We start from the raw sequence: 144179 nt of genomic DNA, 5'->3' as shown, positions 1-144179 counted from the left end.
GAATATACCTGTTTTCTATACCTTCTATACTCATGTTTAATATTAACAAAAAAAGAAAGAAATTACAGATGTTTGTAAAGCCCCGTTCGACCCATGTTGTCAGGAATAGTTTGGATAATTGAATAAAGTAAGAAAAGACCGAAAAACAGCTGATTTGTCAAATCACATATCGGATGGCTATGAGGCAATGTTAAGATTATGACCGATGTGCATTCAGAGTTAAAAGATAATTATTCTTATTCGAAGGTGGACAGAATTAAATGTTTTGCCGAGGAGTTGATTTTGTTTATTTCTTTGTTCAATATTTACAATTTTGTAAAGTGGACAAGTTGTTGGTACAGTTTACTTTTATTTACAGTCGAAACCCGTTGGCTCGATACCGGTTGGCTCGATTTTCTCGTTGACTCGAAATGGATGTAAAGGAACGATTTTGTCTTTAGTCTTTGCAAGTTTTCCCGCTTGGCTCGATATTTGCAAGGCTCGAAGTATTTTGGTCGGTCCCTGTGATATTGAGCCAACGGTATCCTACTGTTTATCGATTTTTCTGAGTATGATTGGCACGCGAAATCGATCTAAATTTTGTTATACATGATAATCAATTTTATTAAAATGTTTTAAGATCATGTTCTTAAAGTTATCTTTAAAAATATTTAGTATGCCTTGAAATATTCTTTTATATATATATATATATATATATATATATATATATATATATATATATATATATATATATATATATATATATATATATATATATATATATATAAACTCTTGGAAACATAGATATATATATTGAATACATGTTCAGTGTAATTTGCAGTTCAGCAATAGATATGATAGCAATTTAGTGTAACATTTGTTTTACTGGCACAACAATTTTTTTCTATAATCAGTAAATGTAAAGGATGTTTATATTTCGATGTACTCGTACTTATGTATAGGTCATAATAATCGTATATTATTTATATTAAGCAATACACAATAAAGAAACACAATGGCCTTTCGTCAATATAAATTCATTTCTCATCAGGTAATCCTTCTAGTAGATGGTTAAAATTCCTTAGCGTTTATTTTCATAAAAGCTTCATTCAATTCAATGAGAACATAAAAGCGCAAAAACTTAGGGCGGGGATCCATTATTGTATGATGCCTATTGGTGTGTGTGCATTTATACAATGTCAGATTTCATTTTATCCCTTAATGTTATCGTTAGCGCAGCGCAAAAACTTAAAGCGGGGATCAATTTAGCTGTAGCCGAACTCAGGGCTGTTTTAATTGCTCTTACATCATAGCCGCAAAATGGAATGTGAATAGTTACAATTCAAGTCAATATCATACCACATGTTTAAGGTGACGGCCGTCCAAGTTATAATTATCTTCCATGGCCGAGAGTTTAAGAATTATCCAGTCCGAGCGAATGTTTTTATTTTGAAGAAACGAGGTTGTTTATTCGGTCCGCAGATCCTCAATTTTCAACCCGATAACATTAACTCAGATTTTAACAACTTTGATAATTGCTCTATACGGATAATCCTCTGTTTGTTTATTTAAGTTTATGATGGTCCGACCTTGCTTATAAGCTGCATTATGGCTTCACCCCGCCATGATGCCATCACGACTTGACCTGTGTCTCAAATGCCATAAGTGAGAGGAGATAGAAGTGACAGCAGTTCGCAGCCAAATACCCGAAGCCAACACCCTTCCACTAAGCTATCAAGGCGCTGAAAACTGATTATCAAGCTCCAGATGAGCGTTTTATACTTCCAAATTGAGCTCATAAAACATTTGTCCGTTTGTCCGTTCAAAAGCGGTTTTTTAATTCCCATTAATAGTTTGATGAGATTATGTGGAACTTTCAACCCCACCTGGTGGTAATTTTTAAATGTAACTGGCTATCGCAACATGGAGGGGTTAGTCAATCAAAATGTACAGCGACGTATAATTAAGCTGTGCCAACCCCTTTTGAAAGAATTTTAGTAAACAAGGTACTTAAACTTTTTCTGGACAGCAGTTAATTTAGGCATTAGCTGTCGATCTGGCTCGAGCATTTTGATGTGCGTTTGTATCACACTCGGAGCTCCTCGGCCAGTTTTATCCAAAACACTATCGGATATATTGTGAGCAAGAATTAGATCATAAAGGTATGTTGAGTCTATGTTATTATTCATCAGGGGGAAAAGAATGAGTCTGTGTTTCCGGTTTTCAGCCAAAGGAACCCAGTTGAGTTATTTGTGAAGTCGATCGATATTAAACAATTTGGTGGCTCTCATTGTTATTTCTGCAGCCTGGTTTTGAACGGATTCGATGCCATTCCTAAAAGCTTTCGAGCATTTATGACATAGGTTATCACTGTATTCCAGAAGCGGTGTGATTAAGGATACGCCCTTTTGTTCGAGATTTTGCCGAGATAAATAAAATTTCAACGGACCGAGGATATAAATTCGTCGCCAAACTCTATACACTGAAGACGGTACATGGAATGTTCATTCGACGTCCTCCGAAAAGGTAAGACCATGGTGGTCAAGTGCATTTTGACTTGTTTTGCGACACGTGTATGCTAGTCTAGACTGTATATAAGAAGAACTAAAATATTCGACGACTAGGCTGTGTTTCCGAAAAGAAAGTCCGGGTGTTCATTATCCAGAATTACGTGATTCATGTACTTTATTGTTAATTAAAAGTGGTATGGTGCTAGTTTTATAATGCAAAATATTATAATACAATCAATAATCATCGTAAAATACAAAACACAGCCAGGTAAATATATTAATCTATTTTTACATTAATCCTTTTTATAAGTTTCACCTTTTAACAAGTTAAAACAACTGTCAATTAATATTCATAGTATGTTATTTCAGAGCCTTAGACGATGAACTTGCAATTATAAAACATCCCGTGAATGTTATTTACAGTGTTTACAAACTTTTCACTTGCAATAACTTTCAACATTCCAGTAACAATTACATACTGCTGTGCAAACAAAGAGGGCATCCGGTCACCTTCGCTCTGGCTATACGCCTTCTCTTTGCCCAGAAACAATTATATAGCTGTCCAAATGTATTGTGTTACTGTTCACTCCGTTTTTGCTTTATGCCCCTCTCATTTGTCTATTAACAATTACATTGCTTCGCAAACAAATAAGGTAATCGATCCCCCTGTCCTGGCTCTATCCCTTTTGTTTGTCCAGGAACAATCATATTGCTGTCCAAATGTATTATGTTACTGTTCCCTCCGGTTTTGCTTTACCCCTCTCATTTGTCCACTAACAATTAAATTGCCTGCAGACAAATAGGGTAACCGATCCCTCTGTCCTGGCTCTATCTCTTTCCTTTGCCCACACTTCCAGTTCTCCTGTTTCCTTCAATTTTGATATATTCTCCTTTACTTGTTTTAATTCCTCCTCCGTGGCGAAACTCCAATAAGACTCCGTATATCGTCATCAGTCATGCAAGGGGCCTTCTTAGAACAAATTCTCTTTTATGTAATGCCTTGTTAGGATGGTAACAGTTTAAACCAGCTTTAGATTTACCGAGGAGAAAGTACTCACATAATAATCCAAGTCTTGCCAGCGGCTGATGAAGCGATATGTGATTTCCTCGCGTTAATTTAATAAATCAGATATTGTTGTTCACGATATTTGGTAGTTGAGAGGTTACAATGGGTACCCCGTTTTTGAGTATTTATTTGCTTCGGTAATCGTCTTGGAAATGACGGGATAGCCAGCGTTATTTGTTGAGTTTTGAGGTTCCTTTTGGTGGAGGACCTATCAACATAGCCATCAATATCATTATTAAATATCATATTTGGGGTTAAATGTGTACAAAAGTATATATATCCGTCGACCTATTCATGAGGTTTCGTCCCGAGAAATCCAACAGACTGACCGACCAACAAACCAACTGACCAACCGACAAGCTAATATGTGAGTGTATAACAAGCCAGTCAAACATGCTAGCAATTCAATAATGCCCTATTGGTTTAGTTTCTATAGTAACACCTGATTTTAAAGATTGGTTTAATATCTAATTAATCTAATCTAATAATTTAATAACTAATTTGTATTCTTCTTGAGTTATCGCAGGACCCATTTTTTCAATAGAAAGAAAACATATTCACACTATTTCTGCTGTTATAGAAACAAACTGTTTTGTGTGACGAAACTGAAATATAATGCATAATTTTCTAATAATCACTTTTCTAGGCAAATTGTGTTTCGTGAATATAAATTCAAAATTGACATTATAAGTAGACTATTATTTTTCTATTCACGTTGCCATAGCAGAAACAATTGTTGGCCGACGAAATAAACTAATATGGCGTGCAAAATCTCCTAATGCTCTCTTTCAACGTACTTATTGATCTTATATGTGTGTATACTCGTTCGTTAAAACGTGATCCAGTTAAAATCGATTTTCTGGCTTTGTTGTTGCCATGGCAATCAAACATATTGTCCTATCAAAGTAACACATACCGAGTTAGCCTCGTCTACATACTTCGTAATAAATTGCAGCGTCTACTATTTGTTAACTCGGACTGACGAAAAGGCTGACGGAGGGTCAAGCTATACTATAAACTTATCCGGTGAAGCGAACTGCATATGGCTCAAGACCACAGTTATCTGCCCCCCGTTGACTATGATCCGGATGTTAATACAGAAAAAAGAGTGCGTGTGTTCAAGTATCAATATTTTATTAAAATTGAATGAAAAGAAGCAAAAACTGTTCTTTTTGCAGATAACTTGAATGAATTTGACACTCTATTGCAGAAATTGATAGTTTTCAGTGTAAATATTGGAAAAATCATAGCTTGTGGAAGTCTGAAAATTGGTTGTTTGTAGCCGATTGACTCCTTGGCGGAAGGGTTATGTAGTTGAACTCAATTTTGACAGTCGGGTCAATGGTCAACATGGTGTTTTCTTGTGATTATATTTGTGTCTTGAATTGTTCTAGAGATGCCATGTCCATGTTTTTCAATTGGGATATGTATAAAGTCAAAAGCCAGGTTAGTGTCTATTTGAAACATATATTAAAAATAACTATGGTCTCACGCCATATAAAAAACACACAGAAATTACCATATTAAACTTAACGGCGTCAAATATTTAATCCGGAAACGGTCTTTCCTGAAGTTTGAATTTCGGCATCTGCTTGTCGCATCCATCCGCGATGGCGTTCCTAAACTTTCTCTCGCCTGCTGTAGCATCCCGCTGGAGGCGTCAATCATAGTCACGTGACCAATTCCCCGTTCGAGGAGCGCACTTGAGTGGTTTCGAATTCCGTAGCCTGCTTCAAAGACATGTTTTTCATGTTCGACGAGATTCGAATTCAATTAAAATCGTCTGTAATGTCTGTTTATTCCGTTTAAGCCTAGTATTTAACAGTTCTAACCAAGGAAAGACAATTGTTATTAAGTATTTTTTATATAGTTTGTGGAAGTGCACTGTCCGCACGTTCCATTTTATTAAAGAAATGTGACGAAATGTGTTCAGTAAATGGGGAAAGGGAGAAGAATATGGAAAGAAGAGGGCCGGAAAAGGCAAGCGGGATGGGGAAAGGGGTATGAGATAGGGGAAAGGGTGAGGGATGGGTAAATGGGTGAACTCTGTGTTTATGTTTTATATTATAAGTGCTGAAATGCATGCCCTGTTTCAAGAGTATGCATCTGATAACACATCTATTATAATTATGTTTCTCTTTGATACCAAAATTGCAGAAAAACATACAATTCAAGTATAATAAACTGGAATAAGTGGGAAGCAAACTCACGCTGGTAAAGTCAATAGCTTTTTTTATATAAAAAACGGCTCGCCAACAAGGACTCTTACAAAAACTGAAAATTATTTTACCTAAAGTCCTTTTGTTGAAAAGCGTTTTTCTAACGCTATTTAAACTTCAAAAATACAATGTTAGTATAAAACATTTTGAATGGTTCCTTCGTCAGTATTTGAAGTCTTAATGATCCACCACACTGTATTTCGTCTTAAGAATGCATTTTACCAATAATAAGCAAGTCCATTCAACAGATATATTTATTGCATATAAAAAGGTGTTTTAGTCACTAGAAACGTGAGTAAAACAATTTGTTTTCCTTATCAAATAGTAAATATATCCCAGACAACATAAGCTCGACTTTTTTACAATTGTGATTTTCAACAATAATACCTGACATTATCGACTAGACTTAACATCACAAGCTACTTTACATTAACAAAAAAACACGTATTATGAACATGGTCTGTTATTTGCAGCATGTATGCAGATCAATTGAAAAGCTGTACTCTAGTTGAACTGTGTGAGATTGTTCACATCAAATGGGTGCCGCTTTGTCGGATGTGAAAACTTCAGGAAACTGTTTCCCCGAAACACGGTTTTCAAACGACAGACACAGTTATAAATGCAGCACCACAAACAAACGGGGTCGCACGAGTCATAATAACATAACAACAAATTGATATAGTCTTCTTAAAAAAAATATGTTAATCTTGGATAAAACTGCCTCTGGTATGTAGAGAGGATCATCCTTTACAATTATAATAATATCAGACTATAATATAAACGGATGGGTTGGGGGGATCATACATTTTTCGCTAACGTTTGGACCCAGCATATAAAAAGGCCTCGAACGACGAAACCGCACCGCCCACTTACTTAGACATCCCTGCACGAACAACCCGTGCAAAACGGGTTTTGATCTTTTAAAGGGATCCTCAAAATGTTTTGGTATATGCATTGAGTGTTTATACCATACTTAACTTTGCCCACTGACTTGCTGGTAATGTTAATCAGTTGATTGTTTTATAAATATAATTTTGATAACTTTTATCTATTTCTTTATTTTTTCTTTTTCAAGTATTTACATATACAGACATATTGTTGTAATCTCAATACTATAAATTAAGTGTTCACACTATATTTGAAGCACTTTCGAATAATTTATCATGATTATGAAGGCAAAATGACCAACAATGTTGCTAAGCTTGATATAAAATTATGTTATTTGCAGCATGTTCTCGCTTGTTGTTTTGAGATAATTCTGTAAATAAATGAGATCTTTGTGACTGTATGTTATATTTCATGCATACCAACCCACACAAATTTGTCAGATACTATATGCAGTATTTGAAGAGGCTTGTTCATAGTTTATAAAATAAATAAAACTCAAAAACTAGAATTTTTACTAATGTTAGCTGAAATATACTTTATTCAACACAAATATCAAACAATGCAATATTGTGTGTCAAACTATTATAAACATGATATATTGAAGGGGATTAAAACGAAATCAGAGCTTATGATATTTCTCTCTGGATACTTGTTTACAATATGTGATGATGAAAATGTACTATTTCATTGCACATTACTTGGACAAGGAGATAGGTTGAGCAAGATGTAGAAAAATATGGAAGGGGGGTGAGTTTGGAAAGAGATAGGAATGGGGAAAGGATGAGGGATGGAGAAAGGGGAGGGATGAGGAAAGGGAAAGGGATGGGAAAATGGGGAGTTGGATGGGGAAAGGAAGAGGGATGGGAAAGAGAGAGGTTTTGGGAAAGAGAGATGTTTAGAAAGCCTAAAAAAGGAGGATCGGTGAGAAAAAGGACAGGTCTGGAGAAAGGGAGAGGGGTGGGAAATGGATGGGCAAATGGGGATTTTGAGGGAAAGGGATGGGGGGAATGGGAAAGGGATGGAAAAGAGGAGGGGCGGGAATTGGCAGGGACAGAGAGGGATCAATAAATGGAGAGGGATGTTTATAGGGGACGAACAGGAAAAGGGGACTGAAGGGCAAAGGTAGGGGGGTGAGAAGGGAAGAAGAATGGAAAAGAGAGAGGGGTGTGGAAAGAGAGAGAGACTTGCACATGAAGAGGGGTTGGCAAAGGGAGAAGGATAGACAAAGGGAAAGGAATTAGGAAAGGGATAGGGATTTGCAAACGGAGAGGGATGGGCAAAGGGAAAGGAATTGGGAAAGGGGGAGGGATTTGCAAACGGAGATGGATAGGCAAAGGGAGAGGGATGAGGAAAAAGATAGGGGTACGGAAAAGGGGAGTGATGGGCAAATGGATAGGGATATGGAAAAAAGAGAGGGCTGGAAAGGGGAGAAGGATGGGGAAAAGGCGTGAGAAGGGGAAAGGTTGAGGGATGGGCAAATGGGGAGTTGGGGAAAAAGACTGAATGGGGAAAGGGTGAGGTATTTGGGAATAGAGTGAGATTGGAAAAGGGAGGGGAAGTGGAAAATGAAGGGGGTGGGGAAAAGGAGAAGGATGCGGAAATCGAGAGGGATAGGAAAGGGGAGGGATGGGGAAAGGGAGAGGGATGGTGAAATGGTGAGTTGGATGGGGAAAGGGAGAGGTTTAGGGAATGAGAGAGGTTTTGAGAAAAAAAATATTAGAAAGCCGGAAAAATGAGGATCGATGAGAAAAGGGGCAGGTCTGGAGAAAGGGAGAGGGATGGGAAATGGATGAGCAAAGAGGGATTTGGATGGGAAAAAGGGCAGAAAATGGGAAAAGGGTAGTAATGAACAAAGCGAGAGGTATTGGGAAAGCGATGGAGAGGGAAAGAGAAAAGGTGAGGGATGGGGAAAGAGAGAGGGGTCTAGAAAGGGTGAGAGATTTGAAAATGGATGGGCAAAGGGGGAGTTCGATGGGGAAAGGGGGATTTATAGGGAAAAGGGAATTATGAGGAAAGCGAGAGGTATTGGGAAAGAGCGGAAGATGGATAGAGATATAGAGAAAAGGTGAGGGGTGGGAAAAGAGAGAGGGTTGGGGAAGGGTGACAGTTTGAGAAAGGAGTGGGATAGGCAAAGGGGGAGTTGGATGGGTATAGAGGAGGAATGGGGAAAAGGAGGGAGAGCTGGAGAGAGGGAGAGGGATATGGAAAGGTATGGGTAAAGTTGGAGTTGACTGGGGAAGGGGGGGGGGGGTAGGAAGAGGTATTGGAAAAGAAGGAGGAGGAATGGGAAAAGGGAAAGAAGTTGGAAAAGGGGGTGGAATGGAGAAAGCAGAATGGGGTGAAGACATTGGATGGGGAATGGGGGAGTATTGCGGAAAGAGAAAGGGATGGGGAAATGGACTAGGGATGGAGAAAAGGAGAGGGGTAGAAAAAAAATGAGGGATGGGGAAAGGTATAGAGATGGGGAAAGTGAGAGGGGTTTGGAAAGGGAGAGGGGTTGATGACGGGAGAGGGATGGGGAACGGGAGAAGGATCTGGAAAGGAGAGGGATAGAAAATGATGAGGAAAGTGGATAGGTAGAGGGATTGCGAAAGGGGACGGATAGGAAAAGGGAGAGGGAGAGGGATATGGAAAGGTATGGGTAAAGTTGGAGTTGACTGGGGAAGGGGGGGGTAGAAAGAGGTATTGGAAAAGAAGGAGGAGGAATGGGAAAAGGGAACGAAGTTGGAAAAGGGGGTGGAATGGAGAAAGCAGAATGGGGTGAAGACATTGGATGGGGAATGGGGGAGTATTGCGGAAAGAGAAAGGGATGGGGAAATTGACTAGGGATGGAGAAAAGGAGAGGGGTAGAAAAAAAATGAGGGATGGGGAAAGGTATAGAGATGGGGAAAGTGAGAGGGGTTTGGAAAGGGAGAGGGGTTGATGACGGGAGAGGGATGGGGAACGGGAGAAGGATCTGGAAAGGAGAGGGATAGAAAATGATGAGGAAAGTGGATAGGTAGAGGGATTGCGAAAGGGGACGGATAGGAAAAGGGAGAGGGCTTCTTCTTCTTCTTCTTCTTCTTCTTCTTCTTCTTCTTCTTCTTCTTCTTCTTCTTCTTCTTATTATTATTATTATTATTATTATTATTATTATTATTATAATTATTATTAGTTTTTTTAGTATAAACATTATTAGCAATATGGTGGCATATACTGCCGTAAGACAACCTGATAGCGTTCGCGATTTTTTTCGTGTTAAACACCTAATTTTCGTGATAACTATCTAGATAACAAGTTAATATTCGCGATACCTTTTTGATAAGATAAATATCATCAGACTTAAAACAGGCAGTTATATGCCACCATAGTAAATAACTTGAGTCTGAAGTATCTTAAAACGAATGTTGGCAAACGTTTAAACTTTGCGAAGCGATATAAAGTTTATGTATGAACATGCGCGGTGGATGAAACGAATAACTTCCTACTTGATTTTGAAGATCAACAAAATAAAGGTGAATATTACTTTTTTTTCTTTATTATATTTAGTTTGATACTGACATTGAAAGCAAAATGTTGTGGGATAAAACAATAAAGAAGCACATTCGACCGATCTCTAATTCTATTTTAAATAAAAACATCGATCACAACCTTCGTTTTTAAAGTGTCATATAAACAAAACATATTAATATGATTGTGTAATGTCAGGTATTTGACTTGATTGAACTGAAGAGGTACATTTTCATTTGAATAAAACAGTTTGGTTATTAAAGTGATTCATTTAGTTTGTTTCCATTGATGGATGTTCCCGGAAAGAAGCGTGACCCTTACCTTGACAAGGGTTCCGCTGACTCCACTGTCTACTGCCAGCCGTGTGGAGAAGGCGGTAAACGCTCTGTGGCCCAGGGCATCTGTCAGACCTGCGAGGAGTACATGTGCGCTCCCTGTGTCGAATACCATAAGAGATTGAAGATGTCCAGGAACCATATTTTGTTGTCAAAAGATAAGATGCCCTCCTTCTACCCGTCAACGAAGAAATCAGCTATCGCCGATACGGATTATTGTAACAACCATCCGAAGGAGATGATCAAATTTTATTGCCCGACTCACGGAGACCTTGGCTGTGGTGACTGTGTCGTACTCGACCATCGCAGCTGTAAAGTTGACTTTATCGCTGATGTTGCTAAAGAATTCGTCACTGCAAAAGAATTCAGAGAGCTGGAGCCATCGATTAAACGAACTGAAGATCTTTTATCCGAGTTCATTAGTAACGTCAAGGAGATTTTTGGTGATGTTAAAGACCAGTCTAAGGTTCAGATAGATAAGCTGAGAAAGTTCCGTGCAGAAATTAACACATACATGGACCGGCGCGAGAAAGAGTTGCTCGACAACATCGAAAGAGTCAAAGGCGAGGATGACAACATGCTGACTGCACTTAAGACCGATTGTGAGTTGATGAAAGACGGACTTGAAGCCATGAGGACGGAACTGACTTCCGATGACGTCCCGGTGAACCAGCGGTACGTGACGGCGAGGCGAGGCCAGAAGGAGCTACGGGGGATAAATGAGGGGATAAAGATGATCGCTGGTAGGATGAAGGCCCGGAAGTTTCAGTTTACTAAGGACCCGGATAAGGAGCAGCTGCTGGGATCGAAAATTGGCATTGGAACACTGGACGTGGCGGGAGAGATTCAAAAGAATAGTATGTTTAAGAATAACTTTACATGTTTAAGTAACACTTTACCCTAAAAAAGATTGCGTTGTAAATATTTCAGTAAAAATCTAAGTAATATCCCAACAATTTGTCCTAAGTGTCTTAAATCGAGCTCTTGTTCATAATGGTCTTACAGAGTTATAGCTTAAATTATAGCACACGAATTTAACTTAAACTAATTGAAAACGTTTTTATGCAAAATTACTTATCATCATAAGTTTCTAATGCAGCCGATTCGGTAAACCAGCCAGGTTGCAAGTACACTGTAAATAAATATGAGGGCCGCGAAGCAAATGTCAACGCTCGTCTGTTTTTCCCATTTGGTATTAGTCGTTATCTATCATAAAATCCATAGTTATTGTACGTAAGCGTTTGGTGTCTACGAACTATACGTACTCAGAGTTAGTTTAACATAAACCAAGGCTTACACAGCACCCAAACTTAATAAGGAACTTTAAATAAATAAATATTTTTCTCTTGGAAAACTATTTTTACTGTTTTTAAAGGGTGAATAGCCGACTCTAGGTAGTGTTGAGGTCCATATATAGTGTTGTGTTTATATGCCCAACATTTGCATCGGATGGGGGGGGGGCGAATTTATCTACAAGATGCAAATTTGCCCTTGAGGTATGTTTTGGACGCGTATATGGTAATTGAGAAAAATAAAAAAATAAAAATAATATCATATATGTATTACCGACGAATTTCGACAGGCGTTATAATCTTTTATACCAATTGCCTTGCTATAATTAATTAATGTCGGATATAACTGTAATAAATCCCAAACAGAAACAATCCCATGGACATTGTGCAAGAAATATGTGCGTGTTTGCGTTCATGTGCACATCTTTGCGTCTTGGATAAATCTTGTCATTAAAACTGGGCTGAAATAGCAAACTGACATCATAAAATATTCTGTTAATCGTTAGATAAACATGGAAACTCGTAAAGTTCATATTTGCTTGCTGGAATAACTTGAGAAGGATACCTATTTATTACCGGGTGTCCGCGTCTTGTTTTTTAATCTAAATTTTCTCATTGAAAAAAAAACACTAAAAATTGAAGCTGTACTGTTTTTACAAACAACTTTAAGCCATTGTCTCATTGAAGTTATAAGATGAAAGTGAAAAATAATCTAGTCCTATATTGTTTTTAGTTCCAGCTCCTGACCTCTCTACTGCCACATGGAAGAATGAAGCAGACATCAACGTCAGAGTTTCACAGGATCAGGCAACCTGCTTTATTACCGGCCTCGCCCTTGTCTCTCCTGGTTTCTTCATTTTGACAGACTTTCATAACAACTGTGCCAAATTGGTGGACGTCACATCCCGCACCGTCACATCCCGCATCGAACTGAATGTCAGGCCTTGGGACGTGTGTGTGCTCGATGCTGACCAGGCTGCAGTCACTCTCCCGTATATTTCCATAATTCAGCTGCTGTCTACGAAAGGAGGGCAGTTGTCGCGTGGAAAGAAAATTAAAGTAGCAAATGAGTGTCGTGGTATTGCGTATTACAACAATAGATTATACGTTTCTTACGTATCAAACCCGCGTATTGAAGTGATGACATTGGATGGTAATATCATTAGTACAATTCAAACAGATGATGGCAGACAACCTTTCAAAAAACCACTAAACCTGACTGTGACAACTTCCACACCACTGACCCTGTATGTGTCTGACTGCAATGCACACACCGTCCTCCAACTGTCATTAGAAGGGAAGGTCCTGCGAGAGAACAGGAACAAAAAACTCGAATATCCCATGTCCGTAGTACAGGTAGGTCCGGGTCAACTGCTCGTGTGTGGGAGAGACAGTCTCAACGTAATGCTGCTGACTGAGAAGGACGGCAAGATGGCGGAAATTTTGGAACAGAAGGAAGGACTGATCCATCCCTTTTCTGTGTCATTCTGTCCTCACGAACGCGCAATAGTTGTAGGGATATTAAACAGTGATTCACTGAAGGTATTTAAAGCCATTTGACAGTTTTTCTTAATCAGACTTGATTGTTCTTTTTAACAGCTAAATAGCGATTGCAATAACATTTATTTTACAGTTAAAACTTGCGGTTTTGATTTGTTGCAACCATGTTCTATCAAACTTTAAAAAAAACATTGATATTTAATGCCATAAACATATATCGAATTTGTGTTGTTAAGTGTGTTTTGCAGTTGTGTTTAGCAAAATATAAATAAGTGTAATTATTTTAATTATATCATAACATTTTTCAAGTTACTGTAAAGGATATTTTCAATGGTATTTTCAAGTAAAAATCCAGATTCTATATGAGTACTTAAATTCATGGTGACAAATAAAATGTATTTACATTTTAAGCGCATTTATCTTGAGACGTTTGACTGAGTGATATTACTTTTTTATTTAAAATGTGTGCAATATTTCTTCATTTAAACATGACATAAATTAAGAAAAGATTTCACTTAAACATTTAAAAAAAATGTTTATAAACAAATCTTGAAGTGTCGGTTGAGCCATTCTGTAAATATATGCTAGCAGAATAGGCTCTGTTATTATGTTAAAGAATCACACTGTGTTCTTAATGTTGATGTACTTGTGTATATGTCATAATAAACGTCTATTATTTATATTTAGCAATAAACAATAATGAAACACAATGGCATGTCGCCAATATTAATTCACTTTTGTGTCGGTCATCATTTCAATCTATCTGATAAGTGGTTCATATTCCATAGCGATTATTTTTATGAGAGATTCATTGTGGTTACTAGCAGGTGTCAATTGGATATTCTGAGAATAGCTAGAAGGGTCGCAGAATCGCTCGAAGACTTGATTAATGAGTGATGGTCCAGCCCTTTCTTTAATTCATAATCTATCCGGAGCTCCTCGGTCATTTTTAACGAAAACAACATCGGTTGTATATGGATCGTTTACAAAGTCAGAATCGGTACACTTTAACAATGCTACAAGTAGATTGCGTAATAATTTCAATTTAGCAGTTGAAGTTAATTACTTAACACTTTGGAATCTTAATCTGTTTGCAATAATATACTTTACTGGAAATCAATTTAAACCTATATCTACAAATACAAGCTTAAACACTACATCTATTTAATAATACAATTCAACTACTTCTACTGATGTACCGGCATACATCTGATGTTGTTTTGATTAAAAAGGCCGAGGAGATCCAAAAGTGATTCTATAACACATCAATAGGCTCGACCAAGATCAACAGCTTATGGCTGAACTAACACCTATCCAGAAAAAGTTTAATTACCTTGTTGACTAAAATTCTGTCAAAAGGGAATGGCATAGCTAAATCATACGTCACTGAACATTTTGATTGACAAGCCCTTTCATGTTGCGATAGCCAGTTACCTTTTTACATTATCATCATATGGGGTTGATGGTACCACATAATTTAATCAAAGTATTAATGAGAATACAAAAACCTTTTCTGAATGGCCAAATGTTATTTGAGATCAGTTTGGAAGTATAAAACGCTTATCTGCAGCTTGATCATCGGTTTTCATCGCCCCGATAGCTCAGTGGTAGACTGTTGGCTTTGGGCGCAAAAATTCGGGGTTCAAACCCCAGCCGTGTCAATCAGGAAGACGTTACAATATAACAGAAGCTCCCTTGCGAAGCGCTCGGCATTATATAGTTAGTGCGTATAGGGAAAAGGGTATTGGCTCAACCCCGGAACTCTTGTACCTAACATTGTTTCTTCAAGTCTTCTAATGTCAGGATTGGTCACTTCCATATCATGTCACTTATGGCATTTGAGACACAGGTCATGTCGTGATGGCGTCACGACAAGGTCAAGCCATAATGCAGCCAATAGGCAAGGTCAGACCTTGATGATTTTGAATAAACAAACAAAGGAGTATCCGTTTTGGATAATTATCTGCAAAGTGGTTAAAATCTGAGTGAATGTAATCCGGTTTAAAGATGAGGGTCTGTGGACCCGATTTGGGGGCAGTCTGCTTCTGGATAGGATCTGAGACTCTGCCGCAGTTTGCGAGAAACTAAAACATCGGACAAGCTAATAAATAAATATTTAGCATATTTGCTTCAACCTCGTTTCTGCAAAACACAATTTGCTCGGATTGGATAAAACTTAAACTCTCGGCAATGGAAGATACTTATAACTTGGACGCCAAACACCTTAAACTATGAATTTGCTAGTGTTAATTGTATATTTTTACAAAACATGTGGTATGGTATTGAATGGAATTGTAACTATTCACATTCGACCTTGCGACTATGATGTTAGAGCAATTAAAACAGCCATGATTTCGGTTACAGCTAAATGGATTCCCGCTTTAAGTTGTTGCGCTGCGATTACGATAACATTAAGAGATAAAATGAAATCTAACCGTGTATACAGGCAAACTTATCAATAGGCAACAGACAATTATGGATCCCCGCTTTAAGTTTTGCGCTGCGATAACAATAACATTAAGTGATAAAATAAAATCTGACCTTGTATAAATGCACACATACTAATAGGCAACAGACAATAGAGTTAGATCGAACCACGACGAGAACGTGTACTTGTACGTGTAGCTAAGTGTCCATGTAAAAGTTTTAGTTGAGTTTAAAATTCGTTTGATGCGAGTTTTCACTTTAAACATACACCTGTAGGCTCGCTGATACTCATATAAATCACTTTCCTTTTGCTTTCCTCATTTTCATTCTAAGCCCTTTAAATGAACACATACCTTCATTACGTAGTTCACTAAAAGTATTCCATGCGTAAAAGTACCAGTTCAAACATTTTCGAAACATCTCTCTTTGCCTGAGAGAAACGAAACTTGACAAGACAAATTAATAGGTATGTGACGTCATCAATAAATGCTAGGGTTACTGCCTTGGAAGGATATTCCATTAATATTGTGGTAAATTAGAGATATTCATAATTATGCACAGAACCGGAAATGGCTATGAAATAAATCATGTTAAGTGTTATTTTTTTCAATTCAGTGAGATAAAAAACGTGCAAAGAAATCATATATAGAATGTTTCTGAATGGATCGGAAGACAAGCATTTCTAACGCGTATAAAAGTTCCTATCCGTGCTGGAGTAACTTGTTCTGGAATTCAAAGAAAATCGCTAATAAAGTTAATAGGAGGAGGTATTAGATTTCTTTTGAAAATAAAATGAATACTAGATTAAAATGTGTTGATATGATGACATGAAGTGCTAGTCGAAGCTATGCATACTTATTGAGTTTCTGCATTATTCTGAGCAGAAATCGCTAACGAGAGAAGAAGTGATGTAGCACACATCAGCAGCCTACAGAGATACATCCGTACGCCTCCTAAACACTAAGCTCTAAAGGTTTTTGTTGCAGCACTAAGTTCTGCACAGAAGAATGTTTGCTTTCAAATAGGTTAGGTGCGTTATCATACAGCATAGTGTTGCTTGTTGTTGCTTGTTGTCGCATAGGGCAAGTCATAAAGTAAAGAAGACGATTCGTTGATGACATAGACATTTAAATAAGGTAATGAGTTTCAGTTGCCCCAGTGGTCACCAATAGTGGTGACTCTGAGATAATACGGCGATTTTCCAACTGAGTGTTGCATCAAAGTCGAAGACTTGTGTGATATATCTGTATCCATCTGCTGTCGATTTTAAATAGATAAGCTGACCACGGTAACTGTCTGCTTTGAAGTTGCCTTTTAAATGCGGGAAATATGGTTGCGTGCACGAAGATGAAAAACGTTCCATTCCCAAATGGTAAGGGGTCATAGGTAGGGAGAGAGAATGGATATGTAGATAATCATTAGCAGAACGAAGAGAGTAGTCTTGAATGTTGTGAGTAGGAATAAGTGCAAAAAGGTATGTTGGATCTACGTTATTATTCATCTTGAGGAAAATTTAAATCTGAGTTTCCGCTTCTTTAAGCCATATGAACCCATTGGAGTTATTTGTGAAGGCGATCGATTTTGAACAAGTTGGTGGCTCTTATTATTATTCCTGCAGCCTTGTTTTGAACGGATTCGATGCCATTCCTAAAAGCTTTCGAGCATTTATGACAAAGGACATCACTGTATTCATGATGAGGTGGGATTAAGGATACGCACATTCGTTCGAGATTTTGCCGAGATAAGTAAAATTTCAACGCACCTAGTATATCAATTCGTCGCCATTCCCTATACATTAAAGACGATACATTGAATGTTCATTTGACGTCCTCCGAAAGGGTAAGACCAAGGTGGTCAAGTGCGTGTTACCAATGAAAGTTAAGGAATTTATTATCCAGAATTCCATGATTTATGTACTTCATTTTTCAATAAAAGTGATAATAATGCCAGCTTTTATAATACAATTAATATTCATGGTAATAAAAAACACAGCTAAAACATCATGGTTAACATGTTTGTTTAATTTTACATTTATAATTTATATTAAAGATGCACTTTTACTCCCAAATAAGATTTACCACAATAAATACAATTGTTTAAATATACCAGAAAGGATGAATAAATGTAAAAAAACAGTGGTTCTTATGAAGGATTCCGAGTTTAATTTGAAAGAAATGTACAAAAACACGGTATTTCTACCTTATGATACTATAATAGATCACTGTAAATCTTTTAGCATTCACCAATCATTTAATATTTTTGAGGTTTCAGTTATTAAATACACGGTTACAATCTTGTTATTAGCAATTAATATTTCCAATAAATGTATTATTTAGTAAGTAGTTAAAGGATTATCACTCCAAATGTATGTATGTTATACATGTGTATGTATTGATTTTGAATAATAGTGTCACTTTAATATTTATTAGCACACCTTTTAACAGGTTTCATAAATCATTGTCAATTTTAAAACACATTGATGTTTATCAATAAAGTATGTTATGTCAGAGTCCTAGATGATGTATTTGCACTTTTAAAACATAGTGTGAATTGGTATACACAGTGTATACACACTGTCACTTTCAAATATTTTCACCTTTCCAGCAACAATTACATGCTGCTTTGCAAACAAGAAAGACATCCGGTCACCTTCGCCATGGCTCTCTTCCTTTCCATTGCCTAGGACCAATAACATTGCTGTCAAAATGTATTATGTTACTGTGTCCTCCGCTTTCGATTTATGGCCCTCTTTTGATCACTAACAATTACATTGCTCTGCAAACAAATAAGGTTACCGATCCTTCTGTCCTGGCTCTATCCCTTTCCTTTCCCCATGCTTCCAGTTCTCCTGTTTCCTTCAATTTTGATATCTTCTCCTTCACTTCCTTTAATTCCTCCTTCGTTGCAAAACCCCAATAAGACTCCGTATCTCGCCACCAGTCATGCAATGGGCCTTCATAGAAATCGTTTTCTTTCATGTAGTGCTTGGCTAGGATATTAACAGTTTCAACCAGCTCAAGATTTGCACAGGAGAAAGTACTTTCATAGTAATCCAAGTCTGGCCAGCGGCTGATGAAGCGGTTTGTGATTTCCTCGTTGATTTGAGTAAACCAGAGGTTGTTTTTCACGATATTCGGAAGTTGGGTGGTGACAATGAGTACGCCGTTTTTCTTGATAACTCGTTTCGCTTCGGTAATCGCCTTGGAAATGACGGGATAGCCAACATTATTTTTTTGAGTTTAGAGGTTCTAGATGGTGGAGAACCTATAAACAAAGTAAATATCATGTTTAAATATCAAATTCGGTGATAAAAATACAAAAAATATCTTCATAAGTTTTCGTCCGGACAAATCTAAGACTGACCGATTGTCAAACCGACTGACCAACCGCCTCATCGACAAGCTATTAAATGGCAGTATAAAAAATTCACTCAGAGAGGCTAGCAATTCAATAGGACCCTGCTTGTTTGTTGCCATAGTAACACTTGTTTTTAAAGATTTGCATAATTTTACTATTGGTTCCCAACCAATTTTAACACAAAGCTTCATATACCTAGCGAACTTACATAATTCTTGAGATACCGCAGGATCCATTTATTCCACAAACAAACATTCACACTTTTTGTTTTCATTGCAACCACATGCTTTGTCTGACAAAACATTAAAAGGCATGCATTGTATCACTTATCAAATTTCGTGAATGAAACCTTTGTATAATTTCGAGTTATTCGAAGAAAAAGTCAAAAGCCATAGCAACCACATTTCTTTCGACAAAATAAGCTAAAATGACGTTCATTATCTCCTAACGACTCTCTTTCAACGTACGAAGATTCATTAACCTTACGTACACTCATACATAATCCAATCAAAATCAATTTCCTCCCTTTTTGTTGTTATAGAAACCATTAATATTGTCAATACAAAATTAAACATACCAAAGCCCATCAACCTCGCCTGCACACTTCTTTATTTATTGAAGAGTCTTTTTTTGTAATCCAATAGACGGACGGAAAGACGCACTGAGGGTTAATCTTAAATACAGTCCCATCCGGTTAAATAAACTGATTTAAAAAAATAAATAAGTAATTACCATGTTAAACATAACGGCGTCAAATGTATTATCTGGAAACGGTATTTCCGGTAGTTTTACTTCTAGCATCTGTTTGACGCGTCCATCCGCCAAGGCGTCCTCTAGTTTATCCCTCGCCTGCTGTAGCATCGCACCGGAGGCGTCAATCATGGTCACGTGACCAAGACCCCCTTCAAGGAGTGCACTAGAGTAGTTGCCTGTTCCGCAGCCTGCGTCCAAGACATGGATATCCTATTCAACGAGATTCAAATTCAACATTCGTCATTTATGTCTGTTCATTCCGTTTAAGACTAATACTTCCACATTTTTTAAAGAAAGCAAGGCCATTATTATTAAGTTTTGTATCAGTTTGTCATAATGCATTGTCCGCAAGCTCTATTTTAATACAGAAATAATTTATGTTCATAATGGGTGTAAGTAGTAAAAAACTGTGTTTATGTTCAGTATTACCAGTATTATATTGCATGCCCTGTTTCCCGTAACCTAAACCCATTTTGTAATTCATCATTATTATGTTCCTCATGATTGCCATATTTAAACTTCAATTATAAGGCATTCTATTGGCTGGATGAATTTATCACACGTAGTGTCTATTAAATGTAGACAATTCACAATTGTGACATAATATTTTTCATACTCATGTTCGTCTATTACGAATAGATTATTAAGTTCATTTGAAGGCATTCAAGAAAATTGATCATTAAAAATAATATTATTTAGTGTGATCTTTTATATATTGTTTATGATTCTTCCTTCGAATACCAATTTGCTGCCTGTTTAATCGTGTGGATCAATGTAATCAATGTAAAAGTACTGTGTTAACCATGTCTCTAATGTCTGTAGGACAAGCAAACTTCATACACCGCTTATTGCCCTTTTCCAAATCAAGAGCTGGTGATAACTCAAGTGGCATCAATAGTCTGACATTTAAAATAGTATTTGATATTTAAGTTACCCATTGAATACCTCCCCATGTCCTTCAGCAGACCCCGAGTGGTTTAACGAACTATTGGAGCTTTCCAATTTTATCCCGGTGTTACTCTCAACACCTAAACCGCTTTATGTTTGGGCAATACCTTGAGTTGTTTGCTGGTAAAGAACTGGAGCATGGCCGCGATGGTGTCCGAGGCAACTGGAACCCTCTGTGTGTCGTAGTTGCGAGACGTTGAGTTGTAGTTCTCGTATTTGCTCATTTTGACACTGCGATTGAAGGAAAAAATCTCACAAATATTCGAAGTGGGCCACACAATGTTTGAAGATAACAATAACAGATTTCAATGATATCAAAATATAGCTACTAGTGTCGTGTTGTACATATCGCCTTGAAACGGACAGTGGAAACATGATTGTTCTATACTAAAGATTGAAGTTTATATTCCCATGACTACAGTAACTAACATTGATAGCAAGCTCTACTAAGAATACAAATCTGATCGAAACTGTCCCTAAATTTAATATTTGCTGTAGTCGTCGACTTATAGAGCGTGTTTCATTATTATAGCATATCTATCTATAACAGTGTGTCTATGTTACGAAGTGTTTGTATGGAAGTCATTATTAAAGATTTCAAAGAAAGGCAGACATCATTGTGTGCAATACCAAGCGTAAATAACTTGTAAAAACAGCAGGAAAATTGAAAGATTTTCGCCTTTAGGGTTTTGAATACGCCAAGAACCGTTCTTCTGCGAGTCGTATTAGGTTTTACACAATTTCAGTCTCGAACATACGAGCTAGAATTGTCATTATTGTCTGAATCAACAGAGCTAATCGAAACTCTCTATTAAAAAAATGAAGGATATGACAGCCTTATAATGAAACGCAGCCAAAAAAAGTCAATATCAATTTTGGCATGGAAAATACACGCTCCATTCCTCACCGAAGTCGGTCATTTGTTGTGCAAATTTAAGCCTGAAATAATCAAGCCGTTTATCTGTCGTATGGTCATGTCATAAAGGTACGTTTGCCTCCATCCTATGACATGTTCTGTGCTTCCCTGGCATCACGGTGACGTTCCTCGAGTCAAACTTTTGTCATTTTGATTGGAATCGTATATGGCGTTTTGTTAGGACAAGCGTATACAAAAATGTACAATGCTGTTCAAGGGAATAATACCTACTTGATGTACTAGATTCCTGATATTTCACGTCTTAAGTTGTTATCTATTGGATCTATTGGATACAAACTACGGACTCAATTTCACCGAAAAAGCTAAGTCAAAATAAATCAACTACAAAATGACGTCGTGTCATCTATTGCCAGATAGTATAGTTGAAAGAGAACAAGGTTCATTTTCAATTTCTATTTTGTATATCATTAAAAGCTATACATGCCGCATTGATGTAATCCAATAGTAGACTTATCTTTATAACGTATCACGTAACATGGTCCATTGCTCTAGCATCTGGCAACATTAGATGTATTAATGGCTTCCGAAGGTATACTAAATGATTTAAGGCATTTTCTTAAACATCTGTTTGAAAAACAAAGTCAAGGAATGTGTTCACCAGACTTAAACATACCATATTGTGTGTTAATTATAAAGATATATACATTAACTTTTAACCCAGTGAAAAGATGTTAAATGATCTATATATTAAGTGTTTTTAACCAAATGCCCCATTTGATCGGGAAGGAGGAAAATTTAAATCGTTCGTCCCTCTCCATTTAGTTTAATAAATTAAATACATGACATATACTATCATTTCTGAGATAAATCACACTCACATTTCCACGTGATAACTTCCTTCAAAAACTATCCTCCAACATCAATATACATGTAGAACATCTGAATTTTCGATTTGTAACATTTGTTAAACCTTTCAACTATGACTTAGTAGTATCATTGATCAGATATCAACCGTTTAATATGAGTTTTAAAAATAAGTGGGATAAAAACAAGTTAATTTTATAAATTAAAAGAAAACAGCGGAATACCAATAAATTTAAAAAAGCAACATCAAGTTTCAACTACATCTTACTTTTAAAGCTGCTAATTGATTTAACAGTCAGCATTCAATTTTCATCTTAAAGTTGCATTTAGGAGAAAGATCTGAGTATTTAACTGGAATATAAATTGACTTAACAAACGAGCCGTATTGAATCATTGGGCTGATTAAGAATTAAATTTATTTGTTGTTGTCATATTCATTATAATTGTCCCATACTACAAGAGCATATACACGAGAATGGCCTTATGTACGAAAGGTAAACTTTTTGAGGTTGTTTTTTTACGAAGTTTAAACTTAAGAGCTTTCATTGCACCACGATCCTTCTTTGCAGAAGTAATGATTTTCTCAATATGTTTATGCCAGGTTCCGTCAGAACTTAGATTGACTCCAAAGTGTTTTGGTGTGTCAAAATAAGTAAGTGACGTTGAATCAAATACAAGGTTTGCGCGGTAAACATTGCTTATGTGGTTGATGGATTGAACTTGAACAAGCCTCGTTTTGACCACTCAGAAATGGATTGCAAGTCAGCATGTAAAGTGTTCTCTTTAGGATCTAAAGTAGATGACATGACAGCAAGGAAACTATTATTCGCAAAATGTCTAGTTGTATTTTTTAATTGTGTTAGCTATGTCATTAACGTTTATGAGAAAGGGTAGAGGGCCCAGACCAGAGCCCTGTTGTCCACCTGCTGAAATAAATTTAGACTGAGAAGAGGGTGTGCCAATGAACACTAGTTGACTTCGATTTTAAAGTAATAGTATATCCAGTTGATTACATTACCGGTAATGTCCTACTCTTTAAGCTTAAAAACAAGGCCACTGTAAGATACTGTATCAGAGGCCTTGGATGTATCACAGAAATTTAAGGTAGTTGCTAGTTTATCATCGAATGACTTGTATATTTGATTTAAGATATCAATCATCTGGTTGTAGGATGGCCAGGTATAAATTCTGACTGGTTTTTGGACGGTGCCCGCTCAGGGCAGCGTTCATAGTAGGGGCAATCGGCTGAAAAGTTACAAACCAATTTACCGCCTGCCTCGGTCGAAGAAAGAGTGCGGTTTTTCAATGCTTAAAACACCAGTAATATTCAATAGCTTACAAGAACATTAATATTTATGCAATAAACCTATAATTCCAAAGCTCAAAGGATATGTTTAAAATACATTACTTAAGAATGCATGATTTATTTTATCTTGATTTTTTCCTGCGCGAGCTGACCGTTACATTTAATGACATTGGACTTTTTCCTTTTTTGTTACCAACCAAATTACTTGCTAGAATAAATCCGGACTCCAAGCTTTACTAGAATAAGGGCCAGTTTTATTAAACTTCGTACGAAGTCTGTTTTGCTTACGGACTTTGTACGATGTATCTCAGGCTGTTTAGCCGTTTTATTAAGAATTTCGTACGAACAAGCACCTGTTTCTTCGTAGATGGCTCAAGACCTCTGCCCCCCGTTGACCAAGATCCGGATGTGAATACAGAAAAAAGATTGCTTGTGTTCAAGTATCAATAATTTATTAAAATTGAATGAAAAAGAAGCAAAAAATGTTCTTTTTGCAGAGAACTTGACTGAATTTGACACTCTATTGCAAAAATTGATAGTTTTCAATGTAAATATTGGGTAAATCATAGCTTGTGGAAGTCTGAAAATTAGTTGTTTGTAGCCGATTGACTCCCTGGCGGAAGGGTTATGTAGTTGAACTCAATTTTGACAGTCGGGTCAATGGTCAACATGGTGTTTTCTTGTGATTATATTTTGTGTCTTGAATTGTTCTAGAGATGCCATGTCCTTGTTTTTCAATTGGGGTGTGTATAAAGTCAAAAGCCAGGTTAGTGTCTATATGAAACATATAGTAAAAATAACTGTGGTCTCACGCCAGATCTACGAAAATTTCTACGAAAGCTTTTAGGGTGGCGTACGAACTTCGTAGACTAAAAACTGGCCGGCACAACAACAGAAATATTCTATATTGGCGATCTTTCATTTATTATGGCGTATTTAACAAAACCAACTGCCAATTTCAAGAGAGACAACGACTCTGTGGAATCTGCAACCCGGTGAGTAAATTAACAAATCGTTAAGACGCCGTTTCGGTGCGGGGTGATACAGGAATCCAGTGGATTTCACGTGAAATCCACTCAGAACTCAGTTATTTTAATTAATAAATTATTTTTTTTTGTATACATATTGAAAAGTGTCTCATAAAGGGTTTATATTTCAAAATTTTATTGAAATTGGTCAAAAAATAAAGAAGTTAGAGCAATTTTTCATTTTTTTCAAAAAATAGATCGGAAATCGAGGTGAAATCCAGATTCCAATAAGTGAAATCCACTCATAACTCATGAATGTTAATAAATAATTTTCTGTTTTTGAATACTTATTAGAAAGTGCCTCATAAAGGGTTTTTATTTCAATTTTTATTGAAATTGGTCGAAAAATGAAGAAGTAAGAACAATTTTTCGAAAATAGATCGGAAATCGAGGTGAAATCCAGTTTTAGAGAAGTGAAATCCACTCCCTACTCAGTTATATTAATTAGTATTTTTTTTAATTATTGTACACATTTTGGAAAGTGCCTAATAAAGGGTTTAAATTTCAAATTTTATTGAAATATATCAAGAAATGAAGAAGTTAGAGCAATTTTTCGGAAATCGAAGTGAAATCCACATTTTGACAAGTGAAATTCACATTTTCAGACGTGAAATCCACTCATAACTAATTTATTTTTAAAAAAATATTTTTTTTTTGTTAAATAATGATTGAAAGGGCTTCATAATGGGTTTATATTTCAAATTCTATCCAAATTGTTCCAAGAATAAGAAAGTTGTAGACCTTTTTTGAAAAAAGATCGGAAATCGAAGTGAAATCCACATTTTGACAAGTTAAATCCACTTTTTGAGACGTGAAATCCACTCATAACTCATTTATTTTTATTAAATTAATCTTTTTGTTGAACAAATAATTGAAAAGGCAATATCATAGGTTTATATTTAAAATTTAAATGAAATTGGTCTAAAAATGAAGAAGTTAGATAAATATATTGAAAATAGATCTGAAAGCGAAGTGAAATTCCCTTTTTGAAAGTGAAATCCAATATTTGTGAAAGAAATCTACTAAGTGTAAAAAAATACTTTCAATCAAGTATCTTAATATTAAAACAGTAGTAGTTTGTGTCCGATGATTATATTTTAATGTTTTTATGTTTTATTTACTTACATTAGTTTCATTTGATCCGTTTTAGTCGTGATCTCTTATATAACATTAGATCTAATATCTGAATCAGTTGAGATGCAATATTTTGGTGTGTTTTTACTGTAGGGGGGGGGGGGGGGATGAGCTTATTTACCCTCGCCATCGGGTTATACCCATTCGACGAGCACGCTACGTTTTACAGTATTTCTACAGATTTAATAACATTTAAAGCATATCGTCTTTAATCGTAGCGTGGGTGCTTTGGACTGTATATATATAAATATTCCTACACAGTATGTATAAATCTCTGGTTAAATATTCAATATTTAAATAATATCTTAAGTATCTATCACATACGCATTAAAATCAAACACTTCAAATACATCATATACAAACATTTTAGGCTCAGCCTACATTTTTAAAAAAGATGTCTAAATTTTAAAATTCTTTACAATAGTAATTGTTTATATATACAACGTATCCTTGGCATTATAACAACTAGCTAGTGAGAAATTTTATTTATTTTTTTTAAATGACAGATTTCTCACTAGTTAGTTTCCTAAACCACCCCCACCAGAGATGGGGGCGGTATATGCTGGTTTGCACTGAGGACTATGCCTCAGTGCGTTTGCCTGGAATTTTTTTTCTTTTTCTTTTTTTCTTTCTCCTTTGAGTGAATTCTTTTTTTTTCTTGTTTATAATACAACAGCTATATTCAATAAAAAAAATAAAAAATATAATAAGATAAAGAAAAGTGTGTTATACATGTATATATAAGTGTCCAACTGTTGTTCTTTTTTTCTTCTTTTTTTTTGGACTAGTATCGCTGTGTAACCAGGCAAACCAGGATGGAGAATATAACAATTCCCAGCTTAAGACTCCATTCTATGGTGTTACAATATGTGAAAGCGTCGCCAAGGATTGATTAAATTATGAAATAAAATATAGATTGGTTGATCCTCCAGGGTGTATTTAAAATATCGCTATTAATATTAGAGCCGTTTCCGGATGGTAGTTTAGTACTGGCATAAACAAAGACTTTACTAACTATAAGAAAGAAAACGATCCTTTTCAGGGCCACTGTTAAAATATTATATAATAATTTAAAATAGTATATACATTATTTACATAAAAAGGATTCTCATCCCGGAGGAACGGTAAATTTATAATATACAACGGCTGGTGAATTATTAAAACAACATATAAACAAACTCCCCGAAGCCCTTTTCCCATAAATGTATGGGGTTTAATGCTTGAAAAATAAAAAAAGAATTAAATCTGAATGCTTGTGCTATTCTACAGGGGTGACTCCGTTCAGTATTACTATTTTTCCACCCCGGGATAGAGAAAAGAACGAGTTCGCCGGGTGCCATGATTTAGGCTACTTGAATACTTTCCATTGAAGGAGATACCATGTGGGAGGAAAGTGTCACGTGGCAAATTCACTCAATGGCGGAGGATTAAACAGACGGACTATCGAAGGGTAATTTTACCGTTAAATTCACAATGATTGTTAAATAAAACACACACCACTAGTAGTATTTATACGGGTCAGAGTGTGCACAATTATATGACTACGATATATACTACTGATCGATAGGTATTTCTCACGATCGAGAGTATAAACAAACTTGATCAATGAAAATCACGTGACCATTGGAATGTGTTTCCCACGGTGAATACTATAAAGATTATAGTAAACAAAATTGTAATGCTACTATTTAAGCTTTTAAGATTTAGTTGTGGTTAGTCAAAGTTTTGTTACTAATTTCCAACCTGTATAATTTGTTACTAAGAATATTTGGCTAGGCCTTGTATTATTCACTTAGTTTTTCAATTTATGATAGATAATTAAATGTTATTTTTGCTAGGAGTCTTGGGGTACTGAACGGAACCTTCCCGACAACTGACCTGGGTAGGATAAAGCTGCCGGTAAAGGGGGTAACATTAATAATTAAATAAGACAAAATATAAATTAAATATGTAAATAATAGATTATATATATATGATGTTCAAAAATGAACAACATATAACGTAGACTGTTCCTGACAGTATTTAATAGAGAATGCTAAATCCAGTTATGGGGCAATTAATTAAAAGTGCCGACAGCTTCCAGACAACTGACCTATATAAATAAAAATATAATTAAAAATAATGTAACATATTGTATATTAAGATATACAACACATTGTATATTATGTCTAAATTTTGTCGGTTATCTGGCAGTCAACCAGGAATTTGGCAAGTGACCTGAAGACAGACCTTTGGGCAGCCTTGCTGGGGTTTAGAATATTGTTTATATTATAATCCAAACCAGAAAAAGTTAGGGCTGCCCTAAGTTCTGCCCTCTGGCCCCTGTAAGTGTCACAGTGTAACAGAATGTGGGAAGTGTCACAGGTCACTCCACACCGAGCACAGTTCGGATCACTTTTGAGAATATATTTCCCAGCACTTCCTGGGAGAAGTGATGTGCCCAGTCTCAGCCTCGTTATGCATTTATCAATTCTAAAGAAATTAGAATATTTATTTGGAGGCTGGAGACTCACAGAGGTCCTATCAAATGTATTAATGTATGTTTTAGGTGTCCTCGCCGACCGCCATTCACTTATGACGTGCCGGCGGGCTAGTGAATAGACCTTTGTGGGTACAAGAGGGACCGGATCATTCACCTCCACACGCCTGAGGCCCGCCTTTGCAAGCCCGTCAACCACTTCATTCCCCTTCAGGCGGACATGAGCTGGGACCCTTACCATGGTAACCTTTAAGTTTTTCTCCAGACACTTATTATTTTGTTCCAAAATGTCTTTTATCAAATCAGGTCTGGAGCTGCTACCTCTGTTTTGTATAGACTGCAATGATGATAGCGAGTCTGAGAGGATAGCAGTATGTATGGACTTGTTACTGATAACCCAGTCCAGTGCATCTTTAATTGCCAAAAGTTCAGCCGAAAATATGGAGAGATGGTTGCTGAGTCTTTTAATATTTTTGATATTTTTGGATGGAATATAAAAGGCACATGCAACTATGCCGGTTTCTGGGTTTTTAGATCCATCTGGGTAAATTTTTAAATGCTCAGCATAATTTTGATCAATATGAGAGAGAGTTTCAGCTTTGACGAGGTGCGGCAAGTCTGATTTCGTTATTTTTTTAGAGATAGAAATGTCAACTGAAGGGTCCTGGAGGGTCCACGGAGGAACCTTAGACGGCCTCAGGTCTGCCACACTTACATCTTTGAGCCCAGCCTCCTCAACAATGTTTTGGGTGTAAGCGCCAAAAGGCATCGCTCTATGTTTACCCTTGTCATATTTTGCCTTGATGAAGAAGCCGGTCCCAAAGAGGTCATTTACAGGGTTACCTATTTTCCGGGACTGTACCCTAGCCCAGAAGTTAATGATTTGTTGTCTCCTCCGCAGGGCCAAGGGAAGTATCCCCGCCTCTTCCTCGAACATGCATGCAGGGGTACAGGGAAGGGCTCTCAGAGCTATTCGAAGGGCTTTATTTTGTATATTTTCCAAGATCTTAAGACTGTTTGGCGAGGCATTAGCATAGACTTGAGCACCATAGTCTATTTTTGAACGTATTAAGGACTTATATATGACCAGTAGACTGTGTTTGTCTGACCCAAAATCTGTTCCACATAACATTCTCATTAGATTTAAGTCCTTTTCACATCTTTCTTTTATGATCTTAAAATGTTGTACAAATGAAAGACGTGGGTCAAGATAAAGGCCTAAAAACGTACAACATTTTCAAAGATGATCTTTTGACCTCCTAAAAATACGTCCACGGTTTGCCTTGGATTGTTGCCAAACAGCATGCCTACAGTTTTTGTTGTTGAAATTTTGAAGCCCCAATTTATGGACCAATTCAAAATGGAGTCCAGACCTGTTTGTGCTCTTATTTTCAGGTCTTTCAAGTTGGACCCCATTCGCCATGTGCCGGAGTCATCGGCAAACTGGCTAATGACCATACCTGAATTTTTTATTATTTCAGGGAGTTCATTGATAATGATTGAGAAAAGAATGGGGGAGATCACAGACCCCTGGGGCGTTCCTCGTGATAGTTCTGCAGGATCCGATATCTCTCCCCCAACTCTGACCATGATCTTTCTGCCCTCTAGAAAAGCTCTGAGATAGTGAAAACAGTTACCAGTTATGCCATATTTCCGCAGCTTTTGGAGTACTCCAAAATGCCATGTCAAATCAAACGCAGCCTGTAAATCCAGAAAAATAGCAAGGACATAGCGACTTCTATTTTTGGCATATGTGACATCGTGTTGTAGACGACCAAGCTGATCCAATGTGCTCCGTCCTTTCCGAAACCCGGATTGGAAGCGATTAAGAATTCCATTGGATTCAAGCACGTGCTCAAGTCTGTTTTTAACCATGATTTCGAGAAGTTTGCCCGCATGAGATGTTAGACTAATGGGCCTGTATGACTTAGGGTCGCTTTTGTCTTTTCCAGGCTTTGGAAGAGGCACAACATGGGCTGTTTTCCACTCGGAAGGAACCACCCCACCCCGCCAGAACATGTTATACAGATGCAGCCAGATTTGAAGGGTTGCATCCGGCATGTGCCCAAACATCAGATAGGATATTCTATCAGCCCCAGTGGCGGACTTTCTCCTGCTAGCAATGGCTGACCTTAGCTCACTAAGTGAGAAAGGTAAATTTAGTGGTGTTGAGTTGTCCCCTGGCTCGTTTAAAATATCTTTATGTTCTTTCTCGAACCGTGTTTGGAAGGCCAAAGTTTCAGGTGGAAGATTACTATCACTAGATATTGATTTGTAATGTTTTATAAAAAATTGAGCTTTTTCAAGGGGATTTTTAGCAATTTTGTCTCTGTATTTAAGTAGTGGTACAGGGCAGGTAGAATGACCTTTTATTCTGTGAACCTTGTTCCAAAAATCCTTACTATTTGACTTATTTAACCTAGCAGATTCACAGAAATCTTTCCAATTCTGAGTTTTGACCCTTAAAATCACCCTCTTAACTTCTGTTTCCAAAGACCTATATAAAATTAAATTATCAGGTGAGGGATTTCTTTTTAGGTTATTTAATGCCTTTTTCTACCCTGTACAGCCTTGGAGCATTCGTCCGTCCACCATGGGACCGTTTGACGTTTGAGCCGCTTACCGGAAGAGGAGGGAATACAACTCTCAGCTATGGATAGGATTTTATCAGTCAACTGCCGATTAAAATGTTCCAGCTCATCCAGATCAAAGTCAGAGAGAGAGAGAGTCCCATACACAATCTTTTGAATTCACACCAATCAGTCTTTTCAAAGTTAAAGGATGGTTGGCAAGTCTCATGTGAATTTGACCCTCCGATATTAACATTGTGGAGGACTTTAAGGCAAGGAAAGTGATCCGACCCAAGATTGTCATCTAGGACCCCCCATGACGCGACACCTGCCAAACAGACACTGACTATGGTGAGGTCAATGCACGTGGAATTATCTTGTGCATCAAACCTGGTGGGTGCACCATCATTCAGGACTACCAAGTTTGAGTCTTCCATCCAAGTACAGACGTCCTCACCATATTTACAGACTTTGGAGCAACCCCACACTGGGTGATGTGCATTGAAGTCCCCAGTGTATACCAGTTTCATTATATTTGTTTTACTCCGTATATTACTCTCGAGTGTAGTAAGAGCCTGAATGTTACAGCCCCGAGAGTAGACATTTATAAGAACAAAGGGTTGGTGCTTTGTTGGGTAAACAATAATTGCCAGTGCCTCTATGGCTGTGCCGCCATCAATTTTTAACGGAACAGTGATTGAAAGAGTCGGGTATTGGATATTGTGCTTTATATAAATTGCTAACCCACCGGCTACATTATCATTTAAGTTTGTATGATTTATAAACTCTGTATAATAGCCGGGGATTGATTTTGATGTATTCCCCTTAAATTTAGTTTCTTGAATGCACAATATATCAATACTATTTATATCTGTTAGATGTTTTAACTCTGAATGTTTACTAGATGAAAGACCCCCACAGTTGAATGATAATATTTTAGATCCCTATCCATTAAGAATGTTGTTAAACCTGCAGAGGAGATTAGACCTTTGGGTTTTGCCCATTGGAGACTGTGAGTAAAGTCTACGACTCATCCTCCTAGCCCTCAGTTTACCAGGTGTCGAGGGACCCCTGTAGTGGTGCGCTGGCAGGTTGCGTGATGGCCTTGAGGGACGAGCCACCTCAACCCTGCGGTCTTGTACTAAATTTCCAGAATTGCCTGCTTTTCTTTCATTTTTAGATTTCACCAAGTTTGTCTTAATTCTATTTTCTATATATTTTTCCAAATGAGGCCCAGACGGTCTTGCTTTATCCAAAATAACATTTTTGATTAGGGTAATGAGATCTTTCATTACAATTGTAGAGTCATGGTTTTCCCCCATTATTATAAAATGATTGTTTGAGATTTTAATATGATTTGGAATGGGGGACGTCTGGGACTCTACCGCACGGTATGTTGGTGGCTGGCTCTTTACTGGTGTCTCCTCAATGGCCACCACTTCACTTATGCTTTTGTAGAAAGAAGAATGAATGGACACCATTGAGTCCCTGTCCGTCACATTGAAGTCAGAGCAGTCACTGACAGTGGTCAGTGTCTCTGACCCCAAAGCACCGGACAAGGGTTCAACCGACCGGTCTTGGCTTTTTGGTGTTGGTGATGCCATTTGACCCCCATCCATTGGTGGGGGGTATTTTTAATGACCTTGGGAAAATCCTGGGAGACAACTTTTGCTGAGTTGTTTTTGTTGGCCAGTGGCATTGAGTTATTACCCTTTTTGGGTGTGGCCATATTTATTGTTGGGCTATGACCCCTGTTTGGGGTTGTTTCATATCCCTTGTATATCCCGGGGTTACATTTTTGTTGTGCCATTGTAATAGAGTTATGGGTGGACCGGTTTATGGCAGAGTTATGGTGGTTGAAATTTTTAGAAAATTTTGAGTCCATTTCATGGAATATCCCCTCAGCTGCCTGCCAGGTTATACAATGGGCAGCCATTATGGTTGCGATGACTCTGGCCTTTAAGAAAGAGACACACTGCCTGTAGGCAGCTGAGTGGGCATCACCACAGTTTTTACATCTGCGGTTTGGGTTTTTGTAATCCCTAGTAGAATGTAGACTAGCGCACCTAGCACATGCTAATAAAAGTGTACACTTAGGGGCCTTGTGACCATACCCCTGACATTTAAAACACCTATCAGGGTCCTCTTGTCTAGGGTGAACATATAAGATAAGGCTCGTGCCACCCACCCTGACGTACCTCGGGAGGCTCGTCTGGGTGATAAAACTTATCCCCGCCAGCCGGGGTAATCCCGGTGGTGGTGGGGCCTCCAGACGTTCCAACCCCAAAATATGGCACTGGACGCCTGGCGGCAACTCCAGACGATCCCCAAGGCCCGCCAGGTCCTCATTCTCGGGGACCCCAGCCAACACTCCACGAACTTTGTGTAGGGAGTGGGGTAGGGAAGCACGACAGTCAACCCCCATAAATTTAAAAATGCCCATATTTATTAACTTGACAATTGCCTGGGCAGAAACCAGTTCCAGGAGAAGGGCCCCAGAGGCTAGTGGGACTGATCGTTTGACCAGGCGGGGGAGGAGCTGACCCAGTTCTGAAGCAAGTTTGAATATGGACCCCTGGCTGGTCAGCTTCACCCCTCCCCCCCCCCCCCCTACAATAGCTCGAAGTATACACTTGTGCATCATAGTGTTATGAGTTAAATGATGACTATCCCTGGTGCACAGTGCCTCCCCAAGCACAGGAGACAGGTCGTTTGACTGTCTCCTGGTATTGTTTTTTTGAAGAAAGGTATCACCAGCCATTGTTAACAATTAAATTTGTAATAAAATCAACAAGCAAATAATAAAAATTACTGGGGAACCTAGCCCCTATATGTAGAAATGCTAAGACTTTTGTATAAGATGTTGTGTAAATAATATTGGTGTAATAAATATTGTTAAAAAATATTGTTATTGTTATTAAAAATAATAAAAAGTCCAATGCACCGATAAATAAGCTCACAAATTTTATTGAAATAAAGGTGGAACTGCTTGACATTTGATTAAATACTACTGAAGGGTTTAAATTTAGAATTTAGTTAAGGAAATAAATAGTAAATACACAAGGGAGAGAACACTGAAAAAAACAACGTTTGACCTTGGCTTTTGATTTTCACAATAATTAATGTCTTTCTGTCGAGCTAACTAGTTCACAAAGTCATGGAGGGCTAAATGTTCACTACAGTTTCGCAAATTGTCAGTTTATTAACTTCTGCAGGCTATCGTCTTTTATATTTTCTATGAAAACATTGCAGCTAATAATGGGACTTGGACTGGGGACTTCCTGTTTGCAAGTTTGTGCTCTATCAACTTGGCTCACAGGCCCTTAGAACTTAAAATAACTTAAAGCTTGCAGTTGAATTGTTCAACCAGCTTGACAAACTGTTCCTGATAACTTAGTTTGCAAACAATCTGACCTTTGTGGGTTAGTACTGGGACACACTCTAGTCTAACGTCTAAACGGGAATGTTCAAAAAATGGGGGTGTTTTAAAAATATTGAAATTGTTTTAAGTGAAGTATTTTATGGTTGAAAATGATCATTAAGAGTTATATTCATATTTTACCATGTAAGTGAAATGTTATTTTGCACTAAACAAGCATTTAATGCATTAAAACAAGTTGTTTACCTTTCCAATAAAACGAAAGTTGACTGACACAGAAAACAATTATGCGAAGGGGAACAACTCGATACAATCGTAATAACTCGGCCTCCTCCGACAAACCTTCGAGATAGACCTCGTTATACAATCGTAACAACTCGGCCATGGCCGAAATGTTCCGAGCGATTTAAAACTGTGCCCTGAAGCCTTGCAGGTGCCCTTCATGTATATATCGTTATGTTTTGACAGAATGAAATGAAGAAAAGCCGTCAAACTCATAATTATAAGTTGGATATTTATTTTTTGTGTACGGAACGAATATAAAATAACATTATCTGGTAATATTTCTTGTTTTTATGATATTTTATAGACGCTATATGCTATAACCCGGAATCCTGATCGGAACAACATCCCACTTTTGATACTAAACAATTTGTACGTGAAGGATTTGCCATATCAAAAATCTAAATAAAAATCCGTCAACGTACAATTATTTGGACTAGGACACACTCATGAACGGTGTAATATTAGTACGGTAAACCTGGGTGCTAAAGTGCGACAGGTTCAGATCTTGAACCCCACGACTGATGACTATTTGAGCTCAAGCAATGGCTTTATTAAAACAGAAACCACCTTGCATTTAAAGAGAAATGTCAACCATATTTTAAGCTTCAGAAAGAAAACAGCCTGTTTATAAATAAATAGATTATTCATTTTTTTTTATTTCAGATCTTGACATGGATCCAAGATGCTGGTAACTAGGCGGGACGGATTGTTACACAGAACTGCAGGTTTTTGGAAGGGTAACTAAATTTCCATATTTCCGGTTTACTTGTGTTATTTATAAGCAAGATAAAAGTAAATACACCACAAGAGCGAATCAAGTGGAAATCGTGCATTATGTATGTATTTACAGTCAGTTTGTAGCATTTTTTTTACCAAATCTCAATTTAATACAAACTTTAAAGCTTATCATGCATATATTTTGATGCACATTCTATAATTATAATATTAAAGATGTGCAGCATATATATGGAATGATCCACATCACTGGATACTGTATATATGTAACATTGCATGTGAAAATGCATAGCAACAAGTGATATAAGACTGCTGAAAAAATCACATTGCAAGTTTTCATATTTATTTTCAAAAATTGATGTTTTATGCATTTTTCAAAAGCAGTCTTATTTGCGACAGAAATATGAAAAACTGCGATAAAATCTTTTGTCAGCATTCTTGTATCGCTGGTTTTCAGATGTTTACACAAAATTTGCTCATTCCTGGACAAAAGATAAAATATTATCAAAACTGTTAATCTGTAAGAGTGCAGCCTTAAAGAAAACAAATGAAATAAAAAGGGTTTTTAATGATTTCTAGCAGATAAGTCTGTTGTCAAAGAACCAAATTCAAGGTATCATTATAGCCTTCCGTCATGTCAGAGACAATACACTAATGTTATTGTATTATGTTTGTATATGATGTATAGGTCCTAATTATTAGGTCTATAAATCCGGCTTTAAGAGATTTTGAGTTGTGCCCTTTATCTAACTGAGAAAACAACTGATGTTTTATTATACGTATTTTACAAGTGGCTCTGTGAAATATTCTGTGACTGTTAAAAGGTTTACATTTAAAATATTTTGTATATGTACTCAATTTTGTTATCATTGTTTTTTTTTGCTCTTAAATAATTTTTGTTTTTCGTTTCAGAGACTCAGCGCCATGTCACAAATACTTCAGAACCTAGAATGAAAGTTATCGAAAGAGCAATAGACTTTCCAATCTCTACAAAATTCATCTTAACTGTTTTTCAAGGTGATACTTGAGACTACCAAAGACTTTTCAAGGACAGAATTCACAAAACAGTTTATGCCACCATCTCATATCAAAGGATTGTGCTTGAGTTGAACAGCCTTCAAACAGAAACTGTTTCAACACCTTCAATGGATTCATTCTGATTCAGTTTACCCTTGCTGTGATCTGAGCAACTATTTACATCAGTTCAACATTGTAAATTGTTTAAACTTGAAAATTCTGTCTTCGTGCAACTGACATGAATCTATTTACTGTGGACTTTGATGTTGGCTCTATACAGGAAGAAGAGACCATCTTTATACATGCTGGCATATCTTTTAAAAAGGAAACAAATATTATAACCAACATACTACACTGTTATGTCATCCAAAGACTCAGCTACTGACTCAATTTATAAATATTTCAAAGGAAAAATGTCTCTGTGAATGTAATTACTGCTGTGCATAATAAGACATTTTTTATTATGCGCCCCTTCGAAGAAGAGGGGTATATTGCTTTGCACATGTCAGTCGGTCAGTCGGTACCGTCTACCATCTATAGACCAAAGCTTGTCCGAGTGATAACTCGACAATTCCTGGACGTATGGTCATCAAACTTGACATGAAGGTTGGGCCTGACCAGTAGATGATTTTAGGGCTCATCGGGTCAAAGGTCAAGGTCACAGTGACCATGAATGGTAAATTAATTTTAAAGCTTGTCCGAGTGATAACTCAACAATGCCTAGACCTTTCGTCATCAAACTTGATATGGAAGTTGGGCCTGCCCAGTAGATGACCCCTATTGGTTTTGGGGATCATCGAGCCAAAGATCAAGGTCACAGTGACCTTGAATGGTAAAAGGTTGTCCAAGTGATAATTCAACAATGCCTGCCCCCATGGCCCTCAAACTTGACTCGGAGGTTGGGCCTTACCAGTAGATGACCCCTATTGATTTTAGGGGTCAAAGGTCAAGGTCAACGTGATCTTGAAAGCAAACTCGACAATTCCTGGATCAATCATGCCATTCAGTCTGAATGGTCATCAAACTTGACATAAAGGTTGGGCCTGACCACTAGATGACCCCTCTTGACTTTGAGGTCATTAAGCCAAGGTCAAGGTCACAATAACCTTTAATGCAAAAAAGATAACAAATCCTCTCTCAGGGATATCTCAACAATGCCTGAACCTATGATCATCAAACTTGACACGGAAGTTGGTCCTGACAAGGAGATGACGCTTATTGATTTTAGGAGTCATTGGGTCAAAGGTCAAGTTCACAGTGACCTTGAATGCGAAAATGTTTCGTAGGTAAGTCAGTCAGTCAGTAGGTAAGTCAGTCAGTCAGTCAGTCAGTAGGTAAGTCAGTCAGTCAGTCAGTCAGTAGGTAAGACAGTCAGTCAGTCAGTAGGTAAGTCAGTCAGTCAGTAGGTAAGTCAGTCAGTCAGTCAGTAGGTAAGTAGGTCAGTCAATAGGTAAGTCAGTCAGTCAGTAGGTAAGTCAGTCAGTCAGTAGGTAATTCAGTCAGTCAGTAGGTAAGTCAGTCAGTCAGTCAGTAGGTAAGTCAGTCAGTCAGTAGGTAAGTCAGTCAGTCAGTAGGTAAGTCGGTCAGTCAGTAGGTAAGTCAGTCAGTCAGTGATCGAGTCAACAAGTCAGTAAGTAAGAAAGTTAGTTTTTAAGTCAGTCAGCAAGCGCATCAGTAAGTCAAAAAATAAGTCAGTCAGTGACTAAGTCGGTTAGTCAGTAAGTTGATATGTAAGCAACTGGTATTGTGAAATAATTCAAAAGTTTCAAGACAAAACAAATCTCACGAAAGAAAATAGATTATCGCCAATATAAACGTGATAACAGTCACTTGTTTGTTGTGTTGAAAGATTACAGAAGCATGAACAATTGCCTTTCATGTTTTTTTCAGACTTTATTGATCAAACTTTTCATAGTTTACATTCTCATTCATCAGAGGTCAGGGGTGATAATCACGTGATACACTGTTTTGATACCAAGCACTAAATCTGGCAGCGCCCACCCAATGAGACGGTATGTATTTTTGTTTATTTTCTCTTCATAATCAAACAATGAAATCGACCATGTTCCATCGCCCAATTTTCCCTGTAATTTGGTATCTTCATGTTGTCAGACAGTCCTGAAGTTTACTTGGAATGCGTGTCACAAGAATTCAATCGGGCAAAATGTGCTGCGGAAATCTTTGAACCAAGCACGAACTGTCCACTTTTCTAAATATCAACCTTGAGAGGTTAGATAAGGATAAATCTACAGCTGATGAACGAGAATGATATGGGCCCTATTTCACGAAACTTCTTAAGTCCCTTATAACTGGATTATGCTAAGCTTACTATTTTTGTCTTTCAATAATTTGCAAAATATTTACTTCTTAAAGAGATTTATTACTTTAGCTAGGAGTTATCTTCACTTTAAACACAATTAACCATTTTTTCATTTATCAAAATCCAATTTAAGAATGAATATTGGCTTATTGAAATAAGCTACTTAAGCTGGTAAACTTAAGAACTTTCGAGAAATCGGGGCCTGTTCTTGATTGCTGATGAATCATGCGACGTCCTCCAAAGAGTTTAGGAAAATTGGTATCTATGAGATAGCGTATATATGCAACCATACAAAAATATAATAACAACATACGTTCAATGTTAATATGTTTAATATACAGCATATTATATGATATAAAATAATAGTCCAAATACTATAAATCATAAGTAATTTCAGTTTAGTAGCAACATAATTATTAAATATGACGTAAGTTGTAAATGATATATTATTTCTCCCACCTCAGATAAGTTGATCCCATAATTTAACAATGCTAGAAATTCTTATCTTGCCCACGGGCGAAGATAAAATGCCCGTATGGTACTCCTTTTTTATGGTCGCCGCATAGTAATTACCTCCCTTGTTGAAAACTGTCGTCTGTAGCATCATGGAAACCTTGTCTTATAGCAATATTTAGAACGCTAATTAATAATTTCTCGCTTCAAATATTCCAATAAAACAGTTTTCACGCACCTTTCAAGAAATAATGCTTCACTCTCCTTAGAACTATTTGGCTATTAACATAATGTGTATCACTGTGCGCATATCCATGGCAACTACGAATTATCGCATATCCATACGCAAATACTTTCACTAAGCACAAAAGAGTTCCAGCGAAAAAAAAACATTTTTACTTTATTTTGTTTAACTGAGGTGGGAGAAAAAGCATCTACCATAGCCGCTCGTGTAAGATAGGTTCATCCCGACCCTTGCGCAGGGTGTTTTGTGGAAACTCGGTAAACCTCGTTTCCGCAAAACACCCTACGCTCGGGTCGGAATGAACCTATCTTACACTCTCGGCCATGGAAGATACCTTTATGCTGCATTCACAATATACGAATTTAAACAGTTTTCTTTGATACAATGACATCAAAATATTGAGTTTTATGTCCATATCGTGGTCGACAAATTGCTTGTTTAAAAGCTTCCATCCAATCGATTTATTTCATTTTTGCGTGTTAAATCAATGATGTAAGCAGTATATAGAATTATAAAGACATTAGAAATAAAAATGACTTGTAGTAGAGAAGTTCAATTATGATGGTGCTTCTTTGAAATTATTTATGACAGCTCTTAATATTTGCATCTTATCTGTCAAGTTAGAATTTTGAATATGAAACAAGTTTAATAGATATTAAAGCCAAGGGTTTGTTTTAAATTTACTTAGCAAAATAAAATTTCATCACTCTTACATTGGGTCATTCCTTTGTGTACGTGAAATTAGCGGCCTAGCGGCCCAGCGGACTAGCGGCCTAGCGGCATGAAGTTAGCGGCCTAGTGGCGTGAGTTGGCGGCCTAGCGGCCTTTTTTTCTCTATTTCAAAGCAATTGCATTGTATACATGCTTTGAAATAGGATACCATTTTAGGCCGCTAGGCCGCTAACTTCACGCCGCTATGCCGCTAGGTCCAAGGTCGCTGAACTGCTTGATCTTGATCAGATTGATAATTTGTGCTTTAAAACAGTTAATTTATCATTGTTTTAGAAGAAAACGTATAGAGAAATGCTCTAAATATAAAACAATTAAAGGCCGCTATGTTACTGTATGAATAAAAAACTGATTTACCATTGTTTAAAAAAACGCATTAGCAATTGCTTTGATATAAAGAAAATATAGGCCGCTAGACCGCTAGGCTGCCAACTTTACGCCGCTAGGCCGCCAGGCCGCTAGGTCGCTAACTTCACGCCGCTAGGCCGCTAACTTCGAGCCGCTAGGCCGTTAACATCACGTACATCATTTGTTTTCATGTTCTCATTTAGATATTGTTAGTACATCATAACATACTAAAATTCATATAAAACAGCGTGTAAGATGAACATCTTGGCGATCCTGAACAACTTTGTATGTATATGGACGGTTTACAATGTCAGAAACCTTTACATTTAACTTCGCCGCAAGTAGATCGCGTAGTAATTTCAATTAAACAGTTAGTCTTTTCTCTTAAGAATCTTAATTATTTATGCAATAATTAACGTCACTAGAAATCATTAAAACTGTGTAATGCAAATTGTACGGTAGAAAACAATTAGTATTATTGTCATTAATTTTACGAACTACTGCTCCCAGGTTTCGCGTTGCTAATGCTTCAAATACCATGATTTGCCTGCTATACAAAAACAAAATACTATTCAGTCTGTGATTTATATTGTTTATATGGTTGAACGCTTAATAAACAGTAGCAGATACTTACTGGAATGTGCAAGAACCGCCAAAAGAAACACAAAATGCATGTGCATGTGACCGCCATTCCCAGACGAAAATCCGTTGTGTTGTAATCCTTTACAATCCGTGTTCAGTTGGTTTTTACACGTCCTTTTTACAGCAACTTTTGTCTTATCAGCACTTTAACGTGCTACATGTACTTATGTTCATAGATTACCATTAAAATGAAAAGTAAGAGTACAGACAGAAAATCAATGACTGAGAAAAAAAAATGTTATTCCGAGTACAGCAGCAAATGTGACAAAAAATAAACTTCGTTAGTGTCAGCACTTTAAAAAAACAGCTTACTTTGATCGTGTTTTTTTTTTTTTATTTATTATTAATAATATACATACGTGATATAAATAATTCCGGCCGTTTTGATAAAGCATATTTTAACTTGTATTCATGTACACTTATATCTGTGTTTACAAATGACAACACATCTTCTCTAAAAAAAGTATTTTTCATTAGTGTGCCTTGGTTATATGAATGCTATCTGGTCAAAGTTTATTGATATGAACAAGCTGTGTATCTTGGAAGCTTTTGTCTGTATCAGTTTAGTTGATAATTCAGAAAAAGGAATTTGATCTCAAATGCAAAATAACGGAAATGTAACACTAGATTAATTTCAATATACGACTTAAATCACCTAATATATTTGTATTGAAAAGGCCCTTTGCCTTAATGATGGGCACCTGAAGAGAACAACCTGTAAAAAAACGTAAATGAATAGTAGTATGCAACCTAATCGATTCACACCAATCAAAGCAACCTGTCAAAATGAATCGAATTGCCGTAAATAACTCGCTTTTCTTGCAAATACAACCACAATGCAAACTATTTGGACGGCAAAGTTTCCATGTGTACAAACTTCAGAATATTAGACATACACATGTGTTAACAGCATTGCCTGACAGATTTTTAAGATGTCGGAATACCTTTGACTTTGATAAAAAGCTTTTCCCCACCAACCCGGCTAAACCGGTTCTGCTAACCTCTTACAGCACTGAAGAAAGTGAACCACAACGTGTACCGGATCCAGAGAAAGATCTTTCAGTTGCTAGAATAAGTTTTGCCTATAGCTTTCAGTTTGCATATTTGATTTTGAAACATGGCAAGAAAGGGAGAGATATTATTAAGAAGAATATTGCTGGACCGTCATTGCTTCCAGGACTTAAAAAAGCCTTTCTCTATCTCACGGAATGTATTGCCAATAAGGAACTAGATGAACTGCAAGACGTGGTTGAGGATTATTTTTTACAAGCTATGAAGCATGACAAACATACATATGTGTCAAAAAAATACCCTGAAGAAATATTCCCTGTCCAAAGATGTGACTTGATGTTGGTAACTCTCACTGGAATACAACTATTGCCAGGAGCTCAACTTCATTCAAGGTTTATAATTTAAACATATATCAGTATACGTTCGTTTATTACATAGATTTACAGTAGCAAGTGCAATAAATGATAACTTTTATATCATGCTTTTGCTTATCAGTGGTTTTTATGCACCAGTCAATTGTAACCACGGTCCGGGGATAGCGGGGTAAATGGGCCATGTTTTTACCTTCCAGGTGAATGCGGTGATTTGTTTTCGTGTTGAAACTAGCGGGAAATGGGCTTTACCTAGGCTGTCCTCAGTAAGTCCACCTAAATGGCAGTCAAGTGATGTTTTGTTAGGATTTTTTTTTTTTTACTATGGCAGACTCGAGATACAGGGATACATAAGAAATGTCAAAACAATACAAAAGTACATGTATTCCTGATAGCCCATTATTGTAGCTAGTCCCCTGGGTGTGGGGTCATTTGGCGGGGATTTAACCAGAAGTTTGTCCCCATAGTGTAGAGATTTTACCCAAGATTGGATAGACCGAAAGTCAAAGTCCCCTCTATTCTGGGGGGGGGGTTTACAATTGACTGGTGCATTATCTCAATAAACTCACTGTTGAGACTGAGTTTATCAAAATATGATTTCACTGTTTTCTTAGTTTTTTCATTATTAAAATGGTAACATTAATGCACCAGTCAATTGTAACCACGGCCCCCCCAGGTCCGGGGGTATACCGGGGAAAAGGGCTGTGTTTTTACTTTCCAGATGCCCCCGCAGGGCCAGGTGACCACGGTGGTTTTGTCAAAGCGCCAAATTTAGTGGTGATTGGGCCTTATATAGAGTCTCTGGGGTGCAGGGGCATTTGGCCGGGGTTTAACCATCAGTTTGTCCCCGCAGGGCGGGGATTTTACCCGGGGTTGGCTGGACCGAAAGTCAAAGTCCCGGCTATTCCCCGGACCTGGGGGGGCCGTGGTTACAATTGACTGGTGCATAATACATACAATGCTGTGTAGAAAATGCAATGATGTCATTTCATTTTGTTTCTGATATGACATCATTTTGGTTGAAATTTTACACGTTTTTTTTCGTAGAAAACGTCAATTAAATTTTGTCTTTGTTAAATTTTAAGCATGAAATATTTCAGTCTGAGTTTGCAATACAGCTCCTTGTATTAAAACACAGAAAGTAGATATTTCACATATGGCAAAGCCACTTGTGAAATATTACTTATGTTGCTCACTCAGTGAAATATACTTTAACTGAAACAAACAATTATTGTTTCATACATAATTATAATACTTCTTTCAGATTGTATACATGCAAGAAATATTGTGAAATATGTTGTTATTATATATCTGACAATCTTTTTAGTTATAATATTCATTCGTTCATTGAATCAATCAATCAATCAATCAACTACATGTAAATGTATAGTCATCCAACTAAAAAAAATGTGAATCATTTAAAAAATGTGTATATAAATGTGTAGGAGGAAGGGCTGGAATGGCATCTTTGAATGATTGATGATTATTTAGATATATGTACATCAAATAAATCAACTGGTCAATCAAGGCTATAAATCACTTCGTCATGATAAAAAAGGAAGCCCCTTTTCATATGAATAATATTTTTCAAGCAACGTAAGAATCAGTTAAAGAAAGTTAAGTTATACTAGAGCGATTCTTGTGGACAATATGTATCAAACCTACATATATATATTTGTAATTTTAATAGTATATAATTATCCGTTCAATAAGTTGATAGTGATGGTTTGTTTTGATTTTCTGCAGCGCTTCAGTGTAGGAGGCAAGGTATATATGTGAGCTTCATGGTTGATTGTTTAAATAATTGATTTATGATAAAATAATTGTTTGTGTACCTTTGATGTCACCTATTGAAAACATCGATTCAATCTGGACCTGTATGCAGTGCTCAACCAAACATAATTTTCGTGTCGGGGGGGGGGGGGGGGGGGGGCTAATGCTGCACCCTCAAAGATGTATCATTTTCAACTTTTTAATTTATGTTTGAATGACCCAATTTTTGCTAAAATGTCTGAAAAAGAGTGATATAAGACATCAGATTGCAGTTTTTCTTTATGGCTTATTAACATTTGATAATTGATATTTCATGGCTTAAAGCGTTCCAATGCTATAAAGTAAATGAAGTTCAGCAAGAACTGAGATCTGTTGCTCAGCTGATTCTGAGACAAAAACAAACAAAAAATGTCAAAACTATCAATCTGTGAGAGTGCAGCTTTACAAATTTGATCCTTTGTTGATTGATTCATTGATTGATTGAATGAATAAATAATTGATTGAAAGATTTTTAGATATAATTTATATACAATATTGCCTAGGCCTAAAAAAAATATGTCCGTTTCGGGTAACCCGACCCTACCTATAACAATGCGCCGACCCAAACTATTTTTTCCGTTTCTGAGCAAAAAAAATATTCGTTAGCGAATAGAGGGTTACGAAGTGCGGATAAATGCAGATTTTAATCAGAATTATTGTTTATATGATAAAATAAAGTCAGGCAATGACAGTAATGTAGGAAAGACTGTCATGTGCAAGAAAACACTCTGAACTTACGACAGATTTTGAAAAAAAAATGAAAAAAATCAAAAAAATCCCTACCTACCCTACCTAGAAATTTTGGGAAGGTTACCCTAAACAAACAATTATTTATTTTTTTGGCCTTAATAATTCTTGTGTGTATACAATCTAAATGAATTGTTATAAAGGTATTTTTGGTTATTATTCAGCACAATACTGTAGGTACACGATATATCTTTTTTCATGTATTTATTGATTGATTGATTATTGAATGACTGATCGTGTATTAGATTGCATGAAATGATAAATGAATTATCAATAAAAGACACTGGCTAAGCTCCCCTGCCCTTCTCCCAGCCTCTCAGCGCCTATCTTTACATATTTAAAAAATGTAAAAATGCTTTTCATTTTTTTGGAAATATATGTATATGAAATGATATGTACCTGTAAATAAGTATATTCATAAAAAAAAATGCTCAGTTTACAGGGCTTTTTCTGTAGTGCCCAGAAAAGTTTCCAATCAAAATTGAAAAAAATCAACTTGTTTTTTGGTTTTTGTTTTATGAATGTCTTTTTTACCTGTACTGGTTAATTCAACATCATAATATATTAAGATGATGTAAAGTTTTGGGGGTAACCGTAATTGAATTAAGAATTCATTCATTTACATCACATTCAGAGATTAGTATGAAATAATATCTGTCATGATTTATTGCAATTGATATTTCAGCCTTTTCAGGTCTTTTAAAAGGGAAAAGAAACTTATATTTAATTATTTTCTCAATTGCAGGAGACTGGAAAGCTTGTTTTTTTAACTGTAAAATTTCCCAATTTCGCGACACAATTTTTCCCAAAATGTCTAGGGTCTTTTTCCCAAAATGGGCGGAAAAAGCCCTGGTTTATGAGATTCATTTTCCATCTTTTTTCAATTATGTAATTTGTATCCTTGTTTATTGCAGGAAAGTGGTTATTGATGTTCGATACACATTTTGCAAAGGATTTTCGAACAATAAAGAGCTTGCCTCTGTAAGAAACTCCAAAAATTTCCGGACAGTCAATTTGAAGTTCTCCAGGGAAGCCTTCGAAAATGATGACAGTAGCAGCTGGAAAATATCTTCTGTTTACTTCTATCCTCTGAGTGAATGGCCTGGTCCATAGAGTTGCTTAGCTACCAATATGTGTAAGGGTTTTAGCCAGGATTTATAAAGGACAGGGTGCTGCAAAAAAGGGACAGGGTGCTAACTGCTAAGGATGAAAAGGGCACATTGAATCGGGCTATGAAGAACTTTAACATTATGAATTTGGCAGAAAATGTTAGAAATTGTGTTTAATTGATTTAATATAATGTTTCATCTGCAAGATATTTAAAGTGTGTGTGTATTTATAATCTTAATATAAGTTTTAAACAAAACAAAAGAATTATTTGACAGTCTTGAAGATTTATTTATATGAGAGCTGAGGGGTGGCCATCCTGGCCTCCATGAGGGCAGGAGGTAGCTCCTGAAAAAGGACAGGGTACAGCACCCTTTCATTACATAACCGTTCAACTAAATCACTAGTTATAATCAATGACAAGACAGTGTTCCTTTTATTACCTTAGTGTAAAATAATGATGTTGGTATTTATTTGTCTTTAAATTCTATGATCAAATACAGATTTCTGAGTAGCTGTTTATGTCAATTTATTTTGTGGGTCAGCTTTAAAAATCACCCTCTGTCTGTCCCTTCCATCATAATGATCATTCTACATTTTTTTTTCTCCATAGTTTTTTAACCATTAAAGAACTTTAAAGAATTGCTCACAACTTAACAAACCACCTTATAATGACAAGAAACTCCAACTGCAGTATCATCAAATTATTGCCCTTTGTAAACAGATTAAAGTTCTGCAAATCAATTTTCTTTTCATCCCTTGTTTTGACAGAAATGGAATGAAACTTGAAGCATCAATAGAATTATGGCATTATGAACATTGTGTTGTACAAGAACCAACACTCTGACCAATTGTTAACCAATTGCCTCCCTTGATAAGAACAAAAGGATATGCTTGAATGTAATATTATGAATACCTTGAAAAAGTGAATGGATTGTATTAATAAATGGTAATGCATGTAACATGAACATATCAAGAAACATTACTCTGTGGCTTTTTGTTCCTAATTAGATGCGCTTGAAATAGGGTCTTTAGCCATACTTTTCATTGATAAACAGCCTGGCAGAAGGTCTTTCATTTGCGCGTAATTTATACAATTTAGTCTTAAAGTTTTCTACTTCATTAAAAAACAAAATATATCTAAACTTCTTGAAACTTGGTCAGATTATTAGTCAGCTTGGAATTAAAGACCAGTGTTGCATGTTTTATCTTGGGTCAAAAACTAGGTCACTAGGTCAAATATAGGCAAACTATGTTATGAAGTTTCTTATTTCTTAAACAAGTGTATAAGTGTTCATCCAATGTTTAAGAACCTCAGAAAGCAAATGCTAGGTCGGGCCAGATTTGATATAGGTCAGCAGCATCCACTCTTTCCTCTATAACATACAGCCTGCTTCACAATTGCATTCATTTTGAGAGAAGAATCCAGCTTAAATGCAGTCTCCTTATAAAACTTTTGTTTTAAACTTGACATTGAGACTGGGTCTGACCAGTAGATGAACCCAATTAATTTTAGGGGTCATTGGGTCAAAGGTCAAGGTCACAGTGACCTTGAATGATAAAAGGTAATCTGAGTGATAACTCGACAATGCCTGCACTCATGGCCCTCAAACTGGACTTGGAGGTTGGGCCCAACCAGTCGATGACCTCTATTAATTTCAGGGGTCAAAGATCAAGGTCATTGATTGATTTAAGGGGTCATTGATTGATTAAAGGGGTCAAAGGTCACAGTGACCTTGAACGCTAAAAACATGTCTGTTTGAAAGCTCGACAATGCCTGCACCCATGGTCCTCAAACTTGACATTTATGTTGGGGGTGACCAGTAGATGAACCCTATGGATTTTGAGGTCAAAGGTCAAGGTCATAACTCATTGATCATTTAAATTACATTATATTTATTTATTCTGCTAAGAGGATATATGTTTATTTTCAAATATCAATCCTCATCTGAACATGATTAAAAACGATAACTACTATCCCCACACTTTGAAAGATCATAATCTTAAAACTGCCTCAAAGGCATCCAATGACAAATCAGCTGTCGTTTTGGTACATGCATATTCATTTAATTGTCCAAATATTCTTGACAAAATGGCGCTCATTGGTGGCATAATGTTCACAAACATCTCTCGTTAGTTTTTAGCTTGACTATTCGAACAATTAGGAGAGCTATCATTCTCACCCTAGCATAAGCGACGGCTTACCACCTTGGTTAAAGATTTGCATTTACGCTCTTTCAAGTCAGTATCTCAGCAAAAAAAATCATATATTGCATTAAAACTTAAGATAATTGTTCCCAACTATCCAACATAATTTATGAAGTTTGAAAACACTAAATTGAAAATAAGGCAAATTATGGGCCTTTATTACTTAGACATTCTAGTTAAGGTTTTGAATGTAAGCACACATAGGTTAATATCTCAGCAACTACTTGATGTATTGCATTACAGCTTAAAATTATGGTACTCAACCATCAAATCCTCTTGAATAACCAAGGTTGTCCGGTTAGCGCAGTGTTTAGCGCACTCGCTTCTCACCTTGGCGACCTGGGTTCGATTCCCGGCTCGGGCGCATTGCGTTTGGTTCGTGGTCACCAAGCCGGACAAGTGGGTTTTCTCCGGGTTCTCCGGTTTCCCCTATAACACAAGACCACACTCACGCGTAAAATCGTGCCAACGAGAGTGATTAATATAATGTTGTAATAACTTGTTTCACAATCGTAAAATAAATATGTTTAAACTTAAATAACCAAGTTAGTATGATAATATTTTGTTTGCATATAATGCAAATAATGGCCATTTATTTTTTTATATAGAATTCTGGTTAAGTTTTTTGCATGTAACCACATTAACGTCAATATCTCAGCAAATAAATCATGTATTGCATCGATACTTTATACAAGTGCTTCCAACCATCCAAGCTTCTTAATTAATCAAGTAAGATAACTATTTCATATAATATAAAGTTTGCCACTTTCTTATTCAACCTAGATATTTTGGTTAATGATTTGCCTGTCATATAATTTAAAACTCTGCAACTGCGTGACAGCAATTTGCTGTCGATTCCTGACATTGGGAGACTTGAAGAAACAGAGTGAGATACAACAGATCAGGGTGCGATACCCTAGCTCTTTTCGAAGAGACCTCTTGGTTCTTTAATGTGCTCGGTGTAAAGCACCGACACACGGGATATAACTTTCCTGCGTTGAACACCAGTACTGAGTACACCACTTTTCCAAGCACTACCCTTAAAATGCCGAGCGCCAGACAATGGAGCTACTTGTACTAACTTTTAACGTCTTTCGTTATGACGCGGCCAGGGATCGAACCCAGGATCTCCCGCTCCGTAGGCGGATGCCTTAACCACTAGGCCACGAAGCGCAGCGAAACGATCAATGTTTCTTATACTTACTTAGTGGTAATAAGCCCCTTTCAAATTGCATTAGCTTTAAAACTTATGCTGTGCGCCTGTCAAAGAGACTTGTCAATCATTGCATAAACCCACCTCTTTTCCCCCAAGATAAATGTATTGTGACAAATGCTAAATCAGCGTTGACACTAATTGCACCTTTTCCATATGCAAACAGTTAGTGTGGCTACGCATGCGCAATTATAGCACTTTACTTAATCATGAAGAGTCGTCTTCAGCAATATGTCACGATTCTTCACAAATAAGAAATTAAACATGTAGCGCACCTGATCGGCTAAAAATGCAGGGCAAACACAAAATAACTTTTGAATAGAAAAAATCTCGGAGAAAATGTTGATGATCTAAGAGCAACGTATTTAGGGCATTGCCAACATTTTCGGAGTAGCTCCGGTGCCTTCATATATGACTTCTGTATCATTCGGGTCCCTTATCTTTTGAAAGTGTCTGATTTTATTAAAGAAATATTACATTTTAATATTTAAAACTTGTATACTTGTGTGTTTTAGGTAAGCAATTTTCTTAATTACACGTATTGATTTATATAATTGTGTGCGCAATAGCTGGGACCAATACCTAATCCTACTCCCAGGCAACAGGAGTTGCTAAAAGCTGCAATTTCACAGATTGACCGTTTTGACAACTTTTCTGTCATGCAATGCGCCAATTTTTGTGTAAATGTCTGGAAACAAGTGATATTAGATTGCCGAAGAAATGTTAGACCTCAACTTTTCATATTTACGTTTAAAAATTGTGAAAATGCGCAATGTGGTGGGGCAAAAATGCGTTTTTGCACCAACTGGCACATCGTCGTCAGCAATCACGGTACTTTCTTCCGTCATATTTCATACACACCGTGGGACAATTGACTGACAAAACCTCGTTTTCATGAATATGCATGAGGCAGGAGAGACAACTCTTCTTCCAATGAATTCGCATGTTACAATCAAATATTATTCAATAACATAACAGTGTCAATATCCTTCGTGGCCGTGTGGTCTTGACTAATACCAACTATTATTGTACTGAGAAGGCGGACCCGGTTCAACTCCGGCAATCGGCGGAATATCGTTCAACCGTAAAGCTTCTGGTACTTTGCGGAATCAATGAAACTGCCTCATTTTAGTATTCATGATTACGAGATTTTTTTGGACGAATTGCCCACGGTACACAACGAAGCATAGCGTAGTGTGTATCAGAGCGTATTCGACGATGCAATTGGCAGTGTGACACATTCTCCCCACTTTCGAAAAAGCGGGATCTAGACATTACCTTACCCTATTATTTTCGGTCATTTTTTTACCCTTCGATAGGTCACTCCGGCGCAAATAAACATGATGCATTGAAATAGAAACATCCTGTTACCCAATGTCCTTCAGCAACTTTACCGTCGACCATCCACCTACGCTTTATACGTTTATTGCCAATTTGTTAAAGATCTTTCCGTTCATGTCACTGGTCGTCTTCTGTGTTTGTTTAACCGTTTCTTTCCACTCACCAGTCTGGTAAGCGAACTATGGACTTTAATGACCATACTGATTTCTAGGTCAAAGGTCACGGTGGTGGTGACCTTGAACTCAAAATCTTGTCCTATCGAACGCTATATTATGTTTTGGTCTACGGTCCTCAAACTTGGTCTACGGTCCTCAAACTTGCTGGTATGTAGATGACTCCTATTGATTTAGAACCCAATGGTCACGCGCGCACTGACCATAATCACACAATCCTCGTCTGATAGATAACTAAAGTTTTGGTCTAAGACTTGGTCGGTAGGTTGGTCGCAGTGCCATTAAACAAAAAAAACCCTGCCCAATCGGTAATAAGATTTAACCTACGATCTTCAAACTTGGAAGAGATGTTAATAATGACCAACAAATGACTTCTGTTAACGTTAAGGTTAGACGTAGGTCAAAGAGCACGGTTATTACTTCGAAGTGACTAATTAACTGCCATTAGAGGGTCTTATGTGCTTAAAGTGACACTCTTATTCAAAATCAATACATACACATGTATAGCAAACATAAAGTTTGATTGATTAACCTTTAACTACTTACTATTGCATTTATTGAAAAAAAATTATTACTGATAACAAGTTTGTAACCGTTTATTTTATAGCTGATAACGCATTTTTTAAATGATTTGTGAGTGCTAAAAGATTTAGTGTGATCTACTACCGTTTCATAAGGTAGAAATACCGTGTTTTCTGCATCTTTCTTTCAAATTGACCTCGGTATCCTTCATAAGAACTATTGTTTTTGACGTTTATTCACCCTTTTTGGTATATTAAAACAATTGTATTAATTGAGGTAAATCTTATTTTGGAGAAAGAGTGCATATTTAACAAACAGCTCTTGTTCTCTAACGAAGGATATCTGCTCGACAAAGCCCAATCGAGAGCCATTCGGAACTCCTCGGCCATTTTCTATCTAAACAACCTCGAATGTGTGCCGGAAAAAAGTAGATCGTAAAATTTTAAATAATACAAATAACAAGAATCTTATCTAGTTAACCAGTTAGCTAGCTTCTAAGTGGAATTCAACAATCATAACTAGATTATCAGTTACTGCTAAAAGACAAAGATTATCAGTTACTGCTAAAAGACAAAAATGCATATATAGATAAGTGGTATTAAACATAAATCTTACCTACTAAACCAGTTAGTATGTTACTTATTAAGTGGAATTCGCAAACCATAACTAGTTAACCTGTTAGTGATGTACAGCTAAAAATTTAGTTGGTAACACGAAACAATTCGCGAACGCTATCAGGTTATCTTTCGACAGTTATATGCAGGGGCGGCTCCAGGTTTCGACGTTAGAAGGGCATAACTTTGGGACGTACCCTTTTGAAATGTGCCCCTCCCTCAGAAACGAATTATTTTTGGTCTCAATAGTTGGCAGGGGGGATGCCCCCCCCCCCCCCCGAAGATTTTAACAATTTCTAATCCGAGATGGTGCGTATTTTATTACTCTCCTTCTCCTATATTGAAATTAATAGTAAACTTGGTCAAATTTTAGGTGCAAACACTCCCACTGTATCCGAAGTGATATGCTACCATACTTAGGTTTATTAGAGACACAATATTTAAAGAAGTTGTAAATTTATTTGATCAAGAAAAATAACTTAAAATGTTTGAGCCGCACTCTCTCTGCAGCCTGGCGCCGCCCTTTATAAGCAAGCTGTAGCGAGTTTGCCGACACAGTCTATTAAACATTCATGAAAGATGTTCAACACCCATGCATTCACGGTCATATGTTAATCAGAATTTACAAAATTTGCATAAACGAAATTAAAAAGACGATGGTTCCCATTGATACTATGTGAAAAATGAAAGCTAATTATATTTAACTAAAAATAAAATAATGAAGCTTAACTACTCATCCGTGTAGTATAACGAAATATATGAGACCTCTGTACTTTTTATAACGCGAATATGAATACTTCTGGTAAAAAAGGCAAATGAAAAAATCTGAAGCTCTTGGAGTTAATATCATTTTAATAGATCCTTACTTATATCGGAGATACTACACTTGAAGTGTATGAACGTCATGACAAATGAGATTGTTTGAGAGGCGAAAAAGACGCCTGCTACTGATATTAGTGCTTGCAGTGATGTGTTTTATCCTCTCTAGGATATATTCGACTCGTGTAACCCGACAAGCTGATACCGACGTCACAGCCCGATGGGCCGACACCAATGTCATAAAAGGCGCCGCAAAAGAGGATGAAACGGACGTCACAGCCCGTGGGTACGGCACTAATGTCATGAAAGGCGCCGCCAAAGAGGATGAAACGGACGTCACAGTTCGTGGGGACGACACTTATGATGAAACGGACGTCACGGTCCGTGACGACACTATTGTCATGAGAGGCGCCGCCAAAAAGGATGAAACGGACGTCACGGTCCGTAAGGACGACACTTATGTCATGAAAGGCGCCGCCAAAGAGAATGAAACGGACGTCACGGTCCGTGAGGACGACACTAATGTCATGAAAGGCGCCGCCAAAGAAGATGAAACGGACGTCACGGTCCGTGAGGACGACACTAATGTCATGAAAAGCGCCATCAAAGAGGATGAAACGGACGTCATAATGCACAAAGCACAAAAGCCTGTTGCATTAGTGCATGTAAGTAATACCAGTCAGTGGGTAGACAATGGAGCAAGTGAGAATAAGAACATAAATGCACATTTCGTTGACAATAACAATCGTCTTAACCGAAACGAGAATGCTAAATCGAACGATTTGTATTCCAACAAGACGCGACCAGACTATTGCAAGGGATGTTTTACAACAAGATTTATGTTTACCGGCGGAGAAAATATGTGCAGTGCTGGCGGAGTGGATCTAGTTATTCTCATAACCACTGCCCACTCGCACGGTAAAGCCAGGTCTATCTTACGGCGAACGTGGCTAAATGATGTACGTCGAACAGGGTCGAACGTTAAATACGCTTTCTTTCTGGGTGAAACGTCGGACCAAAGGATTGCTTCATTAACATACCAAGAGAGTAAACGTCATAGTGACATTGTTTTCGCAGACTTCAAAGATGCATACAACAACTTAACATACAAGACGATAGCTATGTTTACATGGGTGAAAACGCGTTGTCCACAGGCAAAATATGTAATGAAAACAGACGACGACATGTATATAAATGTATCAAACCTGTTAGACCTCACACGTACCCACGCGGTCTCATTGGAGGATCACGTGGTCGGGTCTTGTAAGAGACACATGGTGGTTCGTAACGAGCGGTCGAAGTACTATGCATCCAGTCGGAGTTATCCCCACCGCTTGTACCCGCCGCTGTGCTCCGGAACCGGATACGTGACCAGCAGTCGCGTGGTCGGACAGATCCTTGAAGTTTCCCCTAATATTCCCTTCTTTCACCTGGAAGATGTCTATGTGGGGCTCTGTCTAGAAAAGCTCGGCCTAAAAACACTACGACACCCAGGATTCATTGCATTGATTCCGAGAAAATTTGATTTCTGTGAACTTAAAAGAAACCGTTTGATCACTGGTCACTTGATAAATCCTGTTCTAATATATCGTGTATGGAAAATGAAATGTTGATCTATCCTAGTTCGCTATTGATAAAACATCTTATATGTCATATTTTTTTAACTTAAATCGATTCTCTAAAATTCATAAAATTGACTGGTATTCATAAATCATTTCAAGGATTTTTTTAACTCAAAACGATTTCCTAGAATGTTTATTTTTAAATTCTTAGAAAATATAAGTGTTTTTACTATTTACTATTAAAGTATTAAGTATTTTAAATAAAACCAATAAAATAATCATTTTAGACATGATTATGTAACAATATCATGATATTAAAGTGGGATACTTAACCAGTGTGTGTATATACCACGTGATAAATTGCGTCATAAATGCTACGTTGGAGTTTGACTGAAAGTTTAGTTTCTTAAAACACTTCGACGAACCTTTTCACAAAACGGCCGTCTGACGGAGCACTGTCAAAACATTGTTTTGTAAACAGGTTTGTCGAAGTGTTTGATGAAACTAATCACCTTATCAAACTCCGGAAATAAACAAAGGCGGGGCTCTTTAAGCTGCATAGACTGCTTTTTGTTTTATTTAAAACGGTGTACTCTTTAAGCGGTAAAGACTTCCCTTTGTTTTATTTAAAATGGTGTTGTAAAAGAAAAGTTTTCTTTGATTTAAGTCTTTATTTTAAGCAAAATGTTGCCTTCCGACGTAGCATATATGATGTTATTTATCACGTGGTATACACACTGTAACTAAACGAAATAAAATCAGTTAGCAGATTACCGTCAAGATGTTTTATGAATACCATGCCAGGTTTTTGTTGGTGAAATTTACAGGATTGTGTTTGAATTTATTCTGTAATGATGATACACATATCATATTGATGATTTTTATATGATTTTGTTCTCATTGTTAACTATTTTGACATCATACTGCTCGGCTTTACTCATTCGTAAATGTTCTTGATGCCCTTCACAACTTCCACTGAATATCGATGTGAATGTATCATTCGAAACACCTCGGCGTCGATGCAATAGAAGAAGTAGTTCGTAAAATTTCAAATTTTAGTTTTATATTAATTGTAGTGTATTGACGTGTTTTTTGTATTACTTAGTATTACTTGATTGCAAGTAAAGTGTATTATTGCATAAATAATCAAGATTCCCAAGAGTAAGTCATTAAGTTTAACTGCTAAATTGAAATTACTACGCGATCTACCTGCAGCCGTAGGTAAAGAATTCTGACATTGTAAACCGTCCGTACACATCCGAGGTTGTTTTCGACGGAAATGGCCGAGGTGTTCCGAATGGTAAATGTGTATGTATTTACCGGTATTATGTCAATCAAGACAAGTTTGTCAATGAGAACACGCACGGCAGTTGGAACTACAATATACAGGAGTTCCTACACACATCCGATCATACGTCTGGCCCCGATTGTATTTACGTACTTTAAGCAATTGCTCAATCTCAATTTCAACTCATTTATACACAAATAAGTATATAAGGATGTCATGATTCAAAATTATAAATGTTTTACTATTTAAAACAGCATTCTGTTATGATTAATGTTGGTAAGCTTCCTTGCTCAATACTCTTGAGAAAAATAATTCTGGTGGAAAAAAATGTATCTACTAAATTACTCAAAATAATTTATTGTACTTAAAATGTACTTGAATTATTATAAATAAAAATATACTCGAGTTTAGTTTTTTATTAAAAATGCTGTTATTCGGTAAAATGAATTAAGATTCAGATTGAGAATTTACTTAAGTATTCTTATGATACTGGGGCTGGGCCGGTATTCATATAATAGCTTAAGTCATTCCTTAACTTAAAGCTGCACGCTCTCATAATATGTTTTAGTTTAGACAACTTTTTTATTTTTTGTCTTGGAAAGAGCCATTTTTGCGAGAATCTATGGAAACCATTTATATAAGACTGCTGACAAAAAATCAGATCGCAGATTTTTATATTTAAGTTCAAAAATTGATGTTTTATGCATCTCTCATAAGCCGTCAGTAACGGTTTAAGACATAACACATTAATTTTCGAACGGAAATATGAAAATCTACGACCTGATTTTTTTTTCAGCAATCTTATTTCATTGGTTTGCAGATATTTACTCCTACTCCTAAAAAAGATTTAACACAATTAATAAAAATGTTTAAATATACCAAAAATGATGAATAAATGTCGAAAGAATGGTTCTTAGTTTTTAAAAACTTACTTAGTTTACAACGATTGTGAAACAAGTTTTACTATATTATATTAATCGTTGGCCCGATGTTGTTACGCGAGAGTGTGGTCTTGTGGTTCTTATGAAGGATATTATGTTTGAAATAAAGGTTCAGAAAACACGGTATTTCTACCTTATGAGACGATAGTTGATCCCTGCAAATCTATTAGCACTCACCAATCATTTAATAATTTTGCGTGTTCAGCTTTTAAATACACGGTTACAATCTTGTTATCAGTAATTAATATTTTCCATAAATGCACTATTTAGTAAGTAGTTAAACATTTATTACTCAACATTTATGTTTGTTATACATGTGTATGTATTGATTTTGAATAAGAGTGTCACTTTAAGTATGTTTGTTAGTTAAATAAGTGCAAATAAGTATTTCAGTATTCAGTATTTTAGACATAGGATTCGTTATTTTATCAAGGGAAACATCATGTTTGACAAGTGAAATACTTAACCTAGGAAACGACTTCAACCAGGAGTTGTTTGATCAAAGGCATAAACCTTGATTTTTTAGATGTTTGATGAATACCGGCCATGTTTATTGTCAAAACATCTCAATTATGATGTCCTTGCCTGCATGGCCTACTTCTATCCTAATTTGTAAATGTAGTATTGTAGTTTACAAGGACGGAGTATCAATGAATATGAATCTGACCTACAAAACTTGTTAGGTTCGATCCCACTTACATTTAGGAAAAGAACACTATATTCGTGTCAAGATGATAGCGATCATCTTAAAAGGGTTTATCCGAGTCCTCAAATTATAATTCAACTTATTAGATTTCTTAAATGATAAAATCAAGCGTTCACTGTCAATATTAAATGAAATGGAAAATACTTTCAAGGTGTATGCCTTTGATCAATTCGACAGATTCACCCCATGTGTTTTAAACCGTTGTTAACGCCAGTGATTTCTCACTTAAATAAATGTAAATATTTTTGTTGAGCATTTTTCAGAGTGGCTTAGGTGTCCGTCTCTCACCCAAGACCTAGTGGGCTCGAGACGCCGTAGGTCACCGATTTCAAAGCCATACAAACGAGCCTTTACCAGTGTTCCAACTAATTGAAATCTTACGAAAGAAAACGTATAATATATCATAAGAAATAACGAGGACGATCAAAGCTGTTCACGGATTATGTGGGTATAAAATGGGTGTTTTCTATTTCTTGCTGAGCCCGAAATTTATCGAAATCTATTTCGTGCGTTCAGAGCCCAAAGCAATGTGGGAAATTAATGATCAACTTACAACTCTCACTGGCGTTGATTCAAGTACGTAGGGCCTGCACGTTTTGGGGTTTTTTTTGAAATGGCCAAAATTGCATTCAAAACTGACTGGGTATGGGGATAATCTTCAGGTAATAATTCTAGTCAGTCTTTCTTTTTAGCGTTTTTTTGTGAGTGTGGTGGTGATGGTTAGGTGGGGTTGTATCCCAAAACAAAGAGGTAAACGCATCAAAGCGCATCATGCATTAACAAAAAAACAAAAAAAAAACAAAGATAGCACCCGAGTTTTCCGAGTTTCCCGAGCTGCCCGAGCACACCCCCCCCCCCCCCCCCCCCCCCCGACTCTACTGTCCCGCATAATTTCTGGTCTAGCTATCTAGTCATCAGTAAATCTCTTGGAAAACATCGCCAATGTATATGTTTTGTATGGAAAACATCCTTCATCCTTCAAGGTTCCGATTTCTTTCTTTGTATCCGGTATAACAGCCGCTAACTCTGAGCGTTGAGTGACTACCTTGAATCACTAAACATACAATGTTCATCTAGGGATAAATAATTATCGAAGATTATTTTTAAGCTTTTTTTATATATCAAGTATGTTCTCATATTTTTATTTAAAATAGAAAATTGCATAGCATACTAAACAATTTGCAAGGAAATACATATGCTGAGATAAAGGTCTTTACAAGGCAACAGATCTACTGAGATATATCTAGTTAGCATTCATGCAGACAGACGGAAATTAATCGTTCAAATCATGCGCAGCCAGACGAACGATTAGTTTCCATAAAGACGAACAAGCAAATGGTAATGTATATAATAATTGAAAATACATGGCTAATGAAAAAGCTCCGCCTTATTCATCTAATCGTGTGTTGCTGTTTTGTTATCTTTAGCTTATTTCACTGATAACGTGAGTGCGTAAGAAACGGTAAATGAAGCCATATGAATGTAGGTAGTTGTATACTTTGTCAAATACACATCATTCAAGGTCTTTTACATGATAAAATATCCTCTTACAACACTGCTTTATTTCCAGAAAAACGCCCGGTTGTATATAACGCATTACTCGCGTAACTGACAATCATGCACCAGTCAATTGTAACCACGCCCCCCAAGGTCCGGGGGTATACCGGGGATAGCCGGGGAAAAGGGCCGTGTTTTTACCTTTCAGGTATCCCCGCAATGCCTGGTGAATAGGGTGGTTTTGTCTTCGCGCAAAATATAGCGGGGAATGGGCCTTACCTAGGGTCCCTGGGGTTCGGGGGTATTTGGCGGGGATTTTACCACCAGTTAGTCCCCGCAGGGCGGGGATTTTAGCCGGGGTTGGCTGGACCGAAAGTCAAAGTCCCGGCTATTTCCCGGACATGGGGGGCCGTGGTTACAATTGACTGGTGCAATAGATGAACTACAGTGTTTCACCTTCAATATGAATGATACATATCAGGGGCGAATGCAGGATTTGACGTAAGAGGGGGTGTTACTAAGGGGCGCTAAGCTTTTGACTTGTGCACCTTCGAACCGAAATGTATTTTTGGTTTAAAGTGTTTGCTTGGCGGGGGGAGGGTGGTGGTGGAGGCCGTCGTAAAGATTGTCCGAAATGATGCATATAATGAATGCTTAAGGTGAGCCATTCATCATTATGATGCAAAGATTTGTATCTTAAATAACATTATGCCTATTTAAAAAAAGCTTTCGATCACTTGAAACTTTAACATATTCAAACTTAACATTTAGTAACCTTAAAATGAAACGTTACCAGTAGTTTTTTTGTATTAATGATGGGTGGCTAACCTTAATATAAACAACAATTTATATATTAGTAATTGCGTTCATAAAAGGTAAAGACATTGCAATAGGCAAATACAAGTTAACAAATAGCAACTGAGAAATACAATAAGAACGCAGGAGTAGATGGTATCCCAATTCGCATAACTGGGTACAACTTTATATATTTAGACAGATTTGAAAATCATGCAACATTGATTCCATTGTTTCTAAGTTAGCGTCTGTCCTTTAAAGTGACTCACGCTCAAGATTTTGCATCAATATTTTTCCAGTTATGCATCTGAAAACACATAACTTTTTACTCTTTGATACCGGAATTGCAGGAAAAATATACTTATAAGTAAGTAAGTATAAAAAATATTCTGGTTTTCGTTGGATTCGAACCCACGCCGCATCAGTCAAGGTAAATTAAATAAAAAGCTGACAAGAAAACCTTACACCCACAATGACTCATTCACAAACATTCGGATAACTTTAACATTCAAGCCTTTTGCTGAATCGCGTTAGAATGATGTACGTGAAGTTAGCGGCCTAGCGGCCTAGCGGCCTAGCGGCGTGAAGTTAGCGGCCTAGCGGCCTAGCGGCCTAGCGGCGTGAAGTTAGCGGCCTAGCGGCCTAGCGGCGTGAAGTTGGCGGCCTAGCGGCCTAGCGGCCTGGCGGCCTAATTATTTTTTCTATTTCCAAGGAATTGTTAATGCGTTTTTTTAAAACAATGATAAATCAAGGTTTTTTATTCATATAGTTACATAGCGGCCTTAAATTGTTATATATTCAGAATATTTTTCTTTACCTTTTATTCTAAAACAATTTTAAATTAACTGTTTTTATGCACAAATTAACACATTGAAGCGATTATCAACAGTTTTTTTCCAAAAACGTCGATAAAGCAGTCAGCTATTTCAAAGCATTAAACATGCCTGTTCTTCTTAATCAATGATATATTAACTGTTTATATGCACAAATTATCACTCTGAAGCGTTTTTCAACTTTTTTTCAAAAAAGTCGATCAAGCACTTCAGCGGCCTAGCGGCGTGAAGTTAGCGGCCTGGCGGCCTAGCGGCCTAGCGGCCTAAAATGGTATCCTATTTCAAAGCATGTATGCATGCATTTTCTTCTAAAACAATGACATATTAACTGTTTTTATGCACAAATTAACACTTTGAAGCTATTAGCGATTATCAATATTATTTTTTTTTTGGCTTCGATAAAGCAGTCAGCTATTTCAAAGCATTAAACATGCCTGATCTTCTAAAACAATGATATATTTACTGTTTATATGCACAAATTATCACTCTGAAGCGTTTTTCAATTATTTTTCAAAAAAGTTGATCGAGCACTTCAGCGGCCTAGCGGCCTAGCGGCGTGAAGTTAGTGGCCTGGCGGCCTAGCGGCCTAAAATGGTTTCCTATTTCAAAGCATGTATACATGCATTTTCTTCTAAAACAATGACATATTAACTGTTTGAATGCACAAATTAACACTTTGAAGCTATTAGCGATAATCAACATCTTTTTTTTTTCAAAAAAGTCGATTAAGCAGTCAGCATACATGCCAATCCTTCTCAAAAATATGTTGATAATCGCCTCAGAGTGATAGTCTGTGCATAAAAACAGTTAACATATCATTTTTTTAGAAGAAAATGCATGTAGTCATGCTTTGAAATAGGATAGCATTTTAGGCCGCCAGGCCGCTAGGCCGCTAGGCCGCTAACTTCACGGCGCTAGGCCGCTAGGCCGCTGAAGTGCTTGATCGACTTTTTTTTTTATAGTTGAAAAACGGTTCAGAGGGATAATTTGTGCATATAAACAGTAAATATATCATTGTTTTAGAAGATCAGGCATGTTTAATGCTTTGAAATAGCTGACTGCTTTATCGACGCTTTTAAAAAAAAATTGTTGATAATCGCTAATTGCTTCAAAGTGTTAATTTGTGCATAAAAACAGTTAATATGTCATTGTTTTAGAAGAAAATGCATGTATACATGCTTTGAAATAGGATACCATTTTAGGCCGCTAGGCCGCTAGGCCGCTAGGCCGCTAGGCCGCCAGGCCGCTAATTTCACGCCGCTAGGCCGCTTGGCCGCTAGGCCGCTAGGCCGCTGAAGTGATCGATCGACTTTTTTGAAAAAAAGTTGAAAAACGCTTCAGAGTGATAATTTGTGCATATAAACAGTTAATATATCATTGATTAAGAAGAACAGGCATGTTTAATGCTTTGAAATAGCTGACTGCTTTATCGACGTTTTTGGAAAAAAAACTGTTGATAATCGCTTCAATGTGCTAATTTGTGCATAAAAACAGTTAAAATGTTATTGTTTTAGAAGAAAATGCATGTATACATGCTTTGAAAAAGGATTCAATTTAGGCCGCTAGGCCGCTAGGCCGCTAATTTCAGGCTTCTATGCCGCTAGGTCGCTGAAGTGCTTGATCGACTTTTTTGAAAAAAGTTTGAAACACTTCAGAGTGATAATTTGTGCATAAAACAGTTAATTTAAAATTGTTTTAGAATAAAAGGTAAAGAAAAATATTTTGAATATATAACAATTTAAGGCCGCTATGTAGCTATATGAATAAAACACCTTGATTTATCATTGTTTTAAAAAAACGCATTAACAATTCCTTGGAAATAGAAAAAATAATTAGGCCGCCAGGCCGCTAGGCCGCTAGGCCGCCAACTTCACGCCGCTAGGCCGCTAGGCCGCTAGGCCGCTAACTTCACGCCGCTAGGCCGCTAGGCCGCTAACTTCACGCCGCTAGGCCGCTAGGCCGCTAGGCCGCTAACTTCACGTACATGTTAGAATGTTGTTTGAACCGGTGGATTAGTAGGGGATTCCGATTGTTTAATAATTCCGGGGTTCAACTAATGGGAAATAACAAAAATCAGCATCTTTTGGCATGTCCCGTACGGAATGCCATACCTAAACACATGACTACACAGTCCAGGGAAATTGCCTCCCAAACCCCTCATTTTGAGAAAAGGGCTAATTAGTCCATGAAATCAGCATGAAATTGAACCAGTCAATTAACCACCACTATTAACTGTGTGTTCCGATTCCAAGATGTCCCTTGTTCTGACCAATATTGCAGTATGTGAGCATTGAGTTTGTCCTGTATGATGTATCAAAAAACTATGAAAAGGGGTGTACATGTTTGCATACAAAAAGGACATACACAATTTAAAAGTTAAAACATATAAAGGGTGTAACATGCATAACTTTGCTGCAATTTGTATAATGCTGATTTGTTAACGTTTTGGTCACAGAAAACAATGTATTCATTATATTTCTGCTTCACAAAGTGAGGTGGGGATTATAAAGGAATCACTCGTGTTTTCACGTCCGTCTGTACAACAGTCGGTCCCTCCGTCCCTTTTTGTCGATTCTATATCTTTCTCATTCATGGCCAGAAGTGACCACCATAGCATGAGGATGTGTCGCGCTCAAGACACGTGTCCCTAACTTCAAGGTCAAGGTCACAGCAACCTTCATAACTTATAAGTATGAGTCCGTTAGTCCGTCCCGTTTTTGTCAACGGTCCAAATGTTTATGGTCGGATTGGAAGAACGTACAATGTTTGGCAGGAGTGACCAGTATGAGGAAGTGACGCCCTTAAAACCGGTATATCTTCAATACCAAGATCACAGCAACAGTGTTTAGCTATATAAGGCATACTGATAATACATGTAGTATATGTCCGTTATGACCACCATAATATGTCTATGAGGAAGTGTCGCACACGAGACCTGTGATCCTTAGCCTTCAAGGTCACGATCACAGTTTCCTTCTGAACTTGTTTTACTTTAACAGCCTGACTGGTGATAGCTTGTGTCCGGTTTACATCTTTTTCATACAAGGTCAGATTTTAAACAATTTGGCATTCCGGCACTTGGGCCATTCGGAACACCTCGGCCATTTTATCGAAAACAACCTCGGATGTATGCAGGTACATCAGTTGAAGTAGTTCGTAAATTTTTTAATTATATCATTAATTAAATGTAATGTTTTATAGTTGTATTTATTGATCTAAGTTTAAATTGATTGCCATTGAATTGTATTATTGCAAACATAATTAAGAATCCCAAGAGTTAAGTCACAAAGTGTAACTCCTAAATAAAATTACTACGCGATCTACTTGCAGCGGACTTAAACGTACCACTTTTTCAGTACGTAAACCGTCCAAATACATCCGAGGTTGTTTTTGAAAAAAATGGCCGAGGAGTTCCGAATGCACTTGGGCTTGCGGGGATAATCATGGCATAATCATTATTTAATACATCCCACAGAAGAGGTTCATTCTTAACTGTTAATGTTATTATAATGCAATACATCAATAATAGTTCATCAACTTAAAAGTTCAAGTGTTATTAATTCAAATGAAATGTTCTGAACGACAAAAACAAGTTAAAATACGATGTAATTCTCGGTTCTCAGAAACATGTGCTCGAAATTGAATACCAGCTGGGCACTGAGTATTTATAACACTGTGGCTTGCTTTAGATCATTATCACAGAGGTGTTAACCTTTATCAAATTGATAAGTTTGGAGGGCAAAAACTCTGGACTGAACACACATCGATCAAGTTTTATCTCATATGCTGGCACTTTACAGGGGATTCTTTTAACATAATGAAGATAACGTGTTTGTCAGTGTGGAGTTTAGTAACAGGTAAGCCATAACCATATTGCAGAAATAAGTTTAAAAAAACTTAAACACAAAATGTTCATAACGTCAGGTTTTATGGATGTTGAAAGTGATTCGCTTTTGGTTTGTAAATTGCACATTTTTAGGAAATAACTTTGGCAAAGCATTGGCAGTGTTAAAACTAAGATACTGACAGCTGAAACCTTTCAGCAAATGTTGATATTTGCACGTATACCGTCTTAAAGACCACATTTTAATGTTGGCCCAAAAACATGAGCGAGTCCATTTAAGTTTCGATTTCTTTTAGCAAGCAAATGTGATATGGAGTTGTGCATTGTTTACGAATGAAGATTTTAACCGTAGTTTAGCATTTGCGTTCAACGTCAATCTATAGCTAAAAGATCATCTTTGGCTCTTAATGGTTGACATTCTCGAAACAAAATGTTTGCATCTTTATAAACATGAAATAGATTCATGTCAATATTGCTCAAATATGCTGGGGTTTTTTTATTGAAAATATATTTTCCAGAGGTTACGATTATAATGCCATTGACTTACAGTTCGAATGTAAAAAGAAATTCAACAATTCTCTGATAAAATATTTCTTTGTAAAAACTTGTCAGAATACACTGTTAAGGTGATGCTGATGTTTTAACTGAATTGCAATCCGAATCATTCGTAGCAAATCGGTCATCTCCGGCAAACAGTGGGATCGACATTTATGTGTGATATTGGCCAAGGTGTTCTTGTTGCAATCCGAACGTGAAACTTCCTCCAAAGTGAAAGTAGACTAATTTTGTTTTGAAGAACTTAATGCTAATAGTCTGGCTCATCAATCCTCAAGTGTATGTCTATATGATTCAAATAATTTTTATAGAACCAAAACTAAAAACTTGCAAAGCAATCTTTTGAAAAAAGTGAAGGAAAGTGGACTACAAAAAAGCTCCAACTTCCAACTTCAAAATGTCAACACAATTGTTCAGTTCACAATTCTATCAAAACAAAGGCAGGTCTAATAAATCAAAAAGCTCTTCTCTCTACTAGAGTACCATAGTTCCATTGTTTAAGCCTCCATAGAAACCTCTATTTTAGTGCAAAATAAAAACCGATCGGCACATCCTGGCCATTTTCCATCGAAAACAACCTCGGATGTATGCCGAGTAGATAATATTTTATATCAATTGTAGTGATTTAACGTGTACGTTGCATTAATGAGTTCAAAGGTTAGCCATTGAAGTGTTTTATTGCCTAAAAATAAGATTCCCCTAGAGTAAAGCCCTAAGGATTAACTGCTTTATTGAAATCACTACGCGATCTACTTGCAGCGTGGTTAAATTAAAAAAATTCTGACATTGTAAACTGTCCATATACATCCGAGGTTATTTTCGATGGAAATAAAATTATATAGTTTGAATAGGTGTTTGTGTAAAAATCCACTTTGTCCCGAGACTTTGTTTTGATTGCTCTCCTATTTTAAGAAAGATATTGCAGTTTGGTAACAAGAATGGAATTTTTATTCACTATTTTCGCTGTTTCATTAAATATATTTTAGCTCAAAACATATTCACTTTATTAGATTTTTTTTCAAAATATTGCAGATAGCGTGTTAGGGTAGAATTACCTGTGTATTGAAATAACTTAGTTCCATACCTTAGTATTGTTTTTGTAACGGTCCGCTGAAGCGGATGTGCGTTCATAGTATGACATTCCGTTATAGACGGAAGTACGTTCATAGTACGTTGATGTACTTGTTTGATAATATGCAAATTAGCAAAGCCTGGGCTCCGTGTGGATTGAGAAAGTACTGTACATAAAGACCAGTCGATCCCTACTGGGTCGAACATGCTTTTCTCCGAAGGGATTTGTCGCACGGTACATTAATTACATTCTTGCCTTGGCACCACCAGTTAATAATGTATATTATAATTGTATGTATTATGTATTATTTGCCCCCCCCCCCCCAACTTTGAGTTTTATTTAAAAGTTTAAAGCTATAATTATTGATTAAAGTGATTTCTTTGTGTGACTTTCTAACTTTTCGTGACTTTTAAAAAAGTATAACAGTGAGTTGAAACAGTGACCTTTCGAGTGAATTCTGGAATATGAAAACAGTGACTTTTCGTTTAATTTCAAGCATCAATACTGTTCTATTATGTTCTTTTTGTTATTCGTATTATTGTTGTTAAGGTGCTGTCTTGAGGCAAGTCGAGTGGGGCGCTTTACACCCCAGCCACATGTTATTTCATGCGAATAAACTATCAGAATGATACAGTCGAACCCCGTTGGCTCGAATTCGCTTGGTTCGAATTCCTTGTTGGCTCGAACTGAATGTTAGGGACCGATTTCTGTATACTGAAGGTAAAAATTCCCGTTTGGCCCGAATTTTACGGGGCTCGAGTTAGTTTCGCCGGTCCCTTGGAGTTCGAGCCAACCGTGTTCGACTGTATATTCCATTTACATAACTACCTTAACACTTATTTGATTTGATCTTATATGGTCTTATCTTGTTTCATCTTATCATATCGTATCTTATCTTATGGTGGTATGCTGGTGATGATCACCGGATATGATGATAATCTAAGTCGAGGTTCTTGGCATCCCTTGTGCTGGTCCTCTGAAAACCTAACTTCACCAAGGTAGCCCGCTGAGTACCCGTTTGCCCCCCCCCCCCTCCAATAGACAAGGGTTGAACCCACAAGCGGCATCAGAGGGGGTGCATCCGCCCCCCCCCCCACACACACACTCACAAATTTAACCTACCAAGTTTACTTTCTATGTCAATATCGGAGAGAAAAGGGTAAATACAATACGCTTAGAACGCTCCATTTCGGGTAGTAATTGTTAAAATTGTCTTGGGGAGAGACGTCCAAAAACCCTGCCACAGTTTAAAACCATTTAAATATCGGATCTGAGGATGGGGCAAATGTTTAAGGTTTGTGCTCCTATGTTCCGCCCCCTCCAACGTCTGTTCATGGACCCGCCTCTGGAATCCGCAATTTTATTTTATCTCGGAGGATGGTGTTAAGATAGCATTCATCGTTGTTACCCGCCCGCTTTAGCTGAAAAAAAGGATGTTTATTATAACGTCTTATATTGTGAAATTGAAACAGATTTCTTCTGCACTTTTTCTTTTTTTTAATGGTAGTAAGTTTAACATGTGAAAACTGTCCGAAAGATGAAAGTCGGATCATTAAAGTCAAATGACTTAAACATAATTATATATAAGGCACTAAAGCTGCACTCTCACAGATTAAACGTTTTGACATTTTTTTTTTTATTTTTTTTTTTTTTTTTTTTTGTCTTGAAACGAGCCAATTTTTGCAAAAGTTCCATGGAAACCAGTTATATCAGACTGCTGACAAAAAAAAAATATCGCAGATTTTTATATTTAAGTTTAAAAGTTGATGTTTTATGCATTTTTCTTAAAACCGTAAGTAACGGTTTAAGCCATCCGTTAGTAACGGTTTAAGCCATAAAACATTCATTTTCGAACAGAAATATGAAAATCTACGATCTGATTTTTTGTCAGCAATCTTATATCATTGGTTTGCAGATATTTACGCAAAAATTTGCTCGTTTCAAGACAAAAAATAAAAAAAAAGTTGTAAAAATGGTATATCTGTGAGAGTGCAGCTTTAAAGGTTTTGTGAAACTTACGAAACTATTAGGAAAAATATCTAAAAAAAAAAAAAAACTTACTATCTTTACTATTAATTATGAAATTCATAGGACTACAAACGAACGCTAATGTAAATGTACAGTTGTGTAAATAAATACATGAAGCTTTTATTATACGTTCGAATACTTCACGGTTGGTAAAGTTTTGTTATTATAAACGTTAGCTATCATGTTTTTATTATATGTACTAAATAAACGGCCAACCTCATATAACTTGCGTTAACGCTTTACGTAAATGAAATAATTATGCTGCTTTTTGTATGATAAAGTCACTCTTGAAACACATTTCTTGTTTATTTGTCTCTGTTATCTTAATGCTAAATATTTCTAAACCTTTTTCTTATACAGATGTTTTCAAAATATAACATGTGCCTCTGATCCTTCAAATCCTTACCTTACCACTGGCGTATCCAGGGAGGATGCACTCGCCCCCCCCCCCCCCCCCTCCTCCCGCCTCCCTCCCCTTAAATCGTCCAAGTTTACTGTTTATGTCAATATCGGAGAAAAAAGTAATCAAATACGATAAAAACGCACCATTTGAACTTAAAATTGTATGTCTTGAGGGAAATTTAACCACACCTCCTCAAGTAAACATTTTAAACTATTTGAAATGCGGTTTAATGGAGTGCCCCTAAATAACTCCCCCTCTTACGCCAAATCCTGTATACGCTCTAGTTAACTTTGAAATACTCCCTCGGCGTTGAAGGTTGAATGCACACCACTGAACCCGGCCTGCGTGATCTATATATATATGCATGAAAAGCTATTAACTGAAAACATCCGTCTGCGCGCTTATCTAGTGAGCTCCTAATCGCGTTGAAGTCTTCGTGTAATGTATTTTTAATTATTGGACACAAAACGAGGAAAATATGTTTAAGTCAATGATATCTTGGTGCTGCATAATCGGTATGTATACAACACAGTTTGTTGATAACATTTTTATTATGTCAATTCATTCGAATATAGTCATTAAGTCTGAAGTTTATTTAGTAAATGAAATCCGTTATAAAAGAAATTCATTCATTTAATCATTTAAAGTCAGTATATTATGGTATTATTGGTGTTTTTGTTGTTGTTGTTGGTGGTGGTGGTGTTGGTGATGGCGTTGTTGTTGTTGTTGTTGTTGTTGTTGGTGGTGGTGGTGGTGGTGATGGTCGTGTTGTTGCTATCAAACGGCGAATAAGGCAGTAAATGGTACAACATATAATAAGATTCAATTGCAACATGCGGAATCTTTCAATTGGTGCATATTCACTCTGGTGTTCTTAAAAAACTTAATTTGAATACAGGTAGAGGGAATAAATACGTACTACAGGGGAACACAAACCTAAGGTGTTTGGTTCGTTTGTTTCAAGAGAGATTGTGATCTGCAATTAACTCATTAAAGTTTGTGTTTGTGTAAACGACAAGCTACAGTTTGAAGGATGTTTTTACGTGTTATAAGCTTAAGAAGTTTATTTCATTCAGCCAAATTTCTTAAAGCTGCACTCTCACGGATATACCGATTTTACAACTTTTTTTTATTTTTTGTCTTGGAAAGAGCACATTTTTGCGTAAATATCTGCAAACCAATGATAAAAGATTGCTGACAAAACATCAGATCACAGATTTTCATATTACCGTACGAAAATTACGGTTTAAGAATAATGCATAAAACATCAATTTTTGAACTGAAATATACAGATCTGCGATCTTATTTTTGTCAGCCGTCTTATATAACTGATTTCTCTGCATTTTCGCAAAAATTGGCTCGTTCCAAGACAAAAAATAAAAAAAGTTACCAAAACGTTCAATCTGTGAGAGTACAGTGCAGCTTTAACTAATCTTGTTTTTTTTTATTAATCTGGTTTATCATTAATCTTGTTTCTTTTTAAGTCCGAGAGCTTTTAAGAATGTATATTTTAATTAAATCAACCATATGTTTATCTTGTTATACAAGACACTTAAGATATTTCGAGAAATTGTGGCCAATATATCAAAGAGCAAACACTTCATGTATATAGATCTAGATTGACAGCTAATCGACGAATCTGAATTACAAATATACCGTGTCGATATATAGCCAAATTATCTTATTTCCGTCGTGGATGTATACTCTACAGTTAAGGGTATTACAGACAATTAGTACACTATTTACATTTTCTTTGAGAAAAAGTATAAACCTCCCAAATACAAACACAGGGTGTATGAATTCAAACATTTATTCAATCAATTCTATGGAAACCAAAACATTGACAAAAACGTATTTTGTAAATTATTAAGCCTAGACATATTGTACAAAGCTTGAATTTTGAATTGAATAAAACTGAAGAAAAGCACTCGTTTCCTTATGTACTTTACCGCAAAAAATAGGAAGTTAAGTGACGTTTGCCTATTTCTGTCGATGGTTTGGGCCATAATAATTGGAGAGATTTTCAAAACAAACCGGACGGACATGCATAACCAACGTCTGCGCTTGCTTATTACACCTTATCTTAAATAAAAACACAAATTGCTAAAGCGTAAATTAAACTTAAAGATTAGGAATGAGTCATGTGTAAGAAAAATAAAGGAGTGGATGAATAATATAAACACAATATTTGAAAATCACTCAGCTTTTTTATTTATACATGACCAATCAACTTGCGGGTTAAGAGGGGGCGCACCTGGCGCGCGCCGCCTCTAAAACCGTCCCAAGTTTATTTTTTATATCAATATGGGAGAAAAAAGTTATAAAAATACGCTCATAATGCACCATTTCTGACTATACAAATTGTTTTAATTCTCTTGATGGAGATATCCAAAAATCCACTTGCAAACAGGTTATGCCATATACTTTCGGTTCTGGGGGAGATGCGCATGTAAAAAAGGTTGCTCCCCGCCTTAGTTACGACCCCTCTAACGTCAATTCCTGGATCCGCCCCTGTCCATGGTCTTTTTTGACGTTTCTTGAGCTCTTCTTTAAATTACAAAGTTCTAATTCATGACAGTATGAATTTCAAACCGGAGATTTAATGGAAGTATCGAGTCTTCAATCAAATATTATATCAAAATAAACTCCAATTTGGGTCGGATTCAATACCTGCTTTCTGAAGTGCACATTCAAATACCGCTTAAAGATGCACTCTTACTCCCAACTAAGATTTACCACAATTAATACAATTGTTTTGATATGTTAAAAGGGATGAATAACAATTTTTAAAGTCCTGTATTGAAATAAAAAGTAAACTTGGATATTAGTGTGTGGGGGGGGGAGCCCCTAGTACTTATCGTATTATTTAGCGAACAGTTTGTCACGAATGTTAACCTTATATGTTTCTTTGGAGTGGTAAGACATCAATGCATTGTTTAATTATGTGTTTGGCTTTCTGATGGTTCACTAAATGAGACAGCCCTTGGGGCCTTTGCATAACATAGTGGGTTAAGGTCATCCCATCTCGGTATTTATCCATTCTGTTATTGTTTGATTTCATGTAATGGGTTAAAGAGGGAAAGTATGTACTTATAACTACAACAATAAATGGTGGTTTGATGGGATACAGTCGCATAACCATTTATTTTCAGTAACTACATACTAACAATCTTCAATACATAAAATTGTTTAAACTACCGTGATCCACTAACTGGGCCAGCCACTGTTTTATAAATACCGCTTCACCTGATTAAAACGACTGACTTTCTGATTTACTGAAATAAATGGATAGGAAAACTTAAGAAACTTAAGCTTAATAGCTTATGGGCATCGGGGCTTCAATGACTTTTATTATTGCTATTAAAGCTAAACTCTCACCGTTTTGACATCTTTATTTTTGTCTTGGGATGAGCAATTTTTGGGTAGATGTCTGAAAACTTGTGATGCAAGGTTGCTGACAAAAGATCAGATCGCAGTTTTCATATTTACGTTCGAAATTTGATGTTTTATACTTAAAAGCGTTACTAACACTTAAATAAATAATAAATTTTCGGCAGTTTTTAAAAATAACTGAGATCTGTTTTATTGTCAGTTATCTTACATGACTGAATTGAATGCATTGGCACCAAAATCAGCTGATTCTGAAATAAAAACAAACTAAAAAAGGTCTAAACTGTCAATCTGTGAGAGTACAGCTTTAAATCAAGGTGATTTTTAACGCTCAACAACAAGACTCTCCTGTCGGTGCAGTTATATTCTCTCCAGTGGCGTAGCTACATATAGGCCTTGTAGGCCTGTGCCTTCAACTTTTTTGAAAAATGATAAAATTTAAATACAAGTAACCCAAAAATGCAATTAAAACTAATAGCTACTCGAACACCTTGAGCAACTCAGATGTTTGTTGTTGTTTTTTAACCAAAGTTTGGTGTTTATTCAAACATCGTGCAGGGTGTATTGCTTGATTTTATTGTCATAATTGCAAGTATAATTAAGTGAGTGTAATGCACATATAAAAATCCTCGAACTGACATAGAACCATCGGGCCTACAAGTTTTTTCGGCCTAGCTGGGCTCCTGCTCTCCGCAGACTCTACAATTTTTAACTGCTTTACTCTTCAGTGGTGTGTAACGGCCACGTGTTTGACATTCTATTGGACGAGTTCTGGCAGTGGCGCATGCGCAATAACCCTGAGTTCGCTAGTAACGTTGGCAACAGCAACTACACTGATCTTCTTGAGGACTACAGCATCGCGGCTATCGACACGCGAAAGGTAAGCCACGCCCACGCGATAACATTTGACGGTAGTTTTTGTTCTAAACACCTGAATTGTGAATTTCGGTACATGTTGTTTGTACTTTTTCCTCCCAACCCTACATTTTTTGCCGTATTGTTGATTTTAATTCGTAATGTCCTAAAACATGTGCATTTATTTGATTAAACATGTTAAAATTTGACCATTTTATACCTAAAATGTTCTACAATAGCGACATACGCTGATATAGGTCGGTTTGGTACAACATCTAGGTTGCCCCCCCCTCCCCCCCCCAAAAAAAAAATGCCTTCTTATTTACCCTATTTTTTGGAGAAAATAATGTTTTGGCCTTGGCCTTATGCAAAAGAAAGCTTACATAAATAAATAAGTCCTAAGAATCTTCCTCTTGGTAAGGCATTATCCGATTGCCGATTTGATGGTTTAATTAAGCTTAAAAGAAATTATACATAACTTAGTGTTGACGCGAATATCTCCATACGGTCTGCGCGCATGTGCAAACCGATGAACAACCCACTCGATTTAACCAATTTACATTCTTGTATTTATGCTTTAATATAAAATATCGAACATTACACCGCTATTTATTTTGCAGGAATGGCTGGATAATTTTCTGACCAAGGTCCAATCCTCCGTACAACGGAACTCGCTTGACGCAGGGGAGGCCATCACGTATGACGTACTTGTGGACACCATTCAATCATGGCTAGACGGATACGAGTGGAGATAGTAAGTGAAATTTGTTTATTAAATCTTATGGAATAATTAGTGTGTCATTATGTATAGATGTACGCTTTTATTCATAGTCATTTTCCATTTGCATATTATGCATGTATGCCTGTAATTAGTTCGTAGGAATTATATATACGAATGCCTTTATAGCCACAATAAGTTGTTTTTTGGGTAGACTTGGATATTTTGACCAAAATCGGCCAATAGATTCATATTGCCCATATTGGTCAATAGTTATGTTTCCCATATTGGTCAATGCAGTCATGATACACATATTGGTCAATGGCGTCATATCACACATATTGTTCAATGGAGTCCGGTCAATGGAGTCATGTAACACATATTGGTCAATGGAGTCGTATGACCCGTATTGGTTAATGGAGTCGTATGACCCATATTGGTTAATGGAGTCGTATGACCCGTATTGGTTAATGGAGTCGTATGACCCATATTGGTCAATGGAGTCGTATGACCCGTATTGGTTAATGGAGTCGTATGACCCATATTGGCCAATGGATTCATACTACCCATATTGGTCAAAGAAGTCATATTAACCATCTAGGTCAATGAAGTCATATTACCAAAATTGGTCAATGGAGTCATATTACACATATTGATCAATGGAGTCATATTACCCATATTGGTCAATGGAGTCATATTACCCATATTGGTCAATGGAGTTTTATTACCCATCTTGGTCAATGGAGTCATATTACCCATATTGGCCAATGGAGTCATATTACACATATTGGTCATAGAGTCATATTACACATATTGGTCAATGAAGTCATTATACACATATTGGTCAATGGAGTCATCTTACACATATTGGTCAATAGAGTCATATTACACATATTGGTCAATGGAGTCATCTTACACATATTGGTCAATAGAGTCATATTACACATATTGGTCAATGGAGTCATCTTACACATATTGGTCAATGGAGTCATATTACACATATTGGTCAATAGAGTCATATTACACATATTGGTCAATGGAGTCATATTACACATATTGGTCAATGGAGTAATATTACCCATATTGGTCAATGGAGTCATATTTCCCATATTGGTCAATGGAGTCATATTACACATATTGGTCAATGGAGTCATATAACACATATTGGTCAATGGAGTCGTATTGCACATATTGGTCAATGGAGTCATATTACACATATTGGTCAATGGAGTCATATTACCGATATTGGTTAATGGAGTCATATTACACATATTGGTCAATGGAGTCATATTACACATATTGGTCAAAGAAGTCATATTACCCATCTTGGTCAATGGAGTCATATTACCCATATTGGCCAATGGAGTCATATTACTCATATTGGTCATAGAGTCATATTACACATATTGGACAATGGAGTCATATTACCCATATTGGTCAATGGAGTCATATTACCCATATTGGTCAATGGAGTTATATTACCCATATTGGTCAATGAAGTCATATTACACATATTGGTCAATGGAGTCATATTACCCATCTTGGTCAATGAAGTCATTATACACATATTGGTCAATGGAGTCATATTACACATATTGGTCAATGGAGTCATATTACACATATTTGGTCAATGGAGTCATATTACACATATTGGTCAATGGAGTTTTACCGATATTTGTCAATGAAGTCATATTACACATATTGGTCAAAGAAGTCATATTACCCATCTTGGTCAATGGAGTCATATTACCCATATTGGTCAATGGAGTCATATTACACATATTGGTCAATAGAGTCATATTACACATATTGGTCAATGGAGACATATTACACATATTGGTCAATGAAGTCATTATACACATTTCTGGTAATGGAGTCATATTACACATATTGGTCAATGGAGTCATATTACACATATTGGTCAATGGAGTCATATTACACATATTGGTCAATGGAGTCATATTACCCATATTGGCCAATGGAGTCATATTACACATATTGGTCAATGGAGTCATATTACCCATATTGGTCAATGGAGTCATATTACCCATATTGGTCAATGGAGTTATATTACCCATCTTGGTCAATAAAGTCATATTACACATATTGGTCAATGGAGTCATATTACCCATCTTGGTCAATGGAGTCATATTACACATATTGGTCAATGGAGTCATATTACACATATTGGTCAATGGAGTTTTACCGATATTTGTCAATGAAGTCATATTACACATATTGGTCAAAGAAGTCATATTACCCATCTTGGTCAATGGAGTCATATTACACATATTGGTCAATGGAGTCATATTACACATATTGGTCAATGGAGTCATATTACACATATTGGTCAATGGAGTTTTACCGATATTTGTCAATGAAGTCATATTACACATATTGGTCAAAGAAGTCATATTACCCATCTTGGTCAATGGAGTCATATTACCCATATTGGTCAATGGAGTCATATAACACATATTGGTCAATGGAGACATATTACACATAATGGTCAATGAAGTCATTATACACATTTCTGGTAATGGAGTCATATTACACATATTGGTCAATGGAGTCATATAACACATATTGGTCAATGGAGTCGTATTGCACATATTGGTCAATGGAGTCATATTACACATATTGGTCAATGGAGTCATATTACCGATATTGGTTAATGGAGTCATATTACACATATTGGTCAATGGAGTCATATTACACATATTGGTCAAAGAAGTCATATTACCCATCTTGGTCAATGGAGTCATATTACCCATATTGGCCAATGGAGTCATATTACTCATATTGGTCATAGAGTCATATTACACATATTGGTCAATGGAGTCATATTACCCATATTGGTCAATGGAGTCATATTACCCATATTGGTCAATGGAGTTATATTACCCATATTGGTCAATGAAGTCATATTACACATATTGGTCAATGGAGTCATATTACCCATCTTGGTCAATGAAGTCATTATACACATATTGGTCAATGGAGTCATATTACACATATTGGTCAATGGAGTCATATTACACATATTTGGTCAATGGAGTCATATTACACATATTGGTCAATGGAGTTTTACCGATATTTGTCAATGAAGTCATATTACACATATTGGTCAAAGAAGTCATATTACCCATCTTGGTCAATGGAGTCATATTACCCATATTGGTCAATGGAGTCATATTACACATATTGGTCAATGGAGTCATATTACACATATTGGTCAATGGAGACATATTACACATATTGGTCAATGAAGTCATTATACACATTTCTGGTAATGGAGTCATATTACACATATTGGTCAATGGAGTCATATTACACATATTGGTCAATGGAGTCATATTACACATATTGGTCAATGGAGTCATATTACCCATATTGGTCAATGGAGTCATATTACACATATTGGTCAATGGAGTCATATTACCCATATTGGTCAATGGAGTCATATTACCCATATTGGTCAATGGAGTTATATTACCCATCTTGGTCAATAAAGTCATATTACACATATTGGTCAATGGAGTCATATTACCCATCTTGGTCAATGGAGTCATATTACACATATTGGTCAATGGAGTCATATTACACATATTGGTCAATGGAGTTTTACCGATATTTGTCAATGAAGTCATATTACACATATTGGTCAAAGAAGTCATATTACCCATCTTGGTCAATGGAGTCATATTACACATATTGGTCAATGGAGTCATATTACACATATTGGTCAATGGAGTCATATTACACATATTGGTCAATGGAGTTTTACCGATATTTGTCAATGAAGTCATATTACACATATTGGTCAAAGAAGTCATATTACCCATCTTGGTCAATGGAGTCATATTACCCATATTGGTCAATGGAGTCATATTACACATATTGGTCAATGGAGACATATTACACATAATGGTCAATGAAGTCATTATACACATTTCTGGTAATGGAGTCATATTACACATATTGGTCAATGGAGTCATATTACACATATTGGTCAATGGAGTCATATTACCCATATTGGTCATTGAAGTCATTATACACATATTGGTCAATGGAGTCATATTGCCCATATTGGTCAATGAAGTCATATAACACAAATTGGTCAATGAAGTCATATTACACATATTGGTCAATGGAGTCATATTACCCATATTGGTCAATGGAGTCATATTACCCATCTTGTTCAATGAAGTCATTATACACATATTGGTCAATGGAGTCATATTACACATATTGGTCAATGGAGTCATATTATACATATTGGTCAATGGAGTCATATTACACATATTGGTCAATGGAGTCATATTACCGATATTGGTCAATGAAGTCATATTACCCATATTGGCAAATGGAGTCATATTACCCATATTGGCCAAATCGAGTCATATTACACATATTGGTCAATGGAGTCATATTACCCATATTGGCCAAATCGAGTCATATTACACATATTGGTCAATGGAGTCATATTACACATATTGGCCAAATCGAGTCATATTACACATATTGGTCAATGGAGTCATATTACCCATATTGGCCAAATCGAGTCATATTACACATATTGGTCAATGGAGTCATATTACCCATATTGGCCAAATCGAGTCATATTACACATATTGGCCAATGGAGTCATATTACACATATTGGTTAATGCAGTCATATTACACATATTGGTCAATGGAGTCATATTACACATATTGGTCAATGGAGTCATATTACACATATTGGCCAATGGAGTCATATTACCCATATCGGTCAATGCAGTCATATTACACATATTGGTCAATGGAGTCATATTACACATATTGGCCAATGGAGTCATATTACACATATTGGTCAATGGAGTCATATTACACATATTGGCCAATGGAGTCATATTACACATATTGGTTAATGGAGTCATAATACCCATATTGGTCGATGAGGTCATATTACCCATATTGGTCAATGGAGTCATATTACCCATATTGGTCAATGAAGTCATATTACACATATTGGTTAATGGAGTCATGTAACCCATATTGGTCAATGGAGTCATATTACCCATATTGGTTAATGGAGTCATATTACACATATTGGTCAATGGAGTCATATTACATATATTGGTGAATGGATTCTTATCAAATATCTTGATCAAATCTGCCACAATATCAATACGATTCAAATATACAAAACTAATATTGCAGTTACGGACCCATGAACCCCATCAACATCCTTGAAGGCATTCAGTCAAACTTTGGCTCGCGAGCAGGACAAGTGAAATTTGAGTCTTCAGAAATGTTTGAGAAGTTTGCAAAACGAATCAAGGCATATGGAGACCAGGTACATTTATGATTCATATACCCAAGACAATTTTTGTTGGGGTGACATCCTTTTCAAAAACAGATACGGTAGGTAGACTTTTTTAAAACAAAAGAATACAGTCGAAAACCCTTGGCTCGATACCCCGGGACTGGCCAAAGTACTTCGAACGTCGCGATTTTCCAGCCAAGCAAGAATGCTTTGCAAAGAATAAAACAGAATCGTTCCTTTACATCCATTTCGAGCCAAGGAGGTAATCGAGCCAAGCGATGTCTTAACCCTAGTGCAATAACCCAATATCTGCATATATAGAAGCATTCTCGGCACCCCAGCGTATCATAACCTAAATGATACCCTTGGCAAATTAGCAAGGGAAACTTCGTTAATATTGAATATGTTATAATATCCTGCCTAAAACGATTTGTAAACCGTGATCTCACTGGATTATTTCGAACCAAGCTTACATCCGTAACTTCTCGACCATTTCCACACCGCATGAGGTGTATCTCATGCGACCAATCAAGCGGCTTGATTTTACCTATTAATTATTCATGAGTACGAGATTTTTAAAGCTGATTTGCCCAGGGTATCATATAGGTTATGATACGCTGGGGTGCCGAAGGTGATATAGAAGCAGATATTGAGTTATTGCATGGAGGTGAAGACATAACCGTCTATTTACAAATTGTCCAGGTTAAGCAGCATACATGGTACTCTAGAAACGCTTAAGTGTTCTTGTTCACAATACATATTGTTTGTATGATATTTAGTTTCACACGCAGATGTACACCTCTTTTTACACTGAAATACCTGCGTTAGGCCCAAAAAAATATTATTTTTTTCCTTTAACATCTCCAAACAAATAGGATAGATATGTAGGCATAACTTTTTTCTGTTTTTTTTTCTTTGGAGAACCGAGATTCTGTGCCACACCGACTAAAATATATCAGGATGTATACATGTATCACCAGTGCGTGTACACCACGTGATAAATTACGTCATATTATGCTACGCTTAACATGAAGACTTAAATCAAAGATAACTTTTCTTTTACTACACCATTTTAAATAAAACGAAGGGCAGTCTAGGCCGGTTAAAAAGCCCCGCTTTCGTATTATTACCGAAGTTTGATAAGGTGATTAGTTTCATCAAACACTTCGACAAACCTGTTTCCCAAATAATGTTTTGACAGTGCTCCGTCAGACGGCCGTGTTGTGAAAGGGTTTTTTAAGAACTAAACTCTCAATCAAACTCGAAGGCGGGGCTCCTTGACGTAGACTGCGCTATGTTTCATTTAAATGGTAAAGAAATAGATAAGTTATCTTTGTTTAAAGTCTTCATTCAAAGCCAAATATTGCCTTCCGACGTAGCATTTTTGACGCAATTTATCACGTGGTATACACACACTGATCACAATAGTAGAAATGTCTAATTATAAAATGTTCAAATTTAACACGTTCTTTAAACACTTTATGTGTTTTAGGAAATTACGAGAAAAAAATCCATTTTACGGCAGAAAAAAAGTGTAGGGTCGGGAGAAAAAGAAGGGTCGATCGGGTTAGTGGAAAAAATACGCCTTATAAAATCATACTTTTGTGATACGTTTCCTTTTACTGCCTGTCATATAATCTGTTGTCCTGAAAAACTGTGTGAGTCGTAGGAAGTACTATGATAGCGTAGCACGAGTTTATAGTGTACATGTTTAGAATACAACCTACATTTTAAGCCAATCAAATTTCAGATAGGCAACCATCAAGCCCTAGATTTAATCATTAAGAATTTCACCTTTCGCGGGTGTTTAAAGGTCCAGCTACTGCCACTCATCCGATACACATCCCCTGATTCAGATTTTGCGTTGTCAATGTATCAGCCAATAAGGTTGTACTCTAAGTCAGATAGATGACCTGAAGTAAATTCTTAATGAATAATAAGGGCTCGTTCGCTACGCCCACACCGCCCATTGTTATTCATTATGAATTTACTTCATGTCATCTATTACTTAACTAAGTGAATTGATTAAACCCAGCCCATGATAAACATATTTTTTTCAGGACGTAAAATTTTAAAGTAATGACTGTGTTAGGACTTGGCTTTTAAGTTATCTAATTCTTTGAAAGAGGTGCCGCTCTGAATTTAGAATCAAATTTTATTTAAAGTGACACTCTTATACAAAATCAATACATACGCATGTATAACAAATTTAAGTTTTGAGTGGTTAACCTTTAACTACTTACTAAATAATGTAATTATGGAAAATATTAATTTCTGATAACAAGATTGTAACCATGTATTTTATAGCTGAAAACGTAAAAATATTAAATGATTGGTGAATGCTAAAAGATTAATTATCATCGCATAGGTTAGAATACTGTGTTTTCTGCACCTTTCTTTACATCCTTCATAAGAACCATTGTTATCGACTTTTATTTATCATTTTTGGTATATTTAAACAATTGTATCAATTGTGTTAAATCTTATTTGGTAGTAAGAGTGCATCTTTAAGCTCATGTTTGTTAGGTTTTTTTTCCATGCGTTTTGAATGAAACTTAGGCTCATGTTTCCGCTAACTGGATCGCTGAATTTACATTAGAAAAGCTTCAACGTTCAAGTTAACAATAGAAACACGTTGGCTCGAAGTCGTTTGTCTCGAATTCCTCGTTTGCTTGAACTTTATGTAAAGGGCCGTTTTTAGGTCGACTATTCGGCGTCGGCGTCGGCGTCCGGTTAAAGTTTTAGGGCAAGTTGGGATTTTCACTTATAAGTCCAATACCTTTCATTCAATTAAGTTAATACTTCACACAGTTGTTCAGGGCCATCACATGATGAGGTTAGATAACTCCATATTATTCTTTACACAGATTATGGCCCCTGATTGACTATTAAACTTAGGTTAAAGTTTTAGGGCAGGTTGGGATATTTATAAATAACTTCTATACCCTTTGTTCAATTGACTTAATACTTCACACAGTTGTTCAGGACCATCACACAATGAGGTTACATAACTCCATATTATCCCTAATACAAGTTATGGCCCCTGATTGACTTAGGTTAATGTTTTATGGCAGGTTAAAGTTTTAGGGCAAGTTGGGATTTTCACTTAAAACTCCAATACCATTCATTCAATTGACTTAATACTTCACACAGTTGTTCAGAGCCATCACATAATGAGGTTAGATAACTACATATTATCTTTTATACAAATTATGGCCCCTGATTGACTATGGAACTTAGGTTAAAGTTTAGGGCAGGTTGGGATATTTATAATAACTTCTATACCCTTCATTCAATTGACTTAATACTTCACACAATTGTTCAGGACCATCACCCAAGGAGGTTACATAACTCCATATCCTTAATACAAGTTATGGCCCCTGATTGACTTAGGTTAAAGTTTTAGGCAAGTAAAAGTTAAGGGTAAGTTGGGATTTTAATGAAAAAACTTCTATACCGTTCATTAAATGCACTTGATAAAATTCAAAATTATTTACGACCATTTTACAACAAGAAACATAACTCCATTTTAACCCTAAATACAAATTATGTCCCTTGAATATATATTTTTTAAATTTCTTTTGACAGGCACATTTTAACAACCATAACCAGTTTTTTACCAAGGGAAAACAAGGAGGGCTATACTATATGGCCCTTGAATTTTTATTATTATTATTTTTTTTTAAATTTTATTTTAATTTCTTTTGAAAGGCATATTTGTATATTCTTTATCACATTTTCATAATGGGAAATCAAGTTATTGGAATGACTTGCGTCATTTTTCGGGAGGTGGGAGAGCAGCATCAAAGTCACCTTATGTATCGAATACTTTTAGTTAGGTTTGACATAAATAGACCAAACTTGGTAATATTACATTGTTATTGTATTCACTTCTAAGTCAAAGCGGCGAAGTCGAGCGCGCTGTCTTACGACAGCTCTTGTTACTCTATGTAAGCATTTCCGCTTGGCTCGATATTCGCGAAAATCGAAGAACCTGGGATATCGAGCCAACGGGTTTCGACTATAATCATTAAGTGTATGTTAATGTTTATTTTGAGCTCTTTATTGAAATAAAACGTTTAAGCCTGGCGCAGCTAGACGATCGTATTTTTTTCATTAATACCTCCAAATAAATGATTACGTACGTATTAAAAATGGTTGAAATCATCTTGTTTAACTGACAAGGAACGACCCTTTTATTCGCCCATGTTTTCTCCCATAACATCGAAATAAGTACACGTAATAAAATAAAGCAATTCTATTATGTGAACACACAGTCATTTGTTTTGACATTTGAAAACATCTAGTTTTTAACATATTGTTTTCTTCGTTATATATAAAGCAGAAATGGAGTATCATTGAAATTTGTTTTTGGATTAAAATTTGCATTACCGCATTTAAAATATTGTATATTTTTAAATAATAATTCTATGTGTTTGCAGATTGACCAGATTATAGTGCGGATGAACAAATCAATAGAGATGGGGACGACGTATCATTCGGTGTCTATTGTAAGTTATACACCATTTTGTGGCACTAAACATTCGGAGCTCCTCGGCCATTTTTATCGACAACAACCTCGGATGTATGCCGGTACATCAGTTCAAGTAGTTCATATTTTTTTTAATTATATCATTAATGAAATGTAGTGTTTTAGGAGTTGTATTTATTGACATGAGTTTCAATTGATTGCCAGTGAAGTATATTATTGCTAATATAATTAAGATTTCTAAGAGTTAAGTCATAAATATTAACTGCTAAATAAAATTACTACGCGATCTACTTGCAGCGGACTTAAACGTACCGCTTTTTGAGTATGTAAACCGTCCAAATACATCCGAGGTTGTTTTCGATAAATGGCCGAGGAGTTCCGAATGCTATAATTGTATGTTACGCGCCCTTATCTTGCACCATTGTACGCAATACACCATTAAGTGGCAATACAATTATACAATGGGTTGAATTAAACGTCGTACAAGTCTTGTATAGCTTTGTTCATGGTATTTTTAATACATCTCGGTGCATTATGATATATTATACGTCTATGATATATGTAACCACGCCCCCCCCCCCCCCACGTCCGGGGAATAGCAGGGACTTTGACTTCCGGTTCAGCAAACCCCGGCTAAAATCCCCGCCCTGCGGAGATGAACTGATGGTAAAATACCCGCCAAATGCTCCCGCACCCAAGGGACCTTAGGTTTTGCCAATTCCCCGCTATATTACAAAACCATCGCAATCACCCGGCACTGCGGGGCCACCTGAAAGGTAAAAACACGGCCCATTTCCCCGGCTATCCCCGGTATACCCCCGGACCTGGGGGGGCGTGGTTACAATTGACTGGTGCATTACATGCTCGGTGGTGGTATGACGATTATAAACTCAGACAGTTATTGGGTGTTACTGCACTGTAGAGCACTGCAAAGATCTGAAGCCAAGCGTGTGCTACCTTTTAGTAGTGAAAGTAGTTTTAACAAGTCGAAAAATAGACATGGCTTACATATCTATATATTTGGGGCATTCGTCAGATTCGATCTACGTGACATTTATGAAAAGAAAATTTAAAAACCCTCGATTGACATTAGCCCATAAAATATCACAAGCACGAAATGTGTTGAACTGTTAACACTTAAAGCTGCACTCTTACAGATTGAACGTTTTGACAGCTTTTTTATTTTTTGTCGTGAAACGAGCCAATTTTTGCGAAAATTCATGGAAACCAGTGATATAAGACTGCTGACAAAAAAAAGATCGCCGATTTTTATATTTAAGTTAAAAAATTGATGTTTTATGCATTTTTTCTTAAACCGTTATTTAAGCCATAAAACATTATTTTTCGAACGGAAATATGAAAATTGGCGATCTGATCGTTTGTCAGCGATCTTATAGCATTGGTTTGCAGATATTTACTCAAATATTTGCTCTTTCCAAGACAAAAAAAAAATAAAAATGGTATATCTGTGAGAGTGCAGCTTTAACAATACTTATTTTTCGTCTGCATAATCCTCAATTTCATAATTTATCATGACCGGCAGTAAATGTGTGTTTGTGGGAGGGAGCGGGTATTTGTAATACTGTACATATTGCCGCCAAACTGGCTTGCATGTTTTGAAAATTGCTAATAAACAATGTTTAAACCATGTTCATTTCATGTCTGTTTCATGTAAACTAGTCGAGTGTACCGGCCGACCTGGATAAAATGCTGGCGTTTGAAGGGAACGTAACCGCCTTCCCTATGTATGAGCCGTTTGCGAGCAAACTGGAGGAGAAGGAACCAAATTCAACAATGTAGGTGGCGCTATTCTAAAACCATAATTAATGATAACATACATCAATAAAATGTTTTGAAAACGCATTTTATATGGGTTTAGAGTACATGTTTAATAGCATTTCTTTCGATGAAAATGTATATAAATAAATTTATTCATATTATATGTATACATTTTTCGAAGCTCATTTTTAAAAAAAATGTAATACCATACCATGCAGACCACAGTGGCTTTCCCCACAGCTAAAAGCCCTGAAAAATTCCTTTGGAACTTTATAAATATAGTTTTTTGGTGTGTCTTTTTAATATTCCTTTTTATCATTTTCGTCAATAGTAGAACTCGGAAACAACTGGGTGGGGGATGCATGACCCATTAAAAGATAACAATGTGACGTCACGCTACGCCCCTAACAGAAACTATTTCTACGCGCTGCATTTCAAATATTCTTATAACGATATGGTACATTAGACATGAAAAAGTCCTTAATACTACTGACTTTCGAGGGCATTATTCAGTAGATAGAACCTAAATTCAAGATAAGAAATTAAGTGTTTTGATTGGCCTGTATATTTAGCTGACCAATAGGCTGAATGGAATAACTTGTCAAATGATGATAACAACATTGGCCCTGGTCGAAAACGAACGCTGTGCTGATGGCGATATTTATTTTATTTTTTTTCAAATTTTCATTTCCTTGATTATTTTCATTTTAGGCGAACCATGATCAAAGAAGAAGCAGCACAGAATATCCGTTATCTTCTTGGTAAAGTCCGGACACTTAAAGACTTTATTAATGACGTAAGTACATGAATGAGCGTTTACACAGACGTATACATGTAGTTGAATACCATGCTATTATATATACATGTAGTTCATAATATACATACACACATTCAGTATAAAATGTTGAAATGAATCACCAAGTGTCAATACAAAATCCGCACTTAAGATGTACATGTAAATCTAGTACAACGACCGCTGTCATTTTTCTAAAAATTCTTAATTCGAATCATCGTTAAACGAACTTTTTCTTGGGTCTCGACGACTTCGGATTAACGGTGTTTGAGTTTGAAATTAGAACACATAATGTTTAATGCAGTCTTATTATCCTAATATTTTTCAATCAATGATCTTAAAGGGTTTTTTTTTGCTTTGCTTGTTTTTTGTTTGAAATTTACTGTAGAATTTTCGCAATTGTTGGTTTTGTGTTGCTATTTTCACAATTCTTAGGGCCCTGAAAAAACTTTTGCATATATATAATTAAAATTCCATTGGGGCTCTGGCATATTGGTTCTTATTTTATGAAAACAAAAGTAACATAGAAACACACGTTCTGCTAAGTGGAAATTGCCGTTTTCAAATTTGATTTTAAAGAAAATAAAAATGTTTGGACACCAAATATATAAAAGTTAGCATGACAATGGTGTAAACATTATAATTATATGAATAAATATGATGATAAGTAGAGGTATTTAAGATAATTGATGTTCAAAATTACGATTTTATTTTCATTAAGTTGAAAGAATTCACTAATATGCTTTATGAATACGCGTACTAACGAAGACACAAATCTGTCTCACAAATACTCCAATACAAGTGGTTTATTCCCCCCACCCAGAGGTACATCCCCAACGTGAGATCCACCCTGGGTGTGCTCAGCCTTCCCCGGGGTAAAGAGTACTACCGGGCGTGTCTCAAGTGGCAGCTCTCCACCGACATAACGCCTCAGGAGATACACGACCTTGGTCTTGAGAGGGTCAATATCACATACATGGAAATGGAGAAGGTAGGTCGTGGTTTGAATTATACAATATCTTCTTACTATTAAACAAATATTAGATGTGAAGGCAACGCAGAATAGCAGCTTGTAAACTTTAACTGTTGAATCTTATAAATCTTTTTTAAAACATTACCTTCTTATCAAGTGCCCTCCAAATACGACCATTTGCTTAATAAATTAAAAGTAATAAATCTTCTTTGTGCGTTAAAGCTAAACTCTCACAGATTGATCGTTTTGACAGCTTTTTTATGTTTTGTCTTTGAATGAGCCAAATTGTGCGTAAATGACTGAAAAACAGTGATTTAAAACTGCTGACAACAGATCAAATCAAATTAATGATATTTAAGTTCAAAAGTTAGTGTTTCATATGTAAAAGTATTACAAGCGCTTAAAGAAAAAAAAAACCTTTTCGGCAGTTTTACCAAATATTTGAGATTTGTTTTAACGTGAATTATGTAATATGACTGAACTAAAGGCTTTGATTCCCAAATTAGCCGATTCTGGGACTTTTTTTTTTCAAAAAAAGTGACAGTATATGAGAGTGCAGCTATAACCCCGTTGAAAGTGCAGTACTGAAATCGCACAGGGCTGTCAAGTATATGATACTTCAATGTTGTAAACATGTTTTGTTATTGACTTTTGCAGTTAACTAGAAAAGCTGGCTTTAATGGGACGGTGCAGGAATACTTCGCACAAATCAAGGCAGATAACACAAACTTTGAAGAGGACCCGGTGAGTTTGTTTTATCCAAACATCTTGTCCAACAAACTCATGAGTATACTTCAATAACGATCATTATTACGAACAGTCTCAAGTACAAGATTATAGACTCAGGCTCAGGGAAGCTCTTTTATCAAATTACAAAAAAAAAACATCTTTATTCCTTTGGTTTTTACAAAAATAAATGCAAATAATTGAACTTTTTGCAAATAGTTATGTAGTTCAGCAAAATTCATCTTCAATAATAAACGAAAAGGAAAGTTACAATGAAATGAAGATTTGCAATTTTGCAACTTGAGTCTGAACTCAGACTTGAGACTGTTCGTTATCTTGGTATCAGATATTTCCAAATGATCTTGTCACACACGTGGATTAATGTTGTTCAAGTATATTACGGTGTACTATTCGGGTCAAAAGTCCCCCTCATTTAATAATAGTGTTTGGGAATAGAGTTACACATATAAATCAAGTAGTAACAACATAAGCTTTTTCAATTCATATTGATACATAAACACTTAACATTTAGTTAGAATTTATGGGGAGGGATGTTTCACAATACGGACAGGCGTTTCTATAAGCGAGTTGTATCGAATTGAATCTGGTTTCTCGGCAATTTCCTTATATTTTCGATAACGCATCATGGATCTTGCTTCTCGGCAATTTCCGTATATTTTCGTAAAAGCTTCATGGATCTTTCTTCTCGGCAGTTTCCGTATATTTTCGTAAACGCATCATGGATCTTGCTTTCGGCAATTTCCGTATATTTTCGTAAGCACATCATGGATCTTGCTCCTCGGCAATTTCCGTTTATGTCCGTAAACGCACCATGGATCTTGCTTCTCGGGAAATTCCGTATATTTTTGTAATAGCATCAGGAATGACGTCACCATTACGTCATATGTACTTCCGTTGTGTGGAAAATTCTCAATAAAAAAAAATGTTCTTATGATTGATAGACATGTTTTCACATGCTTAATACACTGTAAATCAAAACTATCATTATTCCTGAAACTTTCATACCTTAAGTATCTATTATTGCTTGATTTATCATTTAGAGTAGAGATTAAAGCATAAACCGCTGCCCTATAGTTGAAAGGTCATTTTGGAAGATCTGTCATGGCGGACGGTGCAATTTTTAGAGTTTGTTTTTCAAGTGGAGTGATTTTTCTTAGGAATAACTTGACCCCCCTTTTTTATTGGCTTAAAAAGTAATTTAAAGCTTGTACTTTAAGAATATATGTGGTTATCATAGCCTGCATTCGCTCGAAATGCCTTTAAATGTTGTCTGAAAATTATAATTTTACATTGAATTACATAGGGAATAACAATGGTGGTGTGTAACCATCATGGTTCTTGCTTCTCGGCAATTTCCGTATATGTCCGTAAACGCATGATTGAGCATGTTCCGAAAGTAGCCGACACGTGTTCCAAATCTGGCGGTTTCCTTTACAGGATCGTGCACTGCAGATGTTCAAGGACATGATGAAGGAGAGAGTGGAGCCTGTGCTGCACAGGTTCTTCGAAGACATACCCGACGTCCCACTCGTGTAAGATATTGTTATTTCAAAGGTTCAGTTGTATCGTGTCTATTTTAAAACGAATTGAACTCGATTGTCAAGGTTGCTTCAAAGGGACTTGCTCATGTTTTTGTACAATGCATTTTTTTGCATGACGAAATAAAATGTGGCATGTTTTAAGAAGTGTTAAAACTAAGATACCGACGGCAGGAACACTTCAACAAATGTTGATAAATGCTCAAAAATTGTCTTTGAAGTTCACGATTTTCAAAAGAGTTAGTTACGCGAAGCAACAAAAGGAATAAATGGTTAAGATGTCCTTATGTTAGTGTATGAGTCATTGAGGGCGTGGGGTTTTAATGTCAGTTTTCTAATTTTTTTCTTGACTCTACCGGCGTCGATTCGCGCTCCAAAAATGCCAGAAAAATTTATTTATACTGTGAGTTTATTTTTTATGCAATATCGGTATCAAAGAGTAAAATAAATGGTAATTATATTTTTTTTTTCATTTTGAAATTGCATTACCGGGAAAAATGAATTTGGTGCAACGGCATTAGCGAGTCCCTTTAAAGTGATTTGTATCGCTATTGAGCTAGTGTTTTTGGAAGGGGATAAGCAATAAAATCAATTGTATAAAAATCGGAAACCTTGTTTTCAAGTGACCTTGCACATTTAATTGATTCCATTGGTTATTATTTATTTTGGGATAAATATTGACCAATCAATAAGTATTTTGCCAACTTTAACCAAACCAAAGATTTAACCAGTTTTATACAATTAGCAGACGACTATGTGTATAATCAGCAGACGACTATGTTTATAATAAGCAGACGTCTATGTGTATAATTAGCAGACATCTATGTTTATAATTAGCAGACGACTATGTGTATAATTAGCAGACGACTTTGTTTATAATTAGCAGACGTCTATGTGTATAATTAGCAGACGACTATGTGTATAATCAGCAGACGACTATGTGTATAATTAGCAGACGACTATGTGTATAATTAGCACACGACTATGTGTATAATCAGCAGACGACTATGTGTATAATCAGCAGACGACTATGTGTATAATTAGCAGACGACTATGTGTATAATCAGCAGACGACTATGTGTATAATTAGCAGACGACTATGTGTATAATTAGCACACGACTATGTGTATAATCAGCAGACGACTATGTGTATAATCAGCAGACGACTATGTGTATAATTAGCAGACGACTATGTGTATAATTAGCAGACGACTATGTGTATAATCAGCAGACGACTATGTGTATAATCAGCAGACGACTATGTGTATAATTAGCAGACGACTATGTGTATAATTAGCAGACGACTATGTGTAACATTAGCAGACGACTATGTGTATAATTAGAAGACGACTATGTGTATAATTAGCAGACGACTATGTTTATAATTAGCAGACGACTATGTCTATAATTAGCAGACGACTTTGTGTATAATTAGCAGACAACTATGTGTATAATCAGCAGACAACTATGTGTATAATTAGCAGACGACTATGTGTTTAATAAGCAGACGACTATGTGTCTAATTAGCAGACGACTATGTGTATAATTCAAGTCAAGTCAAGTCAACACATTTATTCACTCAAATTCATGCACAACATGAAAACATTGAGATAATTGATAAAGATAATACAATTCAGAGGCTCAAATTGAGTATTCAAAGACATACCATACATATATATGTACACTTTGTGAAGGCCGTGCTTCGCATTTAAGACCAATATCCGTGGGACAAAGGTTAAGGTCACATTCGGGGTCATGACTTTAAATCAATTCCTTCGGATTAGAAATATTTGGCTTTTAAACTTAGTTATAAAAACTCGCAATAAAACTGGTAAGCCACTCTTAAGTTTGTCACGTACATGTGTCAACTTTGAAACGTTCTACAAAGATGAACTTACATAACATTTCAACATACTGTGGGTCCTTTTTGTAAAGAAAATTCTTTAAGATGATAAATCGTGACGTTTGTACAATAACAGTCATTCACTGCGCGCAGAACGGTCCGTCGACAGTGAATGCAAAACACCTTGACCTACATGAATGCTTTTTTTTGTAGATATATCATCTATTTAAATTCAAGTCAAAATATAAAACATCCTTAATTAACCTACTCCAAAAAGTGTGTACGTTCGCAATAATCCGACTTACTGAAAATTGCACTGTATGTACTGTATTTCGAGGTCATTTCATAGTCTTGGTATATTCGGCACCGTTGTATAAAAACTCTAATCTTGTCTTTAACTCAATAACCCTTTAAGATATTCAAATGAAATTTGGTACACATGTTGCCTGGACCAAAGGTTAATTTATAGCAAAGCTTATACGAATTTGATAATCGTCGAGTTATTTCTCTTGTTTAATTGAAAAAGACGAGCGTTGATGGCATTCTTCTTAATGTGACGTCAGAAGTAAGCAAATCCCTCGAATATACACTTTTATCAGAGTTTATGTTGTCATTCATAATTAGAAATTAGTTTTAACCTACCGACCTTCTGAACATACCTTGTTAGCGTCACTGCGAACCAAATATCGGATTATTGCGTTCAATTAGGGGCTAACAGTCGCTCACTTAAACAAACTGATCTGCATTCGGAACTCCAAGGCCATTTTTATCGAAAACCTAGCAAGCGGGGAACCAAATCGCACCCATTAGCTATCGCGGGCTTAACTTAACGCATGGTTGCCTTGATTTTAGTCGCCCATGTTATCATTCTGTTTTGTTTTGTACCCCTGTTATATATTGCCGAATACATTACAAGGCGGTGGAACCAACTTGCACCAATTAGAAGGGTTGCCCTGATTTTAGTCGCCCATGTTAGCATTCTGTTTTGTTTTGTATCCCTGTTATATATTCCCGAATACATTACAAGGCGGTGGAACCAACTTGCACCAATTAGAAGGGTTGCCCTGATTTTAGTCGCCCATGTTAGCATTCTGTTTTGTTTTGTATCCCTGTTATATATTACCGAATACATTACAAGGCGGTGGAACCAACTTGCACCAATTAGAAGGGTTGCCCTGATTTTAGTCGCTCACGTTAGCATTCTGTTCTGTTTTGTATCCCTCTCATATTACTTCGAGCCGGGACCCAAATAACCACTAAAGCGATCGTTAGCGACAGTGTAAATATGTTGAAGTTTTATTCAAAAATATAGTTACAGGCTTGACAATGAATAACGTCGGTTAACAAATGAAGAATGTTATTTACGTCTCGACCTTTTCTAACGCCTCGACCTTGAATGAATGAAACGACAAGCATGCATACCATTTTCATTAAAACCGTATCTGCCTATTATTTACTCAATCTAGCTACCTAAAATTGTTGGTATCGGGTTTAACCCTTGACAATACTTTGGTACCGGTCGGTGCAGTTTCATGAGATATCTTCAAAAAGGTCTTACAAAAAGACTTGCAATAAATTATTGTCCTTGTCCTACATATCTATTTTACGCTTCAGAAAACTAAATATTTATGTATGTATCTATCAAGGAAAGTGTCAATCATTCTCTTTTATGACAAAATTTATAAAGTTTAAGTACTTTAAACTCACTAAAACATCAAAAAAACATTACTATTTTCTTCAATTTTTTGCTGTAATGCTCCATTTTGTTATGATGAAAATATACCAGATATCTCACCCTGGTGGTGATCGAAGCCACAACGTATAAGAAGGTAGACGGACATCTATACCACTAGATCTAGGGTGGTGATCGAAGCCACAACGTATAAGAAGGTAGACGAACATCTATACCACTAGATCTAGGGTGGTGATCAAAGCCACAACATATAAGAAGGTAGACGGACATCTATACCACTGGATCTAGGGTGGTGATCGAAGCCACAACATATAAGAGAGTGGACGGACATCTATACCACTAGATCTAGGGTGGTGATCGAAGCCACAACGTATAAGAAGGTAGACGGACATCTATACCACTGGATCTAGGGTGGTGATCGAAGCCACAACGTATAAGAAGGTAGACGGACATCTATACCACTGTATCTAGGGTGGTGATCGAAGCCACAACGTATAAGAAGGTAGACGGACATTTTTACCACTAGATCTAGGGTGGTGATCGAAGCCACAACGTATAAGAAGGTAGACGGACATCTATACCACTAGATCTAGGGTGGTGATCGAAGCCACAACGTATAAGAAGGTAGACGGACATTTTTACCAATAGATCTAGGGTGGTGATCGAAGCCACAACGTATAAGAAGGTAGACGGACATCTATACCACTGGATCTAGGGTGGTGATCGAAGCCACAACATATAAGAGAGTAGACGGACATCTATACCACTGGATCTAGGGTGGTGATCGAAGCCACAACGTATAAGAAGGTAGACGGACATCTATACCACTGGATCTAGGGTGGTGATCGAAGCCACAACGTATAAGGAGGTAGACGGACATCTATACCACTGGATCTAGGGTGGTGATCGAAGCCACAACGTATAAGGAGGTAGACGGACATCTATACCACTGGATCTAGGGTGGTGATCGAAGCCACAACGTATAAGAAGGTAGACGGACATCTATACCACTGGATCTAGGGTGGTGATCGAAGCCACAACGTATAAGAAGGTAGACGGACATCTTTACCACTGGATCTAGGGTGGTGATCGAAGCCACAACGTATAAGAAGGTAGACGGACATCTATACCACTAGATCTAGGGTGGTGATCGAAGCCACAGCGTATAAGGAAGTAGACGGACATTTTTACCAATAGATCTAGGGTGGTGATCGAAGCCACAACGTATAAGAAGGTAGACGGACATCTATACCACTGGATCTAGGGTGGTGATCGAAGCTACAACATATAAGAGAGTAGACGGACATCTATACCACTGGATCTAGGGTGGTGATCGAAGCCTCAACGTATAAGAAGGTAGACGGACATCTATACCACTGGATCTAGGGTGGTGATCGAAGCCACAACGTATAAGGAGGTAGACGGACATCTATACCACTAGACCAACCTCAACCTGGCGGAGATGGAAGCCACAACATATAGGAGTGGAAGACGGACATCTATACCACTAAACCGGCCTTGTCCTTGTGGCGATCGAAACAACAACGTATAGGGTGATAGACGGAGATTTATACCATTAGACCACTAGGCCGTGGGGTCTTAAATATAAACGGCCATTTAGAGCGTCCCTGCGGCGGTCGTTGTTATTTACAAATATCAAGACAGATAAGGCGCCCGTGGGATGCTTACCCTTTGCCCTTTTTTATTTTTTAAGGGGAGGGGGGGGGGGGAGTAATTTGTAATTCATATAATAACTTCATTTACTCTTGTTGAGAGTTTTGTTTTTGTAAATTAGTACCTTTCATTTCAGCATAGAGAAGATGCCGAATAATGGACCCCTCGGTATTTACAAGAACGGAGCCCCCGATGGGTCAAGGCCAGGAGTCTTTTTCGCCAACGTCAACAAGAAAGTGTACGTTTTCACCTTATAATCTCCCGATCTCCTGATTTAATCCAGTTGTGTGCGCAAGTTTCTTTTTTTTTTAAACGTTAACAAGAACGGAGTCACTGGCGGTCCAATGACCTTGAGATGTGTTGCAAGGGTCGGGATATGTATTACAAACCTCAACGATAAAATGTTTGTCTGAGGTAGGGTCTCTCGAAATGGCATTAAAATCATTTCGTGACGTTCAATTTATTTCACTACGTTGTGTAGGTCATAAGCGAGTATTGGCGGATCTGTTTTTAAAGAGATTGTCTCTCGCGCTAATGCTACGTTTACACTATGTTCCCGGTGGCCACGGCAGCCCCGTTTCAGACAACCGTGGAGAAAACGGGATAGACAGCGCGGGGGAACGGGATATGCAAACGTGACAGACCGTTATTGCCGTGCATGCCGGGCCAGAATTTTAAACTGTCAAAAAATTTGCCACGGCGGCCACGGTGTGGATAGAAACGTAGTAGGTCGTAGTAAAACGGGTTAAACGCAATGACACGTGACAGTTCGTGACAGTACGTAATAGGCCGTTACACAACTTATAAATCGTCCGTAGGGGGGCGGGAATAATATGTAATCCCCGGCATCTGAAGTTCCTTTCTAGTTTTGTCACGTTGTGCTTCGTTTTGTCACGGTTTTCACGGCAAGCTAGGGTGGACGATAGCCGTTTCGTTACGTTTCATTTGCGGTGAAAACACAAAATCTTCTTCATCTTGGGAATTCATGTTTACTTGTCGAAATATTCTGATACAGTGATTGCTGTTGCCTGGGGGATTTTCTTTATACCGTGGACACAAACGTAATCCAAAGCTCTGCGGTGTTCGCGTTCGATGCAAAGGAGGCCTTGACTAAACGTGGAAAACGCATCAGACCTGGATGAAGACGTGAACAACGTGAGGGATCTTATCAGAACGTATCGGACTGGGACGCAACGTACATGCATCCCTGGTAGACCGCACCCGGACCTTAGTGCGCCTTGGACGAACCACTTTTTCGCCCCTACGGCTTGTCACGGTTACCTTGATAAAACGTGAGGAAACTTAGCACAACCGAACAAAACTTGTTTATGGAGACAAAAATGGCCAAAATCCCACGGCGCAATACGTTTCGAGCAAACGGGGCTGCCGTGGCCACCGGGAACATAGTGTAAACGTAGCATAACTTTAACGACAGAGTACTTTGCACATCTTTGAACATAACCTACATTTACAGCAAATGAAACTGCAGCTAGGCATTGCATGCTAAGTACTAGCTTAATCATTATGAATTTCAACATTCGCGGGTGTCCGCTAAATGCAACTGATCGGATATACACTCCCTGCGTCAGATTTAGCGTTGCCAATGTGTCTGCCAATGAGGTTGTATTCTAGAAAATTTATATCAGTGTGTGTATATCACGTGATAAATTACGTCATATATGCTACGTCGGAAGGCAAACTTTTGCTAAAAATGAAGACTTAAAACAAAGATAACTTTTCTTTACTACACCATTTTAAATGAAACAAAGGGTAGCCTATGCCGCTTAAAGAGCCCCGTCCTCGTTTATTACCGGAGTTTCATAAGGTGAATAGTTTCATCAAACGCTTCGACAAACCTGTTTCCAAAATAATGTTTTGATAGTGTTCCGTTAGACGGCCGTTTTGTGAAAAAGGTTTGTCGAAGTGTTTTAAGAAACCAAACTCTCAATCAAACTCTGGTAAAAGACCGAAGGCGGGGCTCCACTAGCGGCGTACACTGTGCTATGTTTCTTTTCAAATGGTGAAGAAACAGTAAAGTTATCTTTGTTTAAAAAAAATCATCCCTAATTAAAATCTTCATTCGAAGGAAAATGTTGCCTTCCGACGTAGCATTTATGAAGCAATCTATCACGTGGTATACACACACTGTATATGATCACTGATGGATCAAAGCCTCTTACGTTCTCCACCAACGATTTATTTAATTAATTCATAATTCTTGATTTCATCTTGAAATAACTATCTCAGCATCACGGTACGGTATAGTTCATTGCCGTCGCCTACATTAACATGTTTATATTTCACGACTGTTGATTACCTCTTTCATATTATTGTCGCGTTCAACACTGACCAGATCAAGCTGATATACTGGTGTTAAGATATGATTTGAATTTTTATTCACATTCATTGGGCTTTCCATCCCACTTGAAATGGGAACATTTAAAGATTGGTCATGATAAGCAGAGTGTGGTTTTCATCAAAAGGATGACCTATGTGGCCTTTGAAGCTGCACTCTCACATATTGAACGTTTTGACAACTTTTTTATTTTTTGTCATGGAACGAACATTTTTTGGCGAAAATCCATGGAAACCAGTTATATAAGACTGCTGACAAAAAAAAGATCGCAGATTTTTATATCTAAGTTCAAAAATTGATGTTTTCTGCATTTTTTTAAACCGTTAGTAACTTTTTATTCCATAAAACATTAATTTTCGAACGGAAATATGAAAATCTACGATCTGATTTTTTGTCAGCAATCTTATATCATTGGTTTGGTAGACATTTACGCAAAAAATTGCTCTTTCCAAGACAATAAATAAAAAAAAGTTGTAAAAATGGATTATCTGTGAGAGTGCAGCTTTAAGTTAGCTGAATATATGAACTAGATTTTTACATATATGACCGGTCACGTACTGTCGTAGCATGCATAATTTCAACTAAAATGATGGTAATGAGGCCTTGGTCAGCTTAATGCTAATGTATGCGCTGACCGTGAAGAGTACAGTAAAGTATTGTGCTAAACGATATACAAGCATGTTTTTGTTCGGAAAAAGAAAGGCAAGCCCACGCTTGGTACATCTATAATTATTGGATAAGTAATAATTAGATGGCATGAGTTAAAATCTTAATGATTAAGAATGGGCGGAGTGAGCGTAGAACTTAATGATTGCCTATCTCTATTTTCATTGGATGTAAATGTAGGTTGTATTCTAAAAAAAGTTTAATTCAATTCAATTCAATTTTATTCAGACAATAGGTCAGATACAGTCACACTTTTCATTTATAATATGATTTTCGGTGATTCGTAGAGATTTACCAGTGAAATAATTTCGATATTTTTGAAACAATTTAATAACGATTGGAAATTTTGCGCTGTTTTGAAATTTTAGCCCGCCTCTTGAAAACCGAAAGTAATTAGTTCACTCGTGGCTACGCCAATCGTGTAATATAGCTTTTTGTGGTCACTTAGTGAAATATATTGCGATCCTACATTGAATAATACAATAATATGGTTGTCCGGTTAGCGCAGTGGTTAGGGCACTCGCTTTCCACCAAGGCGACCCGGGTTCGTATCCCGGCCTGGCCGCATGTGAGGTTGGTTTGTGGTCACCAAGCCGGACAAGTGGGTTTCCTCCGGGTACTCCGGTTTCCCCAAAAACACAAGACTAAAGTTTAAATAGATTAAATAAGTTTAAGCTTAAAAAACATTAATCCTCTCTCGCAATATACACCAATACGCGCCATTATCACAAACACGGGAATATTTGTTCACTGTGTAGTGTTACCAGTGTGTAATAACAGTAGGGTTTATTAAGTAAAAACGTAAACTTATGATTTAAAAACCACGACATCAGTTACCTATGCGTACTTTAAACCAGATTGAAGATGGAAATCCCGGCGCTGCTGGCGCACGAGGCGGATCCCGGACACCACTTGCAGGACGCGTACGCCCTAACGTCACCGTCCATCCCCATATTCCGCCGCGCTACAGACTTCTCCAAGTACTTCGGCGCCCCACTGCACTTCCCCTTCTACACAGCCTACTCAGAGGTTTGAAGCTTTCTTTCTAGAAAGAACCAGTGGATAGCAGTATCACATGTGCATTTATCGCACCTATGTGTGTGTTTGTAAGCTTATTTATACTCGCCATCGGGCCCATTCGGCGAGTGCTCCGATTTGATTGTTAGTCATTTTATGTTTTGGGAACATAGTGCAATGTAACCCTGGTTAGAGCTGCCCTGGCATTCGGAGCTCCTCGGCCATTTTATCGAAAACAACCTCGGATGTATTTGGACGGTTTACATACTCAAAAAGTGGTACGTTTAAGTCCGCTGCAAGTAGATCGCGTAGTAATTTTATCTAGCAGTTAAACTTTGTGACATTACTCTTGGGATTCTTAAAAATGTTTGAAATAATACAATTCAATGGCAATCAATTTAAACTTAGATCAATAAATACAACTCTAAAACACTACATTTAATTAATGATATAATTCAAAAGTTTACGAACTACTTCAACTGATGTACCTGCATACATCCGAGGTTGTTTTTGAAAAAAAATGGCAGAGGAGTTCCGAATGCTGCCCTGGTTCTTAAACGTGCACCAATGTATATCACTATCACACGGGACTCCCATATTAGTATGTTTTACTTGTACATTGGAGTATCGAACATGCGACCCCTGGATTGACAGTCAAGTCAAGTCACTTTTAGACCACGGATCCGCCCTACCAAAAGATAGTTACTTGGTTAGTGGTGAGGCGGGGTATCGAACCTGTGACCCCTGGATTGACAGTCAATTGTGTTACAACTAGACCACGCCCCCGTACCAAAAAAACAGTAATTTTTTTTAGTGGTGAGGCGGGGTATCTAACATGTGACCCCTGGATTGGAAGACAAGTGTTTTATTGATAAAGCACGGACCTTATCCTTTATATTTCAGGGCTGGGGGTTATACTCGGAGGACCTCGGTGAACAGATGGGCATGTACCACAACGACAAAGACAAGTATGACCAATATTGCGACTTAAATTAAATTCTAGGCTTTTATTTTTTCGGCCCTTTTTGAGGCCGACATTAGGCCCCATTTCCCTCCTCTAAAAGAATATATATATCTTTAAAAATATTCTTGTTTTGTTTAACATAAAAAATGAGGAACACTGATCTCTTAACATTTACTTAGTAAATGTAGCAATATAGTGCCATTCATGAATATTACCATAGGTTTGTTGAACAAAAGGTTTGACAACTAGTTGGCAATGAACATTATATATAAATCATATTCGTATTATTCCGCTTTTTGCCAAAACACCGCTATTTTCCCCTATCAAAGGGCCCTGTTATCATATCCTTAAATGTAAAAAAAACACTGCTAGAGTAACAACAACAAGGCACAGCAAAGAAAGACAAATCAGCAAAAAACCTGAAAGCTGCACTTTCATAGATATACCGTTAATACATTTTATTTATTTTTGTCTCGAAAAAATGATTTTTTTTGCGTAATATCTGCAAACCAATGATAAAAGATTGCTGACAAAAGATTCATTTTTTGAACTTAAATATAAAAATCTGTGGTCTAATTTTTTGTCAGCAGTCTTAGATAACTGGTTTCCATGCATTTTCGCAAAAATTGGCTCGTTCCAAGACAAAAAAATAAAAAAGTTGTCAAAACGTTCAATCTGTGAGAGTGCAGCTTTAAACAATAACAACATTATCTATAAATAAAAGTAATTTCAAATACGTATGTGGAAAGTTCAATACCTGGAATAAAAAATAATGACCATAATATTTTCACGAAATATCTCCTTCACTGTTTCTATATTTTAGATTTCCAAGGATTTTGATTCACACAAAATGTAAATCAAACAACAAATGCAATATTATTCCAACAAAATGTTGAAACGTAATCCTACATGATATATAATTAAATCCAAGATTTTAGAAATTTGCTGGCACTGGTGAAACTTTTTAAGTAACCTAAGATCAGAGAAGTTAAATACACAAAATTTTAATGTTCCTGTGCAAACTCCTCAAAAACTTGTTGTCCAATTTTGCAATTAATTTGATTAATTTATATCTTTACATCATAATTTTATTTAATCGAATAACAAGAATTTTTATTGATCATTCTCAACAAATCTCGACAAGTACATGCTAAAAATATTATATTGAGAAAACAGTTAACTTAAATGGACATAGGTCACCATGCAGATGAACACTAACAATCAATTAATGCATTTAAAGATAGATATAAATGTAATACTAGTACATGTATTACGTTTTCGAGCTGATATCCAGAGTTTTATAGCTTAAGAATATTTAGAAGCATCGATTTCGTAGATGAAACAAATTGTGGCCAGGTTTCAGAAGTATTCGGTGCAAAATGTGACATAGTATTTGAAACGTTTGACCTAGTGACCTACTTTTTATAAACACAATTAACGATTTACGCCGGTGCATTTTTCTACCTTACGTATCGTTTCAGGATGGGAAAGTTGAGTCTAGAGATATTCAGAGCGGCACGACTGGTTGTGGATACAGGCATCCATCACATGGGGTCAGTACTTTACAGTTTTATATTATTTAGATCCATGTTCGACGTTGTTAATTTAAAGTCGGCGCCCATTGGATGGGTTATGGTTTGACCGCGAACCAAACGTGAGACGTCCAGTCCTGTTGTGCAGTTTCGGAGGTTTTATTATAGAAATGGCCCCTAAGCCAATAAATAAATAAACAGCGCAATCAGTGGGAGATGCACATAAGGGGATTGTCATGCCAAACATTCCTTAAACTAGGCCTTTAACTACGTGATAAACGACATACTGTTTAAACTGTTTTATAGATATTTGATAATGTCATCATGCACTCACAAATTACATGTTTGTAAACAAATGCAGCTGATACAGTTGTTTCAAATCTTGTTAGGAATACAGCAGCTCACAAGTGTATATCCATTAAGCTTCAAGAGCTGTAACGAGTTGAAAGTTAACATCGATGACTTTAACAACTTTGTTAACTTTAACAAAATTAAGTTGTATAAAACTGGATAAGTAATCCACATATTATCTTGTGGTTAGATTACACATGCAAGTAATTTAATTGGCCAGCAATCATATTTGTATAAATATCGACCAATCAATAAACATTTCGGCTAACTTTAACCAGACCAAAGAATAAACAGTTTTTTTGAAATACCAAATTAGAGTAATAGCCATCTGTATAGAATAACGCTATAAGGCAAATTTTCCTTACAGTCGAAATTCGCTATGTCGAACTCTGTAACTGGCTATGCCAATTTTCTTTCGAATATCATTGGTTTAGTATATACGTTTTGTATTTCGGTAATATCGAATGTTCGTTATCTCGAAGTATTTCCTGATGTTCAAACGACTTCGACATAGCGAGTTTGGGCTGTACTTATTTTGTAGTTGGAGCAGGTAAACAGGCGGTCAACTTCATGATCATGTTCACAACAGACACGCGGGCCTTTCTGGAGGAGCACATTTAAAGAAAGATATAGGCGATTTTAATTGTTTACACATCGAACATCGAATTGTTTATAACTTTATATTTGCATGCAGTTGGACCAGAGACCAGGCGGTAAACTACATGTTGAAGTACACAGCAAGCTCGCGCGCGTCCCTGGAGCGGGAAGTGGACCGGTACAGCACGTGGCCCGGCCAGGCCACCTCGTACATGATCGGCAAGCTCAAGGTCGTCGAGCTGAGGTTAAACGCCACTCGCGAGACATGTATGTAATGGAACATCTTACTTTCTTAATCTTTGGACTGACAAGTTGATTTAAACGTCCATGCTGTATACACCTTTCCGCGGATACCGATAGCCGGATTTTGCTCAAAAATCTTCAAAGCCTATCAATTTCCGGATAATCGGGCAGCCATCGGAACACCTCGGCCATTATCCAACATAATTGACTATCTCCAACTAAACGATGTTTACCACAAACACGGCCCATTTACCCGGGGCAGACCCCTCGTTAATCTTTTCATTTAGTTACTTTATATGTATGTCATCGTTGTTACACAACCAATTCTTTAGGGCTGATTTATTCGCCTTGGCTCTAAAACTTATTCAACGATTAGAGTAATTTTCCCCATTTAGGCATCTAAGAAAGTGCACCGTGGGGGGGGGGGGGGGTGAAGCAGTCAATGGTCGCGGGCAAACCTTATAAACTCTAATATTTGAGAGGGCGGGTGAAAGGGTGAATATATAAGAATTACACATTTATCTTTTTGGCCTTAAAATTTCATCTTTCACATCCGAGTTCAGTTAAAATATGAATGAACATAAGTCGAAAACTTTCATAACTTTATTTTTGATATATTTCGAACATTTATTTTACATATAATTTATCATATTTGTCAGTCCGTTTCAAATGAGACCTGCATAATATAGGGTCACCAACTATGTATCAATATATAACATTGTTACCGTGCTAAACCCAATCATGTTGCACAAACGACAATAATTATTTTAGGTGGTCACTTTGACATCAAGAAATTCCACAGCGTGATTCTTAAGAATGGCGCCATGCCCCTCTCCATCATGGAGGACCTCGTGAACCAGTACATCCGGGAGACGAGAGAAGCGCACAAACTTCCGGTGGACACCCGAGACTGCCCGGAAGTGGCAGCCGCTCACCAACAACTCTCTAGCGTTGTCATGCTCATCTGCTCATTTTTCATTGTCTTTATATTGAATAGATAATTGTGCGGATACAAGATGATATTTTTTTTATATTTTATATACTAGAGTGTAGATTTACTAACCTATTTACACTAATTGAATTTAATACTTGGCGATGTTGTGAACTTTACGACTGTATATCTGTGTCATTACCGGAAAAGCTAGTTTAATATTTAACTCTCATTATTCAATTGGCATCACGTTTTTCTGCGATCCAATCCAATGGAGAATTTTAGTAAAAATCGTCAACCTGAAATCTAGCTAAAGAACTTCAGCGAACACGTTATATATTACCTTTTTGGACGTGTTAATGTGTAGTAAACATCAAAAATAAATATCAACATTAAAGTTATGAAAGCCAGAAATACCTGAAAACAACTTAAACTTTCCATTTTCTCAAATTATGTTTTTGGTATTACTGGCTGGAATTCAATCGACACACTATATGACACTATTTGACAAAACAATCATATAAAAAAATATATGTACCAAACAGAATCTCAAAAGACGACTATTCTGGCCACTGTTAGCTTCCAAACGATCATGACAGTTTCTTATAACTATTTATTACGACAGAGAGCATTAACGCCATACTATATACAGTCGAATTCCGTTGGCTCGACCTCTCAGGGACCGGCGAAAATACCTCGAGCCTCGGAAATAATCGAGCCAAGCGGGATTGTTAACCTTCAATATAAAGACATCGTTCCTCTACATCTAGTTTGAGCCAACGAGGAATTCGAGCCAAGCAAATTCGAGCCAACGGGGTTCGACTGTATAACGTATGTTTATTTTATATTTTAGCATTTTATTATGTACCATGCATTTCAAAAGTATTTTTATCATAAAATGTCTAACATTTTGAATTATACGGAGATCTCGATACTAGTATTATTTCACATGCTTTTTAAGTTTGCTCTATCTTTACTTTTCATAAGTTCCTGAAGTTTGTGAGTATTTGAATGAGTTATGTAGAATTGGGTTGATTCATATAGATACACAACAAAAACACTCAATATCGTTGGAATACCTATCTGAATAAAACGACGTTTTTTTATTTGTCAAATGTCATTTTTTGCGGTTGGATGCATGTGACGTCGATAAAACAAGTGACGTCATCAACGATACGACTGATTCATTCCACAATCAATCAATTATCATCGGAGTCGTTTTTCCAGTGTTGTAGTTTAATTATCCCGTTACTTGATATTTCGACGCTTGAATTCATGACTGTTCTGAGTGTGTTTTGGTATCGTTTTTCAAGCTCTATTCTCACTAGCGGATCCAGGGGGTGGGGGTGGGTGAAAAAAGTAATAAGATATGCCCAAAATGCACCATTTTGGACGGAGGGGCGCAAGTCAAAGGGTTAAACGCCCATTAGTTATGCCCCCTCTAAAGCCGAATACAGGATCCGTCCCTGATCATGTAGTTGGACTTAGGACAGTCAGGAAGTCAAATTAAGAGAGTTATTCATAATTACATTTTGTTTTATCTCACAATCTCCCGCTCTGATAACTTCCATGCCATTCTAAAACATTCAATCCTTGTTTTATTTTATTTTGTACTGTAAAGTTATGATTAGTTTTTAATTCTCTTAAGCATATCTGTAATTAATCATTGTTTATGAGTAAACGCAATGAAATATTTCGTTTTCTCACTACTACTCCGATCGTATGTTGTTGGGTTTTTTTTAAAAGGTTAAATTGAGCTGATTTGTTTAGTAATATAAACATATGTACATCCATTTAGAATTGCATAATAATGCCAAGTTTTATTTGAAATTAATCGTTTTTTAATAAACTTATAAACATAGTTCGTTCTGACACGGCTAACCCTATCGAACGTTTATTAAAAAAAAAGGTGAACTGTGTTCATCCATGTAGAAGTGTACTACTATGCATAGTTTTATATGTAATTAATCATTGTGTTTTTAAAGACTAATAAACATGTTTCGTTCTCAGATATCTAAGCCCGATTGAATGTTATTTTATAAAAAAAAAACACGTAAATTGTGTTAATTCAGGCATATAGTTATAATATACACTTATGTACACCAAAGTAGAATTTCATGATAATGTCAAGTTTTATCTGTAATTAATTGTTGTTCTTTAATAAGCTTACAAACGTTTTTGCGCTGCTGGCCGGATCGAACGTTATTTTATTTTTTTTAAAAAGTGAACTGTGTTGATTCATTCAGTTTATATTTACACCTCAATTTCCATTCCTTAATTGAATGGCATTTCGGCAATTGCGATTATCATCCGATGAACGAAACGTCTTCGGATATATATGTCCTTAAATATTCACATGTATTCATCTATGTAGAATTGTATGACTATGTATATTTTTATATGTGATTAATCATTGTTTTATTAATAAACTTATAAACATGTCACGGTTTCACACCTCTTAGACCGATCGAATGTTATTTTATAAAAAAACACACCGTAAATTGTGTTGATTTGAGCATATATACATCTGTACTTGAATGTGGAATTGCATAATAATGCCTAGTTTTATCTGTAATTAATCGTTGTTTTTAAAAAAACTTATTAACATATTTTGTTCTCACAATTATTCCCCGATCAAACGTTATTTTTAAAAAAGGGTGAATCGTGTTGATTCATTAAGTCTATATACATGTATACTTCCATGTAGAAATGTATAACTATGCCTACATGTAGTGTTACACGTAATTAATGAAAAAAACGTGTAGTGTCTGTGTATTGATCTTAATCTAATTGCCTAATTGTCTTATCAGATATCCGATCTGAATATCCTGCTGTGCAGTTTTGGAGGTTGTATTAAAGAAATGGACCCCAATGGCCCTGAGCCAATAAACAGGAAATTGGCCCCTACTGTGACATCAGTGCAATTAGCAGGAGATGCACAGCAGGGGGTTGTCATGCCAAACATTCATTAAACTAGGCCTTTAAGTCGGAAATTCTTTATTACTTTTCAACACTGAAACACATTTGGTTTCCATGGCAGTGCAGAGGCCCATAACGGAGGACACGCACACTTCTTTCATGTCAAAATCAAAGCATTTCATTTTTACTAGGTTAAAGAAAATCCGCCCAATCGTCCTCGATGTTGGTGATCCGACGCGAAGGAGACATCGGTAAAAATCGTCGTCACATCCGCAATGACTGATCGGCAAGACGCTTGGATTTGATAAGAAATAGCGCGTCTGGAGTGCCTTGATCATAGGGCGGCAAAGGTCGTGTTGTCTACAGCAGTCGTCTGTCTCCGAATGGTCTCCTGTTAAATATACAAACTGCATTTACTGTGTTATATCTGGGAGCAGGATTATTGTTATTGGTCCCAGAAATTATATACAGTAATTTCGATACAGTAATGATCTTAAATTATTAGTTATCAGCAAGCACATGGTGTTACCTTTAATTTTAATGGCGCGCAACACGATAAAATGGCTTGTGTTTACCCGGGGCCATTAAAACGGGTTTATGTTAAAACTTTTTGCTACTGATCTTGTTTCTGTAGTTTTTCACATACGACATTATATGTATAACTGTCTTGTAATTCTAAAATTTGCGACGGTATGAATATCATTCGGAACTACTCGGCCATTTTCAATCGAGAACAACCTCGGATGCATTGGCTTTCATTTGGCTACGCTGCAAGTAGATCGCGTTTAAATTTCAATTTAGCAGTTAGACTTAAGGACTTTATTCTTTGGAATCTTTATTATTTATGCAATAATACACTTCACTGTCAATCAATTTAAACTTTATAATACACGCTGCAGGTTAAACTAGAACTAATTAATGTGATTATATTTTTTTTACGAAATACTTCTTCTGATGAACCGGCAAACATCCGATGCTGTTTTCGACGGAAAACGGCCGATGTGTTCCGAATGTGCAAACATTTTAGCGTTGAATTGGTTATATCATGTTTTAACGTCGCATTTTAATGATGAGTCAGCCAATCGGATTGCACGAACTTCATGGATCACTGCATGATATGTTGAACTCTACATTAGAACACTATATAGACATTGCAGGATTCGTATTCAACTTGTGGCGGGTCCGTTGTGTAGTAGTAACATACTTTACTGTCAATCAGGTGTCACCAGTTCGATTCCCCGCCGCGCCAGAAAAAATATACTAATAAATAGGGTTCCCGTGTGCTAGTGCTATACTCTGGTGCACGTTAAATGACCAGGGTAGCTCTAACCAGGTGAACATATAATATGTCTTTGTACTATGCTCTAAAAACCTAATATGACTAACAGTCTTATCAGAGCACTCACCGAATGGGCCTTGCCCAAATGCGAGTATAAATAAGCTTACACAAGCAAAACACAACCCTATTTACTAACGTCTGACCTGAATCAGAATTTGAGACTCAATACTCTAATGTTTGAGGAACGCTTTGTGTTCAAGTTACTTAATAAATAAGTTGAATCTTGAATCCCTAACCCGCAGCTCTTTGATTTTAGTGACCATATGTTTATTACAAGAGCAATAATGGTAAAACTAGCATGGTATGTGACAAAGACAATATTGAACAATTGTTTACACATTTTTCGGTCAAGAATAACATAACAGCATTATTAATCAATTATGACCGTAAAGAATTCGCTTTTCCGAGTCTGAGACTCAATTAAGACGATACTGAATATTAGCGCAGGCCCAGCACCCTATCACTGTGCCATTGTTTAATGACACAGGAATCGCACACTAAACAGGACCCGTATTCACTTCTTTCTACAGCAGCGAAGACGTTAACCGTTGCTGTATCTGTTAAAATAATCGGTTCTTCGTTCAGCCACATATCTTTAGTAAGGAAATAACTACACCATAGATGTTCTGAAACATTTAAGAATACGTTTTTTTAGCCTTAGACTAAAACTCTGACTCAATGCGTTCGTGGGTATAGACCCAGACACTTACTGTCTAGACGTTAGTTAAACTCACCTAAGTTCCCGTACATATCCTCGGCCATGTTTCCGAACCCACACCAGAGAGTTCCCGGAAATATCCCCCATGCAAGCGTCTGATACGACCAAACGTCTGAGGGAGTCTGACAGTCAGGTGGCAGCTTCCGCTCGTCTGACCTGTATATAGAACAAACCGTACTCAATGCAGCATGGGTCCGTGTCATGGGTAGAGAAACCGGCCGCGACCCGTATCTTTTTAGAGAGGCTTAGAGAATATTCCGTTTTGGGGCTCAAACCGATGGCAGTGTTATTTTAGCAGTGACCATTTGTTAAAATTTCTCAATGTGAAATAAACACTATTGTGATGTATATCTTCGAGTAAACATTGGAGTTCATGTACACTTAGCCTTGTCGAACCCACGACCGCCGGACACTAACACCGACTACCGATATATACATATATAATGTATAGTACACCGATCAGCTGGTTCTTAGCCACACACAAATACTACATAATAGTATAGGCTGCAGAAACTCACATAGGGCCTTTTCGGATGTCATTCGGAGCTCCTCGGCCATTTTTTTCAAAAACAACCTCGGATGTATGCCGGTACATCAGTTGAAGTAGTTCGTAAATTTTTGAATAATATCATTAATTAAATGTAGTGTTTAAATGTAGTGTTTAAGAGTTGTATTTATTGATCTCAGTTTAAATTGATTGCCAGAGAAGTGTTTTAGTGCAAACATAATTAAGATTCCCAAGAGTTAAGTCATAAAGTTAAACTGCTAAATAAGATTACTACGCGATCTATTTGCAGCGGACTTAAACGTACCACTTTTTGAGTATGTAAACCGTCCAAATACATCGGAGGTTGTTTTCGATAAAATGGCCGAGGAGTTCCGAATGTTCGGATGTCTATACAAACATCACTTCACATGCATAGCCGGATTCCTGAGGCGAACAATATAGGTTGATGCAAACATGTTTTGTTTTTTATTATAATGCATGTGTTTAACTCATTTGGCGGATAAAAACAAAAAATGACCATGATTTAGGTACTGTACAGATAAAAAAAAATATTAGTGATGTTAAGGCGCCTTTTTAGCTTTGGAATTTGTAATCACGTAGCTATTAATTAAAAAAATACATTTATAAAGGCTATTATTTTTTTATCTTTTCCTAAATCATTAGCTTTTTTATCATTAAAGTCAAGTGAGTTTAAGAAGAGAATGCATTAAAACTAGAAACAATTTTTTTTTCGTCAACCTAAATTTTACGCTTTTAATTGATCCGACATGTTATGCAGCCTAAGTAAAAAAACAAAACAATTTCAAACATGGTCAATTTATGTGAATGTTTGTATGAGGTACCCTTTAACTTTTTCTAGCAGATATCCAATTACAGATTGGTCCGTCCCAGGTTGGTTTTGAACGAGTGGGTGGTCATTTTCTTTACCACAGAATTGGTTCAAGTAGTATGCCAATGGTTTATCCGCACGTTGTACAGTTGAATTTCCCATGCTGTCCTCGTCTTTGTTTTTAAGGGGTTCTCTTGCACAAAACTTCAGTTTGTTTTCTGTCTTTGACACGTCGTGGGGAAGAATCTGCTGAATTTGTACTTTATACATCACATCGTTGTCAATTATACGATACAAGACGGTCCCGGATGGGCAGTCATCCCCTTTGTGGACTTGCAGTTTAGCTATAAAATTTTCGTGTGCAGTCTTCGAGAAATGAACAAAGAATGTGTACGTTGTGAGCATAAACAGTGCGTTTAAAATTACTTGGTAAACGTCCATTTTGCGTCATCTGCCATTTTAAGTGAACGGAAATGACGTCAATTTGTCGTGCGATCTTTTGCGGAACAAGCATGCATGGAGTCGCGTCATTTGTAAACGCAACAGATATGAATGCTGGAGCAAATGACATTGGACCCTTATGGATGAAACACCAAAAGCACTACATGATATATATTATAATGTGGGACATTAATACCGGCCGCAACTTAATGGTGTAAATTTCTTGGGCCCAACCTTTTCTGCATACTATTGAAGCTGATATTTAACTCCGGAATATCGATAATAAAAGACAGTTATTTTGCTGGATGATGTCATTAGTTTTATCTGTTCAACATTTTCATGATCATGATAAAAACATGTTCAGGGGTTATGGATTCGAAATGCGCAAAAAAATATTATTGAATTAAAAATCTTCTTCTTTTATTCTACTCTACGACTTTAGAGAGGTATTCAACAGATATACTGTATCTTTTTAAAAATCTTTCCTATGAATGTAACATCGCTCTCAAGAATAATACGAAATGTCAGGGGAGAATCACAGCGCAGGCGTTTTTGATAACGTCAGCTAATTCGTCCGCATTTTAGCCGTACCATACATTCGTACTCAATCATATTCGTGACACCAAGAACGAACAAACCATGAGGCTTACATACTGCATGAGAAAGCATCTGTCCAAAATTGTAAGGATTTTTGTCTTAAAAAGTAAAAATACACATTGATTTACATTGTCATAGACTATTTAAGAATACTATCCATTTCACTCATTCCCAATTCCGATTTAACTTTGCTTCATTGAGTTGATTCGGATATGCACTCATTTCGGATGTCAATCAATGGATTGTTTTATAACTTAAAAAGCCCACACCAATTCCAAATTTGCTGACTTTCGACCAAATATTTAAGTGGTTAGTGAATTAAAAATAAAATATTTAAAAAAATATATCATTTAATTAAAAAAGGAAAGACGATAATTGAGGATTACACTGAAATTAATCAAAATTCATCCTTACTGGTTAGGGACCCCTTTCGCACAGATAAAGATTTTTTTCTTGAATAAATATGCAATATTTCGGAATGGAATTTTACATGGAGAAAATCTACAAAAACCAGTATAATGTATGATGAGTTTTTTTGTACACTTATTTTAAAGCCACACTCTCACAGATATACAATTTTTACAACTTTTTATATTTTTTGTCTTGGAAAGAGCAAATTTTTGCATAAATATCTGCAAAACAATGATATAAGAATATAAGATTGCTGACAAAAAATCAGATCATAGATTTTTATATTTCCGTTCGAAAATTAATGTTTTATGGCTTAAACTGTTACTAACAAATTATGAAAAATGCATAAAACATTAATTTTTGAACTTATATATAATAATCTGCGATCTAATATTTTGTCAGCAGTCTTATATAACTGGTTTCCGTGGATTTTCGTTAAAATTGGCTCGTTCCAGGACAAAAAATAAAAAAAGTTGTCAAAACTTTCAATCTGTGAGGGTGCAGCTGTAAGTATTAATTCCAACGCAAAAGATATTTAATATAATCCACTGAAATGATTGGTAGCATACCAATAATTCAACCACTATAGAAAATAGTTATTAAAAATCTATAAATAATTGTCTCTGATCATCAACTAAATACGAAATTTCTTTCTATTTTCTATGAAAATGAATTATTGTGAATATTGGTCCATTTAAGCGAGATTTTTTTGGTGAAATATATTTTGTTTTGTTGAGTGGAAGAAATGGATTATTCCCTGCTGGAAATAATGTGTTGCAATCAGCTGCAATTTCAATTTTACAAATAAATTACTCATTCTCAAAGAAAAATATTATGTTTCCTCATTTTGAAGATTATTTGAACACATAATGTCTTTTCGTATGAAAAACAATCATTATCAGTGTTCTCAATGAGAACCGGCTGCCGGCCAAAATGGACAAATGGCAATAGGGCCGGTTAAAATTTGGAAAATTAAATGAATTTTCATTAGAGTAAGTAGAAGCTGGTTATTTACTTTACTATTTGAGATGGTTTAACCAAAACTTATTGAGAACCCTGATTATAATGCATTTGTTAAATAAGGATTTCACAGCGTGAACACATAATTGATATGTACAATAATTATGGGAATTTTCCGGGAGTCATTATGGGTTATGTTTTTTGTGTGGTTTTTCAATCTCTAGTTTTACATATGCATAAGGTTTTGATGTACATTGTAACTGAAGCTCCATGCTTTGGAAAATAAAATAATGTCTTGGTTCGTTTATAATTATTATTGGACATAAAAGTACAATTTTCAATGAGAAAGTACGTGCATTTCTGTTTCTTTCAGAATTTACTGAGTCAAATTCGAGCCCAAGGAAATTTATATGGCTTTGTTGATGAGCAAGCTCGACATGAAAATTCCAAGAAAACAGTTGTAGTGGAGTATAGGTATTTATATACATGTAGTTATAGGTATTTCTTGATAATAATATTAATCATAAATACAGTTGTAAGTCAGAAAGTTTAATATACAACTCATCAGTTTCATTCCAGAAAATGTGCGAGTATTTAAATTTATAATTTTCAAATATTATTCGTTGAATTTTTGCAAATTTAATTTTATGGAACTTAAAATTGCACCCTCACAGATTGACCGTTGGACAACTTTTTAATTTTTTGCTAAAGTTAGCTGATTCTAAAAAAAAAAAATGTCAAATTTGTCATTCTGTTAGAGTGCAGCTTTAAGATGTAAAATATCTTAAAGGGACTGTACACCAGATTGGCACCAAAAGATTTTTTCTGTAACGAATCTCAGGACAATTATCTAATAGAATGTGTTACGCTTTGATATCATAATTGTACCAAAATTAAAAAAAAAAATTGTGTCGGAGACCGGGTTCGAACCAGTGTCACCAAAATTGCAGTCCACTGAGCTATGACGGCTAATTCTAATTGGGTGACATAATTAAGCTATACACCTACCTCGGTAATATCACGTGATAACACCGACTAGCCAAATGTAATCTATGTGGTACTTCAGTTAGTAAGTTTCAATGCATTGTACACATCGATGCCAAGTTTATGTCAGTTTTCGACAATTTCCTTTTTTTTTCGCCATTTTATCATACGGAGTACAGCCCCTTTAAAAACATTAAACAATACTTTAAAGGCAGTACCAAAACCTTGAATAATGAACAATATTCAAATGTTATTTGACACCGTAAAATGTGATTGTTATTCTCCATACACTATTTGAATATTTCACGATCTGCCAGTTAACAAAGATAAACTACTTTCAGAGCTATGTTTTGTGTACATAATGCTTGTTATTTTTCTTACCTAAAAGGTTTTAGTAAATATCAATTTATTAATTAACACTGATAAAAAGCTTTTTTGAAAATAATGTTAAATTTTATTCCAAAGCAGATTCTCACTAAAACAGAATCATAAACAAGTTTTTTTCAACGAGGTAAGTTTCTGTTCTTTCAATTTTATTAATCAACTTCAGCTCACCAAACATTGCAAAGCCGTTTCACATGGGACACCTGCGGTCCACCATTCTTGGTCACTTCCTCAGCAACCTGTACGAAAGACATGGCTGGAACGTGGTCAGACTCAACTATCTGGGGGACTGGGGAACCCAGTTTGGTGGGTTTAATATTCAAATGGCTTTCAATGCAGTGATAGAAAAATTAAAAGCTTCTAGCATAATAATTTTATAACGGTAATATATTATAAGATTATCTTTATTTTTGAGACAGGAGGTAACTAACAGTACAAGCTCTGTAAAGTCTGCTTTTGAATCAACTGTCCTGTAAGATGCACATGCCCTATTGTATGATTATATTGTATAATTTAAATTAGGTTATACACCACCTACATTGGTCAGAAAGTGAATTTTGTTCTTTCTTGATTAAGTAAATTAAAAACAATAAATTATGTATGAAGAGCTCTGACTAATAGCTCTTATTTTGAAACATATACATGTAAATGTATGTATACTGCATTTATAAGTTAAGTGTTTCGTTTCAACAAAACGCAGGTTTGTTGGCTATGGCGTTTAAGAAATATGGTGATGAGAAGAAATTAGAAGAGGATCCACTGCAGCATCTATTCGAGGTGACGTTGAGTAGCCTAATATGTTTTGAATATGTCTCCTCTTTGACATACTGTAATTTGAAAATATAGCAAAATATATTTGTTATCAATATCAAAAATGCATTGGACGTTTTCAAATTTCTTTAAAATTAATATCCTTATAAAATTCTATAAAATTTGTTAAGTCATAAACATTGGACTTTTCAACTGTCAACAAGGCATTTAAATTGTTTCGAGCCCTTCTTTGTATAGTTCATGTCTGGACCGTAAAAATAGTTGACCAATCAACTGAATGTAATCACTGAAGCACGTCTTAGGATTTATAAGAAAAATGAAAAATATTGAATATGGGCCCATAGGCAGTATTCTATAACCAACCTAGATTGAACTTAGATTTTAGACTAGAAATTAAGTGTTTTGATTGGCTTGTATATTTCGTTGAAAAATAGAATTACTGAGGCATGTTGAAGGATAAAAAAATATATTGAATACTGGCCCTGACTTGAATGTTAGAGTAGAATCTTAGTGTTTTGATTGGCTGTAAAAACACCTGGCCAATAGACTGAATGGAATCAGTGAGGCATGTCTAACAGTGTGTGTATACCACGTGATAAATTACGTCATATATGCTATGACGTAAGGCAATATTTTGCTTAAAATGAAGACTTAAATCAAAGATAACTTTTCTTTTACTACACCATTTTAAATGAAAAAACGGGCAGTCTATGCTGCTTAAAAAGCCCAACCTTTGTTTAATAACCGGAGTTTGATTAGGTGATCAGTTTCCTCAAACACTTTAACAAACCTGTTTCCAAATCAATGTTTTGACAGAGCTCCGTCAGACGGCCATATTGTGAAAAGGTTTGTCGAAGTGTTTTAAGAAACTTAACTTCCAATCAGACTGATAAAAGACCAAAGGCGGGGCTGTGTAAGCGTCATTGACTGCGCTATGTTTTATCTAAAATGGTTAAGAAAATGAAAAGTTATCTTTGTTTAAAGTCTTCAATCGAAGCAAAATATTGCCTTCCAACGTAGCATTAATGACGCAATTTATCACGTGGTATACACACACTTTCTAAGGATAGTTAGGATACCGATAAGAAATATATTGAATATGGGCACTGGTCATTATTTAACTATTTACTTAGAGCAGGGCTTGTAGGCTTGTGAATATTTTTTACCCTGCTTATACTAGAGTCATACGTTTACTTTGTCTTATCCTGGCAGATCTATGTGAGTGTCAACAAGGATGTAAGTCAGGATCCACACAAAATTAACGACGAGGCCGTGGAAACATTTCGCAAAATGGAAGAAGGTATTTAACAGTTGCCTGTTAATACTGGTACTTAAGCAAGAAAATTATAACTACATTATAATTACAATGATATTACATGTCACATGTTTTCAACTTCAACAACATAATGTAATGTAATGTTTGTTGATTCTAGAGTTGTGCCTGTTAATCGAATTGGCTGACAAAGTTGGCGTCCATTGGCAGTTTTGTTGCTATTAAGTAAAGTGATGTTCTAATGATCAATTATAATCATTTGATTCAACTGGCAAGTTGTTTTTCTTCTTTCCTCTCATTATTTGCGATCAGCTAATTCTGGAAATTTTCTCCTTTGAGTTAATATGCATTTGGAAGTGTTCAGTGGTAATCGTTAACAAAGCCGAAGCAACAACCTAGTTACCGGTAGTTGTTGTAGTACGTGCATGAATTGTAATGGAATATATGTTGGTTATGGCCGTTTTGCATAACAAACCACACCTAGCTCTTTTGAAAAAGCTTTACCATAAATGTCATTAAAAGCACCTTTTGCCCATGACATGTAATTCTATTTCTTCATTGTAAATTTTGATTTCAAAAATTCCAGTCTCCTTGCTGCAATATTTCAGGTGACAGCGAGCTACTGGCAGTATGGGAGAGATTGAAGGACATCAGTCTAAATGAATATGAGAAAGTGTACAAGGTGAGATTTCTTAAATAACCTAGATTGTTTTTGTTATGGAATGGATTGATCTGACAGTAATGTTGTAGATTAAGACATTTATATTGTAACATATTTCTGTTTTATTTGTTATTGTATATGCATTGCAAGTAAAAGGTCGAACATGAAACAAAAGATTGACCAGATATAGATTGACTATAATTACTATGTCTCCTTTTGGGTAAAAGACATTTTGATGTTATGCTTTCAATCTGTGTGGATGTTTGAAAGGACTTTACAAAGCTTGTTGCTTGAAATTTCCATAAAAGAAATATGAATCTAACAAACAACCCTAGATCAACAACCTTAGTTGAACAATCTTAGACAAATGACCTTAGACAAACAACTTTAGAAAATTATCTTTAGACATACAACCTTAGACCAACCACCTAAGACAAACACCAGTAGACAAACAACCTTAGACAAACAACATTAGACAAACAACTTTAGAATAACTACCTTAGACAAACACCATTAGACAAACACCATTAGACAAATGACCTTAGACAAACAACCTTAGACAAACAACCTAAGACAAACACCAGTAGACAAACAACCTTAGACCAACAAACAACATAAGACAAACAACCTTAGACAAACTACCTAAGACAAACTACCTTAGACAAACACTATTATACAAACAACCTTAGCCCAACAACATTAGACAAACAACCTTAGCCCAACAACATTAGACAAACAACCTTAGACAAACAACCTTAGCCCAACAACATTAGACAAACAACCTTAGCCCAACAGCATTAGACAAACAACATTAGACAAACAACCTTTGACCAACAACATTATACAAACAATATTAGACCAACAGCATTTAACAAAAACATTAGACAAACAACATTAGATAAACACTTTTAGTAGTGTTTGAAAATCAAACTCCATTTGCTATCGATAATCGAATCGAATTGGACTAAGTTTTTCGATTACTATCGGACAATAATCGAAAGTTCATAATATCGTTTAGGAATACATTCTTTATACATAGTATAATCATAATCAGTTAAAAGGTTTAGCCTGGAATAGTTACCGAAACCAACATTAGCGACATCGATTTTGGACAACCACTATCGATTGTCGCCGACATAGCATAGTCAGCGACGATTTATCGATTGTACTTTCATCACTAACTTTTAGATAAGCAATAATGCATGGTATGGTGGGTAGCGCTGTTGACAGACAGGCATTGTACATGAGGCGAGACCACTGCTGTAATTTATTCCATTTTCCTGTACAGAGGCTAGGTATAGAGTTCACGGAGCATCACTCGGAGTCCATGTACACTAAAGCGGGGCTGGCGGTTATAGAGGACCTGAAACAACAGGGACTATTACGTATAGACAAGTGAGTATGGGTAAATGATATTTCGACGATTATTTTTATTAGTTCATATTGTCATAGCCTTGATGTTAGTTTCAGCAATGCAGCTGCCATAATGCAAAACTTAAATCTTGGACATCAGTTAGAACTATTCAATGTATTTTAATGAAATTTGATACACAATTTGCTGGAAACAATCATATAGTTATGACATATATGTAAAATAAAGAGCCATAACTCTTTCTTTAATGATTGATGAGTCATGCTGCTTGTTACACTGAATGAACAACACAGGAGCTTTGACATTTTTACCACAGCACTCTTGTTAAAAACAAATCTGAAAACTTTATTACTTTTTTACATTTTTCTCTGCGTCATACCTATGGTTTAATTGATATTAATTTATTGTTTTCCCCATTTTTTTTATATTGTTTTGCCTGCTTCCTCCTTTCAATGCTAGCCTTTTATACACAGTGATTTATGGTATTCCCTGCTGAAAGTTTTTGGTCGAGGGAAATAGATAAGGAACAATAGCTGTTATCATTTCTCAAATAGTTGATAAGAAACATGATTAAACTGAGGAACATAACAATGTTGCTTTATTCAGTTATTTTATTCTATTTGGTCATACCCACTGTATCTTTTCAGGCATGGCCGTGGCTATGTAGAGATACAGAGAAAGGGGAGGGCAGTGGATGTAGTAGTGCTGAAGAGCAATGGGACCACCCTTTATATTACCAGGTAGGCTAGTGGTCAGAGAAATCATATATCATGTAACTATATAAAGAGTAATTATACATTTTAAACAGGTTGGATATTTAATTTAAGGAATGAATTGCGGGATTGATGTCAAGTTATGAATGCATGGGCTGGTCAAAGAGTGTGGAGTCCTTTGTTTTCATTTAAGAAAACCTTACAGTAAGCCCTTTTTACCCATTCGGTAAGTAGAACGACCACCCAACTGTAAGCGGAAACATTTTTATCAAATGACGTAACACGGGAATAGTTCAACAATTTGAAATGACTTTTAAACATAAGTTTGAAACACTTATGTCAACAATACCGTACAGACTTATATACAGACTATATATATATACATGATCATGTATATTTTAAGTTTTCTAAACTTGTGATACTTATATATGTTTTTTTGTTCTATTTCATAGGGAGCTTGGTGCATTAATCGACAGAATAAAAAGATACAACTTTGACAAGATTCATTACGTAGTGAGTATTACCAGTATGTTAATGTATTCTAGGATATAAAATATGATATATGTCTGAAATAATGTCAATCCATTCTTTGATGACATGATATTTACCTCAACTATTTGTGACATATAAGAAACTGTGATAACTAGAGATATGGCCGCAAAGATTTTAAAAAAATTGCTATTTTTTGCGTTATTTAAGAACTGGAATGTTTTTATAGGCACATTTTCTTTATTCTGCTAGTATTTATATATATTTATATCGCATCTCCAACCAGAATGAATGATCATCTTTTGTCCAGGACTGGTCATGCTGTGACCACATTCTTTTTCCATAATGTGTCACTAAATTATATCATTTCAAAATGGCATGTATTATCCTAATCAATGAAAAAGCGAAACATTTCTTATACATTAATCAATATGAAAGGGTTGTCGACAGACTTCAGGCTCGCTCTCACCCGATATGCAGGTTTCCATTGCCCCGTATATTCCATATCGGGTCACCTACTAAACCATTACTTATAACATTTATTCATGAGAATTTTAATGCATTAATAATTCTTACACTGTATGATAACTATTCAGTTAGCAATTTGGTTATGACTGAGAAAAACAATCTTAAAATGTCTGAGAAAAATAAGGGGCCTATTTTAAAAATCTTTAACATCTTAGATTTCTGTTGTCGTGAAAAATCTCTAACCTTGGCTTTGCTAAAAAACATTTAAGATATTCAAATGAAACTTCGTACACATGTTGTCAGAGACAATACACATGTGTAGCAAGGTCCATAACTCTGGATTAATTAATGTTGAGTTATGCCCATTATTCAGCTGTAAATTAATATAGAAGCATTGACATAGACTCCATGGCAGTCTTGATAAGCAGTTTTTAACAAACTTGAATGTTCATGAATCTATTTGGATGCTTTCAACAAAGATATTTGTATAAATGTCCTAAAAATGCTGAGCAACAATGACCTTGTGTTTAAAAAATTGACCCATGACTTTTTTCTTATTTAAAATGACTGAACTGATTTGCAGGCAGTAATGAATCAGAATACTCTTTTGAATCCAACAGTGTTTTTTTTTTATTTTTTAGGTTGAGAATGGCCAAAATTTACATTTTGAGCACCTACATGGAATAATGTCAATCATGCCAGAGTTCAAAGATAGGTAGGTGTGAATTTATTTCATCTTGACTCTTAAAGGCCCTGTTTAAAAGGTGACACTAAGATATTCACTTTATGACCAAAGTCAAAGACTTTTATAGAAAAAGGCTCATGAAAAACTTTTAGCATTTCTTTAAAGGGACTAGGCACCAGGTGATACAAGAAAAAAAGAAAATTGTCAAAAACTTCCATACAAATGATATTGTTGCGTACAACTCATTGAATCTGAAATGTACTGGGTATGTCTACCACGTAAATATCCTTAAATTTAAAAATAGCGTCGGTATATGTATCTGTACTGATCAAGTGACTTTCATATGCTAAATTTACACACTATCAACTCTGAAACCCTATGCACTATTTTTAAACGGGTAAACTCAGTTGAGAGAGCGACAAAATATTCTTTATTCATCTCAAGTGATGCATAATCGGCCACATACTAGCCTGTATTGACATTTCTAGGCTTGTTTTGAGGATATTATGTATTTGTCTATTAAGGGACCATCTGGTGTCTAGTCCCTTTAAGGATATTCATGTTCTTAACTATTATCTAGGATGTATTAATATGTCACTTGTATAAACAAAAATGCAATGTAATTGTGAGCCTTGTTAAATCAAATATGTATTTCCATTAAAAAGAATAAAAGATATTTTTAAACATAAAAATATTAATTGTAAATGAACCAACAAGAATTATAGGTACTTATAAATAAAATAAATTTCTATCAGAAATGACCAGATTTTTCACCACAGGTTAAATGAGGACCTGCATGTGAAATTTGGTCGAATCCATGGCATGAGCACACGTGCAGGCAACGTCGTGTTCCTCAAGGACATTCTGGACGAGGGAAGAAACATCATGATGAAAACCCTGAAGGACAAGAGAAGTATGCTTCATTATGATAGTCAATTTTTGTGTCACCTGTGAAGCTTGTCCCTCACATAGGGATTGCATTGTACTGTGTTGTCAACTGTGCCATCATTTTTGGTGTCACACTTTTTGTGTTGCCTGGGATGATGCAAGGCTGACATATAAGGATTACTTGGTCTAGTGGTGATCTCAGCAACATCACATCCACTTGGTGTAGAGATTTTAAACTGACCCCTATTAGAGTCATAGATCAAAAGACAAGGTAATGGTTCAGGGCTTTTTCACCAAAACTTGTGAAGAGGCCCAGCCTTTTCATTTTGGGAAATTTAAACGCGTGAAATTCTGCAAATTTGGGAAATTTAAATGTGTAAACGTCTCAAAATGGGAAATTCCATGTATGAGGATTGAAGACACCTTTTAAACACGGGTCGAGGTATCCATATGAAACTTGGAACTCATGTTACAAAAAACAGGCTCATATCTTACATGTGAGTCTACTTCTAGCTGATTTTTTTCAATTATGACCTTTTTAATATGAAATGTGTTCAAACACTCCACAGGGTCAAGCTTGAAAGGTCTAAAATGTATGGCCTTCCAATTGATACACATGTAGATCTTATTGGGGGAGAAATCATGTCTTTGACTTCGCTTTTTTAACATGACACAATGACAAGAGAGGGAGAGAGATTTGTTTTAATCTTCATAGAGTTGATTCTAAATCGAGTGAAAGAATTGATAACAATATATGGACTAATTGTTCCTCGAATAATGTCTAAATTTAACAGCATTCTTCTTATGTTAACTTAAAAGATAAAAAGAATAATTTGCTCAAAAAGAATGAATTGCTCAAAAAGAATAAAAATTTTATTCTAAATTTCAGAAGTAATATCTTCCTTTTTGGGAAAAATATCTGGGAATTGTGAAAAAAATATCTGGAAATTGGGAAAATATGCCATTTTTCCCAATTGTGATGTAGCCTAATTTCGGCCCCTAGCGAAGAAGGCGAAAAAGCCCTGTGGTTACCTTCAATAGAATAGTTATGGGTACTTTCATTTCCAATCATTTACTTTTGAATAAGTGACAAGTGAGATACTTAACTTAAAAAAAATATTTAAGTTATGAAATGACTTGAGATGTTTTATGAATACAGCCCTGAATCACTTTGTTTGCTCAGATCAATTTTAACTATCCAATAAATTACTGCTAAAATATTCAAATAAGAATGTACTAGAATCAAATATCCTTTCCTTCTCCCAGCGACAAAGGTCACAGAGGAGGAACACCCAGAAATAGCGGAGGAGTTATGCCGGAGTGCTATGTTTGCTCAGGACATGGGCCAAAAGAGGGTGAAGAGCTATCCATTCTCCTGGGAGCGGGTTCTCAACTTCAGCCAGGACTCTGGGCCCTATTTAAACTACTGCCATAGTCGACTCTGTGGGTATGATAGTAGTTTTCTCAATCTCAGATCTTGCCAAAAAACACCTTGCCTTTCTAAGGTATTGAAACTACATGCATGAAACTTCATAGGAATGATGGTCAGAATTGACGATTGTACACCTGCAATTAATGTGACATTTCACTATGTCTTACAAAAGTTATAGCCCTTAATTATGTACCTTTAAAGAGGTTTTGGGTTCGATCCCCATCAGGGGTACTTTCTCATGGCCTCTCAAAAAAGGACACAGTACTGGTTTCTGCCCAGGAAACGGACTTGAGAGTGATTCTATAAGCTTAGCTTTCGTCACAATCGAGCTAAAATGAATTTGTATATACTAAAGGTATTGCCTCTACATGCACAAAAATTTATAAGACTGTTGGTCAGCATGAGCAATTGTCCACCTGCAGTTTGCCTAACAAGAGGTATAACTCTTGATTAAGTTAAATTTTGTCTGAAAAACCTTGTTCGTGATGTTTTCAGAATAGAGCGAAACAATCCCTGGACCGTACAGGAGGACGTTGCTATTGATCACTTGTTGACCATGAAGTCAGCAGAGCAGCTATGTGAACACCTTGAACAGTAGGTTTTGTTTTATTTTTTTATTTTATCAGTATGTCTGTTTTTTCAAACCAAGGTATTGTCATAGCCTTGGTGTTGTCGTCAGCATTTTCTTTATTGTTTCAAACTTAAACCTTGCCTGTGACGCAATTTCTTTTCAAGATACTCAAAACTGGCTTTCTTTATCACACTGAAACTGGCTTTCTTTTTCAGACTGAAATTGGTTTTCTTTATCACACTGAAATTGGTTTTCTTTATCACACTGAAATTGGCTTTCTTTATCACACTGAAATTGGCTTTCTTTATCACACTGAAATTGGTTTTCTTTTTCACACTGAAATTGGCTTTCTTTATCACACTGAAATTGGTTTTCTTTATCACACTCTTTATCACACTGAAATTGGCTTTCTTTATCACACTGAAATTGGCTTTTCTTCTGATATCTAATGAAAACAGTATAATACATAGTCTTCATTTCACTATGTACAAGGAAGCTCCTTAAAATTGATCATTATTGCAGCATAATTAGAATTCACAAAATTTAGACCTCTAAAAAAATATTTATTTATAAACTTATTTGAAAATTCAAACTTGTGTTAAAATTAATACATGATTGTTAAGACTGACAAACAAAAGAAATATGGACAATTTTTAGCAACAAATGGGTCTGAAATAAAGATTAAGTGAAAAGAAAAGTGCAGCTAATTCATGAGGACATTCTAACTTATTGTAACAAAAGTAACTCCCCGTGACTCACATCAATTTTTGTTTGGAATTTGTTTATTAACTTTGGTATTGTGATAGCTTTGATGCATGCTATCACAGTAAGAAGTGTTAAAACTAGAAGGTGACTGAGTTCAATACATTAATTGATAAATAGGCTGGAAATAGGGAATCAGGACCATAATTTTGACTTCGAAATAGCAATTTGTGAGTATTGATGAAAATCCAAGAGCCAATGAAAAAATAATATTTAAATTGAAAATTTTTAAAACATATTTGGATATACGGTTTAACTTTCATTTACCTGTTTGAAAAAGTCTTGATAGATCTACAAATGATTTTTTTATGCCCCCCTTCGAAGAAGAGGGGTATATTGCTTTGCACAGGCATGTCGGTATGTCGGTCGGTCGGTCGGTCGGTCGGTCCGTCGGTAAACCAAAGCTTGTCCGAGTGATAACTCAACAATTCCTGGACGTATGGTCATCAAACTTCACATGAAGGTTGGGCCTGACCAGTAGATGACCCCTATTGATTTTGGGGGTCATCGGGTCAAAGGTCAAGGTCACAGTGACCTTTAATGGTAAAATAATTTTAAAGCTTGTCCGAGTGATAACTAAACAATGCCTGCACCCATGGCCCTCAAACTTGACATGGAGGTTGGGCCTGACCAGTAGATGACCCCTATTGTTTTTGGGTTCATCAGCCCAAAGGTCAAGGTCACAGTGACCTTGAATGGTAAAAGGTTGTCCGAGTGATAACGTGACAATGCCTGCACCCATGGCCCTCAAACTTGACTTGGAGGTTGGGCCTGACAAGTAGCTGACCCCTATTGTTTTTTGGGCTCAATGGGTCAAAGGTCAAGGTCACAGTGACCTTGAATGGTAAAAGGTTGTTCGAGTGATAACTCAACAATGCCTGCACCCATGGCCCTCAAACTTGACTTGGAGAATTAGCCTGACCAGGAGATGACCCCTATGGTTTTTGGGGGTCATCTGGCCAAAGGTCAAGGTCAAAGTGACCTGGAATGGTAAAAGGTTGTCCGAGTGATAACTTGACAATGCCTGCACCTATGGCCCTCAAACTTGACTTGGAGGTTGGGCCTGGCCAGAAGATGGTCCCTATTGATTTAAGGGGTCATTGGGCCAAAGGTCAAGGTCACAGTGACCTGGAATGATAAAAGGTTGTCCAAGTGATAACTCAACAATGCCTGCACCCATGGCCCTCAAACTTGACATGGAAGTTGGGCCAGACCAGTAGATGACCCCTATTGATTTTAGCGGTCAAAGGTCAAGGTCACAGTGACCTTGAAAGTAAACTCGACAATTCTTGGACCTTGTCATCAAACTTGACATGGAGGTTGGGCCTGACCAGTAGATGACCCCTATTGATTTTAGGGGTCAAAGGTCAAGGTCACAGTGACCTTGAAAGCAAACTCGACAATTCTTGGACCTATTGTCATCAAGCTTGACATGAAGGTTGGGCCTGCCCAGTAGATGACCCTTATCGACTTTGGGGGTCATCAGGCCAAGGTCAATATCACAGTAACCTTTAACGCAAAAAAGTTTACAAATCTTCCCCCACTGATATCTCAACAATGCCTGAACCTATGACCTTAAACTTGACATGGATGTTAAGCCTGACCAGTAGATCACCCTTATTGATTTTAGGATTCATAGAGCCAAAGGTCAAGGTCACAGTGATCTTGAATGGTAAAAGGTTGTCCAAGTAATAACTGAACAATGCCTGAACCAATGGCCTTCAAACTTGACTTGGAGTTGCATCTGACTTGTAGATGACCCCTTATGATTTAAGGGTCATCGGGTCAAAGGTCAAGGTCACAGTGACCTTGAACGAAAAAAACTTGTCTTGTGATAACTTGACAATGCCTGCACCCATGGCCCTCAAACTTGACATTTAGGTTTCTGGTGACCAGCTGATGACTCTGGATTTTGAGGTCATAGAGTCAAAGATCATGACAGTCATAACACACTTTATCCTCACACTTTAATGGTCATAATCTTAAAACAGCAACAAATCAGCTGTCATTTCGGTCCATGCATATTTCATTCAATTGTCCATATAATCCTGACAACATGGCGCTCAGGGGGGGCATAATGTTTGACAAACATCTCTTGTTTTATTATGAATGAAATGATCTATTGATCTATGAATGACATGATCTATTGATTTTCAAATGAAATGATCTACTGATCTACAAATGAAATATTAATTGATCTACAAATGAACTATTAATTGATCTACAAATGAAATTATGAAATGATCTATTGATCAACAAAAATGAAATGATCTGATCTATTGATCAACACAAATGAAATGATCTATTGATCAACACAAATGAAATGATATTTGAAATTATCCGCTAAAGAAACAATATTCCATACAATTTCTTTAAATAAAAATAATCCTCGAGCTGGTTAAGCGTTTTCATTGCGCTGATAATCTTCATCTTTTTGCAGGTACAATGAAGCAGTTTCCAAATCCCTGACACACCTGGAGCCATACGTTATTGTGAAATATCTCTACACTCTCTGGTAAACTTTGCCTTGGATTTTGTTTAATAGTACCCTTCTGGTTTCACTGGATGATGTTTCAACTAGAAACAAATGCAAGCTAGATTAATAAATTAAACTTGGTCTTTGGATAAGGGCCATTATAAAAAATGTTAGAAAATGGACCTAATTTGTAGTTGCTATAGCAATGACAATAGTAAAAATAGTGCAGTGCACTAGAACCATTACCATAAGTGTAGTATTTTTGAGTTATTGCCCATTGTTATTTTTATCCCCCGAAAAGGCGAGGGGATATAGTAATGGTAGGCGCGATTCCGTGTGTGTGTGTGTGTGCGTGCGTCTGTGCGTGCGTGCGTGTGTGCGTCCATCCCTCCGTCCATCCGTCCCTGATTCATTTCTTTGCATCTCCTCTTACATTTCTCATGCGATTTCTACCAAATTTTCACAGATTGATGATCATAAAGTGAAGCAGCGCATATTGTCGGGCTTTTAGGATTCGACCATTTTTGAAAGAGTTATAGCCCTTTGTTTATTTTACATTTAAAATTGGTTTCTTCGCAACTTCTCTTACGTTGTTCATGCAATTTCTACCAAACTATCACAGATTGATGATCATAAAGTGAAGCAGCGCATATTGTCAGGCTTTCCTGATTTGACCATTTTTGAAAGAGTAATTGCCCTTTGCTTATCTTACATTTAAAATTGGTTTCTTCGCAACTCCTCTTACGTTTTTTATGCGATTTCCACCAAACTTTAACAGATTGATGATCATATAGTGAAGCAGCCCATATTGACGGGCTTTCCTGATTCGACCATTTTTAAAAGAGTTATTGCCCTTTGCTTATTTTACATTTAAAATTGGTTTCTTCGCAACTCCTCTTACATTTTTCATGCGATTTCTACCAAACTTTCACAGATTGATTATCATAAAGTGAAGCAGCGCATATTGTCTGGCTTTTCCGATTCGACCATTTTTGAAAGAGTTATTGCCCTTTGCTTATTTTACATTTAAAATTGGTTTCTTTGCAACTCCTCTTACGGTTTTCATACGATTTCCACCAAACTTTCACAGATTGATGATCATAAAGTGAAGCAGCGCATATTGTCAGGATTTCCTGACTTGACCATTTTTGAAAGAGTTATTGCCCTTTGCTTATTTTACATTTAAAATTGGTTTCTTCGCAACTCCTCTTATGTTTTTCATGTGATTTCTACCAAACCTTAACAGATTGAAGATCATAAAGTGAAGCAGCGCATATTGTCGGGCTTTCCTGATTTGACCATTTTTGAAAGAGTTATTGCCCTTTGCTTATTTTACATTTAAAATTGGTTTCTTCGCAACTCCTCTTACGGTTTTTCATGCAATTTCTACCAAACTATCACAGATTGATAATCATAAAGTGAAGCAGCGCATATTGTTAGGCTTTTCTGATTTGACCATTTTTGAAAGAGTACGGTAATTGCCCTTTGCTTATCTTACATTTAAAATTGGTTTCTTCACAACTCCTCTAACGTTTTTCATGCGATTTCTATCAAACTTTAACAGATTGAAGATCATATAGTGAAGCAGCCCATATTGACGGGCTTTCCTGATTCGACCATTTTTAAAAGAGTTATTGCCCTTTGCTTATTTTACATTTAAAATTGGTTTCTTCGCAACTCTTCTTACATTTTTCATGCGATTTCTACCAAACTTTCACAGATTGATTATCATAAAGTGAAGCAGCGCATATTGTCTGGCTTTTCCGATTCGACCATTTTTGAAAGAGTTATTGCCCTTTGCTTATTTTACATTTAAAATTGGTTTCTTTGCAACTCCTCTTACGGTTTTCATACGATTTCCACCAAACTTTCACAGATTGATGATCATAAAGTGAAGCAGCGCATATTGTCAGGATTTCCTGACTTGACCATTTTTGAAAGAGTTATTGCTCTTTGCTTATTTTACATTTAAAATTGGTTTCTTCGCAACTCCTCTTATGTTTTTCATGCGATTTCTACCAAACCTTCACAGATTGAAGATCATAAAGTGAAGCAGCGCATATTGTCGGGCTTTCCTGATTTGACCATTTTTGAAAGAGTTATTGCCCTTTGCTTATTTTACATTTAATATTGTTTTTTTCGCAACTCCTCTTACGCTTTTTATGCGATTTCCACCAAACTTTAACAGATTGATGATCATAAAGTGAAGCAGCCCATATTGACGGGCTTTCCTGATTCGACCATTTTTAAAAGAGTTATTGCCCTTTGCTTATTTTACATCTAAAATTGGTTTTTTCGCAACTCCTCTTAAGTTTTTCATGCAATTTCTACCAAACTTTCACAGATTAATGACTATATAGTGACGCAGCGCATCTTGTCGGGCTTTCGTGATTCGACCATTTTTGAAAGAGTTATTGCCCTTTGCTTATTTTACATCTAAAATTGGTTTCTTCGCAACTCCTCTAAAGGTTTTTCATGCGATTTCTACCAAACTTTCACAGATTGATGACTATATAGTGACGCAGCGCATCTTGTCGGGCTTTCGTGATTCGGCCATTTTTGAAAGAGTTATTGCTTTTTTTTTTACATTTGAAATTGGTTTCTTTACAACTCCTCTTACATTTTTCATGCAATTTCTACCAAACTTTCACAGATTGATGACTATATAGTGACCCAGCGCATATTGTCGGGCTTTCGCGATTCGACCATTTTTGAAAGAGTTATTGCCCTTTCTTTATTTTACATATAAAATTGGTTTTTTCGCAACTCCTTACATTTATGACTATATAGTGACACAGCGCATATTGTCAGGCTTTTGCAATTTGACTTTTTTTTGATAGAGTTATTGCCCTTTCTTAATTTAACGCATTTCTTATGTTCCTGAGAAACTACCCTTATCATTGATTGGCTTTCGTTGTCCCCATGAGACTGGGGATATAGCTGTCTGTGACCGCTCTTGTTCATACTTATTTTTTGTCCGAAGCATAACTTGAAAAGTCTTTAAGGTTATTTACTTCAAACTTCATATACAGATAGATCTCACTTAGGACAATTGCACAAGACCCATAACTCTTTGTCAAGTATTTTTTAGTTACTTCCCTTTGTTAACGGTCATTATAACCCATTGTTTTAAGGCAAAGTTGATATTGTTCTTAATTTGGTGGGGATATAAATGGCAGTCTGTGACTGCTCTTGCAATTGGTTGCTTTAATCCTAAAGAATTTGCATTAAAAGTGATTTTAATGATGACACTAGTTCATTTCCTTTTCGAAGAACAGAAATGGGGATAAGGCCACTCATTTTATATTGTTTTAGAATACAAAACCGGCAACTGTAATTTTCGGTAAAACAGACAAAAAATAAATCTCATTTTTTGCTGTTTTCTTTTCTTTTTGTTTCCAACCATACTGATAAGAGAAATGAAAAAAACAACAACAATGAAATTGAGCATAAAACCTTCTGTATGTAACTGTCTATCGTGGTGTAATGGATTATGGTCCCTGACTGTAGACCCAGGTTACCCGGGTTTGAATCCTGCAGCTGACAGATTACCTTTCAAATTTTTCATAATCCGTTTTAATTGGTAATCATTATAAATTATTTTATGTTAAATTATAACGTTGGTATGTTATTCAAATTTTCAGATTTTTTTTTATTTGATTATATTAAAATAGCATCTAAGAACCAGTTGATTAGATCAGTATTGATTCATGAAATAATAAAGAACTTTTGTTCTATGTTCACATGCTAACAATTTCAAAAAGACCCACAAATGGACATATAAATTGTTTAGAACATTGTTAAAGTTAACAACGTTGTTAACTGAATCGTTGTTAACTGAATCGTTGTTAACTGAATCGTTGTTAACTGAATCGTTGTTAACTGAATCGTTGTTAACTGGATCGTTGTTAACTGGATCGTTGTTAACTGGATCGTTGTTAACTGGATCATTGTTAACTGGATCGTTGTTAACTCTCAAATCTTTATTTCTCTAAACATTTAATGGACACACATGTGATCTGCAGTACTTGTCACAAATATTGAGACAACTGATTCAGCTATGCTTGATCTATCTAAATATGGGATGCATTATAAAATATTTTGTCTTTAAAAGTTAACAATGATGCCATTGACAATGTTGTTAACTTTTACATAGATCTGAACAATCAGCCAAATGTTAAACTTTGATGCCTTGTGACTCCATATTATTGTGGCGTGAATTGAAAGGTAATTGCTTCATGATTACTTATATGATAATACATGCTTGATCATGGCTTTTGGTTGATAATAGCCCCAGTGGGAAGAATAATTGCCCCAAGGGCTTTCACTTTTCTTGCACCGATAGGTCTGTTTAAATCCCTTAAAAGCTTTTCTTGTATAAACTTTTGCCAACCAGGTATTGTTCAGCCATTTTAATGTTTGGTGCAAATGATGTAAATGACGTCTTCCATGGGCAATTATTCCATAATCACCCTGACGTTCCGTGATAATCGCACACGTGGAAACGATAATCATTATTGTGGGAACAAATTTCTATAGCAAAATGTTACTTTATATAATTACATGTATATTATTAATCATAGACATAAGGTAATTATGCATATAATGATTAAGAGTTTAATATTGTACCTGAATAAAACTACAACTCAGGTACTATCTAGTATTTTAAAAAACGATTGTACTATCGATAACTTACTTGAGTGGAACCGATCATCGATAGTAAAAGTGCAACCGATTCCCAACTCTAGCGTCACCAGGATTTCAAAATACAAATATTTGTCTATTGTTTGCTTTGTGTGGCTGAAAGCAATCATTTATTTAACACAATTACTAAATTGCATTTAATAGGCCTAAAAAGAATAATATGTTTGTTTCGGGTTTCCCAAAAAAGGGTAGGTAGGTGGCGAAATTTTCTTCTTCTTTAAGGCAAATTGTATCTAGTGATTTTTTATTGCAAAGAAGTTGATTTGATTGTTTAAATTTATGCTTAAGAACATATATACAATCAGTATAAATATTAGTGGTATTGTTAAAAAAAGCATAAAACACTTCATTTTTAACTTTTAACCGAAAACAATTGATAAAAAATATTTCTTAAGGCAGTAAAAAGGTTTATGATCGTGGCAAATTAATACGGTAGGTCGGGAAAACAGAGACAGAAGAAATGAACACCTTATCATTATTACAAATTGGTGCAAAATTTGCATGAATAAATATGCTTGAACCAGATTTTATCTTAGATCACTTTCCTTGAAAAGATATTTTTAGATAACATTAGCAAATTCACAGAAGGCAATATAATTTGGTACTTTCGGAAATTATAGAAATGAAGTACCGCGTTCCTGCGTTTACATAGAGATAAGAAATCTATATCCATTTCGTGGATTTAAGTCTCATATGCATTTCGGGTTGTCATTAATTATTCAAGGCTGTTATTCTTATCGTTATGGACATTCATACCAGGAAAAAGGTCACCTTGTAGTTTAAAGCGGGAATTATAAATATTCTGGTTTTCCAAAGCTAATCCTTTGTACAAAGAGAATTATACCGTTTTAATGTACACATGTTATTCAGAAACAAAAGAGTCATTGGTCTGTTACATGAATTTCAATAGCTCAAAATAGCACCTTTTTTGTACCGGCAAGGGAAAACCAAGTAATGTGAATTCCACGCTACATCTATTCCCTCCCCCCACCCCACACAAAACAATTCATGTATGAAAAGTACAAGGTCATTGTTCAAATTGAGTTCAACAAAAGCAAAAAATACCAATACTTGCTTTCACCATGCTTTTATTTTCCCGATTAAACTCATCTTATCATGCATGATTATTCATACATGCCATAAACTCTGGTGGGGGGAAAATTCCCCTGGAATTCCGACCCATCCCCTGGTCCCCCTGCTAGGTGATCCATATCCCCCGGAATTAAAACTAGCTCAAGGTTAACAGTGGAAAGCATCCATAATATTATGAGTGTGAGATTACATGAAGGACCATGATGACTATAAGTCTTAAAATTATTTTAATAAGAGTGTGTTTCTGTACTTATTCTTATATCATAAATCTAGATATTGCGCTAAATTTCGCTGTGTAATAATCCCCTGGTGTAATATCAAAATCCCCTGGAATTCAGACCAAAATCTCCTGGGAAGCCTCTCAGAAAATGGCATGTATGATTATTTTCCAAGTTGAAAGCGTGCAGGCAGAAAAAAGAAATCACTGAAAATGATTTTAATATTACAATCTTCAATATTATTATTGTATGAAGGCAAGATTGAAGATGAAATGATACTGCAACAATATTTAAACTTTTTCTGTTAACTGAAAACACATTCTTTACTGTGTTCTCATCAAGCAGTGTTCCCTTTGAAGCTGCACTCCCACAGATTGAATGTTTTGAAAACTTTTTTTTATTTTTTGTCTTTGAATGAGCCAATTTTTGCATGGGAACTTGTGATATAAGACTGCTGACAAAAAATCAGATTGCAGATTTTCATTTTTATGTTTAAAAATTGATGTTTTAGTTATTTACGCAAAATTGGCTCATTCCAAGACAAAAAAAAAAAAAGTTGTAAAAACAGTAAATCTGTTAGAACACGGCTTTAAATCAAGTTTTTATTATGCATGTTTGGGGAGGTTAAATTCTATCTTTGATATGTACAATATTATGAGTTGTGGATGCCACTTAACCTGTATTATGTTAATGGTATCATTTCAAAGTGTTTGATGTGTACATAGACAATATGTAAATCATGTACTGCAAACAATATTTCAAGCACTCAATGTTTTGGCATTATTGGCCATGAAGGTTGCGAACAAGGTATTAGGTATTTAAAATTGTGAAATGTTCTGATGACTTCAAAAATATACTTGATGGCCCTCAAGACCTCTGATAAAATACAGTTAAAATGATGGTCTCAATAATATTTTGTTCATTTTTGTGTTTGTAATTTTATTTTGCAGTCACCGAATTCTGCATTCACCATGCAGAGTGTCAGTATTGATTGATTGTAAGGCATTATATATAAGTGCACAAACAACACATAACTCAAGTTAGATCATCTTTGTTCATGCGCCAGTGTGTAGCACTCTCACATGGGATCCACCCCCTTAAACATCCTTCCTCCCCGGAAGAAATTTGTAATTGTTGATGTGTTCAGACAGGGTATTGGACCTCCGCCTTTAACATCCCTCCCCCTGATGGAAGAATAGTATTTGTTGAAGTTTTCAGGCAGGGTCAAACCTACAACCCTATGAGCCAGTGTGTAGCACTGTTACATGGGACCCCCCCCTGCCCTTTAACATCCCTCCTGGAGGAAAGTTAGCATTTGTTGAAGTATTCAGGCAGGGTATCAAACCTAAGACCCTATGCGCCAGTGTGTAGCACTGTTACATGGCACCCCCCCCCCCCATTTTAACATCCCTCCTGGAGGAAAGTTAGCATTTGTTGAAGTGTTCAGGCAGGGTATCAAACCTAAGACCCTATGCGCCAGTGTGTAGCACTGTTACATGGCACCCCCCCCCCCTTTAACATCCCTCCTGGAGGAAAGTTAGCATTTGTTGAAGTGTTCAGGCAGGGTATCAAACCTAAGACCCTATGTGGCATTGTGTAGCACTTTCACATGGGACCCCCACCCCCTTAACATCCCTCCCCCTAGTGGAAGATTAGTATTTGTTAAGACAGGGTATCATGGCTATGACCGCTGGGTGTTGTACCACAAGGAAAAGATCAACCTCTTTGTTTGAGTGAGAGTGGTCTTGTAGTTTCCCCTGCTCTCCCAAGAACTTGAAGGTTGGTGCCTCACCAGATGGCCTCTCAAAAAGGACACCAGTAGTGGTGTCAACCCTGGAAACAAACTTGACAATGATTCATATTAAGATGTCTTTACAATTCAGCTGAAATATATTAGTAACCTTTGTTTCATTACAGTCACCTGGTCAATGCAGCTTACAAGAAATGTAATGTCTCCACAGCAGAGGAACAAGAGGCTCAGGTTAATATACTAGTATATAGAGGATAATTGTTTGTTTCACTGTAAAATTGTAATATTTTTCACCGAGTGAACACCAAAAGGTATACTTCATGAGTAGCAAGTGAAATATATATTGCTATCTTACACTGAAACAAACATTGCCTAAAATTGGAGTTAAAAGTCATTTAATTACACTTTTTAAAGAGCGTGTCAATAAATATGCAAATGTAACATTATTTCTAAAATGACACCCTTGAAATTGTGTCCCAGCCCTGTGCACGCTGACGTTTGATTTGGAAATGAGACAATTTGGAACGGGCTGAAATTTCTAAACCATGAAAAATAATTATCAATTTGATATTTTCGCTGTCAAACAGTGAAATATCAATTTTATTTCACTTATAAATCTCCATAAACCGCCAGACAGCATATAATAAATACATGTGAAGGCAATGTGGAGAGAATGGAAATATACAGTCTCCATTGATCAGTGAAAGGGCTCATAAGTCGCAGTTCGGCCATTTTGATAACCATTGGACAATAGGTCATTTATGAGGTCATTATCAGGTTTGGTATGTTGTATCAGGCATTAATTTTGTCCATGTTACATGTTAAATCTGATCAGATTTCAGACTGACCTTTGACATTGTGTATTGGAAAAGCTCCAAAGCTGTTCCTTGTGTATTTTACCTTGTCAGAAACTGAAATAAATTTATTTGTGCCAGAAATCTAGGCTTGAGCCTTGCTGTGCAGTTAGTGCTGTAAAAATAACTGCAGCAGGTTTTTTTATGGTCAGTAGTATGGTTTCTCTATCATGGTTGGTAAACTGGAATTTAATAGTCCCTCTTAAAGTGACACTGTGTACTACAACTTAATCATGTTTTGCTGTGGGATGGTTTACATCTCAGTTAGTCCAAAGTTATGCTGCTTCTATGTTAGGAAATAGTTGTTTTACTGTATGTCTTTGCAGACAATAACACATGCATTTAATATCAAATCAGAATGAGACTTGGTGACAGTGTGTAGCCATAAAGTCTCGATCATGTTGGCTACTGGGGTAAATGGCATTAGTAAATCCAGAGTTATGCCCCTTTACTATAAACAATATTAAGTTTATGTTTTGTGTAGATAAATCTTGAGTATTAATTATTGAATCATGCTGTTTCTTGGTGACACTGTTTAAGGGCATAATGCCTAAGTCAGCTTTGAATATGGGGTGAATTGACTCAGTAACTCCAGGAGTTATGCCCCTTGAACATTTAAAAAAGAAGAAGAAGGTATTCAGTATTTATTACCCATTCATGATGAAATTTGGTGTCAGTGTTTGTACGCATCATGTCTCAGTGAAGTTTGATTGTGTGTGATCAACCTAAGTTACTCAATGTTTTACAAAGTTTTGCGGCTTTTACATTTATATATTTAATGTGTTTGGTTCGACCTTGGTGGGGCTCTAAACATATCCTATTTTGTGAAATGCAAGTTTAAGCAAAGAGGTGTTTTGTAAAGAAAACGAATACCATTTAGCAGGTATAATTAGTGTGTATTCAAGTTTCTCCAGTATGTAAAGCACAGATAAGATGACACATATTTAATTCCTGATATGGGACTTAAATGGGTGATCTCATGCATTACTGAATACTTTTTTAATGTTGATTAATTATTTTGGTTCTTCTAAGAAAGGAGAGCAACCTGGATTTTTAAGAAAAGAGGTGTTTTGTAAATAATATGAAAATAATTAATGCATATCCACCCTGCTGCTGTAAATATAGCAAAGAATATGGTTGTATCTGTCAAAATGATAAGAGACTTGGTTAACCTTAGATATTGGAGAGACATTGTTAACATGGTAAACCTTAGATATTGGAGAGACATGGTTAACCTTAGATATTGGAGAAACATGGTAAACCTTAAATATTGGAGAGACATGGTTAACCTTGGATCTTGGAGATACATGGTAAACCTTAGATATTGGAGAGACATGGTTATTCATAGATATTGGAGAGGCATGGTTAACCTTGGATCTTGGAGAGACATGGTTAACCTTGGATCTTGGAGAGGCATGGTTTACCTTAGATTTTGGAGAGACATGGTTAACCCTATATTTTGGAGAGACATAGTTAACACTAGATATTGGAGAGACATGGTTAACCCTAGATATTGGAGATACATGGCTAACCCTAGATATTGGAGAGACATGGTTAACCCTAGATATTGGAGAGACATGGTTAACCTTAGATTTTGGAGAGACATGGTTAACCCTAGATATTAGAGAGACATGGTTAACCCTAGATATTGGAGAGACATGGTTAACTAGATATAACAGAGACATGGTTAACCCTAGATATTGGAGAGACATGGTTAACCCTAGATATTGGAGAGACCTGGTTAACACTAGATATTGGAGAGACATGGTTAACCCTAGATATTGGAGATACATGGCTAACCCTAGATATTGGAGAGACATGGTTAACCCTAGATATTGGAGAGACATGGTTAACCTTAGATTTTGGAGAGACATGGTTAACCCTAGATATTAGAGAGACATGGTTAACCCTAGATATTGGAGAGACATGGTTAACTAGATATAACAGAGACATGGTTAACCCTAGATATTGGAGAGACATGGTTAACCCTAGATATTGGAGAGACCTGGTTAACCTTAGATTTTGGAGAGACATGGTTAACCCTAGAAATTGGAGAGACATGGCTAACCCTAGATATTGGAGAGACATGGTTAACCTTAGATTTTGGAGAAACATGGTTAACCCTAGATATTGGAGAGACATGGTTAACCCTAGATATTGGAGAGACATGGTTAACCCTAGATATTGGAGATACATGGCTAACCCTAGATATTGGAGAGACATGGTTAACCCTAGATATTGGAGAGACATGGTTAACCTTAGATTTTGGAGAGACATGGTTAACCCTAGATATTAGAGAGACATGGTTAACCCTAGATATTGGAGAGACATGGTTAACCCTAGATATTGGAGAGACATGGTTAACCCTAGATATTGGAGAGACATGGCTAACCGTAGATATTGGAGAGGCATTGTTAACCCTAGATATTGGAGAGACATGGCTAACCCTAGATATTGGAGAGACATGGCTAACCCTAGATATTGGAGAGACATGGTTAATCTTAGATTTTGGAGAGACATGGTTAACCCTAGATATTGGAGAGACATGGTTAACCCTAGATATTGGAGAGACATGGTTAACCCTAGATATTGGAGAGACATGGTAAACCCTAGATATTGGAGAGACATGGTAAACCTTAGATTTTGGAGAGACATTGTTAACCCTAGATATTGGAGAGACATGGTTAACTAGATATAACAGAGACATGGTTAACCCTAGATATTGGAGAGACATGGTTAACCCTAGATATTGGAGAGACCTGGTTAACCTTAGATTTTGGAGAGACATGGTTAACCCTATATATTGGAGAGACCTGGTTAACCTTAGATTTTGGAGAGACATGGTTAACATTAGATATTGGAGAGACATGGTTAACCCTAGATATTGGAGAGACATGGTTAACCCTAGATATTGGAGAGACATGGCTAACCCTAGATATTGAAGAGACATGGTTAACCCTAGATATTGGAGATACATGGTAAACCTTAGATCTTGGAGAGACATGGTTAACCTTAGAATTTGGAGATACATGGTTAACCTTAGATATTGGAGAGACATGGCTAACCTTAGATATTGGAGAATAACTGGAGATTTCATGCACTTCTTAAGTTTGCAATAATATTTATTTTGCTATTACATTACATTGACATTGAGGCCAATATGAATTAATATTTTACAAAGTGAATACACACCAATGAAGAAATATCTAGCCATATTGTCATTGTAATGGTTGTTTGTTTGATGCGGAGGGGTGAATTAACTCAGTTACTCAATCGTGCAAAATCTTCAATCTTAGCCAGAACTAAAAACAATTCGCCCCAATATCACGAAAATACTTGAGTCAAATCTCAATCTTCACTCATCTAACCACATTATTATTATGTTTTTACATTTTTTTAAAATAACAATATCTTACAGATAATCCTAATAAACAACTGGTCAAGATTCAACAACAAGATTCATATTCTACAACATTTTTTTTTAATTGAGTCGAACTCATTGCTTTTTAACAATCACTCAATCTCAAGTATATCTTTTGCTATAAGATAGATTTCTTCGAATTATTGGCAAAAGTTTTCATGAGCGCAATATATAAAAAAAAATGTGTTTTTAAATAGAGTAAAAAAATGCAATTTGTACAATCATACAGTCGAAACTTGCTATGTCAAACTCTGTTACTTAGTATCTCGGTGTTCTGGTTTAAATCATATCAAATATTCGTTAAACCTTAGTATTTCCAGAGGTCACAACAACTTTGGCATAGTTAGTTTTGACTGTACTTATATGAGGTTAAATGAGTTGAGTTTGAGATACTGGTACACATCCACATTCTGTCAGTGACAAGACCCATTATAATATGTGTAGCAGGGCCCATAACTCTGATGTATTTTTATTGCAGGCCTATCTTCAGATGTTTAATGCCAGTCGTCTTGTCCTGGCCAATGGAATGACGCTGTTAGGACTGAGACCACTGGAGAAAATGTGAAATGTTTTACTTGTGTTATATTGAATTAAGTTCGCTAGGTGAAGACCACTAGGAAAACGTGAAAAACACAGTTTCAATAATTGTGATCAATGAGAGTCAGTAAGTTTGAACAATTACTGTGTCAGGTTATGTGAACAATTACAGTTTTATTAACTGAACAATTACAGATTCTGTTAATGTGAACAGTTTCAGTAGATGTGGACAATAACTGTTTCAGTTAATGTGAATATTTTCAGTAAGTGTGAACAATTACAGTTTCAGTTTATGTGATTAGTTTCAGTAAGTGTGAACAATTACAGTTTCAGTAAATGTGAACAGTTATAGTTCAAGTGGATCTTTTATATGCTCTTTGTGGTCATGGATTGTATATTTTTCAGAGAAATCTAGTTCCATGGTAAACAATTTATATCTGTAAATGCCTTTTGTTGAAATAATCATGGGAATTGAATTGCGTCTTCACATAGAGAAACAATTACTTGCAATATTGCAGAGATAACAAAATATCTGTTACTGGTATTTAATAGACTGCATTTACAGTGTCTAGTGACTCAAATGATACTTACATAAATATAAACACACACATGTACCCTATGACTTGTTCTTTTATCTATATATAGATGCACTGTTACTTAAAAATAACCCAACCTAATTGGTGTCATTTATTGAGAAAACGTTTTTCAGCTGAATATCTAGACTTCCACATTATAGATCCGATTTAAGTAAACTGCGCAATTATAAATTTCTTAAAGAAAAACATGATATGTTATCAGGAAAAACTAAATTTAATGTAACAAACATCCCGCTCTGAGTATAGTATATTTTATGTCCTAATCTTTCATGGAAACATAGATTATTAGGAAATCCATAATAATGGCTCTGACAAAGACTTCTTGCAGGGGCTTTGTAGGGGGCCAACCACTTTTTTTCTTTGTAACGTTATTGGAAAGGAAATAGTTTGTCATATTTTGATAAATCTTCAAAAAAAATCATTGTATTACAACCAAGTTCCGAATGTGCATTTCCATTATAAGGTAAAAAGATATGCAAAATAAGTGGAGTACAACTTAAAGCTGCACTCTCACAAATTGACAGTTTTAACCTTTTTTCACAGAATCAGCTCATTATGGCATATCTGAGTGCCTTCAGTAGTCAAAATATGATAACTTACAATAGAACAGATCTCAAATGTTTGGTAAACTGCTGAAAATTTTCTTTTTTTTTTTAAAGCTGCCCTCTCACAGATAAAACGTTTTGACAACTTTTTTTATCTTTTGTCTTCGAACGAAAATGCATGAAAACCAGTTACATAAAACTGCTGACAAAAAATTAGATCGCAAATTTTTATATCTAAATTCAAAAATTGATGTTTTTATGCATTTTTCTTAAACTGTTAAACGGTGTAAGCCTTAAAACCTTAATTTTCATGCGGAAATATAAAAATCTGCAATCCGATCTTTTGTCAGCAATCTTTTATCATTGGTTTGCAGATATTTACGCAAAAATTTGCTCTTTCCAAGACAAAAAAAAAAAAAAAAAAAGTTGTAAAAACGGTAAATCTGTGAGAGTGCAGCTTTAAAGTGTTAGTAACGCTTTTATTTATGAAACATCAATTTTCAAATATAAATATGAAAACTGCGATCTGCTCTTTTGTCAGCAGTCTTATATCACTGGTTTCAAGACATTTAAGCAGAAATTGGCTCATTCTAAGACAAAAAAATAAAAAAGTTGTCAAAACAATCAATCTGTGAGAGTGAAGCTCTAAACAAATGAGTAATTATTCAAGTACTTAAATAGTTTTCTTGTTCAAATTTTGATTAAAAAATCTATATGAATATAATCTATGCTAAAAGAGCAATAAATAATTGAGTTAGTTATTGCAATTAATTAATGAGTAATTAGGCCAGAAGAGCTTATGCGATGGTAATGTGTACGTAGTATGTGCGTCCGTGCGGTCGTGAGTTCGTGCGTCTGTAAACAATTGCTTGTGAACACGATACAGTCTTCAGTTTTGATTGTATCTCGATGAAACTTGTACAGTATCTAGATATCCATTAGAGCTCGGTTCCTTTCGAAAACCAGCCAGATCCGCCCTCAAATGCCTAGATTATGGGCCATGAAAGTTTTAAAGAAATGCTTTCTATTTTTAGCCAGGTCTGCATGAGCGAATTCTATTTTTAGCCAAGTTTACATGTACATGTAAATTCAAGTCTAGAGTTAAGGGAGACAATTTGCAAGTCTAGGATTTTGAGAGACAATTTGCTTTTTGCTTCTGCAGTTGATTTTGTGAATTACTCTGCCTTGTTCTTGTTGAAAGCCCAAAGGCCATTTTTTAGCTTTAAGTTCTGTAGTTTGCGCATTCATCTTAACAAAATTGGTTGTGAATGTTTAAGTTATGCACCTGGTGTCATTACTGGCCACACCCAGGGTTCACAGGTTTGGTAAACATAAATCTGGAAAGGTTTGAAAATCTTTTTGTGTGTTCGTGCATCCATCTCAGCACAATTGATTGTGAATGTTAAAATTTGTTCAAATTGATCAATGTTGTCCTAGGTTGCCCTTGACTTTGACCTTTTGACAAACTTTTTTTAATTTTAAAACTACAGAAATTTTTACTATGAGTACAGTTTTGAAAGCATTTTTTTTTTGTCAGATGACTTTTACTTGGCATATATTAAAATAGTTCATGCAACTAATCTGCTTACAATACTTTCTGGGCTCAGATGTTGAACGTGCTACGTTTTCAGGTAACCCAAACACAAAACATAAAGTATATGTCTGTTGCCTTTTACCCATACATACATGCTCTGGATTGATATGACCACAAAAGCCATGCCAGTAGAGCATAGGCCCTTTTGGGCCTCTTGTTTTGTATATCCCGCTTGCGATTAGCTCGACATCAGCGACACAATTGCACAATTAGAGGAAGTGAAGTGCACAAGAACCATAACTCTATTTCAGCTTATTACAGAGTTACTGCGCTTTGTTAGTTTTTTCTTGTCCGGAGCATAACTTCAAAAGTATTGGATGGGATTCAATAAAACTTCATACAGTGATCGATCATAATGAGAGGGAGTGCAGTGTACAGGAACTGCAATTTATTTTAGCTTATTACATAGTTAGTGCCCTTGGTTACTTGTTCTTGTCTGGAGCATTACTTGAAAACTATTAGATGGAATTTAATAAAACTTCATACAGTGATCGATCATAATGAGAGGGACTGCAGTGTACAGGAACCGCAATTTTATTTTAGCTTATTACATAGTTAGTGCCCTTGGTTACTTTTTCTTGTCTGGAGCATTACTTGAAAACTATTAGATGGAATTTAATAAAACTTCATACAGTGATCGATCATAATGAGAGGAAGTGAAGTGCTTAAGAACCATAACTCTATTTCAGCTTATTACAGTTACTGCCCTTTGTTACTTTTTTCTTTTTCGGAGCATAACTTGAAAACTATTGGATGGGATTTAATAAAACTTCATACAGTGATAGATCATAATGAGAGGGAGTGCAATGTACAGGAACTGCAATTCTATTTCAGCTTATTACATAGTGCCCTTTGTTACTTTTTCTTGTCCGGAGCATAACTTGAAAACTAATGGATGGAATTTAATAAAACTTCATACAGTGATAGATCATAATGAGAGGGAGTGCAGTGTACAGGAACCACAATTCTATTTCAGCTAATTACAGAGTTACTGCCCTTTGTTTCTTTTTTCTTGTCCGGAGCATAACTTGAAAACTAATGGATGGAATTTAATAAAATTTCATACAGTGATAGATCATAATGAGAGGTAGTGTAATGTACAGGAACCGCAATTCTATTTCAGCCAATTACAGAGTTACTGCCCTTTGTTTCTTTTTTCTTGTCCGGAGCATAACTTGAAAACTAATGGATGGAATTTAATAAAATTTCATACAGTGATAGATCATAATGAGAGGTAGTGTAATGTACAGGAACCGCAATTCTATTTCAGCCAATTACAGAGTTACTGCCTTAGGAGAAAGAATTCCACGGCCATAAAAATTCAATAATTTTTGTCAAATCTTTATGAAACTTGCTCAGAATATTTGTCTACTTGTTGTCTTAAACATTTGTGAATATGGGTCACCTCAGATCAAAAACTAGGTTACTAGGTCAAATCTTAGGAAATATTTTCCTGATGTCATAATTATTTTTTTTTAAATCATGAAACTTTTCATGAAACTTTAACATTTTTTTTTTCTCCAGGATATCTTTGTCACATTTAAGTTTAATAGATTTTCAAGAAACCTTTTTTTCTCCAGGATATCATAGTCACATTAACGTATAATAGAATTTAAGCATAAATTACAGTTTTTTTCTGCAGGATATTGATATATTTTTTTTCAATTTTCATGACATTTAATGGTTACTTTACGTACATACACAGTATAAATATGGGTCTTTTTGGTTAAAAATACTAGGTCACTAGCTCAAATCCTCGATTTGCAAAATTGTATCGTCAAATAAAAATCCGGCTTTAATGTGGCGTTGCTGCATTGGCGTCTTGTTTATTTTTTTATTCGTCAGAATCATGTGGATTCAGCTACGCGCCTGGTCTGGTTAGTATTAAACAAAAAGAACAGCCTGCTAAAATTGAAATTTCCCACTATAGAGGTAGAATTAGTCTGTTGATTTTGATGAGACCATCAGACCATAGTAAATAAAGATTTGTATAGCCTAATTTAAGTTTAATATTTCCCTTTGGTATTATACTTCCTGCTTCAAATTGCAGTAAATAGCCCTTGTGCGCCTGTCAAACTTTTAAATGGCCTTATTGAAGTTTTATATTTCCATTCCAATACAGTAATAACCTTCCTTCTTCAAGCGAAAATTTCCATATCTCTGAAACCCACAGACCCTTTGTGAATTATTTCCTCAGATTGTCTCATTTTTATTTGTTCAAAAAGTAATGATCCCTTATCTCCGAAAAACAAGTCATAAATCTGTAAAGCAAGGGTCATAACAAATTCTCCCTGTCAGTAGGGTATGGTCCAGATAAGCTTTTTTATCTGTTGTCAACTATTAGATTTAAAACAAATATAGAGATGATGTAAACTTGATACTTGGCTTGGCCCAAATGAACATTCAAGGATTCTTTTTTTTCATCATTTTGACATTTGTTAATTCATCCCTGTAAGGAGTCCTTGTTGTTGTTGTTGTTTCCATTGTTGTTGTTATCATAGTTGTTGTTTTCATTTTTGTTGTTATTGTCGTCTTCATTGTTGTTGTTGTTGTTGTTGTCTTTGTTCTTGTGTCATCATTATTTTTGTTGTTGTCATTTTTGTTGTATGTAGTTGTCATCTTCATTGTTGTTTTCATCATTTTTATTGCTGTTGTTGTTGTTGTTTTCATCTTTGTGGTTGTTTTTATCATGTTTTTGTCATTTTTGTTGTTGGCATCTTTTCATGTTTTCATCATTGTTGTTTTCATTATTGTTGTTGTTTTCATTGTTATTGGTGTTGTTGTCATTGTTGTTGAAGCTGCTGCAGCTGTATTTGTCATGTATCAGTTGTAATTTCAAAGTGAGTATGTTTTCATGTGTTTGGATCTTTTTGTTTTGCAATTTCATGTATTGCTGATGATGTTGATGATTACCCCAGCAACAATTTATAAATTTCAATTACAAAATTTTCAAAATAATAACTTTTTTACTTCATTTACCAAAGTTTCATTAAGTTCAATGAGAATGAAACGAGGGTGCATGCCATGTCTGAAAATAAGCCAATCATGTTGATTCATGTTTATTTCTCATTATTCATGAACAAAGAAAAAATAACAGATTAAATATGACCTTAAACTTTT

At 36.1% G+C, this 144179-nt stretch overlaps 6 protein-coding genes and 2 long non-coding RNA genes across 9 annotated transcripts; 6 read left to right on the top strand and 2 right to left on the bottom strand.

Moving 5' to 3' along the window:
- The first annotated feature begins 7984 nt into the window (after window positions 1–7984).
- LOC128244325 (uncharacterized) lies at window positions 7985–13338 on the top strand. Its single transcript, XM_052962340.1, has 5 exons — window positions 7985–8109; window positions 8196–8309; window positions 8536–8727; window positions 10427–11343; window positions 12512–13338. The coding sequence occupies exons 1-5, from the start codon at window positions 7985–7987 to the stop codon at window positions 13336–13338; spliced, it is 2175 nt and encodes a 724-aa protein (XP_052818300.1).
- Window positions 13339–17657: 4319 nt separating this feature from the next.
- On the bottom strand, window positions 17658–34732 carry LOC128243441 (ubiquinone/menaquinone biosynthesis C-methyltransferase UbiE-like). Its single transcript, XM_052961228.1, has 4 exons — window positions 34647–34732; window positions 20871–20994; window positions 19795–20025; window positions 17658–18969 (listed from the first exon to the last, which is right to left on the bottom strand). Exons 2-4 carry the CDS (start codon window positions 20985–20987, stop codon window positions 18931–18933), a joined length of 387 nt encoding a protein of 128 aa, XP_052817188.1. The 5' UTR covers window positions 20988–20994; window positions 34647–34732; the 3' UTR covers window positions 17658–18930.
- Window positions 26286–31889, top strand: LOC128243442 (uncharacterized). 2 transcript variants are annotated; one of them, XR_008262834.1, is made up of 5 exons: window positions 26286–27422; window positions 27811–27880; window positions 28521–28693; window positions 30404–30604; window positions 31021–31889. It is a non-coding gene; the product is annotated as an uncharacterized LOC128243442 (long non-coding RNA). The 2 variants fall into 2 exon arrangements; XR_008262833.1 differs by having other exon boundaries at window positions 26289–27422; window positions 27811–27871.
- A 10-nt stretch (window positions 34733–34742) lies between the features above and the next one.
- LOC128243443 (uncharacterized) lies at window positions 34743–36827 on the top strand. The gene is made up of 3 exons (XR_008262835.1): window positions 34743–34957; window positions 35349–35422; window positions 36333–36827. It is a non-coding gene; the product is annotated as an uncharacterized LOC128243443 (long non-coding RNA).
- Window positions 36828–41940: 5113 nt separating this feature from the next.
- On the top strand, window positions 41941–46737 carry LOC128243583 (uncharacterized). Its single transcript, XM_052961433.1, has 2 exons — window positions 41941–42576; window positions 46029–46737. Exons 1-2 carry the CDS (start codon window positions 41960–41962, stop codon window positions 46225–46227), a joined length of 816 nt encoding a protein of 271 aa, XP_052817393.1. The 5' UTR covers window positions 41941–41959; the 3' UTR covers window positions 46228–46737.
- A 22272-nt stretch (window positions 46738–69009) lies between these two features.
- On the top strand, window positions 69010–105706 carry LOC128245102 (uncharacterized). Its single transcript, XM_052963320.1, has 16 exons — window positions 69010–69150; window positions 72754–72905; window positions 73501–73634; window positions 78803–78938; window positions 83351–83419; window positions 85081–85196; window positions 85891–85975; window positions 86796–86963; window positions 87603–87689; window positions 89130–89224; window positions 94577–94678; window positions 98320–98491; window positions 99383–99447; window positions 100925–100996; window positions 102021–102190; window positions 102938–105706. Exons 1-16 carry the CDS (start codon window positions 69114–69116, stop codon window positions 103165–103167), a joined length of 1890 nt encoding a protein of 629 aa, XP_052819280.1. The 5' UTR covers window positions 69010–69113; the 3' UTR covers window positions 103168–105706.
- A 372-nt stretch (window positions 105707–106078) lies between these two features.
- LOC128244324 (group 3 secretory phospholipase A2-like) lies at window positions 106079–109851 on the bottom strand. Its single transcript, XM_052962338.1, has 3 exons — window positions 109424–109851; window positions 108090–108229; window positions 106079–106407 (listed from the first exon to the last, which is right to left on the bottom strand). The coding sequence occupies exons 1-3, from the start codon at window positions 109849–109851 to the stop codon at window positions 106079–106081; spliced, it is 897 nt and encodes a 298-aa protein (XP_052818298.1).
- Window positions 109852–110463: 612 nt separating this feature from the next.
- On the top strand, window positions 110464–138938 carry LOC128243495 (uncharacterized). The gene is made up of 16 exons (XM_052961292.1): window positions 110464–110532; window positions 112193–112293; window positions 113354–113493; window positions 113888–113964; window positions 115171–115258; window positions 115840–115913; window positions 117181–117287; window positions 117912–118004; window positions 118430–118490; window positions 119576–119649; window positions 120399–120532; window positions 121774–121954; window positions 122435–122533; window positions 125713–125787; window positions 133680–133743; window positions 138266–138938. The coding sequence occupies exons 1-16, from the start codon at window positions 110491–110493 to the stop codon at window positions 138350–138352; spliced, it is 1497 nt and encodes a 498-aa protein (XP_052817252.1). The 5' UTR covers window positions 110464–110490; the 3' UTR covers window positions 138353–138938.
- The last annotated feature ends 5241 nt before the right edge of the window (window positions 138939–144179 follow it).

The sequence above is a fragment of the Mya arenaria genome, chromosome 8 (assembly GCF_026914265.1).
Source record: "Mya arenaria isolate MELC-2E11 chromosome 8, ASM2691426v1".
NCBI lineage: Eukaryota > Metazoa > Mollusca > Bivalvia > Myida > Myidae > Mya > Mya arenaria.
Note: the sequence above shows the minus strand (reverse complement) of the source record. Positions and strands in the feature narration are given on the sequence as shown.

What these genes read in the sequence shown, in the direction of transcription:
- LOC128244325 (XM_052962340.1), top strand. Translation starts at nt 7,985, where the DNA reads ATGGATAGGCAAAGGGAGAGGGATGAGGAAAAAGATAGGGGTACGGAA. An exon ending in TGGGGAAAGGGAGAGGGATG is followed by an intron (nt 8,310 to 8,535) that starts GTGAAATGGTGA and finishes GTATTGGGAAAG; the next exon opens with CGATGGAGAGGGAAAGAGAA. An exon ending in GATAGAGATATAGAGAAAAG is followed by an intron (nt 8,728 to 10,426) that starts GTGAGGGGTGGG and finishes TGATTCATTTAG; the next exon opens with TTTGTTTCCATTGATGGATG.
- LOC128243441 (XM_052961228.1), bottom strand. Translation starts at nt 20,987, where the DNA reads ATGAGCAAATACGAGAACTACAACTCAACGTCTCGCAACTACGACACA. An exon ending in TTACCAGCAAACAACTCAAG is followed by an intron (nt 20,026 to 20,870) that starts GTATTGCCCAAA and finishes CTCGTTGAATAG; the next exon opens with GATATCCATGTCTTGGACGC. An exon ending in ACGCCGTTATGTTTAACATG is followed by an intron (nt 18,970 to 19,794) that starts GTAATTACTTAT and finishes CTTTGTTTATAG; the next exon opens with GTTCTCCACCATCTAGAACC.
- LOC128243583 (XM_052961433.1), top strand. Translation starts at nt 41,960, where the DNA reads ATGAATCGAATTGCCGTAAATAACTCGCTTTTCTTGCAAATACAACCA. An exon ending in GGAGCTCAACTTCATTCAAG is followed by an intron (nt 42,577 to 46,028) that starts GTTTATAATTTA and finishes TGTTTATTGCAG; the next exon opens with GAAAGTGGTTATTGATGTTC.
- LOC128245102 (XM_052963320.1), top strand. Translation starts at nt 69,114, where the DNA reads ATGTTTAAGTCAATGATATCTTGGTGCTGCATAATCG. An exon ending in ATACCCGACGTCCCACTCGT is followed by an intron (nt 89,225 to 94,576) that starts GTAAGATATTGT and finishes CTTTCATTTCAG; the next exon opens with CATAGAGAAGATGCCGAATA. An exon ending in AAACGCCACTCGCGAGACAT is followed by an intron (nt 102,191 to 102,937) that starts GTATGTAATGGA and finishes TAATTATTTTAG; the next exon opens with GTGGTCACTTTGACATCAAG.
- LOC128244324 (XM_052962338.1), bottom strand. Translation starts at nt 109,851, where the DNA reads ATGGACGTTTACCAAGTAATTTTAAACGCACTGTTTATGCTCACAACG. An exon ending in CTGCTAGAAAAAGTTAAAGG is followed by an intron (nt 108,230 to 109,423) that starts GTACCTCATACA and finishes TTCTATATACAG; the next exon opens with GTCAGACGAGCGGAAGCTGC. An exon ending in GGATATGTACGGGAACTTAG is followed by an intron (nt 106,408 to 108,089) that starts GTGAGTTTAACT and finishes TATATTTAACAG; the next exon opens with GAGACCATTCGGAGACAGAC.
- LOC128243495 (XM_052961292.1), top strand. Translation starts at nt 110,491, where the DNA reads ATGAGGCTTACATACTGCATGAGAAAGCATCTGTCCAAAATT. An exon ending in GAAAGCATCTGTCCAAAATT is followed by an intron (nt 110,533 to 112,192) that starts GTAAGGATTTTT and finishes TGTTTCTTTCAG; the next exon opens with AATTTACTGAGTCAAATTCG. An exon ending in GGACTGGGGAACCCAGTTTG is followed by an intron (nt 113,494 to 113,887) that starts GTGGGTTTAATA and finishes AACAAAACGCAG; the next exon opens with GTTTGTTGGCTATGGCGTTT.